General features: G+C 44.3%; 1 protein-coding gene across 2 annotated transcripts; it reads right to left on the bottom strand.

The window, feature by feature from the left end:
* Positions 1–32,522: 32,522 nt before the first annotated feature.
* LOC140207009 (NACHT, LRR and PYD domains-containing protein 3-like) lies at positions 32,523–110,737 on the bottom strand. 2 transcript variants are annotated; one of them, XM_072275329.1, is made up of 10 exons: positions 110,648–110,737; positions 102,852–102,946; positions 82,643–82,960; positions 61,632–61,798; positions 51,406–51,577; positions 51,246–51,311; positions 36,119–37,850; positions 34,252–34,338; positions 33,929–34,096; positions 32,523–33,765 (listed from the first exon to the last, which is right to left on the bottom strand). In XM_072275329.1, the coding sequence occupies exons 2-10, from the start codon at positions 102,859–102,861 to the stop codon at positions 33,678–33,680; spliced, it is 2,808 nt and encodes a 935-aa protein (XP_072131430.1). In that variant the 5' UTR covers positions 102,862–102,946; positions 110,648–110,737; the 3' UTR covers positions 32,523–33,677. The 2 variants fall into 2 exon arrangements, with proteins under 2 accessions (XP_072131430.1, XP_072131431.1); XM_072275330.1 differs by lacking the exon at positions 34,252–34,338.
* Between the last annotated feature and the right edge of the window lie 33,442 nt (positions 110,738–144,179).

Here is a 144,179-nt window from a genome sequence, read left to right as displayed (position 1 = left end):
CTTGCATTGTTCACCGAGGGTTTGAGTGGAAGAATTCGGACTCTTAGGAGCCTGGGCCTGGACTCCGAGACAGAGACTGGACAAGGGCGCAGAACATGGGTCTTGACTAGAGCTCGGATCCCGGAACTAGGCGAGGACATTACGTGGCTACAGGACTAGACATGGGTTGGGTTCCTCCAGGCGAGGACACGACGAGGTTTGGGTTCTTCGAGGCGAGGACACGACGAGGCTTGGGTTCCTCGAGGCGAGGACACGACGGGGCTTGGGTTCCTCGAGGAGAGAACATGACGAGGCTTGGGTTCCTCCAGGCGAGGATATGGCGAAGCTTGGGTTTTTCAAGGCGAGGGCATGACGAGGCTTGGGTTCGGACTCCGAGCCAGAGACTGGACCAGGACCTGGAACCTGGGTCTTGATTCGAGCTCGGACTCCGGAACTAGGCGAAGACATGACGTGGTCTTGGGAGACAGGACTAGGCGAGGCTACAGGACAGAACGACAGACTCCTGGGCAAGAGGAGGGAACCCCAGCACAGGACGAAGCACATGGACAGGAAGAGAACACGAGACCTTGACTTGGTAGAGGGAGAACAGGAACATGGAACACAGAGTCGGAACCTCTCCTTGGGAACAGGACATAGAGCCGGGACTCATACACAGAACACAGAGAGAGACAGTTCGCAACACAAGGTAGCGGCAAACGGCCGGACCTTCCTAGCGAAGGCGTGGACACAGTGACGGTTCCAAACAACGATAGCCAGTTCCTTATCTAGTCACAGCAAGGCTCCGGTCTTGCTCCGGCGGTAGAACTTGACAGTGATACAGGCGAGGACGCAGACGAGGTTGCAGGCAAGTCTTCAGGTAAGGATTCAGGCAGAAGGTGAAGGGAAGGGAAGGGTACAGTCCAGCAACTGAAGCTGAACCCAGGAGCTGTTTATGTAGCCAGCCGAAGATGAAAATCATGTGCTTCAATTTAGGCACTCAACAGAACAAGGGAAAATCGGAAAATCAACAATAAGGACCGCACCGTGAACCGGAATGCCGACTTCAAGGCCAGGACCATGACATAAACAGACCCTGTGAATAAATCAGGCATTCAGTTCGACAAGTTTGAACGACACTGAAGCTGGTTGTTTTGCCTCAGCAGGCTTTAGACCAGGTGAGAATCAACTTCTCGTGTTCCATGTTAATAACCTGAATAAATCTGTTTTCACGTAATCCCCACATTGTGCGGATGGGATTCCTGGGTGTCCTGTGGAGTGTTGGTGATAGTAACGCCTCCCTAAAATATGAACCATATTGAGATTTAATTAAAAAGTGAATGTGGGTCATCTGTACACGATTTCAGGAAATCAATTTGAAAAGTAATGCATCGTGTGCTTATTTATTAGTTTTCACAGAAGGTACTCAAATATTTAGGTGTTGATCTCTGACTTAAGTGAGGGCTAATTTCTATAAACTGACATATTTCGGGGTAAGCTAGAATATAATGTATGCAGGATCGAGAATGGAAGATCGTCTTCTATTGCCAACAGGTGGAGTGGTCAATTGAGGAGCTATTGATACAGTTAAGGTGCACTGCTGATCACGAAACAAACGGAACAACACAACGTAAGCTAAAATGGCACAGGTAATTTATTTCCAAAATTTGCATTCTTCTACTAATTATTGAGAAAAATTGTTTTCTATTCTCTATTCCTTCTGAAGTTTTTGGAGGCTGTTGTGTCGTATTCGAAAAGTTTTTGCCCGTCTTTTTCGCTATTTCAGATGATACAGCTTGGCAGCTCGGGAAATACTCTCTGCTGCTTTACAGTGATCCAATGTAGGGTACAGATAGTTTGGTTTCTTTAGCATTGAAATGACTGTTTTCCATCCGGCCCATTCTAGGCATTCAGACGTTTTATTTCTACGTTGAGCTAATTATTATCAGATGCGAATGAGACACTTTCTATTACCAGTATGGGGATGTTTTAAATGAGATTTTTTTCCTTATTATCAAACTGAAAGCGCAGATCCTTTACAAGTTGTTTCCTGTTGTAGGACGTGTGCGAGCTGGGACTGAATTCTACTTAGAGGAGAGAGCCTTAGATGAACTTACATTTGTCTTGGTCAATGCCCGGATAAGGGTCCATGGAGACAGTATCAAAGCCTTTAACTCTCTCCTGAAGTTAGTTTGGGTCGCTGCATAAATACACGTGTTTGTACACGAACTCATGTTCGTGAGCATTGCCCCGGTTTGAGCAGCGATATATCGGGCAGAATTATAGTCACGATCATAATACATGGTTAGACTGGCGATAAAACTGGTCACTGACGAAGGCAGCCAAAATATCATGAAGCTGCCCGACACACAGAACAGTAACATGATGCCCGTTTTTCTGTTCTCCATTTCCGTGTCACGTTCAATCTTACTCTTATGGATTCGGAAGCCCCTCCGGGATTTGCTGGCCACCAAGATATACCTGGCTGTCATCCCATTAAATAGAATTATTAAACCAAATGCGCACAGCAAGTTTTGAAAGGATTTGAATTTGCTGAGAGCGACAAACATTGGAGAGTTGAAGAATTCCAATTTTGGGCGAATACCCCACGAAATATTTCCAATTATTTGTTGAGGCTGAAATGCAAACAAGAAAGGTATATTCTCCAAACAAAGCACTGCCAGTATTACTGCTGCCAGGATTCTCGCAATCTTCACTCTGCAGTATTTTGTTTTAAACTTCTGACAGCATATGGCAACATATCGATCACAGGTGAAGGCGACGGTGTACCACCGTGATAATTCCAGAGTGACTGCCAACACGTAGACCGTGGCTTTAAGGACTCTCGTATAATGCAGAAATGAATTTGACAGGCGGAATATTAAAATCTCATAGACAAGGACATTGATGAGAATGACCAATAAATCCGTCACAGCCATCATCGTCATGTAGGCAGAGACGCATTTGGAAAGACCGCATTTTCCCCGGGAGAGAATAATAATTGTTAACAAATTAGCTGCAACAGAAAAAAAAAACAACAACAGAAAAAGACGTCACTATAGGAGGAAGACAATTGAATCTTACAACTTGTTATTGAAATATGTTCCGATGGATTTCTGTTCAGTCAGTGCACACTGATCGTCTGAGAGTGAGCATAGGCAAGGCAAATAGGCACTTCGCAGTGTGATCTTCACCAGCTGGAAACGGGCTGAAAAAATAGCAAGTGCAGTTTACTGGAAGCCTGGGTAATGTGCTGCTCTTCAGGAAGACAAACCAGGTTACCATTGCATGGCGAATGGCAGGGTGTGAGCTTCTCCGTACAAAAGAAAATGAGCTGTAAATACAGATCCATCATTCATTTGAAGTGAAACAATGGGTGACCGGGCGGCACCGTGAGCTTTTAGCACATCGCCCATCACAAATCAGGACCTTGAGCACTGCGGTTGAGTTATTGAGTTAAAGTTATACAATACATAATTGAAACCGAATTCCTTATATTGTTTACATTTGTAGTCACCTTAATACATGAATTATATCAAAATTACTGACAGAGTTCAGAATATTTACAAGGATACTGACGGGACTGAGAAATATTTGTATATCTTAGGGGTATAGTGCGTCTAAATGCATTCCAACATTTTCCCCTCAGGTTGTGTGAAACTATTTGGAACGATAAAGGATTAGCGTGAAATTTGAAATATTTCGGGGTAATCTGAGAGAAGTTATTTCCTCAGATGGTGCTGAGAGATTGGAAGAAGCTTCCTGCGAGCGGACGATGTGCGATCTATTGTGCCACGTAAGATAAGTTTGGATAAGGCCAAGATGGGAAGGAGGTAGACGAATGTTAGTCGGGTGCTGGTTGAGAGGACAACAGAGGTTCAGGTCGCCATGGCGGGTAGAATAGCCGCTTTTTGTGTTGCACTACACTTTTATTCTCTGACAGGGACGATGAAAAATACATTACGTATTGAACGAAACACTACTGCTATTTCAGGGACGGTATGCCTCCGTTCTCTTTGCACCGGACATGAGGAGACGCCCTCATGTGTCCAGAAGAAAGTCTTCTCAGCGGCCGTGTGGACAGGTAACGATAAGGCACTTACTGAGCAGCTTGTGTAAAGGATATATTGTGCTGCATCTTCTGATCATACTTCATAAAGAAAAACATTGTCCTGCAGAATGCCAATAACTGTTAGACAATGTATTAATACGACTTACCGGGTAAACCACACACTGCTAGAACAGGATAACAAACGTCTTTCATCTGTAGGATCGGCGGTCGACGCATTTTCAATTGCTTGAATTATCTCCCGTTGTGTAGTTCACATCGGCTTATGACTTGGATCACGATACCCTGCTAATTTATAGGAAACACGAATTCTCCGTCATGGGTAAACGGGTTGTGCAATAAATGACATTACTTGCAGCCAATGAACAAACAAGGGTTGATATCCCGCTCCAGGTCCACCTGGTCTCCAGTTGACAGACTGTGCAGCTGGATCATGAAGCTCCTTCACTCACATTCCACAACAGAACAGTGTCACCCCCTCCCCCAGGGAGTGACGTCAGCGCTCCCCTCGCCTGCGGAGAGCATCGCTCCAGGTCCACCTGGTCTCCAGTTGACAGACTGTGCAGCTGGATCATGAAGCTCCTTCACTCACATTCCACAACAGAACAGTGTCACCCCCTCCCCCAGGGAGAGACGTCAGCGCTCCCCTCGCCTGCGGAGAGCATCGCTCCAGGTCCAGCCTTTTGCTGTATCACAGTAATTCAGTGAATAGGTCCTGCTCCGTTCGATAACTGCATTTGTTACACAGCCTTTGCTGATTCCTACTGACTATAACATTACTGATGTTGCACTTCTCTTTACATTTCACATAATAATTCTTCAATAACATGTATCATGATGCGTCAAGTCTAATGCCAATCTGTTAGTCTTTGTCTAACCGTATAGTTTGTGTTTCCTTCCTGAATGTGACATCATTTAAACCAAACAATTGATGCAGCGTCCCGGCAATGGTGTAGTGACCCTACTCTAACATTACTAATGATACATTCTGTTATAGCTGGTGGAGATTCACTGTTATATCCAATATAGTTACTCCAAACAAGCAGATATAAATCATCTCCAGCAGGACTGAAGATGCTGATATTGAAGCGTTCCGAGTCGCATGTGCCTCCACATTACTTTGGTGTGGGTACCAAAACCACTGGCACCGATGAAACTTTTCATCGGAGAGATTACAAAGTTGCACCTTTACTGGGCAATCGACATTACCAATGAAATAGAAGAGGCTGCCAGTGAGATTTTCTTTCCATTAGCAGAGATTAGTATGGCCAGAATATTCGCTACGATATTCAGGATTTAAAGAGCCATCTGGAAGGTTGTCTTACACCTTTTCAGCTACAAAGTATATGGTCGATAAGGAACTTCCTACCTGACGCACTGTTGGGGGTAGGGAGACACAAAATGTTGTTTTTTTTTCTTTGTTATGATCTTGTAAAATATGATATACAAAATTACCGGCTCAGTGCTGGGACCGGGGATTAATGTACTTGAGCGGAGCAACGTTGGCGTCTCAGCATGTGTCAGACTACAAGTGCGAGTAATGATGCATATTGAACATTATGCCACCCCTGAAAAGTACATTTTGTAAATTAGATAAATTAGCGCAGTGTGGTAATGAACCACAATGTGTATGAGCGCTGGCAGGTACTGTATGTAATACGAAGCGAGAGTACGTCAACAGCCATGCAGAGCGGCCACTAAATCAAATGTGAAGTCCATCTCAATGCCAGGGTCATTTAAATTAAGCAATTCACTACAAACATATCAGATAGTTTTGTAAATCAGCACGTTCGCCAATATGAGCACCAGCCACTGAAAATGTCCTTCATCATTCAAATCAGGCAGAAGGCAGCAGTGGTTGGCAGCCAGTGAGTAGTGGTGTTCCTCAGAGGTCAGTATTGGGAAAGCTACTTTTCAAACTGTTTGTCAGTGATTTGGATAATGTAACTGATGGCTTTGTGGAAAGGTTTGCAGACGATACAAACATTGCAGGAGGGGTAGGTAGTGCTAAGGAAACAATCTGATTACAGCAGAACTCAGACAAATAGCAAGAACGGGCAAAAATGTGGCTGATGAAATACAGCGTGGAGTAAAGAATGATCATCACTGTGGTAAAAGAAACAACAGTGCGGACTGTTATCAAAATAGGGTGAAACCAAACATCAGGATGCAGAGGAGCTTAGGAGTCCTTGTGCAAGACTTGCAGAAAGATTAAGTTAAAGGCTGAGTCTGTGGTGAAGAACGCAAATGCAATGCAAGCATTTACTTCAAGAGTAACAGAATTTAAAAGCAAGGAGATAACGCTGAGCCTTTATAAGTCACTAGTCAGGCCGCTCTTGGAGTGTTGTCATCAACTATGGGCCCCTTATCTCAGAAAGGATCTGTTGTTATTGGAAAGAGTCGAGAGGACATTCACGAGAATGATTCCGGGAGTGACTGGGTCGGCATATGGAGAGCGCTCCGCAGTTTTGGGTCTATATTCACTGAAATTTGGAAGTATACACGGATATTTCACTGAGACCTAAGGAATTTTGAAAGGACTAGATATGGTGGATGTGGAAAGGATGTTTCCTATGGTTGGGGTACCCAGACGAGGGCACATCGACAACGTTGATAGACCACTTATTGGAACAGAGGCAAAGAGGATTTTTTTTTTATTTTTTTGTTAGCTAGGGAGTAGTGGATCTGTGGAGAACTCTGCCACAGAGTGAGGTGGAGGCCAAGTCCATGGTGATATAATGGCATGCAAACGTTTGGGCTCCCCTGGCCAAAATTTCTGTTACTGTGAATAGTTAAGTGGGTAGAAGATGAACTGCTCTCCAAAAGTCATAATGTTAAAGACAAATCATTTGTTTCAACATTTTAAACAAGGTGGGTGTATTATTTTTGTTTTGTACAATTTTACCGTGAAAAAGGGAAGGGAGAACCATGCAAAAGTTGTAGCACCCCAAGAGATATGAGCTCTCAGATAACTTTTACCAATGTCTCAGACCATAATTAGCTTGCTGGGGATATGGCTTGTATACAATCATTGTTAGGAAAGGCTAGGTGATACAAATTTCAAAGCTTCATATATACCCTGACTCTTCGAACCTTGTCCCAACAATCAGAATCCATGGGCTCCTATAGGTAACTGCTAAGCACACAGAAAATTAAAATAAATGATGTTCGCAAAGCTGGAGAAGGCTGTAAGAAGATAGCAAAGCGTTTTCAGGCAGCTGTTTCCTCAGCTCGTCATGTAATTAAGATATGGCAGTTAACAGGAACGGTGGGGGTGAAGTTGAGGTCTGGAAGACCAAGAAAACTTTCTGAGAGAACTGCTCGTAGGATTGATAGAAAGGCAAATCAAAACCCCCGTTTGACAGCAAAAGACCTTCAGGAAGATTTAGCAGACTCTAGAGTGGTGGTGCACTGTTTTACTGTGCAGCGACACATGCACAGATATGACTTACATGGAAGAGTCATCAGAGGAAAACCTTTCCTGCGCCCTCCCCACAAAATTCAGCGTCAGAAGTGTGCAAAGGAACATCTAAACAAGCCTGATGCATTTTGCAAACAGGTCCTGTCGACTGATCAAGTTAAAAGAGAAGTTTGTGGCCGCAATGAGCAAAGGTATGTTTGGAGAAAAGAGGGTGCAGAATTTCAACTGTTAAGCCCAGGGGTGGATCAATCATGGTTTGGGCTTGTGTTGCAGACACTGGCACGGGGAACATTTACTGGTGGAGGGAAAATGAATTTAATTAAAATCTAGCAAATTCTGGAAGCAAACATCACATCTTCTGTAAAAAAGCTGAAGAAGAAAAGAGGATGGCTTCTACAACAGGATAATGATCCTAAGCACACCTCAAAATCTACAATGGACTACATTGAGGCGCAAGCTGAAGGCCTTGGCATGGCCCTCACAGTCCCCCGACCGAAACATCATCGAAAATCTGTGGATAGACATCAAAAAGCAGTGTGTGCAAGACGGCCAAAGAATCTCACAGAACTAGAAGCATTTTGTAAAGAAGAATAAGCGAAAATCTCCCAAGCAAGAATTGAAAGACCCTTAGCTGGTTACAAAAAGCGTTTACAAGTTGTGACACAGAGTGCCCAAATTTTTGCTTTGGGACCTTTTCCTTTTTTGTTATTTTTAAACTGTAAAAGCTGGAAATTAAACAAAAAGTAATCTTGCTTACATACTAAAAAAAATGTGTAAATCTGTTTGGAAATCAGGTGATCTTGTACTCGCTTACTTTTATACCTGCGGAAGATTATAACTTTATTGTAGTCGATCTGTGTTCAGCATTTTTCTCCTCTGTACAAGGACAGCCAGTATTTCATTGCCTTATCAGAATCTGCCACAGTTTAACACTTCCTTGCACATTTGGCGATAAGAGGGCACAGGGTGAATTTGAAGAAAATGCAGTTTTGCCAAGATACTGTCCAGCACCACGGATTCCAGCTCAGTACAGGTAGGCGAAGTTTGGGAAGCAATCGAATGAAAGCAATAAAGCAGGTCCTAGTCCCGAAAACGACAGTGGACATTGTTTTCCTATCCTGGGAATGGAAGGCTGCCGTCGACAGTGACATCACGAATTCCGGAAGAAGGACAGATTATTGCGTTCTACTGTGTTGCAAACTTTGCTCCCCTCCATCATGGACTGGACACCCACCCGAAAGGGAGAAAACCTTCCATAACCTCAAGCGGGCTTTAGTCTCAGCTCCCGCTCGGGTTACCTAACAAGAGCAAGCACTTTCAACAGTATGTGGCATGCAAATTTTGGGACCGCGGTCAAATTTTCTGTTCATGTGAATAGCTAAGCGAGTAAAAGATGAACTAATTTCCAAAAGGCATAACGTTAAAATGACACATTTCTTTAATATTTTAAGGAGGATTACTTTTTTTTTTTTTTATGTCCACCCTTCACAGTTTCAAACTAACAGAAAATGAAAAAGCTGTAAGCAAAAGTTTGGGCACACTGCATGGTCAGTACTTAGTAACAGCCCCTTTGGCAACCATCACAGCGGCGGACCCAAATGCAAGACACAGACACTGAAGTACTAGGAACAGGACTAGGCGCGACAAGGAGGCAAGGGAAGAGGGGGAGAAATTACACTGGACATTGACACATGCCCTGGACGAGACAAAGTTTCAGGGCCTTGGCTAGGACGTGACTAGAATAGCGGAAGCAGGAGATGAAACTGGGAACTAGGAGCCTGAGCTTAGACTCCGAGCTAGAGACTGGACAAGGACACAGAACCTGGTTCTTGACTTGGTCTCAGACTCCCGAACTAGGCGAGGACAAGACGTGGCTACAGGACGGGACAAAAGACTCCACGACAGGACGCGGAATCCCCAGCACCGGGCTGTGCGAGGTACTCCTGGGCTGGGCAAGGCATAAGGACAGGACTAGAACACGAAGCCTTGACTTGGTCAGAACGAGGAATCCTCAGCACCAGGCTGGGCGAGGAATAAGGAAAGGACGAGAACACGAAGCCTTGACTTGGACAGGACGAGATTCGTGTACAGGACGAGAGACTCTAGCACAGGATAAGGGAACTCCAGCACCGGGCTGAACGAGGTACTGCTGGGCTGGGCGAAGCATAAGGACAGGGCGAGAACACGAACCCTTGAGTTGGACAGGGCAAGATTCTGGAAGTTGGCTAGGTTCTTGGACAAGACGAGAGACTCTAGCACAGGATAAAGGAACTCCAGCACCGGGCTGAGGGAGGTACTCCTGGGCTGGACGAGGCATAAGGACAGGAATAGAACACGAAGCCCTGACTTGGACAGGACGAGAGACTCCAGCACAGGACAAGGGAACACCAGCACCTGGTTGGGCGAGGTACTCCTGGGCTGGCCAACAACACGAAGCTTTGACTTGGTCGAGGGAGAGACAGGAACGCAGAGCCTTGGTGGTGGGAGAGACAGGAACGCAGAGCCTTGGTCGAGGGAGAGAAAGGAACATGGAAAACAAAGCCGGGACCCCTCTTTGGGAACAGGACGTAGGGCCGGGACTCATTACACAGAATGCAGAATACGACGGGACGGTTCCCAACAAAAGCGGCAGACGGCCGGACCTACCTAGCGAATGCGAGGACACAGAATAATCAAATACGTGTATTTTCTTTTAAAATCCCGTGTTAGGAAAGAGTTAAATTAGTCAAAAATCACATTTGCTCCTCCCTTGGCGGGTGTAAAATGGGAAACAGAAAACAACGGTTCTGAAAGAGATCCGCATTAGCTTGGAAAGTGGAAGTTTTATGAGAGAGAAAAGGACTATCAGCCTTCTGTGCAAACGAGCTCTCATGATAGACAGGAGTAGCAGGTAGACAAGAAAGGCAGACATGGGTGGCGGAAGACAGTAAGTGAGAGTGAGAGAGGGAGACAGATACAGAGAATAATGGAATTAGCTGTTGGGAACTGTGTTCCCTCCCGCACAATGTGGATCGGATTAGTGAGTGGCCGATAATCATTCTTTGCACACAGTCCTTCTGTTCCTTTACAAGTGGCTGACTGCTATTTATCGTGTCATCCTGATATATTAGTAATTTAATGATCTTCAGCATGTGTACTTTGTCTCAGTTTGCTGCGAAATCCTGATGCTGTTGAATCAGAACGGAGGAAGAAAAATAAAATATTTTCCTTACACCCCATACCCGTACGCATATCCCATACAAGTGGGCACTTTGTCACTGTACGGCAGCTGATGCTGTTCCGCTGGGTGTATCGTGTCGGTGTGATAGGACGCACTTTAATCCAGGGGCATCAGCATCTTTCTATGCAATGACTTTGTATTTATTGGCAGTGAAAGGTGACGCTGTAACTTCGCACGATCTACTCTCCATTGAAGATCACACAAAAACACCAGTGATCTAAATCAGATATTCACTTTATTTTATTATCATTTTTTTCTTTTTTTATTCGATTCCTTGGAATGCTTCTCTCACTTGAGCTGTAGACGCAATCATATATTATTTCAATTTTTCCTTTGTTTTTTGAAACTAATGTTGTTTTAATTTTATCCCAGACTAATAATATCTGTGACCCTGCAAAAGCCGAACGGAATCTGGTGAACGGCTACTTCTTTTTTTGACTGTTATTAATCTATGGTGTCGTTTGCAACGAGCTTCTCTGAAAGCTTATAAATGTAGAGACTGCAGAACGGGCCCGTTTATTCGCATTGATGAATGCACTAAAATTCAAAGAAAGGTGTTTGAAACTGGAAACACGAGGAATTCTGCAGATGCTGGAAATTCAAACAACACACATCAACGTTGCTGGTAAACGCAGCAGGCCAGGCAGCATCTCTAGGAAGAGGTACAGTAGATGCTTCAGGCCGAGACCCTTCGTAAGGAATGTTCTTGGCCTGAAACGCCGACTGTACCTCTTCCTAGAGATGCTGCCTGGCCTGCTGCGTTCACCAGCAACTTTGATGTTTAAAACTGGAAAACCTTTGATTAAAGCATATATGTTGTATTAAAAATATGTATTTCTTCGTCACACAAAGCATCAGAGAAGCATACTTGCGTAATGGTCTATAAACCATTGCACTGTCAGTGCGGTAGAAGAATATTATTAGATTTTCCTGTCGGCACCGTTCCGTCTAGCCACTGAATACAAGCTGCATGTGATCATATAACTTCAGGTTCTTCATCAAATGAACAATGACCAGTATTAAATTGAACGTAGAAGTCACAAATTTCTTCGTTGTAAGTGAAACAAATTCCTTTTGTCCGTGCTATGTGAATATTTCTTCCATAAACACTCGCTTTGTCTTGTTTGTTCGGATTATACCGCAACCGGATGTAATGATAAAAAGAACAGACAACGAGCCTTTCTCCCGAAAAGCTTGAATGTTTACTAATATCGTTGCGCAAAAGAAACATCATATGATCTTGATGTTTATTTGCTAGAAATCCCATCAATGATACCATTATTGAGGTATTGACTGTGCAGTGCTGTATCTTGCTGACCGGTGAGCCGTTATACTTGCTGCATGTGAGCGGGCATTAACAATTCAGCATATCACGAATGTCGTCGCACTTGCCTTTCGTAACCCGTGATAATGGGATCAGTGACAGAGTGACATCATCTTTGGTCGAATAGTTCTGCCGAGTGACGTGTTTAAAGACAGACCATCACATTGTTAGTGATGGTGTTGGAGTAGCAGCGACATTACTAGTGTCGAACATACTGGAACTGGGCAAGCAGCTTAGTTCTCCGTGTGGACAGAGAAGGGACTGGATATGCAGTGAAATTATCACTGTGGTTAGCGATGTGGGGTTTGATCAGTAGGGGCGCTGTAAGTCTGGTCAGTCATGTCTCTGGATCTGCAATGATAATATAGGAATAGCGTCTTTCCCTCAACATTATTTTCTGAATGGATATTGAACCCATAAACACACCCTCACTACATGTTGTCCTCTTTGTGCACAAATACAAACTAACTCTTTTATATATTATCTTCTAACGCGATTTTAAAACTCCTTCTGGTTCTGACTGTGTACCGTCTGTGCTTCGCTTCTAAGATTCTCGGCTGCTTTATTTAGTATTGCGTAGGGTCCATTTAATAAAACAACTACGCCTCTGATAGTTGTAACCTTCCAGAAGTTCAAACTATTTCCCTTTTCCTAACTGGCAACTTTCTCAATCTACTGTGCAATGTTATCCTCTACCACCAATCATTTTTACAGTGCGTTGGAGATTCCTTCTGACAAATGGTTGGAGAAATGTTTCCTCAGATACCTCTGTATTACCAATCCCTTTACACGGTTCTATTGTGCAAATAGTGTCCCGTCGCGCAGGGTGAGAAGGCTCTCCCGTTTTGATTATTTCCACCACCAGGTGTAATGAAGAAAATGCTGATTATGATTTATTCTGTATGTGTTTGTGCTACACACGTGGAGACTGAAACGGCTACGCAAAGGCTAAAGTTAAAATCGTCAACGTTTGTGCCACCAAATTACATTATTGCATTGTTCAATCCCTTCGCTCCGTCGTCCGAGTTATAAAACAAGTTATTTCTGTTGGTGATCATTTCATATAATTTCCAATCTGCTGTGCACAGGGTTATCTATACAGAAGCCATATCAGATGCATGTTGAGAAATTGCAATCTATTGGCATTAGAATAACGACACATCAGTTGCATTGTTAAGGTAAAAGCCGATATATGGGTTGGGTGGTGATCCTGCATTTGAGGCTAGCGGTGAAGCAGCAGGACAGTAGCACCTGGAATAATGTCCACCTGTCTTGCTGTCATACGGGGCAGTGATGTACAGCAGACAATGCTGCATTTATGGTGCCTTTGTCTAGGTAATAGCGATCTGCTGACTGCAGAGGAGTTGGATAAATCTCCAGTTGAATTCTATGCAGAGAGGAAGAATTTAAAATATGGGTGCCTTAGGAATACATTTCAGTGAATGAACAGGACAGGCTGTAACATTATCACTGTGGTCACGGTTATGGCTCAAAAGACAACATTATCATCATGGTGAAATGTGGGGGTTGAATAGTAATGACGTCGGCAGCTTGGCCTGCAGTGAGATCATCATCTCAGCTCAGTGAGCGGAGATCCGGAGAAGCAATGACAACGTCAGCGTGAGCAGTGACCAACTTTGAAAGTGTAGAACACTCTGTTTATTAAAGGGAAGGTCCTGTAATCTTTCTGAAGTTCCAGCATTACACTCATTGTGTCTGCTTCGTATCCGCTGTTCTGTAGTTCCAATCCAGAGAGTGGCTCTCCATCAGGTCGGAGAGATGAGTTTCAGTGGCATCGGCTGAGACTTCGGACAGTTTCATCAAGAGGTGGCCCACATCCGTCCGCATTTGCAAAGAACTCTTCCTTTTCTTCTTTTGGAGCACTGTTTAAAAATCATTGCAAGATCTTTCATAATAGCGTGTTTTATTTTATTTTATACAAACATATGTTGTATTCCATAATTCTGCATGTGCTGAACAGCAACGGGTTAACTACAGCTATTTCTGACTGCAATTAATCTGATTGGTGATGTCCAATAACTCTCTTTGTTGTTGTACACAGCCAGGTTGAATCAAAGCAAATCTGAACATTTAGTACCAACATTCTTCACAATGCGTTTAAGTGTTTAAATATGTTAAATGTGTTTATTTGCATACATAATATTTCAACGATTATATTTTCTATGTCATTACCAGTATGCGAGATCAGAACACGAAGCTGCCGTATAAAGTTGTAATTGATGTCGATTCGATATTATTATATTCCCCCGTGTGTTCCATTATCTGCACCACTGAATACAAGCGGCACCTCCTTTCATACTTCCGGTTTTTTATTCACTTATCCACTGATCAATGTCCGGAATTATATTTTTTTGTGCAGATAGACCAAATCAAGGGGATGTAATTCCCCACTTTCCTCGGTAGCCCACTACGGTATCAGCTATTCTGGATTGGGTACTGTGTAAAGAGCCAGAATTATTTGGAGAGATTGATCAAAGAACGGTTTGGATAAATTGATCACAATATGATCTAATTCACCTTGAAATTTGAGAAAACAAAGCTAAAGTGGGGTGGATCAGAAATACAGTGGAGTACATGGAATTAAAGCTGCATGAGAGAGGAGCTGGCCAAAATTGTTTTGGAAAAGGACACTGGCAGCAATGGCTGTAATTTCCGGAAGGAATCTGGAAGACACAGGAGATATGCTTCCGAAAGAGAAGATGTCTTCTAAGGGAAAAATGGTACAACCGTTTCGAACAAGAGAAGTCAAAGCCAACATAATAGTCGTAGAGTGGGTTTGCAATACAGCAAGAATTAGTGGGAAGTATGATGGCTTTCTAATGTCAACGGAAGGCAACTAATAAGTCATTAAGAAGTAAAAGAAACTATGGAAGCCAATAAAATTAAAGAAGTTAATAAAAGTTTCTTGAGATACACAGAGTGTATAAGAAAGGCAAGAGTGGGTATTGGACCGCTGGAAAGCGATGACCAAGAGGTAGCATGGGAGATAATTGAATGGCTGACGTCCTGAAAAGGTATTCTGCATCAGTTTTCACTGTGACACTGCCAGTATGGTGGAAGTTCCAGTTGTCAGGGGTCATGAAATAAAACCAACAGTCTATGCAATAATTCCAAAATCGGAGTTGCTAAATAGATAATGCACTGCATATCTACGAAGAAATATCCTGTCACATTACAAATACTTTAATGTAACCTGAATCGTCATGGCAATAATCCTTCAGTAGTCACTTTAGCATAGTAGCACACTAGTTAGTACACCAAGTTTTTTTTTTAAGTTGCGGATGTTGTGAAGTTTTAATTAAACGGAGGACATTATACACATCGTTTTGAAGGGAATTTGGTGCACGACATTGTTGACGAATTTAACACCACTTTATGCTGAGTGAAGGATTACCCCCTTAGTAATAATGATCAATTAGGCACAGGCAGATTCTATACTTATTGTATTAGCTGAAACACGTGAATTTACACAACCAAAAACCTGAGTGAACACGTAGTAATTTCCCAGACACCACCCCCCACCTCGCACCTCACCAATGAACAACCAAATAATGTAAACCCTGGGGAAGGAGCCTACGCTGGCCAGGTGCTCTTCCTTGTCCCGATCTCATCCATGTGATTTTTTTTTTTTTACTTCAGCTCCTTTGCATCCGAAGCTTTATTTTGGAAGCTACGCTAACTGGTGACTGAAGATAATGGTAACATGCCATCAACGTAACCTATCTTGTTTGCTCTATGACGTAACGAGGTTCACCCTCAGCGCTGGTGAACTAGGAGCACAAATAACCTGTTATACCTGCCGAACAGGTGCCCGCCACTCTTCAATTGCCAGTGGGAATTTCATTTTACTCCTGTCCGGAGCCTCACCGCCCACACGACACCCACTTCGCCCAACTCCGCCCCCCCCAAAAAAAAATATATGCTTGCTCCCGTGGTGAATTTTAGCGAAAACTGCGCAGATGACTAACTTTGCACCAATCCTTCTGCCATATTCTGCGTTTCAAACAACGATCCTTGTTGATATCTGTATTTTGACAGCTTTCAGCCTTGCCCTAATAGATGTGTTTGCACAGCCGTGAGCTGAGAACCGTAATCATTACGCTATGTCTGAATGTCCCTTTGTGCTCATGCACTGTGTTTCATTATGATGTTCCGAGCTTTGATCTCTGACATCACCCGTCCTTCACATTGCCCACTCCAGAGCACTTTCAATGGCTTCACTGGAACAGCAACTCGAAAGTCGTTCGGCAGACATTTTTGTGCTGATTGTGAAGTTGTTGAATATCATCGCTCAGGGAATAATGATCCTGGGATGTAAGATTAAAGACCCCATAACAGCTTTCACTTGAATTTAGTTCAATAATTTTCATTGAATAATCTTGTCTCAGAAACATCGATATGTAAATGTAATAGAATACCGCCAACTATTGTTTCTCTTGTGCATTTTCGCCATAAATTGTTTTATCTCTGATCAGTCTGTAGCTCTCTGTGACTCCAACCCAATATCAATTCTCAAATATTGGGATTGTTAATTGTCATTCATTAACCCACGAACATAATGGAGAACGAAACCATTATTACTCGATTCCGATGCAGCTTTAAAAAAAAAACAAAGTATAAAAACACAATAAATATCAATATAAATTTATACTATAAAATAAAACGTACAATGAGGTAGTAAAACGTCGAGTTATTTTATATACGTGGACGGAGTGTATGTACTTAAATCGCGGCTAGTTACGGGAGTATCTGAACATCAGATGACTCTGACAGAAAATGATAAAGTAATAAACCGAATTACCTCTAAAATGTGCCGACGACCAGAGCGTTAGGCGGCATAATTGCAAAGACATTTTGTACAATACATTAAACCGTTTCGAACCAATCAAACCCCACCTATCGCGACTCAGTGTCATAACGGGGGCGCTGGCGGCGGTCCCAAATGAAAGACGCAGTCACTGAAGTACAAGGAACTGGACTGGACTAGAGTTAGGGGCTCGGGGCCGGACCCGAGAACTAATCGAGGACATGACGTGGCTACAGGACAGGACATGGTTTGGGTTCTTCCAGGCTTGGCTGCGGGACAAGACGGGGCTTGGGTTCTTCCAGGCTTGGCTGCAGGACTAGACGAGGAACTCCTGCACAGCACAAAGCACATGGACAGGACGAGAACCCGAAGCCTCGACGTGGTCTTGGGAGAGCAGGAACACAAAGCCGTGGTCTTGGGAAAACAGAACACAGTGTCGGGACCCTTCCTAGGGAGCAGGACGTAGGGACGGGCTCGTACCTAGAACATAGAGAGACGGTTTCCAAGGTAGCAGCAAACGGCCGGACCTACCTAGCGAAGGCGAGGACACAAAGAGACAGTTCAAAACAACGACAGACAGTTCCTTATCTTGACATACGAAGGCTCCGGTCTTGCTCCGGCGGTAGAACTTGACAGCGATGCAGGCAAGGACGCCGACAAGGTTGCAGGCAATTCTTCCGGTCAAGGCATCAGGTAAAGGTTGCAGGCAAGGCTTCAGAAGGAAGGGGAAGGGAAAGGAAGGAAAGGGAACAGTGCAGCAGCCAGGGGCTGAATTCTGAAGCTATTTATGAAACCAGCCCAAACGAGATCAGGTGCTTCAACGGAAACCGGGGAAAACTGGAAAACCTGGAATAAGGAACGATGTACCGGAACGTGAACCGGAATGCGGACTTCACGGACCGGACCATGACAGTCAGAGAGAGATAAGTTAAGAAACATTTGGATATCTCGGCAGAAAATCTCCGTTGGTATCATTTTGAGTTTATCAGCAATTACTGAGACAGATGGAAAAAGATTCGCTTCTTTGCAGGAGAAAGTATCTCAGATATGCATTCACTGTTCATACAAAATGCTTAACCGAGCTTGAAAGAGAGTCTTACCTTGATTCGATATTTCAAAGTGCAGTTCCGTAATCTTATCTGAATTAAACGCAATTCAAGGGGCCATTTTAAGTTCAAGTTAAAGTTCACTAATTTTCATTCTTTAGTAAACAATTGTTCAGGAGAATGAAGTTTTTGTTACTCCTGATCTGATGCCGCCTATAAAGAAAACAGATTAATCATAAAAGAACATATATGACGACGTGAGATTAGCTGATCAACAGGCTGATTGTATGTACATTACGTGACATTAGGCACAGCAATATCTCTACATTTTCGTACTCATAAAGGAAATAATGTAGTTATCAGGGAGTGTGCGGTGCTGTGGGTTAATGGATGGAAGGATTACACAGCGTAGCTGCTTGTGGAAGTAGCTCTTTTTGAGTCTAGTGGTCGAGTGTTGTGAGTGGGACAAAAGTCACTAAGCAAGGTCGGGGGAATCCCTCTTGATATTGCTGGCCATTTTTCGGCACCGGTCTTTCCATAAGCCCTTCATGGGTAAGGCTGATACTGGAGATGTCTCTTATTGTGGAGCCCGCCTGTTTCAGTGGAACAGTTTCTCTCCCGTTCAGAGATACAGAATCGAAGGATTCTTTCAATTGTGCGTGAATAGAAATTCGTGTCTGTTGATGTGAAGTCCAGCTTGGCTCAATCTCCTCATGAGTTACAATCGATGCAGACCTTTCTTGAACGTGAAGGTGCTTTGGGATCATGGGAGGATATTGAATATACACTCCCGCGAGAAGAAACGGCTCACAGCTTCTACTGCTCTTGGGGTTATGTATCTGGTAGCAAGTCTCGATCTGTTCCACCTCCCCTCTGTAGGCCGTATTATCTTACTTCGTGATCAGCACAACTACCGTCTTGCATTCAGAGAACTCAATAATGTGATTTATTGTGTGTTCTGTGGTACAGTCGTATGTGGGTAGAGAGCAGAGCATTGAGCTCAGCATACAGTCCTTGGGAGACACCAGTGTTGAGGGCGATGGGGAGAGTGATGTTGGTTACATCCTAAATATCTCTCCAATGTGAACGCATTCTTTATTAGATAAAGTGCCTGACACCGCTTATAGTACTCTCACTGCTGTCTGACCAATGACTTATCAAGCCTCAGTATAACATCCTCCCCTTAAGGAACCATGGGTGACAAGTGAGGTGGAAAATCTAGTCAGGAGGAAGAAGGCAGCATACATGAGGTTTAGGAAGCAAGGATCAGATGGGCCTTTTGAGGAATATAGGGAAGCAAGAAAGGAGCTTAAGAAGAGGCTGAGAAGAGCAAGGAGGGGGCATGAGAAGGCCTTGGTGAGTAGGGTAAAGGAAAACCCCAAGGCATTCTTCAATTATGTGAAGGAAAAAAGGATGACGGGAGTGACGGTAGGACCGATTAGAGATAAAGGTGGGAAGATGTGCCTGGAGGCTGTGGAAGTGAGCGAGGTCCTCAATGAATACTTCACTTCGGTATTCACCAATGAGAGGGAACTTGATGACGGTGAGGACAATATGAGTGAGGTTGATGTTCTGGAGCATGCTGATATTAAGGGAGAGGAGGTGTTGGAGTTGTTAACATACAATAGGACGGATAACTCCCCGGGGCCTGACGGAATATTCCTCAGGCTGCTCCACGAGGCGAAGGAAGAGATTGTTGAGCCTCTGGCAAGGATCTTTATGTCCTCGTTATCCACGGGAATGGTACCGGAGGATTGGAGGGAAGCGAATGTTGTCCCCTTGTTCAAAAAAGGTAGTAGGGATAGTCCGGGTAATTATAGACCAGTGAGCCTTACGTTTGTGGTGGGAAAGCTGTTGGAAAAGATTCTTAGAGATAGGATCTCTGGGCATTTAGGGAGTCATGGTCTATTCAGGGACAGTCAGCATCGCTTTGTGAAGGGCAGATCGTGTCTAACAAGCCTGATAGAGTTTTTTGAGGAGGTAACCAGGTATATAGATGAGGGTAGTGCAGTGGTTGTGATCTATATGAATTTTAGTAAGGCATTTGACAAGGTTCCACACGGTAGGCTTATTCAGAAAGTTAGGAGGCATGGGATCCAGGGATTTTTGGCCAGGTGGATTCAGAATTGGCTTGCCTGAAGAAGGCAGAGGGTCCTGGTGGAGGGAGTACATTCAGATTGGACGATTGTGACTAGTGCTGTCCCACAAGGATCTGTTCTAGGACCTCTACCTTTCGTGAGTTTTATTAACAACCTGGATGTGGGGGTAGAAGGGTGAGTTGGCAAGTTTGCAGACGACACAAAGGTTGGTGGTGTTGTAGATAGTGTAGAGGATTGTCAAAGATTGCAGAGAGACATTGATAGGATGCAGAAGTGGGCTGAGAAGTGGCAGATGGAGTTCAACCCGGAGAAGTGTGAGGTGGTACACTTTGGAAGGACAAACTCCAAGGCAGAGTACAAAGTAAATGGCAGGATACTTGGTAGTGTGGAGGAGCAGAGGGATCTGGGGGTACATGTCCACAGATCCCTGAAAGTTGCCTCACAGGGGGATAGGGTAGTTAAGAAAGCTTATGGGGTGTTAGCTTTCATAAGTCGAGGGATAGAGTTTAAGAGTCGCGATGTATTGATGTATTGATAAAACTCTGGTTAGGCCACACTTGGAGTACTGTGTCCATTTCTGGTCGCCTCACTATAGGAAGGGTGTGGAAGCATTGGAAAGGGTACAGAGAAGATTTGCCAGGATGCTGCCTGGTTTAGAGAGTATGCATTATGATCAAAGATTAAGGGAGCGAGGGCTTTTCTCTTTGGAGAGAAGGAGGTGTACAAGATAATAAGAGGAATAGATAGAGTGGATAGCCAGCGCCTCTTCCCCAAGGCACCACTGCTCAATACAAGAGGAGATGGCATTAAGGTAAGGGGTGGGAAGGTCAAGGGGGATATTAGAGAAAGGTTTTTTACTCAGAGAGTGGTTGGTGCGTGGAATGCACTGCCTGAGTCAGTGGTGGAGGCAGATACACTAGTGAAATTTAAGAGACTACTAGACAGGTATATGGAGGAATTTAAGGTCGGGGCTTGTATGGGAGGCAGGGTTTCAGGGTCGGCACAACATTGTGGGCCGAATGGCCTGTACTGTGCTGCACTATTCTATGTTCTATGTTTACACTTTAGTCCACACAAGATGAATGCAAACATTTCATACCGGCTGATTTGATATACCTGCGGAGAAAAACTTGTGAAGTTTTGAAGATGTTCATGAAGACGTCAGTGAACTAGGATATACATTGCCTGCGTGGGATTTTGACGTCCGGCAACCTTACAAGAACTGCTTCCATGCAAACTCCTTGTCATGTCTGCCGCTGCAGCTGATAAGTAGGCGTCTACCATGAAGGCGTTTTGTAGACGGGTACTGGGTCTATACAGGGTCCTTCTCATGTCTGCGACTGCTCCGTACAGTGGCTGCGCATTTGGAAGGCGTTATGTTGACGGGGACTCGCTCTCTGCAGACTTTTTCTCATGTCTGTCGCTGCAGACAGTGGTTGCGCACCTGGATGGCGTGATGTTGCTTCCCTCGGTGTGTGCAAATTATTTTTTTAGAGATTCGGGAGGGATGCCTGACTGGAACATTCGACGCCATTTTTTCCTCGTGTCGCCAATAATGCCCTGATGCCCAGCTACATAGCGTTATCAGAAAGGTGCTCCCGTTTATTGAAGTTGTGTTAGACAGTCTGTGCCATTTTGCTACTCTGAGAATTATTTTGATTCCAGACAAAGTCAGCGTATATTCGGACCTGCCGTGCGGCCTGGCCTTTCGCTATCCCCAGGAACGGCCTTGACATGCTGCCGTCGGAGGAAAGCCTGCGCACTCGAACCATCCCCTCTATCATTCTCTGTGCCTCTTTCACTCTCTCAGCTGATCGAGAGTGACAGCCAGTCGGTCCTCTAAACGGGAGGCTTGGAGAAGCAACGCTGTAGACCGTAACATCAAAAAGATAGTGTCTGGTTCTGGAGTATCGGAATGATAGAGCGGAGGAAGGGGAAAATAGAAATAAATCTAAGATAGTGAGCAGTAAAGATGTCAGGAAAGACAGGCAGGTGATGGGGCATATGTGTAGCCATTGGGATGAGTTGCAGTGCAATAAAGTTGCAGTGAAATCAAAGCAAAAAGTATCAAATACTGGTCTTAAGGTGTTGTACTTAAATGCACGCAGCATAAGGAATAAGGTGGATGATGTTGTTGTACAGCTCCAGATTGGCAGGTATGATATTATGGCCATCACTGAGACCTGGCTAAAGGATGCATGTCTCTGGGAGCTGAACGTCCAAGGATACACGGTGTATCAGAAGGATAGGAAGGTAGGCAGAGGGGGAGGTGTGGCTTTATTGGTAAGAAATGATATTAAATCATTAGAAAGAGGTGATATAGGATCGGAAGGTGCAGAATCTTTGTAGGTTGAGCTAAGGAATAGCAGGGGTAAAAGGACCCTGATGGCAGTTATTTATAGGCCTCCAAACAGCTGCAGGGATGTGGACTACAAATTACAACTGGAAATAGAAAAGGCTTGTCAGAAGGGCAGTGTTATGATAATTGTGGGGGATTTTAACATGCGAGTGGATTGGGAAAATCAGGTCGGCACTGGATCTCAAGAGAGAATTTGTAGAATGTCTGCGAGATGGCTTTTTAGAACAGCTTGTTGTTGAGCCCACTAGGGGATCGGCTGTACTGGATTGGGTATTGTGTAATGAACCGGAGGTGATTGGAGAGATTGAGGTGAAGGAACCCTTAGCAGGCAGTGATCATAACATGATTGAGTTCACTGTGAAATTAGAAAAAGAGAAGCCGAATTCTGATGTGTCGGTGTTTCAGTGAAGTAAAGGAAATTACAGTGGCATGGGAGAGGAACTGGCCAAAGTTGACTGGAAGGAGACGCTGGCGGGAAAGACGGCAGAGCAGCAGTGGCTGGAGTTTATGTGAGAAATGAGGAATGTGCAAGACAAGTATATTCCAAAAAAGAAGAAATTTTCGAGTGGAAAAAGGATGCAACCTTGGTTGACAAGAGAAGTCAAAGCCAAAGTTAAAGCAAAGGAGAGGGCATGCAAGGAAGCAAAAATTAGTGGGAAGACAGAGGATTGGGAAGTTTTTAAAACCTTACAAAAGGAAACCAAGAAGGCCATTAAGAGAGAAAAGATTAACTATGAAAGGAAACTAGCAAATAATATCAAAGAGGATACTAAAAGCTTTTTCAAGTATATAAAGAGTAAAAGACAGGTGAGAGTAGATATAGGACCGATAGAAAATGATACTGGAGAAATTGTAATGGGAGATGAGGAGATGGCAGAGGAACTGAACAAGTATTTTGCATCAGTCTTCACTGAGGAAGACAGCAGGATACCGGACACTCAAGGGTGGCAGGGAAGAGAAGTGTGCACAGTCACAATTACGACAGAGAAAGTACTCAGGAAGCTGAATAGGCTAAAGGTCAATAAATCTCCTGGACCAGATGGAATGCACCCTCGTGTTCTGAAGGAAGTAGCTGTGGAGATTGCGGAGGCATTAGCGATGATCTTTCAAAAGTCGATAGATTCTGGCATGGTTCCGGAAGACTGGAAGATTGCAAATGTCACTCCGCTATTTAAGAAGGGGGCAAGGAAGCAAAAAGGAAATTATAGACCTGTTAGCTTGACGTCGGTGGTTGGGAAGTTGTTGGAGTCGATTGTCAAGGATGAGGTTACAGAGAACCTGGAGGCATATGACAAGATAGGCGTGAGGAGCATGGATTTGTGAAAGGAAAATCATGTCTGACGAATCTCATAGAATTTTTTGAGGATGTAACTAGTAGAGTGGATAGGGGAGAACCAGTGGATGTGGTATATTTGGATTTTCAGAAGGTTTTTGACAAGGTCCCACACAGGAGATTAGTGTGCAAACTTAAAGCACACGGTATTGGGGGTAAGGTATTGGTGTGGGTGGAGAGTTGGTTAGCAGACAGGAAGCAAAGAGTGGGAATCAACGGGACCTTTTCAGAATGGCAGGCGGTGACTAGTGGGGTACCGCAAGGCTCAGTGCTGGGACCCCAGTTGTTTACAATATATATTAATGTCTTGGATGAGGGAATTAAATGCAGCATCTCCAAGTTTGCGGATGACACGAAGCTGGGTGGCAGTGTTAGCTGTGAGGAGGATGCTAAGAGAATGCAGGGTGACTTGGATAGGTTGGGTGAGTGGGCAAATTCATGGCAGATGCAATTTAATGTGGATAAATGTGAAGTTATCCACTTTGGTGGCAAAAATAGGAAAACAGATTATTATCTGAATGGTGGCCGATTAGGAAAAGGGGAGGTGCAACGAGACCTGGGTGTCATTATACACCAGTCATTGAATGTGGGCATGCAGGTACAGCAGGCGGTGAAAAAGGTGAATGGTATGCTGGCATTTATAGCGAGAGGATTTGAGTACAGGAGCAGAGAGGTACTACTGCAGTTGTACAAGGCCTTGGTGAGACCACACCTGGAGTATTGTGTGCAGTTTTGGTCCCCTAATCTGAGGAAAGACATCCTTGCCATAGAGGGAGTACAGAGAAGGTTCACCAGATTGATTCCTTGGATGGCAGGACTTTCATATGAAGAAAGACTGGATGAACTGGGCTTGTACTCGTTGGAATTTAGAAGATTGAGGGGGGATCTGATTGAAACGTATAAAATCCTACAGGGATTGGACAGGCTAGATGCAGGAAGATTGTTCCCGATGTTGGGGAAGTCCAGAACAAGGGGTCACAGTTTGAGGATACAGGGGAAGCCTTTTAGGACCGAGATTAGGAAAAACTTCTTCACACAGAGAGTGGTGAATCTGTGGAATTCTCTGCCACAGGAAACAGTTGAAGCCAGTTCATTGGCTATATTTAAGAGGGAGTTAGATATGGCCCTTGTGGCTACGGTGGTCAGGGGATATGGAGGGAAGGCTGGGGCGGTGTTCTGAGTTGGATGATCAGCCATGATCATAATAAATGGCGGTGCAGGCTCGAAGGGCCGAATGGCCTACTCCTGCACCTATTTTCTATGTTTCTGTAGGCAGAACTCAGCATGGATTCCTTAAAGGAAAATCCTGCCTGACAAACCTATTACAATTTTTTGAGGAAATTACCAGTAGGCTAGACAAGGGAGATGCAGTGGATGTTCTATATTTGGATTTTCAGAAGGCCTTTGACAAGGTGCCACACATGAGGCTGCTTAACAAGATAAGAGCCCATGGAATTACAGGAAAGTTACATACGTGGATAGAGCGTTGGCTGATTGGCAGGAAACAGAGAGTGGGAATAAAGGGATCCTATTCTGGTTGGCTACCGGTTACCAGTGGTGTTCCACAGGGATCAGTGTTGGGGCCGCTTCTTTTTACATTGTACATCAACGATTTGGATTATGGAATAGATGGCTTTGTGGCTAAGTTTGCTGACGATACGAAGATAGGTGGAGGGGCCGGTAGTGCTGAGGAAACGGAGAGTCTGCAGAGAGACTTGGATAGATTGGAAGAATGGGCAGAGAAATGGCAAATGAAGTACAATGTTGGAAAGTGTATGGTTATGCACTTTGGCAGAAAAAATAAACGGGCAGACTATTATTTAAATGGGGAAAGAATTCAAAGTTCTGAGATGCAACGGGACCTCGTAGAGGATTCCCTTAAAGTTAACCTTCAGGTTGAGTCGGTAGTGAAGAAGGCAAATGCAATGTTGGCATTCATTTCCAGAGGAATAGAGTATAGGAGCAGGGATGTGATGTTGAGGCTCTATAAGGCGCTGGTGAGACCTCACTTGGAGTACTGTGGGCAGTTTTTGTCTCCTTATTTAAGAAAGGATGTGCTGACGGTGGAGAGGGTACAGAGAAGGTTCACTAGAATGATTCCAAGAATGAGAGGGTTAACATATGAGGAACATTTGTCCGCTCTTGGACTGTATTCCTTGGAGTTTAGAAGAATGAGGGGAGACCTCATAGAAACATTTCAAATGTTAAAAGGCATGGACAGAGTGGATGTGGCAAAGTTGTTTCCCATGATGGGGGAGTCTAGTACGAGAGGGCATGACTTCAGGATTGAAGGGCGCCCATTCAGAACAGAAATGTGAAAACATTTTTTTAATCAGAGGGTGGTGAATCTATGGAATTTGTTGCCACGGGCAGCAGTGGAAGCCAAGTCATTGGGTGTATTTAAGGCAGAGATTGATAGGTATCTGAGTAGCCAGGGCATCAAAGGTTATGGTGAGAAGGCGGGGCAGTGGGACTAAATAGGATAAAATGGATCAGCTCAATATAAAATGGTGGAGCAGACTCGATGGGCCGAATGGCCTACTTCTGCTCCTTTGTCTTATGGTCTTATGGTTCCGCTCACGGTTTGCAGTGGTTGAGGGGTTGGGGATGTGGGTGGGAGAGCCTGTGTGAGATACGCAAGTGCTCGGTTATGGTCTGTAGTTTTTTGATGTACTGCAGATCAAGTTGGCTTTGTTACTCTAAAAGTGCAGACCATTGAAGTGAACGGGAAGAGTTCCGGTCCTTTGGAACTGCGGAGGATGGGAGTGAATGGGAAGGGTATGGGGCCACAGGGAGCCTGGACCGTTGGACCGAATGGAAAGGGTTGGTGCCCCATGTGAGTGCAGACGGTGAGAGTGAATGGGAAGGAGTGGGTTCGAAATGCGTATCTAGACCGTGAGAGTGAGTGGGATGGTGTGGGATCACTTTGTGTATGCGGGCGGTGAGAGTCAATGGGCGTGCGGATAGGGGGAGTGCATGGGAAGGGGTGTGGTGCCGCTGTGAGTGTGCATGGTGGGAATGGATGGTAAAGGGTGGGGTTTCGCTAGGAGTCAAGTGAAAGTGAATGCAAGTGTATGGCGTCCCGTTAGAAGTGTGGTCTGAGAGGTTGGGAATGTATGTGGTCCCTTGTAACAAAATAATTATCTTCGATTCCATCCATTGATACTTCTCAACGCTCAAAGTCAAATGAGATTGTTATCCGCTAAGTTTCTGCGATCCACCTGTACACCTCTGCACGTCTGTGTCCCCCTCACTCACTCCTCGTTTTCGTGATATGACTCATTCCTCTGTTACCGCTTCTCCACCCGCGTGTCCCAGACGTGACAGAGATGGTAAATATTCAAGGGGTATGCTCATTCTGCCATTTCTGGAGCTTCCTTGCTCTCCAAAGTCCTCTGTTACATGGCCGCTCCGCCTTATATTTATATTTATCTCTCTCTCTCTGTCTCTCTCTCTCTCCCTCTCTCCTCCATACCCCTGCCTCCGGGACGCCACCTTCTCCTTCCCCCTGCTTGCTGAACGCTCCTCTCTATCCTTACCTCCTCTCCTCTCGTCAAGTGTCTTTGGATACCAAAGTATATTTGCAGCTATAGAAAGAGCAAAAGGGTGACGATTGAGAGGCAACATGGCGAATTAAGAAATGGTGGACGATTTTTATAAGTATTCTGAGTCACTTTTAACCGTGGCAGACACCATCATGGTGTGAGATATTAAAAAATGTCAGCGGACAGGATTGAATTAGTTGCTATTAATAATGGTTCAATGGTTCAATTTAGAATGTACTTCGGAAGATGAAATGTCTGAAGGGAGATATGTCACCTGGACTACACCCCAGGGCTCTGAAAGAGGTAGCTGAAGAGACTATGGAAGCATTGGCAGTGATCCATTATGAATCAGTAGATTCTGGAATGGTTACTGAGGACTGGAAAATTGCAATCGGCACTTCAATCCTCAGGGAGACGAAAACAGGAAATTATACGCCAGTTAACCTGACTTCAGCGGTTCAAAAATGATGGAGTACATTCTTCAGAATGGAGTTTAACGATACTTGGAGGCGCATGATGAAATAGGCGAAATATACAAATACATTGTGCCCTTAAGTAGAAATCTTGCCTGGCAGATCTGTTGTAATTCTTTGAAGAAATAGCAGGCAGTACATACCTTGGGACGGTCAGATAAGAAGTAACGGTATTACAGGAAAGATGGCAGCAGGGATAGAATCACAAACAAGGGAAATTCCGCAGATGCTGGAAATAAAAGTAAGGCACATGCTATGCTGGAGGAGCTCAGCATGCCAAGCAGCATATGTGGAAAATGGTAAACAGTTGACGTTTTGGGCCAAGGCCCTTCATTGGAACTGGAACAAAAAAGCTGGAAATTCAGCGGAAGCAGGTGGTGGCGGGGATGTTCAAGGTAGTAAGTGATAGGTGATACCAGGAGATGGGGAGAGGTGAAGTAAAGAGCTGGGAACTCGACTGATGAAAGTGATAAGGGTTCGATAAGTGGAAATTTGATAGGAGGGAACATAGGCGAAAGGGAAGGGTGATGCACAGTAGATGGCAGCTCTTGGCCAGGTAAGGAGATAAGAGGGAATCCAGGTAAGGGAATAAGAGGGAAGAGAGGGAAATTGGAAGGGGCAGTGATAATGGTACGATGAGTAGAAGTTCATGCCATCAGGTTGGCGGCTACGCCGACGGAATATAATATGTTGATACTCCACTCTGAGTGTGACTTATCCCAGATATAGAGGAGGCTAAGAACTGAAGCGTCGTTCATGCCCAGGTTGGAGGCATGAATAGAAGAATGGCTGAATATCAGGATGCATAGATTGTGCATAAAACTGGATCTTTCTGTTTGGCTGTCGGGAACTAGTGGTGTTCCGCAAGGGTGTCGGTATTGGAACCACGTTTTCTGTCACACGGATTTGATTGTTTTGTGGCAAAGTTTCCATGTGATACAAAAATAGGTGGAGAGGCGGGTGGTGTCGACAGAGCAGGACGACTGCAGAAGGACTTAGAAGACTGGGAAAACGGGTAAAAACTGTGGCAGATGGAATACTGTATCGTGGAATATATGGCCATGAATTTTGGTAGAACGAATAAAGGCATAGACTACTTTCTAAACGGGGAGAAAATTCAATAATCAGTGGTGAAAAAGGACTAGGGAGTCTTTGTGCAGGATTCTGTAACGTGTAACCTGCAGGTTTATCTGTGGCAAGGAAGACAAATGCAATATTAACATTCATTTCAAGAGCACCAGAATATTGAAGCAATGATATAATGCCGAAGATTTATAAGACATTGAGCAAACCACACATGGAATATTGTGAGCTGTTGTTGGTATTCCAGTGACCCAATCGAATCCGCACTGTCAGACGACGTAGCTTACCGGTCTGTAAGTGAGATTCAAAAAGGAGCATTCTCGGACTTCCGGCATTGTCCACCAGCTCAATTGAATCGCGATTCATTAGAAAGCTCAAATGAAAATGAAGTAGGGACAAGCGAAGCGGCCATTGTGTGAGTGGTGAGAGTGGGAACGTTTTCATTCCTTGTACTTCGGCGAAAATTATCTTGGGCGAGTTTAATATCTGGTAAGTTTCCTCTCTATTTTTCATCTGTTCGTACATAGTAAGGACAGTCAGAATGGCCCAGGGGCTGTGCTGTGTTCTTTGGCAGAGATGTGGGAATTCCGGGAGACCTCCATCTTCCCTGATAACCACACTTGTACCAGGTGCATCTCTTCAGACAACGTGTTAAGAAACTGGAACTGCAGCTCGATGGTCTTCGGCACATACGTACAACTGAGGATGTGATCGATCAGAGCTGCAGGGAGGTAGTTACGCCTAAGTTGCAGGAGTCAGGTACCTGGCTGAATGTCAGGATATGGAAAACAATTGGGGAGCTGGTGCAGAGTAACCCAGTGGTTGTTCCTCTCAATAATCAGTATACCACGTTATATTGTTGGTGTTTGGGGAGAACTACAGGGGGAAGCCACAGCAACTGAGTCTAGCTGGTGGCTCACAAGGGAGGGATCTGGGGCGTGGAGAGCAGATGACTGCAGTATTTTTATGGGATTCCGTAGTAAGAGGAGTAGGCACGAGATTCTGTGGGCGTGATAAATACACTAGGACAGTATGTTACCTGCCAGGTCCCAGGATCAGGTATATCTCGGACGGGTATATAGCATTCTAAAGGAGAAATGGTGAGCAGCCAAAACGCTTGGTACATATTGGCGTCAGTGACATAGGTGCAGAAGGGCAAGGGGTCCTAAAAAGAGAAATTTGCAAACTATGTGGATAGACAAAAACATGACCAGTGTAATCATCTTTTGATTCCCGCAAATGCCACGCGCTGATAAGGCCAAGAATAGGATGATCTGGCAAATTGAACGTTTGGCTGAGGAACTGGTGCAAAAGGTAAGGGTTCAGCTTTCTTGCTCAGTGGGATAGCTCCCACCTCTTTTGGCCTCTGCAATAGGACCGGCTGCACCGGAACTGGAGACAGACTAATATCCTTGTTTGCAGATTTGCTAGAACAGTCAGGGAGTGTTTAAAACTCATTTGGCAGTGGTGATTGGAAATGAGTGATATGACTGCAAAGGGGCAGTTAGTATACAAGCAGGATGGGAGTTATCCCACCATAGGAAGGACGGCGATGCTTTAGAGAGAGTGCAGATGAGATTTACCAGAAATTTGTCTGTATCCGAGGGCATGTGCTATAGCGAATGGTTGGAGAAACTTTTGTTACTTTCTCCACAGCCGTGGAGGCTGATAGGAGACACGACAGATGTGTATACAATTATAAGCGACACAGAGTAGACAGAGAGTATCTTTTTTCCCCAGGATAAAATTATCAATTAGCATTGCATACGTATTCAAGTTGTGTGAGGTGTGAGGGGCATTTTTTCCAGAGTAGTGGGTGTCTGGAATGCACTGCCCAGGCTGGTGGCAGAGGGAAATGCATTATGGACTGTTAAGACATGTTAAGATAGGCACACTTGTACGGTAATTGGAGGAAAGTTTATGGGAAATATCAGAGGCAGGTTAAATAATTATAGTGAGTAATGCATGCCGAGGGTATTAGCTTAGACAGATGCATTAGGCATATTTAAGGAACTCTCAGATGGGCACATGGATAGATTTAAGATGGAGAGTTACAATCTGTGCTTAGAATAGTGGAAGGAAGGAGCGCCGTAACCACCACCAAAAATTCCACCTTCCTTCCGTTAACTGGCAGGTCATCATCGGGCTAGTCGTGGCGCCTGTTGATCTCCCCCGCCGCTACTCAGCGTTACATGAAGCCATTGGAACGGTATGTGGATTGTCATGTGGGCAGCTGATGCATATTAAAAGTCCTGGATATGCAACCATTAACAACAGGCTGATGATCTCTGAAGAGTATTGATGATGGGTAGGGTCGCCAGTCATGTAGAGATAATTCCCAGAAGAATGCAATGGCAAAGCACTTCTGCAGAAGTAAAAAATGCCAAGAAGAATAATGGCCAAAGACCACGATAGCCCACGTGATACGACGCGGCACATAATGACGATGAAGAGGAGGAAGTGATCAAACTATGGAAGAATGCAGCCTTTATTTTGGGAGAGACATAATAAATTAAAATGTATCGGTGCTGTTGAACAATAAGAATTACAGAGGCATGATAGATGAACTCCCGAAGTTAACTGGGAAAAGACACAAGTCGTAATAACGGTGGAACAGCAATAGCTAGAGTTCCCCGGAGCAATTCAGAGGGTGATGCTTAGATATATCACAAAGATGTAGTCTTATTCAAAAGGAAGCATTAGGCAACTAGGACAGACAAGGGAGGTCCAGGAAAGTACAAAAACAAAAGACGGCAAAACTTAATGGGAAGTTAGAGGAATGGGAAGTTTTAAACACCAACGGAAGACAATTAAAAAAATGATTCGGAGAGGAATGATCAAATATGAAGGTAAGCTAGCGAGTAATATAAAAGACCCTATTTTCTGATTTTAAAAAGTGTAAAGAGAGGCGGGAGTGGGTATCGTACCGTGGGAAAATGATGCTGGGGAGGTTGGATTATCGGTGGAGGGGGAGGGAGTCGGAGAAATATTGGATGATCTTAAATGCAATTTCCATCTGTTTCCACTGCGGAAAAATACAGCGGAATGTCAGAAGGTCTAGAGTGCCATGCGACGAAGTGAGTGTAATTGCAATTACGAAGGAGAAGAGAAGCGAAGCGAACTGGGTGGTGGTGCTGGGGGAATGGGAAAAGATTGAAAACCATTGCGAGATCTGTGGAGCAGAATGAATAAAGGATCGGGAAGGGTTTAGGGTCTGGAAGCGAGTAGTGGGGGGGGCGGGAGGACAGAAGTCAGAGAATGTGCATGGAGGTTAGATGTCAGGGACAGGTACAAGGAGACTGCGAGCGTAGCGGGGTCAATACGGCGCTCGGTGAAGCCATGAGAGAGCTGGAGGTGAGGGCAAGGAGTGCAAGGGTCCATTTGTATGGTAGAATGTGGCAAACCCGGAGCGGTGAGCGAGAAGAGTGCGCGGATGCCAGAATGAGGAGGGAGGGGGTGACGTGTGGGAGGGAGCAGAGGTGGGGTGAGTGAGGGGAACGCGAGGATTTGGGTAAGGACAGAATGGGGAGGAGGTGTTGGTTGATCGAGGAGACTGAGTGAGGAAGAGGCACGAGAGAGTGTGGGTTAAGAGGGGGACGAGTTTTGACTGATCACCCTCAGTTTGGAGTGAAACGCTGCCACGCCAGTGTAAGGATCTCTGGACCACTGTTGTATTAGGGTGAGCGGGTCAGCAGTAACTTCAGATCACTGTTTCTCCTCCAATAGGATTCAGATTCAAAGTGAAGAAAGGATGTTACAGCAGTTTATTGATTTCATCATGACAAATGTAAACTCAACAACATGTGACCTGCTAACGTGCGAAAATAAATAATCTGCTCCCGATTCACTCACAGGCACATACAATTAACTGAGAGGCGATAACGACCACCATCACTCTGCATCAGGGAAATGATGGCCACAAAATCTCACTTGAGTGCAGTCTCCGAGGACACTGCAGATCCAGGGTCACCGAGGCTTTTGTCAATTTATCATCATTGTAAATGAACGTAGAAGCATAGAAGCACAGAAAATCTACAGCACAATTCGGACCACAGAGTTGTGCGGAACATGTCCCTACCTTAGAAATTACTAGGCTTACTTATGGACCTCTATTTTACTAAGCTCCATGTCCCTATCTAAAAGTCTCTTAAAAGGCCCTATCGTATCCGCCTCCACCACAGTTGCCTGCAGCCCATTCCAAGCACTCACCACTCTGTGTGTAAAAAACTTACCCCTGACATCTCCTCTGTACCTACTCCCCAGCACCTTAAACTTGTGTCTCCTTGTGGCAACCATTTCAGCCCTGGGAAAAAAAAAGCCTCTGACTATCCACACGATCAATGCCCCTCATCATCTTATACACCTCTATCAGGTCACCTCTCATCCTCCATCGCTCCAAGGAGAAAAGGTCGAGTTCACTCAATCTATTCTCATAAGGCATGCTCCCCAATCCAGGTAACATCCTTGTAAATCTCCTCTGCATCCTTTCTATGGCTTCCCCATCCTTCCTGTAGTGAGGCGACCAGAACTGAGCACAGTACTCCAAGTGGGGTCTGACCAGGGTCTCAGATAGCTGCAACATTATCTCTCGGCCTCTCAGTGTAAAAGACTACAGAATATACTGTCTTTAGCAAAGTGAGCAAACTAATTCTCTGCAGGATATTTCCAGCCCGGCACACTGGTGGACCAGGCTGAGCTCCTACCTGGGCTCTTCCCGTTTGTGTAATTATCCAACAACCACAGGCCCCACCCCCTTCCAAAGAAAAGAAGAGACGGCATCTAATGAGTTAAGTCTGGAGGGTCGTCATTAAATAAATGGATGGCTGTTAAATGGCTGGGGGAGTATGAGATCAGCCAAAATGTCCCCATTCCGCGAGTGGTGATGTTGACACATTCAGTTTTCACAGCATCACTGCCAGTCCGGGTCTGGAATCCTGCAGAGACATCAGTTCCTTCTTCCCGGTCTCACTGAACTGATTTCTCCAAAGCCTGAAACAGATTGAAGAATAAAGAGGGAATAAACAGGTTACACAAGAGTGTCAGTAATGGGGAACTGGGTTAATTCTTTAGCAACAGTCACAGAAAAATATCGGAAGAAACCACACGGCTTTGCTGATATTTTATCACATTGAGCATTAACAGAAACACTCACCCTATCCACACCAGTCTCAGGAGGTTCAGTACGAGACGGCGGAGAGCGGGGACAGATTGGTCTGTGAGCCAGTTGAAGCTCAAGTTCAGTGCATTCAGTGATTGGATTGTACTGAGAGCGGAGACGAGTTCTTCGGCACCGGAATCTCTGAGACCGACATTGTACAGCCTGGAGATGAGACAGAATGATGGTGAAGGACACAGAAAGACAAGAGACGGCAAAAGTACCTATTGTTTGTCAGTAACATAATTACTGATCACATTCATGTTCAGTGACTGACACATGATGACTGGAAACACGATCTCCCACAGTTTGGTACTCACCACAACTTCTGTATTTTACACACCCGGTTGGTCAGAGCTGCAGACAGCAGTTTCACTCCTGGATCTCCCAGAGTATTCTCCCCAAGTCTAATATGATCAGAGAAGTCGATGAAGTAAGTGATTGAAACGTGGGTGTAAGAGGATTTCAACACTCGGCCACTTCAGGAAACACCAAACCCCTCAGAAAATCACTGGTCAATTCCCTCACCGTCAATGTTCCTGACTGACCATCTCCAGATCATTAATATGTGTAAACCTGTAAATACCCCAATTCCCAATATCAGATCTGTCTACCGCATTTCCCCTTCACCCTGTGGGAATTCTCTTCCCTATTCCCCTCAACTGAGAGGGTCAGAGGATCAGGGGTGAAAGGTGAGACAATGTGCATGGGTAATGGAGAAAGAGAACCCTAACAGAAGATACTAAATAAGAAGGGAGATCCACACAGGAGGGAAGTGATGGGGATGAAGATCCAACATGATGAAGGAGAATGGGGCAGAGAGATCCGACAGCAGAACGATGGATGTGGAACAGAGAACCCACGGGACAAAACAGGATAGGAAAGGGGGTTTCCAAGGAGAAGGAGGAATGGGAACAGAGATTGCACATGAGGAAGAGGGCATGAGAAAGAGATCCGGCAGGTGCAAGGGGAATGGGGATAAGAGACCCCACAGGAGGAAAGGAGCAGTGGGGATGAGAGGTCGCACAGGAGGAAGGGGATGGGAAAGAGAGATCCCAAAGGAATAGGGATTGGGTTGAGAGATCACACAGGAGGAAGAGGGATGGAGAAGTGAGATTCCACAGAAGGAAGGTAGATGGGGAAGAGAGCTCACACAAGAAGTTAGGTGGGGAGATCCCACAGAAAAAGGGGGATGGGGAAGAGGGATCCCACATAATCATGGCGATGTAATTCGACAGGAGAATGTTGATGGGTATGACAGATCGCTAGAAGAAGGCAGCATGGAGAAGAGGATGATGCATAAGGGGATGGGGAAGAGAGATCCCACAGAAAGAAGGGGGTGAGGAAGAGAGATCTAACCGGAGCGAGGGGGATAATAAAAAGTCTAACAGGAGGAAGGGGGTTATGAAACAGACTTCTTTTACGAGGAAGAAAATGGGGAAGAGGCACCTCACAAGAGGGAGGAGGATTGGGAAGATAGATCCACACAGTAGGAAGATGGACCATGAATAGTGATCATTACAGGAGCATTAGGGATGGGAAGGGAGATCCAATCCGAGATAGGAAGACTGGGAAGAATGGCCTAACAGGAGGAGGACGATAGGGAGGAGAGCTCCCACAGAAGGAAGTGGGATGAGTAAACAAGACCCCACACTAGGATGGGGAAGGGAAAGAGAGACCCGATAGAAGGTGGGATGGTAAAGAGAGATCCCCCAGAAGGAAGGTCGATGGGGAAGAGTGTTTCTTACAGGCAGTTCTGATGGGGAAGATAGAGGTCTCTCTCACAGAGGTATATCTCTCTTTCTCACTGGGGAAGTATCTTGCTCCCCTTCACAATGAAGGCAAGAAGCTCCGAACAAGCTGTTGCAGTCAGTGTGGGTCTGGGTGTGAGTAACAGTGAGAAGGAACGTTGTCAATTGATGTGTCACAGGCAGCGAGAAACATGACTATTCCTGTGATTTACTACCATGAAACCAACGGCCGTTTTTCGCTGATCAGATGAATTCTCCAACAACCAATCACAAGAAACCACAGAACCCACTCATCGGGAGAATTACTGAACGATCCTGGGCCATTTGTCACAATTCTTCACAATTTGTTTTACTATAGTTTTACCCATATTCCTTTACATTGAATCAACACAATGGAACAGTTACACTGTTCAGAATGACTCATAAATTAAGTTACCTCAACTTCCTGCATTTGTGCAGCCCAGGTCCCAGACGCTGAATTCCATCACTCTGAATTTGGCAGCGAGTGAGGTCGAGGTATTTTATTGCACCACACATACCAATGAGATGAGACAGGACTGCACAGTCAATCGGGGTCAGACGCATTTCACTGAATGAAAACTTTTGCACAGATCTCAGTGTGGATCGAGTCAGTCTACGATTCTGAGACTCAAACAGGTAGTGCAATGTTGTCAGGAGGCTCCTTTTACCAGCTTCACTCTCTGTGTTTCCACTCTGGCTTTTAACCTCTTCCTTCACCCAGTCAATCACCCGGCTGGTTGTTTGCTGAGAAAATGGACCCAGAAACTCCACCAGGCTGTGAGCTGTCATTGGGGCGGAGAGACCAGCAGCAAAACGAAGAAACACCTCAAATCGCCCATATGTTGAGTTGTGGGCTTTCGTGAGGAATTTCAGAATATCCCCGGGATACGGATTCAGGAATTTTGCGAGTGCAGCTATAAACTCTTGGATGCCGATGTGTTGGAATGTGTACACCACGCTCCCGGCAGAATCCTGTCTCTCAAAAAGCTCCATTAGAAGTCCAGAGAGGAATTGGGAAGGCAGCAGATTGTTAGTTATCAAATCTTCATCTATAAACACAGTCTTCCTCCTGGACACTCCTGTGAATGCCAACTGACCGACTCTAAGCAACACATCACGGGCGTTTTCAATCTCACCACTGTACTTTTTCAGAATGTTGTAAATATAGTAGCAATACAGCTGGGTAATGGTCTTGGGAGCTTGGTGCGGATCCATGTCTCGTTCTGTGAAGAAGGGCCCCAGTGCTAGAGCGAGGATACCGCAGCAGGAGGGGCTGTAGCTCATGGTGTACAGGATCTCGTTCTCCTCCACGTGTTTGAAAACAGCTGCTGCCACCGTCTGATCTTCAAAATGCCGCATGAAATATCTGTTTCTTTCCTCACCAACAAATCCCTTGATTTCAGCCCAGATACCGATCCCTGCCTTTTCCAATAAATCTAACGCAGTGGGTCGGGTGGTCACCAGCACTGAACACCCTGGGAGCAGCTTGTGCTGGATTAAACTGTACACAATGTCAGACACTTCACATCGCCACTCGGGATCTGGGCACTGGTGCTGAGGTTCAGTGTATCTTCGACTGTCAGTGAAGTCGATCCTGTGTTTGAATTCATCCAAACCATCGAATATAAACAGCAGTCCCTTTGGATTTTTCAAGACCTCTCTCAGGATCTTTCCAAAGTAAGGATACTGATGCAGAATCAATTCCCTCAGGTTTATTCTGCAGTTAATTGAGTTTAAATCCCGGAATTTGAAACTGAAGACAAATTGGAATTTGTGGTATATTTTCCCTGTGGCCCAGTCATAGACAAGCTTTTGTACCATTGTTGTTTTCCCGATTCCTGCAACTCCGGCCACCGCTGTTGAACACCCAGATATGGATTTACTCCGGGAAAAGCTGCTTTGGAATAACTGATCAGTCCGGATCTTTTCCATCTCTCTGTGGACATGTTTCCCCCTCCACTCCTCCTGATCTCTACCTCTTGCCAGCAGTTCATTGTCTACCAGTCTCCGATCTCGAACACTGGAAATGACCGTGAGCTCAGCGTATTGATCAACCAGCTGGAAAATCTTCTCCCTCGTCAGGATCGCGTTCACTCTGAATGTTTCAGTCTGCACCCGCAGAGTCTCTTTGTGTTTCTGTTGAACATCTTCCATGGGAACAGAGGACATAGTCAAAATGTTAAATGGCTACTCTGGCAAAGAACTTTCTAACTGCATTTCAACATTCTGTGTTTGAGATTACATGAATTAATTCAATGTTTCCACGGATATTAGGTCAGAAAATAACATTTTCAGGGACACCTGAAACAACTGCGATGGATGTCCCAGCAAATATCGATTCCTCATAGTCTTCTACTAATTCGTTGTGAAGGTGAACATCCCCCTGATATCCCATTGCAATCCCGCCTGCACTGCTGTGGACGTTTCCCTTTTCAACAACATGTCACCATTTTGTAAGCACTGCTTGCATCATTAATAGATTTATGTTATTTTTGATCTGGTGTGGAAAGATTGAGAGCAAGACTCCGTGTATTTTGGCAAAGCTGCACAGTTGGGATTCACAGATGTCCACAGCTCAGTGCATGAAAACAGGAGCAGAATATGTATGAAGTAGTCAAAAAGGGCAGCATCTGTGGAGAGATTTACGGAGGTTTCTATCGATAACACATGGGAAGGACAAGTCAGATAATTGGTAGAATTTAGTTGCAGGGATGGAGGAAGGATGGAAAGATGAAAGGGTATTGTCATGACTAGGAGAGTCCACACACGTCTCAGTGATGTGTGTTTGTGGGAGAGAGTGGTAAAGTCTTGGCAACTGATACTGATTAGTCGAGCAAAGGGGTTGTGGGGTATTATATTATTGACAGTAAGTCGGTAAATTTATTTATTATTGTCACATGTACCAAGGTACAATGAAAATAATTTTTGTCTGCTATCCATATCAATCACTCCATTACATCAATACATTGAGATTGTACAAGGAAACACAGAGCAGAAAAGTTCAGGGAAACAGCGTTGACAATATAGTATAAATCCAAAATATAAATAGCAGGTCCGCTTTTTTCTGATCAACGCCCTGAAACGGTAAAATTCAAAACCTAAAGTTACAGTACAGTACACGAGTCTTATGCGAAGGTACACACACACACCTAAGAGGTTTGAAAGTACTGTATAAGCAATACAGACTCAATTGTCGCTTTAAAACGACAGCTCAGAATCTTTTTAATTGAACCTTGCTTAAAGCTAACATGGTTTTGTCTTTCATTTTCTAGTTTGCAGTCTATCCAAATGAGATGTAGTTTGAACAATATCGTCTGTATGAAATGTGCGCCAGAAATAAAATAGTATTATTTTTATTTTTTCTCAGCTCCAGCTGCTTCACCCTGAGGTACAAACATGGACATGAATACTCATTTCTCAATTGCTCGGAACTTCCGGACTTTTTTTTTGTGACGTGCATAAATATTGTTTTATAGGCCTAATTCTTGAATCGTACTGTGCAGTCACTTTGGCATGATGCCAGTGGAAGATATTACTATTGGGACAATGTATATCCTGTTGGTGTTCCAGAGTACTTCAATTTTGTCTTCTCGTTCAGCGCATTTCTGATCTTTTTTACTCATAGATTTATATCTGCTATGTTTATTGTGTTAATATCAGAATTGCATACACTTGTATGGAGTGCCGAATCCTGTTTTCGCTGATGAAATTATATCCTCAGAAGTTTTATCTGGCACTTGTGTAAGTTTTATGTCTGTTATTCCACTTTCTCTTTCTGTCCTTGGGAGTGTTAATCTAAGTGCGTTCAAGTGTACATAGTATTTTATAGTTTGTCATTTCAGTTCTTATTTTTTTCTTTGTAAATTTCCTTATCAGTTTCCAAACAAGCTTTTATGCCAGAAGTATAAGTTAATAAACTTCTGAGGCTGAGGTTGAAGCGTTCGGATAGAGATGGTGCTCGGTACTCGGTGTCGGAGGGCTGTTCAGAGCTCCAAGTTTTTGGACGACTCAGAGTTGGGCTGTGGTCGGGCATGGCAGGGAGAGTTTTCTTCCTTCTCCTGTCTGTGTGAGATGTGGGACTTCCGAGAAACTTTGAACTTTTTTTTTTACTGTGCCATGGACTATTCTTCATCAAGTTATGGTATTGTTGCACTGTTGTAACTATATGTTATAATTATGTCGTTTTGTTAATTTTTCAGTCTTGGTCTCTCCTGGGTTTTTGTGATATCTCACCAGAGGAAATATTCTATCATTTCTTAATGCATGCATTACTAAATGACAGTAAAAGAGGACTGTGTGTCCTCATAAACTAATCTAATCTGATATGGGTATGGCGAGAATATATATTGCTTTTGTTGTATTCTCTCGAATGTTTTCCCTTCATCACCTCTGATATATTTTTTGTGCTTGTTCATAACTCATGTACCCATATATTTCACATTCATCCACGGGTTATCATCCTGCTCTGTTTTCTGTTGCACAAGCTCTTTTGAACCTTTGTTTATGTTTAATGTTCATGTCTATACCTTATGAAAACATTTCTAATACTTGAATTAATTTCTCTGGCTTTACTGCTGAAGGAGCATAAAATTTCACATTGCCCACAATTTAACCCATTTCGAGATATATTTCATTCAATCACACAGGGGATAATTGGGCAGGGGTTCTGTCAGACAGAGTGTATTTGGTCTGCAGTAGCGGCATTTTGTAGTACATAATAATAATACTGTAAATTACGGTAAGAACAGATTACCGTAATGCAGCCAGTCAATACAGTTTCAATCACTCATCGATGGAAGTTTGAAAAATGGGAAAAAAATTCTTCAATCAGTTAATTCATTCTCTATATGTGCTAAACATGCATTGATACAGTTTAAAGTAGTAGTAGGGCTCATATGTCTAAGGATAAATTATCTTGTTATTATTCTCATATAAATCCTACATGCAATGGATGTCACTCCGAGATAGCTTCTCTAACTCATAAGTTTTGGTCATGTCCTTTGTTGAAAAAATATTGAAAGATAATTTTGATACTATCTCAACTGTTCTGAATATTGATTTACAACCTCACCCTATTACTGTCATTTTTGGGTTACCAATAATAGAATCAAGTAATTTAACCTCTTCAGCTCGTCGGATGATTGCATTTCTTACATTAATGGCTCAAAGATCCATTTTGCTGAACTGGAAAGAGATTAATCCTCCCACCACATTTCATTGGTTCTCTCAAACTATGTTGTGTTTAAATTTGGAAAAAAAAATTAGAAGTGTTGTTTATGATCCCTCTATTAAATTTGAAAAAAAACTTGGAGGCCATTTATTCGACAGTTTCATATGATGTAATTTGACATTTTTTTGTAATATATGTTGAGAGGAACGGAGTCGACGACACTAATGGTTACTTTTTTTTTAATGATGTTTCATAACAGCCCCGTCTTTTTTTTCTTAGTTTAGTTGTTTAACACTGTTTAGGTTAGTTTTTTTGGGGGGGATATATTATTTATTTATTTATTTAGTTTTTTTTCATGATTTTTTTTAAGACTTTTTTTTGTTTTATGTTGCTCATCTGTATCCTGTACGATGGGAGATTTAACACTCATGTGTCAACTGGGCTATTTAACTATGTTAACCGCAACAATGTATTCCCAATAACTTTGTATCAATATTATGGTATGTTTATTATGAAACTAATAAAAAGATTGAAAAAGAAAGATAGAAGTTTGCCAAGGTATTCGATGACATGCTGAATCTCCATATACTCCTGAAGAAGCGCACGCACAGTTGCGCTTTCTTTGGAAATATATTTATATGATGTGTCCAGGACAGGTCCTCTGAGGTAGAGACACCCAGGAATTTAAAGTTACTGACTGTCTCCACCTCTGAGCCACAGGCGATTACTGCCTCATAGGACTCCGGTTCCCTCTGATGGGGTCTGCAATCAATTCCTTGGTATTATTGACAGATATTATCGGTATTATTGAGAGATAGTTGTTATTAAAAAATAACTCAGCCAAATTTTCAATCTCCCACCAGTATGGTGATTCATCTTTGATACAGCCCAGAACACAGAGACATAGGAGCAATGCGAATAGAGCAGGGAGCTAAGTACACTTCTCTGCAGTGCTCCTGTGCTGATAGAGATTGTGGTGGAGATGTGTTTGCTAATCAGCATTGACTGGAGTCTACAAGTGAGGAAGTCCAGGATCCAGTTACATAAGGGGGTATTGAGGCCCAGGTCTTGGAGCTTACTGAGAGGTTTAGGGGAGATGATAGTGTTAAATGCCGAGTTGTAATCGATAAAGAACATTCTGATGTATGCATTTCTTTCTGACCAAATATTCCAGGGTTGTGTGAAGAACAAACGAGAAGGTATCTGCTGTAGACCTGTTGCTTCAACAGGTGAATTAAAGCGTATGCAAGTCACCACTTAGCTAGGAGCTGATATACTTCAACATCAGTCTTTCAAAGCACATCATCACTGTGGATGTAACCACCACTCGACAGTAGTCATTTGGACAAGCTACCACGTTCTTCGGCATCAGCGTGCTTGAAGCAGGGGGGTACAATACACTTCTGCAGCCAGAGGTTGAAGATATTGGTGAATACACCAGCCAGTTGGTCAGTACAGGTCTTCAGCACTCAACAAGGTATTCCGTCCGTACCGGATGCTTTACTTGGATTCACTCTCTTGAAGGCAGCCCGCACGTCATCTTCAGATATCGAGACCAAAGGACCTTCAGTAGACATTGGTGTGCGCGATGGTTTTTCACTGTTTTGGTGATTAAGGCGAACATGAAAGGCTTCAAAACGAAGCTCTGCTGACCACTATGTTGCAAGATTTAACTTTCTAGGTGGGTTATGCCATTGAAACCCTTCCACAGATGTCGAGCAAAGCTCTTTCATTCCAGTCTAGTCAGGAATCTTGACTGCGCACGAGAAATGGCATTCCGGAGATCATACCTGTACCTTTGTGGCATTTTTGATCTCTAGGCTTGAATGCCTCTGATCTGGCTTCAAGCGGATTTCGGATCTCATTTTTCATTCAGGGCTTCTGATTGGGGGAATCCCTGAACAATTTCGTGGGGGCACATTCATCCGTAACTGTTTCAATAAAGTCTACCTAACGGCCCTAATGTAGTTGTTCATGTAATCAGATGAGCTCCTGAAAATGGCCATGTTCACTGACTCAAGACAATCCTGTAACCGTTTCTCTCCCATCACCGACCGCCTCTTGAGTTGTCTTGATCTCTAGAGTTTTGCAGGTAGCAGGTGTACAACCAAGTGAGCCGACTTGCTAAAATGTGGTCTCGGGAGGAACGATGGGCTTTCCTTATCGTAGTCTAACAGCGGTCTAGTGTGTTGGGATCTCTGGTGCAGCAGAGTTATGAGCTGATAATCATTTGTCAGGGTTCCATCAGAAAGGGTTTCCTTCGTGAAACTTATTGTTCTGAAGCAGCTGTAAATTGCAATACATAACAGTAAAACTATGGTAAAATTATGGTAAGAATATATAAAGTTAAATTAATATGCAGTGCAAAAAGAGAAATAAAAGAAGCGAGGCTGTGTTGATCGGCTCAATGCCCTTTCAGAAATCTGATGGCACAGGATAGGAATCTGTTCTTGAATCGTGTAATGTGTGCCTTCAAGATCCTGTACCTTCTCCCTGATGGTACCATTGAGAATAGGGTATGTCCTCAGTGATGGGAACACTTTCTGGTGGATATGGATTTTTGCATCGCTCCTTGAAGATGTTCTGGATGCTGGGGAGGTGTATCCCCATGATGGAGCTGTCTGTGTTAACAATTTTGTTCCTGTGCAGTCACACCCTCAAGTTCCCAATACCAGATGGTGATGCAGCAAGTTAGAATGTTCTCCACAGTACATTTAGAAAAATGTTCTAGTGTCTTTGGTGACACCCCAGAACTCACCAATTCCCAATGAAAAACCGCCACTGTCATGCCTTCTTTGTAAGATTTAGATATGCTGGGCCCAGGATAGATCCCCACAGAAGCTGACTCACAGGAACTTAAAGTTGTTCAGACTTTCTACTTTCGATTTATCTAGAAGGACGATTGCGTATTCCTTCGTCTTATCCTTTCTGAAGTCCACAAAGAATTATTTGACCTTACTGACGTTATGTTCAAGGTTGCTGCTGTGACACTGCTCATATCTTTCTTTCCTGTACGCATCATCGTCACTATCTCAAATTCTGCCAGTAATAGTTTAGAGATGATATTTGAGGTTCGCCTACCCACACCGCTTTAGGCTCGGAGAGGGAGAAGTGCAGTGGGCTAAGCAGACGTCTTTGAAGTGCTCCAGTTTTGACTGACAGCGAAGTGCAGACTTTTTTTTCCAATCCACACAGACTGTGGTCTTCCAGTGAGGAGGTTGTTCATCCAGTTGCAGTGGGAGATACTGAAGTTCATGTTTTAGAGCTTTTGAATGCACCTGTAGGAATGATTGTTTTAAACAGCAGTTTGACAAAAGTATTAGCATTATCAGGGGACCCAGGGCAGCAAGAGGAGACAATTAAATCACATCAGCTGTAGACCTATTGTGGTGATTGGCCTGCCAGCTTGTGAGGGTTCACCCTCTTGATCGACTTTCTGACGTCAGCCTCCGAGACAGATAATAGGGTCGCTGATGCTACAGGAAATTATCGTAGCTATAGTTCTATTTTCCCTTTCAAAGCATGCATGAAGATCGTTGAGCTCGTCTGGGAGTGAAGCATCACTGTTGTTCATGTTGTTAGCTGTTGCTTTGGGGGAAGTAATGGACCGCAAACCTGCCAGAGTTGACGTGCATCCGCTTCCACCTCCAGCGTCAATCATAATTATTATTTTGCTCTTTAGATAGCCAATCGTAAGTCGTAGCTGGCTCCTACTGATTCGCAAATCCTGAATGCAACAGATCTAGTCCTCAGCAGACTCCGAATCTCCTGGTTTATCTCCGGCTTTTCATTCGTGTATGATCCATACCTTTTGATTCGGGCAATTGCAGTATGTGCTGATAGACACACACACACAACCAAACAGGTTTTAATGAAGTTAGTGACAATTGAGGAGTACTCATATAGAGTCAATGATAAATCTCTGAATCGATTCCAGCCCGCCGACTCAAAACAGTCCAGCAAACGCTCCTGTGCCTCCCTTGTCCATATCTACTTGGCCGTCTCTACTGGTGCTGTGGTCTTCAGTCTCTGCCTGTACTCAGTGAGTAGAAGTGCAGCCGGGTGTTCTGACTTTCCAAAGTGTGGGCGTAGGATGGCACAGTAACTGCTCTTGATGGTAGTATAACTGTGTTCCAGTGTCTTTGCTCCTCTGTTTCCACAGGTCACATGCTGGTGATAATTGTTTGGAGACTTTTTGAAGTTGGCCTGGTTAAAATCCTCCAAAATGATAGGAAAAGCATCAGGGTATGCTGTTTCCTTCCTGCTGATTACGTAAATCAGCTCATTTAGAGCCAGTTTGACACGGGCCAGAGGTGGGATATACACTGCTACCAAGATGATGGCTGAAAACACCCTGACAGATAATATGGACGACGCTTGATCGCTTGCTGTTCCAGATCGGGTGAGCATGAGTGAGATAAAACCACCACGTTTGTTCACCACGGGGACTTAATAATGAAGTGCACTGCTCCTCCTCTGCTTTTGAATACTCAGCAGTTCGGCTCATTGAGACGAATGTGAAGCCAACAAAATGTACCGATGATTCCAAGCCGGAAATCCAAGTCTCCGTGTAACCAAAACAACAACAACAACGTACCCGAATGTCCCTCTGGTACAGCAATCTTGCTCAGATCTTCGATTTCCTTTATCAGAGACTGAAGTTTTGCCAGCAGAATAGTCGGTAGTGGAAGTTTGAAGCCTTAACCAGACATTAAATCCAGCATGGCATCTATTTTCTATGATTGGAGACTGCTATCCGAAATTTTGGGGCTTTCAGTAGTGATAGATTTTTTAGTCACCTTAAAACAATTTTACTTCCTATGTTGTCCATAACATTAGCTGTATATTGCAACTGTAGCAGTCTATAGCCGGAATATTTGATCACCTCCACCGAGCTGCTCGCATGTGTGGCCTCCTTAATGGCGCCTCAGAATCTATTGAATATTCTGCATTTATCTAGTCCAAAGTTGATGTTGATACCTTTCTAAAATAGTTCCATTGTTTGAGTTAGCTTTACTGGTAACGGATTATATATGTATTTTACTGATGCGATTCAGTAAATTGGAGAGTGGGATTCAAGCTGCGAAAGACCATAGTGGGCTTAGAGAATCACCCTGAGAATTCTCTCTGTTTATTTTGATAATGCTGTATTTTTTGTTGTTAATAGATAGTGTGTTTAGAGTACGTCACTTTTTCATCAGATGTTGTAGGAAGTTCATAAGAAGTGGGTGTAGCTTATATGTATGTATTCTATAATAATATAACTTCTTTTAACCATGAATGTGGGTCAGAAATAAATGCTTTATGGTGGTCAAGATAACAATATAACAACATGAAAGAGTTCTGCTTTTCTATAGGGATTGATATAGGTTACAGAATCGATCATTACTAGATGCTCTTTACATCCTTTCATGCGCTTACGCCATCGTTTCATCTCTTCAACAAGTATATTGAGTTTATTTAAGTAAGCTGTATTTCCCAATTAATCACATGATGTTACAATTTTATATATAGTTTGTAAACAATTAATAGGATGATATTTTGAAGGACTACTTCAGGTGCTGCTACTACTACTACTATCTTTAGGTAAGAGATATGATTTACCTTATTATTATATTTATTATTATTATGAGCCGATTTTAACAAAGTGGGTGACAATTCGGTAGTCTTAGAAATACCGACTTACAATTGTCATTGATAGTTGTGGTACATACATTTAGGCCTTTGCATCTGCTGCTCAATGCGAGTTGGAGAAGAGAGAATGTTTGAGGTGCGCAAGCAGTAAGCAGGGAGGCTTTATGCACGGCAATTAGCGTCATCCAAACTTCAAGTTGGGCGTTTGACAATCCTGCAGAAAATTAACATGCTTGTGAACTGTGGTGAATTGGCCTTTTGGAATTATAATTGTCTTCCCCATAGAAGACAGATGTTATTGAGATTTAGTCTGGCTGCAGTTCTTTGACAAGTGCTGTTCTGCAGCACTGTGCACTGCGATTTGCCATATCCAGATTTATTTTTGTTTATAAAATACCCGAAATAAAATGTTGATTGGAGTTTGCAAAGATTGATGATATCGTGAAGAGTGTAGAAGACTACTAATGGAAACAGTGCAGTGTAGATTGGTTGCAGATATGTTGCAGAAATCATGTTGTTTAAATTGGTCAAATATGAAGTATTTAAACTTAGAACGTGAACATACAGTGCACTGTTAAAGGCAAGACCATGAACGGTGTTAATGAGCAGAGAGATCTTGAGGTCAAAGCTCATATTTCCCCAAAAAATGGATTCAAGGGCTGGTAGGGTGACAAGGAAGCCATGTTGCTTGCTTGTATTTATTAGTGCAGGATCTTAGTTGAAAAGCTAGGTTGCAGCTTCACAAGAATTAATTTAGGCTGAAAATTTGCCCTCCAAAGTGATGCCTTTGTGGCAAAGCTTGTAGGAGTACTCAGATAGATTCGGAGAGTGGGCAACACAAGAGTGGCAGATGGAATACAGTCTAGCAAATTGTATGGTTATGCACATTGGGGAGAGGAATGAAGGGGTAGACCATTTTCTAAATGGGGACAAAATTCAGAAATCAGAGCTGAAAAATTACTCTGCGGTCCTCATGAAGAATTTCCTAAATGTTGCTTTGTAGATTTTGTCAGTGGTAAGGAAGGTATGTGTAATTGTATTACTCATTTCGGGAAGACAATGAAATAACAAGGATGTAATTTTCAAGCTTTACAAAACACTGGTCAGATCATATTCGTAGTATTCTGAGAACGGCCTACCAATGGAGATTCGCAGAAGGTAACTCAATTTCCAAGGAGGAGAACACCAAGAGCATCAAGCAATTTCGAATCATCTTACTGTTCAATGTGGAAGGGAGGTATTTTTCAGTGTTGTTGCCCAACGCCGAACGGAATATCTCCAGAATAATCACAACATTGCAAAAGGGCGGGTTTAGCATAGGTTTCTTGGTGCCTAGAAAATCTAGGCGTGATCACTCAATTGATCAAAGCAGTATGAGAAGGTAAGGGAGATCTTTCCATCCTCTGACTGTATCTACAAATGCATGTAATTCTATACCGCCTAAGATGGTTAAGGTCGCCATCAAGAACGACTATGTCCTATTTTGGACAGGGAACTCTTTCTGGACTACTACAGCAATTGCAGTCCATGAGTCAGCTTTGGGACAGTCACAACTGGTTGGCATCGTCTTGAGAAGGTGGTCATAACAGGATGTCTGTGATACTCTTCCCCTTGGCGACCACCATGTTGCCCAACTCAGCAGAAGTATAGAGCAGAGGCCCAGGCCACATAGTCACATCTAGTGTCCGTCAATCATCTGAAAGTGCATTCACGGATGACCTGACTGTAAGAACAAGGTCAGTGCCAGGATGCAGACGGGTCCTCCAGGGTCTGGAGAAGCTCACACTTGGGTAAGGATGACCTTCAATCCTAAGAAATCAAAATTCATTACTCAATACAGGAAAGGTAGTTGACAATTTCGGCTTTAACCTGGAAGGCGCCCAATTTCTAAGGCTATATGAGAAGCCAGTGAAAAACCTGGTCCAAGTTTTTCATTGAAGAAATGAATGAAAAACTTCAGCATCCAATGAAGAAACAGCATTCAAGCATCCACATCCATCAAAGCAGCCGGAGAAGAGCTGCATAAATGGTTGACTGCTGTTGCTAAGTCACGGCTGCCAGACAAATTCAAGGCCTGGATTTACCAGCATGATATTCTCCCTCAGATTCACTGGACTCTGCTAGTCTCTGATGGCCCACTGTCAACAGCGGGGAAAAAAAATCAGCTGGTACCTAGGATGACGGTTATGTTTGCTTCGGAACCTAACCAGTATCGCCTTTTACGGGAAGCAAAACAGATTGAAACTCCCCATGAACAATCTGAGCGAGGTGTTATTGGTGCAATACAACGAGCCCAGGTACCCGAAGGTCTCACACACTGGCATTGATCTGAGGATACGACTGAACAAACTGAAGCACGCTGCGCCATTGGGTGCTGGTGAGCTCAGAGGGATGCAGGGCAGGCGGGCTTGGGCTGCTTCCCGACAATTCGCTTTGATAAAGTGCAAGGAAGAGCGAGGCGCCAGTTGGTCCAGGAAGAAGTGCGAACTGCTGAGGAGGAGCTACATACCAGCAAGATTGACGGCATACGTGGACAAGATGGGACAAAGTAATGGAGTGCAACATCTTGTTGTGGGAAATCTTGCGAGCTGAACCTCACCGTATCACGTTCCTGATCCAGTCGGTCTATGTCGTCTTGACAAGCCCAGCGAAACTTGACTGCTGGGCCAAGGCCGGAACACCTGCGTGTTCCCTTTGCTGAGGGAAGAGGTGCACACCCTCAGCTGCTGCTCAAAAGCCCTGGGGCAGGGCGAGTATCGTTGCCGCCAATCAGCTGCTGAATACAGTGAAGACACCTTGCGCATAGTCATCGCCCAGGCGAAACACCATCGTCCAGCAAAGCTTTTACTGAGGCAGGGTTAAGGCTCACATCCAACCTATGTCTTCTGCCAACATTCTGAGAACACCAAAGGACTGGCATTTGAGTGTCGACCAAGGGAAACGGCTCTGATTCCCTGAACACATTTGCTCGATCTTGTTTAGGCCAGACATAGTGCTGCTGTCAGTCATCTAGACTGGTGGTCATGTTGGAACTACAGCCTAGAGACGCTTGGGCATCTCAGGATCCCAGAAGAGGAATGTCGTCAGGATAGCACAGCGGCATCAAAGCGAGCCTCGACATGGTTGTGGATGTGACAGACACAAGTTGGGGCTTGATCACTTATGGCTGGGTTGCCCCAGTGTGTCGGATGTTGAAGGACCTGAAATACCCTGTGACCGCGGTGACATCACAATGATGTGTCTGAGTGCGTCCTTGAGCAGGCTGGACTCAATCTCTGAAAAAAAATGGATGTGCTAGCATTGCAGAGCAGATTCACGAAAATGATTCCATGAATGGAAGTGTTACCCAATAAGGAGAATTTTACTGCAGGAGTTTATGAGAATAGGATATATCCCATTGAAACCCATCTAATATTGGAAGGCAGATATATAGTGGACATAAAAGATGTATCCTATAATCCAGGAATTTTGGACCGGGGGCACATCCTTAGAATAGAATTGTGCCTGCTCTCATCAGAATTAATGAGAAATTCTTTGCTGGCGAGTGGTAATTGTGTGAAATTATTGCCGAATACGGCTGTGGAGGACGTGACTGGGTATATTTAAAGCAGACATTTATTGGGTCATGATCTATAAGAGTGTCAAGGTTTACTGCGAGAAGGAATAACAATAGGATTGAAAGGATTTGTGGAGCAAATTTGATCAGTCGGATGGCCTAATTCTGCTCATAGGTCGTATGCCCGTAGGCTGCACATGGAGTATTGATTTCACTTTTAATCTCAAACTGTCGGAAAACTGGAGAGGGTGAAGGAAATGTTCACCAGTATGTTGCCTGGATTCGACTGCATATGCAACAAGGAGATGTTTAACAAACTGGGTTTGTTTACTGTGGATATTTTGAGAGATCTGATAGAGGTGTATCAGATTGAGAGAGAGAGAAAGTTAGAGTAGAGAGCCATTACTTTTTCTCCAGGAGTGATGTGTCTAATACCAGAGGGCATTTGGTTTAGGTGAGATGGGTCCATTGAAAGAACATGCAGGAATTTATTGATTTATGTATTTGTTTGTTAGCTTGTTTTGTTCATAGAATGTACTGCCTGGATGGTTACTCAGGCAACTATGATAGTCGTGTTGAAGGTGCTCCTAGATATACACGTGAACCGGAAGGATATGATCAAAAATATAAAAAAGAGGGTTCCAGGAGTTTGTTTTTGTTGAACTACAGATATAAAGAGATGTATAATCAGTCAGCTTCACCATGCATGCCAGCTGCCGTACTATCCAAATATTTTCAAGGAACGATGCCTCAGAAAGTCGGCGATCATTATGAAAGACCGCAATTACTCAGCACATGCCATTTCCTCATTGTTACCGTCAGGGGTACAGAAGCCTGGAGCATACACTCAACGATTCAGAAACAGCTTCTTCCCCTAAGCCATCCGATTCCTAAATGAACATTGAACCCATGCACACTACCTCACTTTTCTATAAGATTTCTGTTGTTGCATTATCTTTAATTTAATTATTCAGTTATATATTTAACTGTGGTGCTATTTACTGTAACTCATTATTTCTTTATTACCATGCATTGCATTGTACTGCTGCCGCTATGTTAACACGTTTCACGACATATTCTAGTGATATTAAATCTGATTCTGATTGATTTTGATTCTCAGGTTCTACTAAGTCACAGTCTAACACTTGAGATGTGGATTGAACTGTGCATTCCATCACTCACCTTTCAGTCGAGTGGGTAACTCAGATAACCCTCGGGCGACGCTCGTGTAGTCCTGTGGATCAGGGCCTGTTTAAATCAAAAGCTTTCATGAAAAGAAACCTAACATGCTTAAAACTGTGTATTTCAATGTGACTGTGTCCAGTGTGTGGCTTTAACATACCGAGCTCCTGTAGTTCCTTCAGTATTTTGTCCAACTCAGGTAACTCAGTCCTCATTTGCACAAAGGATTCCCACATCATCCTCCGGGTCTGCGAGCCTTTCCCCATCACCAAACTGAGGAAGAGTGTGGAACTCTCTGGACGGTTTCCCTTCTCTGTCAGTTCAGTGACTTTCTATAAAAGAGAAGCAATGAATTTATTGTAGCAGACAGAAAAGATGGAGCATGTGGAGGAAAGGACATGTTCATTGTCCCGGAAGCTTTGGAGCAGGTGCAGTCACTGGGTAGCCATCTCAGATAGTAAATCTGTGGATTCTGTCATTGACTGAAGGAAAGTCTAAATCAATACGGTGTAAGAATGGGGCTTTACTGACATTCTGCAGTAGGTGCAACGTGATTAATTTCCTCGCTCTTTCAACGTGCAACATTACAGCAACAACATGTGACAACAAGAACGCAAGGCAGGGGAGAGCAAAAGGGTTGGAAAATCGATGGCGACCATCACTGAATCATGGCGGAAAGGAGATGATAGCTGTGTGCTTACAACCAAGGATACATATTATATCGAAATGTTAGGCAGATAGGTGGTGAGTTTAGGTTGACTCTGCTGGGAATAAAAACTTAGAAAGAGGTGACATCGAATCAGACGATTTTGAAACCTTGCGGGTAGGTAGAAAGTACAAAGGTAAAATGACCAGGATGGAAATTATATACAGGTCTCCAAGCTGTAGCAAGGACGTGGATTACAAATTACAACGGGAGATAGAAAATGCATGTGAAAAGATCAATGTTAAAATAGTCATGGTGGATTTCAATCTGCAGGTAGCTTTGGAAAATTAGTTTCTTGGAGCACTTCTGCAGTCTTAGGATAGATCATCCCAAAGATGAAGATTTGTTCGAAAGGGAGGAAGAACATCCATAGCTGGCGAGTATAATAATAATGGCCTCGTCAGTCTAAGTAGGCAATGGATGCGCCCGGTTGGGTGTGGAACAGCGTCGGCTGCGGCTGAATAAGCCGGTTCTTGAGCAACAGTCCGGGCGAAGACCTAGGCGATGAATATGGAGATCGTGGGCTACCAAGACATCAAGATCCCCCTCTGCTTCGTGAATCTGGTCCAAAGGAATACGAAGCAGTACATTTGGCATCAGCTTGGCTGCAGGAGCTGTCGAGAGGTGACGTGATACGTCATCCAACCACCTTAGGGGCTCCACTCCGGATTTGTGTAGGGTTAACTCCTTAGCCTTCTCTTCTCCCGAAGGTTCCCACAAGGCAGTGGGATCTGTAACCCTGGGTAAGGGCCCAGATCAGGTACTGTCAGCCAGAGTCAGCTGAGCCCAGGACTCCTGGCTGGCGAGTAAGCCAGCAAAAACCAAAGGAAAGGGTATCGAATATAGCAAAAGCAGTGGAAAGCTGGAGGACGTTGAAGCTTTTATAAATCAACTGAAGGCAACAAAAAAGTCACAACGAGAGAAAACATGAAATATGAAGGTAAGCTTGCTCATAATATAAAGGTGTTTTTCAAAATGTTCTTCAGATATGTAAAGAGTGAAACCGAGGGTATAGTAGATACCGGACTGCTGGAAAATGTAGATGGTGTCGTAGTCTTGGGGGACAAGGAATTGGCAGAAGATATTAGTGCGGCATGTATTTTACATCAGTTTTCATTGTAGAAGACATTAGAAATGTACCAGAAATTTGTGAATGTTGGGGGGGGGGGGGGGCACAGAAGTAATGTATTCTCAATTATTAAGCAGAAGGTCTTTGGGAAGCAGAAGGTACTAAAGATTGACGTATCACGTGTTCCAGCTGGACGACACCATATTGGCTGTGAAAGGGGTAGATGAAGAACCATTGTGGAGGTAGTCGTAATGATCGTTCAAGAATCACTAGATTTTGGAATCGTTCTCGAAGGCTGGAAATTTTAAATGTCACTTCACACCTTAAGAAAGGAAGGAGACAGAACAAAGGAAACAATGGGCAATTAACCTAATCAATGATCAGGAAAATGCTAGCAGTCAATTACTGGCGATAAGGATTCGGGGTATTTGGAGACATATGCCAAAATAGGCCAAAATCTATTAGGGGGAACCTTGACTGACAAATCTTTTGGAAATATTTGAGGGAATAGAAAGCAGGATCAACATGGGAGAGTCGGTGTAAATTGTTTACCTGGATTTTCATGGGACCTTCGTATACGTACCGCACATGAGGCTGCTTAAAAAGATTAAAAACCAATCGTGTAACAGGAAAGATACCAGCATGGGTAGAGAGTCCATGTTTATTTCCAGTTAAACATTTGGCTGAATGAAGAGAATAAAGAGGGCCTTTTCTTCTTGGATGCCATTGATTAGCTGTGTTCTGCAGGGGTAGGCTCTGGGTTCACTCCTTCTCATATTGTACGTCAATGACTTTGTCCACAGAATGATGGCTTTATGGCCTAGTTTGCGGACAATGTGAAGGTAAATACAGGATCAGGAACCATTTGAGAATGTTGGGAGTTCATAAAAGCAAAAGGACAGATTGAAAAAATGGACAAATCAGTGCCAGCTAGAGGACGGTATATGGGCATGCAATTCTGTAGAAGTAATGACGACGTAGACTATTTTCAAATCTGGGAGAAATTTCTGAATTCAGAGTTGCAGAGGGTCTTGGAAGACCTAGTTCAGGGGACCCTACAGATTGAGTCGGTGTTGAGAACGGTAAATACAAAGTTAGCAATTATTTTGGGAGGGTTATAATATAAGACCACTGTTGTAATACTTTGGCACTGGTCGAATGTCACTTTCATATTGTGATCAGTGTTGGTAGCCTTATCTGTGAAAAGATATGATGCTATTGGAGAACGTCTAGAGGAGAATCAGGAGAATGATCCGTGGAATAAAAGGGTTAATATATGAGGAGCGGCGGGTGACTCTGCACCTGTACTCGGTAGAGTTTAGAAGGACAAGGGTGAATGTCATTGAAACCGACGGAATGTTGAAAGTTGCAGATAGAATAGGTGTGGAGAGAACGTTGACTAAAATGGGGACGTTTATTGTCATGGGGAGTCTCGAACCGGAAGACACAGCCAGCGAGGGTCATTTAGAATGGATGAGGAGGAACGTCCCTAGCTGGAGGTAGAGAATCTGTAGCATTTATTTGCTCAGACAGCTGTGGGCATCGAGTAATTGTGTACATTTAAGGTGGAGGTTAGTAGGTTGGCAACGTTTACCGGGAGAAAGCAGGATCAGGGGATGAGAGAGATAATAAATCAGCAATGATGGAATGGAGGATAGGCCGAATGGCCTATTTATGATTCTATGCCTTCTGGTCTTATGATTGACGTGTGAAAACAACACAATGTCCAGGCGACTGTCTCGGGATTCGGATTTTTACTGCCTGTTCACTAATGCTCTGAAATTGTGTCACTTCCTCAATGCAGCAATGGGCTTACTGATCAGTGGGGAATTCTAAATTAAACATATTCAACTATATTATCTTAGGATGGATTGAAGGTCATTGATAATGCAACTAAAAATGAATGGGTCTTAGAAACTGTTCTGAGAACAAAAAACTGCTGTGATATTCTGGTGTTAGAATGATTGATCTCCAAGACAGGTTATCAAAAGAGAAATGGAAAGATGTTGCATAATAGGAATAATGGACAATAATCATGGAACGAATCAGCATAAGTTCCTGAGGTTCCACTGCATTGGAAAATTATCCCAGTTTCACTACAACTAGGTCTGAGGAGTAGCAGTTGTGAAAGGGATTTAAAGATGTAATTTCCATACTACTAAATTTGAAGAATTCAGATGATGAATTTATAGATGAACTTCATATTTACAGACGACTCCTCTTTACTGAACAGCGGGCTTTGGATAACACCTGTCTATTATAGACAGATCCACTGAGTCCCAACGAGAACAGAATCAGTCGTGGGTGTAAATCATTTAATATTCCAATACCACAAATGGCTGGACAGTTCAGATCTTGGATATGACCTTCAGTGCTTGTGAAGTCCATGGACAGTGGCCTGAAATACCATGTTCATGTCTATCTTTAGGTAGATATTCAGCAAGTCAACAGTTTTCTTTTTTTTTTCCGGTTTGTCCTTTATCTGCCCTTTTAGGGCAACCTGGTGATTTCTGGTGTCATGAGTTGTCAGATTCCTGCATGGTAGATCGTGTCTTATAGAGTTTTTCGAGGACGTTACCAGGAAATGTTGATGATTGCTCAGAAGTGGATGTGGTCCACCTGGACCTAGGCGCACATTCGGACCAGATATCACTTCATTTGGATATCGCCCATATACGAAGAGACAGACATTGAAGCGGGTCAATAGTTCACAAGCTTTAATGTTAACAAAGTTAGAAGAAAAGGAAAACAATAAACGTTACATCAAACAGGCCGTTAACAATTACTCTCAAATGGAAAAAGAAGCCAACACCGCAGCCAAAAGGAATAGCTAAATACATATAAAAAAGGAAACAATGAAAACCGGTCGTCTTCATAGACAGTTGACTCGACTGCCCGATTTCTCATGCAAGACTGAATGCAAGCAGGCAGCGAACCGTACTGTGCTTCCAGAAAAATAATAGTTAAATACTGTCACAGTGAAATAATACTTAGCTGACATATGCATATTCATCAGCACAATTGCTGTATTTGCTCAGCTGCCGAATCCGTGATTGTAACAGGAACCACTTCCCTAGGCTCCTGAGGTGCAGCAGACCTGTGTGTGCTGGAAGTCCTGGATAAGCGACTTGTCCAGGATGTTTTTCGCCGGGATCCAAGTACGTTCTTCTGGACCATACCCTTCCCAGTCCACAATCTACTGAACTTTACCACGTACCGGGCGAGGTACCAGGAGCTGACGTACAGCATAGATCAGAGAACCATCTACCAACCGACAAGAAGGGAGAAGTTGTGTGACTGCGCCTGTGGAAGAGGTAGCAAACGGCTTAAGCTGGGAGACATGGAATACACGGTGAATCTTCAGTGATGCTGGTAGATGCGATCTATACAAAACATTGCTGCCTGCCTTTACCAATTCAAACAGTCCCACGTAACTCGTTGCTAACTTGCGTCTCTCGTCTGCTAGGGGATGACAACAATACTGCCTGTCCTTGGACGTAGATGGCCACTGCAATTGTCTCTTTATGAACTCCTGGGTCCAGTGCATTGCTGGATCTCCAGCCAGACGACTTGTGTGTCCTCCTTTAAACATGTTAGGCGCTCCGCATCAGGGACGAACAGCCGTAAGGAAGTTCAGACACCCATGCCTATGTCCGACTGTTGGGCGGCCCTCATCTCCGCCTCTATCCTTCAGATCACCGTTGGAGCAATACATGAGCGAGGAAGCTTGGGCTCTGTATCGAAATTGCCCTCAGATCCATGGAACTGCCGGGAGAGAGCGTCGGCCTCAGTATTCTTGCAGCCGAGAGGATAGGTGAGGATGGAATTGAACTGTGCGAAGGAAAGACTCCAGCGACCTTGAAGATAGATGAGTCTCTTTGCATCCTAAATTTAAGAGAGATCCTTGCTATCTGTGCAGACCAAGAAAGGATGTTGTGCCCCTCCAGGCAGTGTTGCCATTACTCCCTGACAGCCAGAAGTTCCCGGTTCCAACATCAGAGTTTCTCTGAGCCAGGGTCAAGTGAGGAAAAAGAAATACACAATGGCAGAGCCGACTATCCGCAGAAGAGCACTGAGAGAGGACAATTCTAATGCCAACACTGGCTATGAATGACTGTGACGTGCCTGGTGAGTGCATTTATGGAAGATGCGATAGAGCCGAAATTCCAGAAGAAGCGGCGATAAAAGTTTGCAACACGCATGAAGTGCTGCACTTGTTTGATTGTAGATGATCTTGGAACTCTGGATAATTGTCTGATCTTTATTCTGGTCCATTTGAACAGTGGATGCGGTAAGCATATAGCCCAAAAAATGACTCCTGGTCTTTATGAAACTCACACGTTTCGTGCTTGGCGTACAGGCTATTTCCAAGGAGCTCTATGTGCACCTACTGAAAGTGCGAGAAGATGTGTTCCCAATGAAAGGGGCAGAAGATAAGGATGACAGCCAAATACACGAACGCATGCTGTTTCAACATGTCCCTAAGTATCGTTAATTCAGGCCCGGGATACAGCGGATGTGTTGGCCACACAAAAATGCATCGCCAGATACTCATAGTGGCCATTAGAGGTGCTGACAGCTGTTTTCAACTCTTCTCCTTCTTTCATGTGAACTAGATTGTAAGCATTGCACAGATCACTTTTGGACAACATTGTTGCTCCCTGGAGATGTTCAAACGCAGAGGTCAGCAGTGGAAGAAGGTAGCGGTTCTTCACAGTGTTGTTATTCAGGGGCCGATAATCAATGAAGGGACGGAACTTGTCATCTTTCCTGCTCCCAATGAAGATTGATTCTGCCGGCGAGGTTGACGGATGCATAAAGCCCATAGCCAATGCCTCCCAGACATATTTCTCTGTAGCCGCCATTTCAGGACGAAAGTGTGAAAACATCAGCCCTGGAAAGGGCTAGTACCAGGTAGCAGGTCTATAGCATAGTCGGATGGCCGGTGTGGGGGTACGGAAGTAGCCGTCTTTTTTTATTGAAGAACTCAGGAAGTTACGCATATTTATTTCCAGACAGGTCCACATCTTTAGCGGACACAGGAGAGGATTCATGGAACGAAGCTTGAGCTGACTGGTAGACAGGGATGCCAGTCCCCACTCTTGGAGTGCTTTCAGAGACCAATTGATTTGTAGTTTATGCTAGGATTACCAGTGGAGACGAAGTGCAGTGACTGTTCAGGCAAATCAACCAGATAGAAAGAGACTTCTTCACGATGGACGCCTTTGAGCACAAGTTTGTGGGGTTCGATAGAATGTGTGGCTGAAGCGCAGATGTTGACCGTCCATTCCTTTGCTGTTGCTCTTGAGGTATGGAGATGTCTATGAGACTCACAGCTGCAGCAGTCAATAAACTCCTTGGGGTCATGGGTTCAAGACCCCCACGATAAGGCAGCAGCTAGTATTACATAATTAGAGAAAGTTTATGAAATACTTAAATGACTCGTCAGGACTTCCCTCCCTGCTGACGGGTGTCCTCTTTTACTGGACGGTTGGGATGTCCTGTACAGCCACATTAGGGGCAGGAACCTGTTCCCCTGCGCTGGTTTTGATCTTCCTGACACAAGCGCATCCGCCATACATGCATAGGCTTCTTCGTTGACTGGGTGCTGGGTGATGAAGGAGTGGGAGGAGCAGGGAGTGCGGTGAAAGATGGTGATCAGAGAGAGCGTAGGAAGCTTGAAATATACTTTCCTTGCGCCACTCAGTTACCCATCATCAACTCAAATAGCCAGGTTAGTCAGGTCATCTAGACTGTCCTACACATCCATTCAGAACCCCTGTGTTCTGTCCACGCTGGCAAACAATGATGTGCGATCACTCATTATAACCTGTCTTGACTGGAAGAATGCAGAATTTAACTGCACAGGCTCTCACCGCCCCTTTGCCTTGGCACAGGTCCAGGAGTCAGTGGGTAGCCTCCTTAGCCAGTGCTGCAAAACTATCCTTCACTCTGCAGCAATGAAACATTGGAACTACTGGACTGCTGGGTATCCTTGCTACCGTAATATGGAGAACAGGCTGAGTTGATGTCCATCTGGGAGTTTGACCCATACACGCAAGCTTTTGCGCATATCAACAAAACTATCAAACCGGGCTTGAATGTCAGCTGACACTGGGTAATAAAATACTTACAACCATCGAGATCTTCCTGGTGGAGGAACACGGTTCCTGTTCTGACGCGGGTGTCTGTCAGGTTCTGAATGCATGAGTCATTTCAGGTCCGACAGCGGGAATATTAGGACCAGACATTGTAGGGGCAGCACAAAAAGAAGACCTGCGAGATGCTGAGAGTGAGACTGACGCAGACTGAGGTGCGGAATTGACGAGAACCCTAATGGCTGCCAGATGACACTGGCTGTCTGCAGTGAGCTCGTGGACGTCGTCCGTGAGTCCGGAAATCGCAGGCAACTGACTGATTGTCTGCGGTGAGCTGTTGAACAGTTGCTGCAGTGGATGATAACTGTTCCTCCATGTGAGTCTCACTTGTCGGCACGAGATTATCACCCTTATTGCTTCTGTAACTTCACTCAGAACAGATTCAATTGCTCCTAGCTTGTCCCCTACCTGTTCAAGCAACCTCAGGGGCAAGGTCAGTGCTTTTCTCTCTCTGCTGGGTCCATCTCTGTGTATTGCAACTTGCTGTCAGTATCTTCAGATATGACCCAGGAGCGGTGGGGGGGAGAGGGGGAGAGGGGGAGAGGGAGGGAGGGGGAGAGGAAGGGGGAGACTGAATAAAACTGGTCAATAGGGGAAGGAAAACAATAAACGCTAGGCCAAACAGGGCTGTTAAGTAAATCTCTCAAATGGAAATCGAAGCCAACAACCCGGAAGAAATTTAACAATTGAACACAAAATGAATACAGCTAATCTGCAGAGTCAGTTTACTAGACAGACCAACTACTGAAACAAGGCCGAATGCAAGCAGGCATCGAAACATTGCTGTGCTTTGCTCAGGTCTCGACAAGCACTACGACGAAAAGAATGGAGTTAAATGCCATCACAATGAAATAATAATGAAATGACACCTGCATTTCCACAAACGCAATGGCCGAATCTACGGTATGCTGATCCTTGGTTATGACACAATAAGTTCAGTTACTCAGCATTCAGGAGGAGGTAGTCAACTGGAATAGGCATTGCCTTCCTGGAAGAAGCCAAAGAGGTGTAGTAGATAATTGAGTCTCTGACTGTAGGCCTGTAACTATTGGAGTGCCGCAGGGATCGGTGCTGGGCCTTTCGGTCTTTATCATTTATATCAATGATCTGGATGACAATATGGTTAATTGGATCAGCAAATTTAAATGATACCAGAACTGGAAGTGCAGTGAACAGCGTGGAAAGCTATCGTGGCTTGCAGCTTGACCGGCTGGAAAATGGGCTGAAAAATAGCAGATGCAATTCAATGCAGACACATGCCAAGTGTTGCATCATGGTAGATTCACACAGAGCAGATCTTGCACAGTGAATGGTTGGAAAATGAAGGAATGTAGCAGACCAAAGGTATCCAGAAACACATTTTCATAATTCAGCGAAAGGGGCGGCAGATTATGATAGGATTTTAAAGACTGCTTTTGTCACATTAGACTTCAGAAATGAAAATACGGAATACAGGAGAAGAAGTGTTAGATTGAACCTGTATAAGATATTGGTGAGACTGAATTCAGAATCTTGTGTGCATTCATGGTCACCGACGTAGAGGAAAGCTGTATATTAGGTTGAATGTGTACTGAGAAAATTTAACCAAGTTGTTGACGGGACTGGAGGACCTGAGTTATAAGGAAAGATTGAATTGGTTAAGATTTTATTTGTTGCATGGATATTTGATAGAGGTATGTGAAATTATGAGGTGCACAGATCAGAAGATTGCAAGCAGGCTTTTTCCGCTGAGGTCGGGCTTTGCTACAACACACGGTAATCGATTAAGGGTGAGAAGTGAAAACTTTAAGGGGAACGTGAGGGGAACCACTCAGGGGGTCGAGGGAGTGGATCGTACTACCGGTGCGTGTTGCAAGCATGTTCAATTTCAACTGTTACCAGAATTTTGGGTAGATACATGAATGGTAGGGGTACAGAAGGTTATGGCCGTTGGGAGTAGGCAGTTTAAATGGTTAGACAATGACTAGATGGGACAAAGGGCCTGTTTCAGTCATCACTTTTCTATAACTCAATGAAAGGTCAGCCACCCATTTTTGGGGAATTCAGATGGAGGTGAGAACATGTGTGGCTAGCTGCTTTCCGACCCTCAGTATGTGCAATGAAGCCCAGTTTTTTATTTATCCTGGGTTAATGAGCTCAGCTGAATTTGACCGATGGTCCTGATAATATGTGAAGTTAACTTTAGACTGAATGCCTGCTCAACAGTCCAGATGCGCAGCCCCTACTCTTATACCACAGCGATAAATACAGCAGGTGCAAGAGGAGAAGGGTATGCTGAACCTGTAGTTCCCTGTGCTCCCCACCTTAACAGGCTTTTACAGCTAAAACCAGATCTGCTGGAGACAAGCCAGAGATACAACTTCCAGAGTCAGATGTAAATTCTAGAACGTGCAGGCGATTATCACTATTCCCTTTGATATCAACAGTTATGTCACAATATATGAAATACTCACCTCATTTTCTTGTGCACTGAAATGTCCCTCCTTTGTCAACATCCAACCCAGTCTTTCAACCTTTTCTTCAATTGCTTGTTTCAGTCTGTCCCTGTAGAACTTTGTTAGTTGGTACAGTCGATACTCGTCCCACTGAGCCAGGAGCTCAGAGATTGTAGATTCTGTAGCTGTGAATTTAAAAAGGATAAGGTAGACACGAACTCGAATATCCCTCGTCTCCACTGCTGTCACCTTACGCAGCAAATCAATCATGTCTCGAATCTTAGTGTTACCTACATTTAGCTACAAAATACGGATTTTCTTCCAATCTTTTAAAACCGACATAACAATGCTCTGGACATCAGTTTACCAGAAGGACCAGTTCCCCACAGTCTTACTCCCAAACCACCCTCTCATCCAGTACAAATATGGCCAATAAATACTGTGATTGTCAATGATTCTCGCTTCTCTGAGATACTCTCTTCATCTGAGCGACTACTTTTCCTTAATTCACATCAAATAAATTATCTTAATCTGGGCAGCTGCATTTCCTTCAATACACATCATACAAATCCTCGCTTCAGGTAGTACATTTCCTGTAGTGGGGTAAAGGGTGCCCCACTACACCACATGTACCACACTCACATAGTATTTTCTCCTCTCTGACCAACCCTCCAAGTGCGTCTATTCCTTGGCGCACTTCCCACGGTCCCCTTGTAAATTTATAATAAGTTTGAATGGCCTTGACAGAGTAGATGTGGAAAGGAAGTTTCCCATGGTAGGAGAGTCTGAGGCAAAACAGACATGCGGAGCAATTTCTTTAACCAAAAGGTGGTGAATTTGTGGAATTTGTTCCCACATGCAGCTGTGGAGAACAGGTCGTTGGGTGTATTTAAGGTAGAGAGTGATAGGTTCTTGATTGGACATGGCATCAAAGGTTACGGAGGGAAGGTCGAGAACTGGGGTTGAGGAGAAGCAAAAAAAGAGGATCAGCCATGATTGAATGCTGGAGCAGACTCGATGGGCAGATGGCCTAATTCTGGTCCTATATCTTATGATCTTATAATCCCCTTCATTGTCCAATGTACCAGCAATTCTGGTAGCATTTGCAAACGCAAGAATGACATTAACAACTTTATCTCCCATATCTTTAATACAGATAGCAAACAGTGGATCCAGCATTCATAGATACCACTAGTCACAAGCCGACAATCTGAGTAGCTCTCTATTATTAACTGTCTGATTCCTTTCACCTGGTCATTTTTGTATCCAATTGTCCAGATCGTTCACAGGGAAATTAATCCTAGACTTGTATATGGTGACAGATGTGTACTTTGCTAATAAATTCACAGTGAATTTTGAACTTTTAATAAATGCAAAGGTCTGTGAATGTAGCAGCTCAAGTAGGCAATGTGTGGAGGCAATTGTTAACATTTTGACATCATTTGTTGCAGCACAGAGTACACTTGCAGGGAAGTCTTCTGACAACTTTATAAGTTGGTTGGGTCAGTCGGAACAGCGTGTGTAGTTCTAGTAACAATACAACCGGATGGATGTATTTGTACTGAAGAGAGTGCAGAAAAGATTCAGCAGGGGATTGCTTGTGATTGAATATTTCAATTACAGAAGATCGTATCGATAGTTTCTGATTCAAAGTCTCGGCCCAGACATTCCTTATTCATTTTCCCCCATAGATACTGCTTGACCTGCTGACACCCTCCCTTTTTGTGTGTTACGTGTTCTCGTCACTGAGTTGAAATGCCTTGGGATTCACATTAATCATACCCCTGATAGCCTTGTTTCATTCCATGATTGTCTCCTGCTCGTTCATATTCCTCAAAGACTCTGTGCTATTTCCGCGTAGAAGGACCTAAAGCATCCTTTTAGAAAACTACGTTCACCATTTGTCCTCAGCCCAGACTTTGATTAGTGCATTAAAACATCCAAACAGACATAATTTTCTCTACAAAGAGCTGTCTCCTGCTCCTGGGCCATTCTCAACACTGGTAATGTTCTCGGCTCGGCTGCCAGAAACAGATTCTGAAAACACCCTTCATCACCATTGCACTGCAGCCCAGAAAACCAGTTGGAAATTGCTGATTGTCCTTCCAAATCCCAAAATTCTTTGTTACCACGCAATCTCTTAAATCCCAGAAATGCTTCAATTATCTGGCGGTGACTTTCAGAAATGAATCTTGGAGTGTCTTCAACATCAGTGCCTGTCTAGAGGTGAAACAGACTTGACTGTTCCCTTCACTTCCATCACTCACAAGAGCTAAGTAATCCACTAATATTAAAGCCTATAGCAACTATTTCTTCAGATACAAAAACTGTAAAAGAGAGTTAAGAGTGGATATGGAAATCAATACGTAGTGTGCATCAGTTTTCACAGTGGAAAACACTAGCAATATGTTGGAAGTTTCAGGTGTCAGGTGTAATGAAGCGTATGAAGTTACCATTACTCGGGAGGAGGGTTTTGAGAAAATGAAAGGTCTGAAAGTACAGTAGTCACCTGGACCAGGTGTTGCACTTCCCAGAGTTCTGAAAGAAGTGGCTAAAGTAATCGTACAGGCATTAATAATGATTTTTCAAGAATCACTAGATTCTGGAATGGTTCCAGAAGTTTGTAAAATCCCAAATGCCCATTCCACGCTTCAAGAAGGGAGAGAGGCAGATGAAAGGAAACTATAGGCTAGTTTGTCTGACCTCAGTTGTTAGGAAGATGTTGCAGTCTATTACTAAGGATGTCTCAAAATACTTGGTGGCACATGATACAATAGGTCGTAGGTCATAGTTTTCTCAACAAAACATCTTGCCCGACAGATCAGTTGCAATTCTCTGAAGAAAGAACAAATAGACAATAGTGAATCGGTTGATATTCTGTAGTTCGATTTTCAGAAGACCTTTAAAAAGATGCCGCACGTAAGGCTGCCTAACCAGCTACGAGCCCATTGTAGTACAGGAATGAATCGAGAATGGATAAAACAGGAGTTGTTTGGCAAGGTGCAAAGAGTGCCAATAAAGGGAGCATCTTCTGCTTGGCCGTGTGACTAGTGGTGTGTCCCCAGCAGTCTGGGTTAGGTCCGGTTCTTTTTTACGTTATATGTCATTAATTTGGATGACAGAATTTATGGTTTGTTGCAAGTTTGCAGGTGATCTGAAGACAGAAGAGGTTTCGAGGAAGTAGAGATGTTACAGAAGGACTTTGACCGATTAGGGGAATGGGCAAATAAATGGTAGATGGAATACAGTGTTTGGAAGTGTACTGTAATGCAATTCGTAAAAAAAAGGAAATGAAAGTGTTGACTATTTTCTAAATGGAGAAAAAATACAAGAAACTGAGGTGCAAAAGAATTGGGAGTCCTTTTGCAGGATTCGCTACGGTTATTTTGCAGGTTGAGTTTGTGGTGAAGAAAGCAAATACAATGTAGACATTCATGTCAAGAGACTAGCATATCGAACCAAGGATATAATGATGACTATTTATTTTTAAAAATGGTGAAGCCTCACTGGGAATATTGTGAGCAGTGTTGGGCCCCTCATCTTAGAAAAGCTATGCTGAAACTGCAGAGGGTTGAAAGGAGGTTCACAAAAATGATTCCAGGATTGAATAGCTTGTCACATGAAGAACATTTGATAGCCCTGGGCCTGTATTCAGTAGAATTTAAAAGAATGACTGTGACCTCATTGAAACCAATCGAATGGTGAAATTACTTTTTTAGATTTGTTGTGGAGAGAAGGGCTGTAATATTGGGAAAGTCCAAGACCAGCCCCAGAAGAGAGTGGCGTCCTTTTAGAATATAGGTGAGGACAAATTTCTTTATCCAGAGAGCAGTGACTCTGTGGACTGGGCAAAATCGCAAATCAACAACTTCTTTCTCTATCTTATTACCATAACACCATAAGACCATAAGACATAGCAGCAGAATTAGGCCATATGGCCCACCGAGACTGCTCGACCATTCAATCAAGGCTGACAGTTTTTAAAAAATCTCGTCCTCAACCCCAGTTCCCGGCCTTCCCCCGTAACCTTTGTTGCCATGTCCAATAAATAATCTATCAATGTCTGCCTCAGATAAAACCAAGAACATGGCCTCCACAGCTGCAAATTCCATAAATTCACCGCCATTTGTCTAAAGAAATTTCTCCGCATCTCCTTTTTAAAAGGACGCCCCTCTGTCCTGAGGCTGTGCCCTCTTGTCCGAGACTCTTCCACCATGGGAAACATCCTTTCTGCATCTTCTCTGACTATGCCTTTCAACATAAGACTACAACATATAGCAGCGTAAGTAGGGCATTCAATCATGGGCTGATCTACTTCATCCAGTCATCCCCACAATCCTGCTTTCACCCCATATGCTTTGATGCCCTGGCTAATCAGGAATCTATCTATCTCAGCCTTAAGTGCACCCAATGACCTGGCCTCCACAGCCACTTGTGGCAACAAATTCCACAGATTTGTCACCCTCAGACTAAAGTAATTTCCCCGCATCTCAGTTCTAAAAGGAAGCCCTTCAATCACGCAACGAATGGGAATAAAATAATCCTTTTCTGGTTGGCTGTCCCGTGACTAGTGGTGTTCCGCAGGGGTCGGTGTTCAGACCACTTCTTTTCCTGCTGTATATTATTGATTTAGACGATGGAATAGATGGCTTTGTTGCCAAGTTTGTTTCTCCTACAATGGAGTCTGTCTTACCTCCGTACTTGGGTTCCAGTTTCGACATTTACCACATGTTCTCTAATTCCAATGTCTACAAACTGCAAGTGTGTAGAATGACCCACGGATGTGATGTCCGAGTAAATAGTCCGTGATTCCCCGTTTTATATCTACATAAATAAAATAAAAATCGGCGGGATACATTGACCAAAAGGATGTGGCGGTGCTGCTGCTTGACTCATGACTACTAGCTACTCGTCCAGTCATGAACGCTCTGCTTGAAGAAAGTGAGAAAATGATCCCTGCCGAAACCACGGACGCTGAGGAAACTCTCTAAAATTGTTGCAGCCCGTTAAATGCAGATTTCTGAATTTGGTAAACGTTGGTGGAATTGGTGATCACCCCTGTGAATGTGCGCATTCAGAATTGCTTTTTGTAGGGCGGCGTACAACCGCTCCGTTCGAACGTTCCAGAGTGATGGTTACTGTCCAGCAAGAGTTCTCACTCAATGTCAGCAAGACTAAGGAATTGATTACAGCCTTCAGGAGAAGGAAACCAGAAGTCCCTGAGGCATTTCTCATCAGAGAATCAGAAGTGGAGTGGGTTAGTGACTTCAAATACCTAGATGTTATCAGTTTGGAGGAACTGTCTTGTGCCAAGCACGAGTGCAATTCTGAAGAAAACACGGCAGCGCCTCAATGTTTTAGCAGTTTTCGGAGATTTCTCATCACATCTAAAATGTTGACAGATTTCTATGAATACGTAATGCAGTATATTGAACAGCTGCATGGCAGCCTGGCATGGATGCACCAATGCTCTAAAATGTAATGGATAGGGTACAGTTCATGAAGCATACAGCGCTCCCTATCATGGATCCTGCCGTAATCTCCATGTTTCTGCATGCAGTCATCCACTTATGCGATGGCTGGTCTCCACAGATTTGCGCTGCCCATACTCATCCATTTCTCCATTCTTCTTCTTTTCCTTATCAGATCAGTCTGTTATGTTTCAATTCACTGCCTGAATCTGATCTGACTGACCTGCATCAGTTTCTACTTGTATTCGGCCCAAGGCCACAACGATATTATCTTAGTTTTTTTTTCATCCCAGACTTGCAACCTAGATCATTTATTTTGTTATTTCCCACCCAGACTAGTTCAAACCCAAACAACCAGGACAGCTAAAACACTGGGCCCAAACCATCAATGACAGGTTGCATTCCCAAATGAAAGCCGTGGAAGAATCATCAGGTACGTCGTCTGCTGAAGGCTAGATCTGTGGCATTAAAGGCTGGCGACACAGATCTGTACCACAGGACCAAGTATGAGGCGAATGGCTATCACAAGGGCGAAGAGACAATTTCTTATGATGTTGGAGGTGACATTGGATGTCGACAACTCTGGCAGAGTTTGCAAACAATTAATTCCTACAAAGTGAAACCCAATTGAATGAATGGTAGTGATGCTTCACTACCATATAACCCAAAAACTTCTATGCCCACATTGAAAGGAAGAATATAACTACAGCTGTGACAATCCGTGATGGACTTGGTGACCCTGTGATCTGTCTGTCAGGGGCCGATGTTAGGATGTCTTTAAAGAAATCGAACCTCCGAAAGGTGGAAGCTGCCGACGGAGAACATGATAAGGCGCAGAAAACTTGTGCTAACCAACTGGTGGAAGTATGCACGGACATTTTAATTTCTCACAGCTACAGACGGAAGTTCCCACTTGCTTCAAAATGGCAACAATTATACCAGTGCCAAAGAAGAATAATGTGCGCTGCCTTCATGGCTATTGCCCCGTAGCACTCATATCTACAGTGATGAAATGATTTGATAGGTTGGTCATGACTCGACTCAGCACTTGCCTCAGCAAGGACCTGGACCCATTGCAATTTGCCTATCGCCACAATAGGTCAACAGCAGGTGCAATCTCAATGGCTCTTCACACGGCCTTAGACCACCTGGACAATACAAACAGCTGTCAGGATGCTGTTCATCGACTATAGCTCAGTATTTAATAACATCATTCCCACAATCCTGATTGAGAAGTTACAGAACCTGGGCTCCTATACCTCTCTCTGCAATTGGATCCTAACTAGAAGACCGCAATCTGTGCGGATTGGTTTTAACATCGCCGCCTCGCTGCCGATCAACATGGTGCAGCTCAGAGGTGTGTGCTTAGCCCACTGCTCTGCTCTCTCTACCGTCATGACTGAGTGGCTGGGCATAGCTCAAATACCTTCTATAAATCTGCTGATGATACAACCATTGTTGGGAGAATCTCAGATGGAGACGAAAGGGCGCACATGAGTGTGGTATGCCAACATGTGGAGTGGTGCCGCAACAACCTGGCACTCAACGTCAGTAAAGCAAAAAAAAAGCTGATTGTGGACTTCGGGAATGGTAAGATGAAGGAATGCATACCAATCCTTAAAGAGGGGTCAAAGTGGAGAGAGTGATCTGGGTGTCAAGATCTCCGCGGACCTAACCTGGTCCCAAAATACCGATGTAACTACAATGAAGGAAGGCAGCGTCCATATTTCATTAGGAGCTTGTAGAAATTTGGTACGTCAACAAAAAAACACTCAATATCTTCTATAGATATACTGTGGAGAGAACTCTAACAGGCTGTATCTTTCTCTACTACAGGGGAGGGGGCTACAGCAGAGGACGAAAGAAGCTGCAGAGGGCAAGAAATTTCTTCCGCTCCAGCTTGGGTACTAGCCTACAAATTACCCAGGTTACCTTCAAGGAGCGGTGTCTCTGAGAGGCAGCGTCCATTTTTAAGGACCTCCATGGACCTCCAGCACCAAAGGCATCCTCTTTTCGCATTTTACCCCCACTGCCATCCGATTCCTGAATGGACAGTGATCCCGTGAACAATACCTCACATTTTTAATATATATTATGTCTGTTGTTGCACAATTTTTAATCAGTTCAGTCTACGTTTACTATAATAGATATTATTATTACATTTCTTTTTCTTCTGTATTATATAGAGAATTGAACTGCTGCTAACTCCTGGGTGACCAAGGATGGGAGCTCACCGTTCAGGGATATTCAATATTCAGGAGGGATAGACATGAAAGAAAAGGAGGTGGGGTGGCGTTGCTGGTTAAAGATGAGATTAACGCAATAGAAAGGAAGGACATAAGCCGGGAAGATGTCGAATCCATATGGGTAGAGCTGCATAACACTAAGGGGCAGAAAACACTGGTGGGAGTTGTGTACAGGCCACTTAACAGTAGTAGTGAGGTTGGGGATGGTATTAAACAGGAAATTAGAAATGTGTGCAATAAAGGAACAGCAGTTATAATGGGTGACTTCAATCTACATGTAGATTGGGTGAACCAAATTGGTAAAGGTGCTGAGGAAGAGGATTTCTTGGAATGTATGCGGGATGGTTTTTTGAACCAACATGTCGAGGAACCAACTAGAGAGCAGGCTATTCTGGACTGGGTTTTGAGCAATGAGGAAGGGTTAATTAGCAATCTTGTCATGAGAGGCCCCTTGGGTAAAAGTGACCATAATATGGTGGAATTCTTCATTAAGATGGAGAGTGACATAGTTAATTCAGAAATAAAGGTTCTGAACTTAAAGAGGGGTAACTTTGAAGGTATAAGACATGAATTAGCTTAGATAGACTGGCAAATGACACTTAAAGGATTGACGGTGGATATGCAATGGCAAGCATTTAAAGGTTGTATGGATGAACTACAACAATTGTTCATCCCAGTTTGGCAAAAGAATAAATCAAGGAAGGTAGTGCACCCGTGGCTGACAAGAGAAGTTAGGGTTAGTATCAATTCCAAAGAAGAAGCATACAAATTAGCCAGAAAAAGTGGCTCACCTGAGGACTGGGAGAAATTCAGAGTTCAGCAGAGGAGGACAAAGGGCTTAATTAGGAAGGGGAAAAAAGATTATGAGAGAAAACTGGCAGGGAACATAAAAACTGACTGTAAAAGCTTTTATAGATATGTAAAAAGGAAAAGACTGGTAAAGACAAATGTAGGTCCCCTACAGACAGAAACAGGTGAATTGATTATGGGGAGCAAGGACATGGCAGACCAATTGAATAATTACTTTGGTTCTGTCTTCACTAAGGAGGACATAAATAATCTTCCAGAAATAGTAGGGGACAGAGGGTCCAGTGAGATGGAGGAACTGAGAGAAATACATGTTAGTAGGGAAGTGGTGTTAGGTAAATTGAAGGGATTAAAGGCAGATAAATCCCCAGGGCCAGATGGTCTGCATCCCAGAGTGCTTAAGGAAGTAGCCCAAAAAATAGTGGGTGCATTAGTGATAATTTTTCAAAACTCGTTAGATTCTGGACTGGTTCCGGAGGATTGGAGGGTGGCTAATATAACTCCACTTTTTAAAAAAGGAGGGAGAGAGAAACCGGGGAATTATAGACTGGTTAGCCTAACGTCGGTGGTGGGGAAACTGCTGGAGTCAGTTATCAAAGATGTGATAACAGCACATTTGGAAAGCGGTGAAATCGTCGGACAAAGTCAGCATGGATTTGTGAAAGGAAAATCATGTCTGACGAATCTCATAGCATTTTTTGAGGATGTAACTAGTAGAGTGGATGGGGGAGAACCAGTGGATGTGGTATATTTGGATTTTCAAAAGGCTTTTGACAAGGTCCCACACAGGAGATTAGTATGCAAACTTAAAGCACACGGTATTAGGGGTAAGGTATTGATGTGGATAGAGAATTGGCTAGCAGACAGGAAGCAAAGAGTGGGAATAAACAGGACCTTTTCAGAATGGCAGGCAGTGACTAGTGGGGTACCGCAAGGTTCAGTGCTGGGACCCCAGTTGTTTACAATATATATTAATGACTTGGATGAGGGAATTAAATGCAGCATCTCCAAGTTTGCGGATGACACGAAGCTGGGCGGCAGTGTTAGCTGTGAGGAGGATGCTAAGGGGATGCAGCGTGACTTGGATAGGTTGGGTGAGTGGGCATATTCATGGCAGATGCAATTTAATGTGGATAAATGTGAAGTTATCCACTTTGGTGGCAAAAACAGGAAAACAGATTATTATCTGAATGGTGGCCAATTAGGAAAAGGGGAGGTGCAACGAGACCTGGGTGTCATTATACACCAGTCATTGAAAGTGGGCATGCAGGTACAGCAGGCGGTGAAAAAGGCGAATGGTATGCTAGCATTTATACCGAGAGGATTCGAGTACAGGAGCAGGGAGGTACTACTGCAGTTGTACACGGCCTTGGTGAGACCACACCTGGAGTATTGTGTGCAGTTTTGGTCCGCTAATCTGAGGAAAGCCATAGAGAGAGTACAAAGAAGGTTCACCAGATTGATTCCTGGGATGGCAGGACTTTCATATGATGAAAGACTGGATGAACTGGGCTTGTACTCGTTGGAATTTAGAAGATTGAGGGGGGATCTGATTGAAATGTATAAAATCCTAAAGGGATTGGACAGGCTAGATGCAGGAAGATTGTCCCCGATGTTGGGGAAGTCCAGAACAAGGGGTCACAGTTTGAGGATAAAGGGGAAGCCTTTTAGGACATAGATTAGGAAAAACTTCTTCACACAGAGAGTGGTGAATCTGTGGAATTCTCTGCCACAGGAAACAGTTGAGGCCAGTTCATTGGCTATATTTAAGAGGGAGTTAGATATGGCCCTTGTGGCTACGGGGGTCAGGGGGTATGGAGGGAAGGCTGGGGCGGGGTTCTGAGTTGGATGATCAGCCATGATCATAATAAATGTCGGTGCAGGCTCGAAGGGCCGAATGGCCTACTCCTGCACCTATTTTCTATGTTTCTAAGTTAACAAATTTCACAACACATGCCGGTGATAATAAACCTGATTCCAATTGAAGCATTGTAAGGGAAAGGTCTGTTGATCGTTTGCCCTTGATGATTTCTGACAAAATTACTGCACCTCTTTCAAGCTTGGTTAAGTAGTCTGTTGCAGAGTTGATGCATAGTTGAGAGTCTCACTTGTGCAGAGAAGCAAATTTGTTTCCATCTGTCTCAGTAATTTGCTGATAAATTCAAAATGAGACCAACTGGAACATTTTCTGCCCAGGAATCCAAATGTTTCTAACTTTCTCTCCCTGTGACCCCAGGTGAGTGGGAGTGGATTGGTATGATACTGTTTTAAGTCTTTGCAATTGTGCTGCACAACGCTCAGACAGTCAGGCACAGTTTAGTGACCATCCACTTTGTCACTTTATCATTTCCGGTCAGTCATCTCATGTTCAGATACTCCCACAACCAGCCTCTATTTAAGTACATACCATCAGTGTTTGCGTACAGTTAATCCTATGTATTTACCAGCACATTAAATAGCTGCGTGTAATTTTATTTTTCATAGTATTCCATTTATATTTATTCTGTTTTTATAAGTAATGTGTTTTTGACAGCTGCACCGGACTCGTGCAATATTCGTTCTGCTCTCCTTTACACTCGTGGACTGCTGAATGACAGTAAACAATCCTAAAGCATGAGATAGATTGGGTTGGAGTCACAGAGAGGTACAGACTGGGCAAATAGAGAACAATCAATGCCTAAATCGCACAAGCTAATGAATAATTGCTGGCATTCTGGTACCTTTACTTATTGGTGTTTCTGAGAATCGATAATTCAATGAAAATGATTCAACACAATTCAAATTAACGCTGCAAAGGGATATTTTAATTTGCGTCTCACGGTCATTATTCCATGAGCGGTGAAATTCAACAACTTCACAATAAGAAGGTGGAATATAGGAGCGTTAATGACTCCTAACGGCAACTCCAAGCTTGCCTTTTCAGAAACAGCTCTATTTCCATCTTTAATATCTCCGTTTTTCCTCCTCAAGGTTGTTTTGAAGACCCTGACCTGGAGTTACAGGCTGACTACGGTTCCTTGCGGGAATGGGATCCGCTATCGTGGTTTCACAACTGTCCATTATTCGGCACACCAAGGGCTCGGCCTAAGAACTTTGCTCATCTTTGGAGGTCTGAATTTTCGTGGCTCTGCAGACGGGGGGTTCAGAGGTCAGTGTCCGAGCAGAAGACTGGTGTGCAGTGTAAGAAAGAAGATCTAAGACTGTGTGCCCAGCAACTCGAGATCTTTAAGCACATAGCTTGGAAAAAAAGCGACGCAACAGACTTTTAACATCGTGAAATGGAGACCACCTTTTCTCCCTTATTAGGGAGAGAGAGAGCCTGTGGTATGTCGAATGCCGGGTGAACAATGTAGTCTTTGCAGTACTGCAAGTCTGTGCCTTTGCTGTTGTGGGTTTTTATGTAGATGGGGTTAGGGGATTGTTGCTTTCTGCTGCTTACACGTGGGAGAGAGAGGAGCTTTAACTATCATTCACTCTTTAGGGGCACTCCACTGTTTTCGTGAATTGCTCCGAAGAAATAGCATTTGAAGATGTGTATTGTATACATTTCACTGACATTAACCTTTGAAACTTTGAAAAAGCACGAAAATGCATGGTTCAACGACATTTCGAATTACTGGTCTTGTGAACTCAGTGACGTAATAGGAGAGGGCTGGAGAAGCCGGTGACGTGGAAAGGGTGATATCAGAGATCAAAGCTCTGAACATCATAAGGAAACCTGGTACATGAGTAAAAAGGGACATTCAGACATAGCGTAATGTTTATGGTTCTGTGCCTACTGCAGTCAAAATACATACCAGAGGAATGCATAGACCTGACAAAATACAGCTATCAATAGGGATCATTGCTTACAAGGCAGCATCTAGCAAAAGTATGGGTATGAAGTTAGTCATCATTTTTAGATTATGAAGACATGCAGTCCTCTTTTATTGTCATTTAGTAATGCATGCATTAAGAAATGATACGATATTTCCTCTGGTGTGATATCACAAAACACAGGACAGACCAAGACTGAAAAAACTAACAAAACTATATAATTATAACATATAGTTACAACAGTGCAACAATACCATAACTTGATGAAGAAGTCCATGAGAACAGTAAAAAGTTCAAAGTCTCTCAAATGTCCCACATCTCACGCAGACAGGAGGAGGAAGAAAAACTCTCCCTGCCATGCCCGACCACAGTCCGACTCTGAGTCATCCGAAAACTTCGAGCCTCCGATCCGCTCTCTGACACCAAGTACTGAGCGTCATCTCTATCCGAACGATTCAACCTCAATCTCGGTCACCAACAGCAGGCAAAGCTGAGGATTCTGATGCCTTCCCTCTGGAAGATTCCCGACTGCGCAGTAACAACAGCAGTGAACTGGCGTTTCAGAAATTTCTCCAGATGTTCCTCTGTGCTTTCACGTCTGTCTCCATCAAATCAGAATTGTCCATGGTCCCTATTTAACGGATACAATATCATTTTTCACCGGAGGGCTGCGCACACGCGGGGCACTGCTCTCTCTCCTCCCGCCGAATTTGCAGTCTCAGCAGGATTGACAGCGGGCCAGGGACTCCAACTAGTTTGCGGAATTGACCGGGGGAGGGGGGTGAAGGGAGTGGGGCTGAAGGCTCCGGACACCAGGAAAATGAAATTCCTACTGGCGTCGGAAGGCTGGCTGGAATCTTTTCTGCAGCTATATCTAGTTATTTGTGGTCTCATTTTACCTGCGGTGAAAGTGAACCGCCTTCCGGGAAAGGAGAAGCAAAATAGTATTCTGCTGGTGACACGTCACATTCATCATCAGTTACCAGTCAGTGTGGCTTTAAATGGGAGGCTTCGATGCAAAGGAGCAATAACTCTCCTCAGGTAAACCAACACACATCGCTGGTAGGTTACATGGAGATTAAATCAAGACAGGTAAGAACACCTGGTCAGTGTAGTCTCCTTTCCCAGGTAGTAACTTTTCTATTCTTTGGGTGTTCATTGGGCGGGGTTTCGTCAGAGGAACTTAGTAGGTAGAAGTATTGACATTTGACACCTGGAACTTCTGCAAATCCCATTATCCCCATTACTTCCTCTCGAGCGTCATTTTCTAGCAGTCCAATATCGACTCTAGCCTCTCTTTTAAACATTATGTATCTGAGGAAACTTACGCTATCTTCCTTAATATCATTGGCTAGCATAATTTCGTATTCCTCCTTTGAATTCTTAATGCCTTCTGCTGTTTTTTTAAAATCTTCCCAATCCTCTAACTTCCTATGAACTCTTGCTCTATTACGTGCCTCTTGTTTGTGTATTATGTTGGATTTGACTTCTCTTCTTCGTCCGGGTGTGTCATCTTTTGTTTTGGAAATGTTTCCTCCTTGGGATGTATGTATCCTGTGCCTTCCAAGTTCCTTCTAGAAATTGCAGCCCTTGCCTCTCTGTTGTTATCCCTAGCAGTGTTCTTTTCAAATCATTTCTGGCCAATTCCTCTCCCAAACTTTTGTAATTACCTTTATTCAAACCTAATTCTGATACACCTGACTTTAGCTGCTTCTTCTGAAATATCAGGGTGAATTCGATCATATTATGATCATTTTCCCCAAAGCAGCCTTTTACCAAGCTCTCTAATTAATCCCAGCTCATTACACAGCACCCAATCCAGAATAGCTGATCTGGTAGTCGGCTCAACCTCGAGATGCTCTAAAAAGCCATCTTTCAAGCATTCTAGAAATTCCCCCTGTTGGTATCCAGCATGATGATGATTTGCCCAGGCTCCCTGCAGATTGAAATCTCCCATGACTAATGTAACATCGTCCTTTTGGTATGCATTTTCTCTCTCCCATTGTAATTTTTAGACCACATCCTTTGGGGAGTCTGTACATCAGGGTCTTTTACCCTTACAGTTCGTTAGCCCGATCTATAATGATTAAACACCTTTGGACCCCGTATCACCCTTTTCTGATTATTTGATTTCATTTTTAATCAACAGGGCAATGCCGCCCGCTTTACCCTCTTGACTGTCCTATCGCCACATTGTGTATCCAAAACATTACGCTCATTATTTATCCATGATTCAGTGATTCATACAACATCCTATACACCTATTCCAACCTATGACTGTGTGACAAGTTCTTCTACCCTATCTCGCATACTTAGCGCATTCAAGTATAACACCTTAAGTCCAGTATTTACCTGTTTCGATTTTATCCATCTATTATAATTCAACTCATCCTCTTGACTGCAATTTTGCCCTATCATCAGCCTTTCCTTGTTTGGAGCCTCAGTTTCTGAACTGACTACCGCATCTTCAGCACTATCACGCCGGTTCACATCCCCGGGAAAAGATAATTTAAATCCACCAAAAAGAATCCAGCCAACCTGCCCGCAAGGATATTGGACACCTCGGGTTCAGGAGTAACCTGTACCATTGGTGCAGGTCATACACATGCCAGAATCACCACAACAATCTCAACTACAATATCTTTCAAAATCGTTAATGACAATGAGCAAAACGGCAACAAATCGTCTCTGTGTTCGATGTCCCCAGCGATAATCAACACTCTTCAGAGATTATCCGTCTGCTGTCAGTGGCCGCATAACCAGGACTTACGATATACACCAGCGGCTCATACAGCCATTGTCCACCAGCTCCCATGGCTGCACACAAACTTTATCGGTGGGGGTGGGGCTGGTGGTGTGCTGAGCTGGGGTATAGCGTGTTCAAGGGCAAACTGCAGGCTAGCGGAGGGAAGCATCTCTTTTATTTGGTCAAAGTGCAGAAAATTCTTTCCAGAAATAGTTTAGTGTATTTGTGGATAAAAAACCTAAAATATGAAATGAGGTGCTGCTTGTGTTGAGTGGCTGCAGATAAAACACACCAGGGATGCTAAAACTATCGAGTCGACCTCATTTACAGCTTTATACAGCTGCTTCTTTTTCTGAACTCACATATTGGCAATGACATAGTCAATATAATTGTTTAAATATCTTGTATACATGTATATCCTGTTGAACATACTTAAACACTTTAACATATTGTGAAGAATGCTGCAAATAAATGTTCAGGTTTGTGTTGTTCCAACCAGGCTGTGTACAACAACAAAGGGTATTATTGCACATCACAAATCACATTAATTGCGTTCAGAAATAGATTCAGTTAATTCATTGTAGTTCAGCACATACAGACATATGGAATATGCCACATGTTGTTATGAAATGAAAATAGTACATGTTATTATTATAGATTTTGCAACCATATGAAATGTTTCTCCAATACGAGTAAACATTCCAAGGAAGAAGTCTCTACAGATGGGGAAGGATGTGAAACACAACCTTGATGAATCTGCCCAAAATTTACATTAATCACATTCAGACTCACCTCTCTGACCTCCTGTGGAGCCACTGTGTAGATTGGAACTGCAAAGTGGCAGACACAACCAGACACATTGAGTACACTGCTGGAACATCAGAACGATGACAGGATTTGTATTCAAAATGCAGAATGGTCTGAACTTTGAAAACACGTCACTGACCGATGGGATATTGTCACTGCAACTCTGGATCTAAGCTCACTGAACTGAGATGATAACCTCACAGCTGGCCACGCTGCCGACACCATTACTATTCCCTGCCCATCGTCGATCATGACGATAATGTTGTCTCTGGAGCCTTAACACTGACCACACTGCTAATGTAACAGCGTGTCCTGGTCATTCTCTGAAATACATTCCTAAGACACCCATATTTTAACTTCTTCCTTCTCTGCATAGTATTCAATTGGAGATTTACCCAAATCCTTGAGTCAGCTGATCGCGATTAGGTAGATCAATGGCACCAACAAATGCAATATTGTATTATGTACATTACTGCCCCATATGACTGAATAGCTAACAAACCAGGTGGAGAATTAGTACAGATGCTTCTCTCCTACGGTGTTAGCACTAATATTAAATGCAGGATCACTGCCATCCTCCTACATCAGCTTTCACCTTAAATGTGCAACTGATGTGTCGTTGTTCTAATACCAATTAATTTCAATTTGTCGAAATGTAGCTGGAATAAGAGAAAATCTGCAGGTGATGGAAATCCGAACAACACACATAAAATGCTGGAGGAATTCAGCGGGCCAGGCAGCTTCTACGGAAAGGAGTGCAGTCGACGATTCAGGACGAAACATGTCGGCAGGGCTGGAGACAAAAAAAGCTGAGGTGTAGATTTGAAAGGTGTGTCGGGGGGGGGGGGGTGAGAGAAATGCCAGGAAATAGGTGAAACTTGGAGGGGAAGGGATGAAGAAAAGATCTAGGAAGTTGATTGGTGAAAGAGACAGAAGGCCATGGAAGAAAGAAAAAAAAATGTGTGGATAGGAGCACCAGAGGGAGGCAATGGGCTGGCAAGGACATAATATGAGAGAGACACACAAGGGAATGGGCAACAGTGGGGGAGGGGGGGGTGGCATTACTGGAAGTTTGAGAAATCGATCATGCCATCAGGTTGGAGGCTAATGGAACAGAATATAAGGTATTGTTCCTCCAATCTAAGTGTAGCCCTATCGTGACATTGGAGGAGCCCATAGACGGACATATTGGAATCGGAACGGGAAGTCAAATTAATATGGGTGGCCACTTGAAGATCCTGCTTGTTCTGGCGGACGGAGCATAGATACTGAGCAAAGTGGTCCCCCAATCTACGCCGGTTCTCACGCGATATACATCGGGTGTGGTTTTCCTATAGATAAGTCACTGCACAACAGATTGGGAATTATATTAAACGAACACCAACACAAATAATTTGTCTCCATCACATGGATGGCGGAGCAAAGTGATTGAACAACGCAGTAATGTGAGGCACAGAAGTTGATCATTTTAACTTTAGCTTCAGCACAGTCAATTTTTCAAACACCATACGTGTAGCATAAACTTATATACAAGATAAAGCATTATTAGCATCTATTTCATTACATCTGGTAGTGAAATAATCAAAACGGGACATCTTTCTCACTGTGCGAGACGGTAAACTATTTAGATAATAGTCGTGGAAAGGGATTGGTAATGCAGAGGGATCTGAGGAAAACGTTTTCCAACCATATACCAGAAGCAGTCTGGAATGCACTGTGTAAAGTGACTGCTGGTGGAGGGTAAACTCAAAACATTTACAAGTGTAATATCGCACAGTAGATTGAGAGAGTTGCCAGATATGAAGCAAGCAAACTGTTTGCACTTCTGGAACTTGACAACTATTAGAGGCGTAGTTCATTTCTTAAATGGATCCTACGCAGCAATAAATAAAGTAGCCGTGGATGTTAGCAGCGAATCACTGACTGTACAAAATCAGAACCAGAATGAGGATTAGTATCACCAGCATATGTCATGAAATCCGTCTTTATGCGGCAGCAGTACATCGCAATGCACAATAACAAAAACCGTAATTCCCCTTACTGAAATTAAACGTTTCCCTAACTTGTCTGTTCCTATCCCCCTCCAATACTATGGTAAAGGAGATAGAATCGTGATCACTATCTCCAAAATACTCTCTGACTGAGAGACCTACCACCTGACCGGGTTCATTTTCCAATGCCAGATCAAGTACAGTCTCTCCTCTTGTAGGCTTATTGTGTCACGAAATCTTCCTGAGCACACCTAACAAACTGCATCCCATCTAAATCGCTTACTCTAGAGAGATGCCAATCAATATTTGGGAAATTAAAATCTCCCACCACAACAACCCTGTTATTATTACTCCTTTCCAGAATCTGTCTCGCTGTCTGCTCCTCGATGTCCCTGTTACTATTGGGTGGTCTATAAAAAAAACACCATGTTGCATTATTGGCCCCTTCCTATTCCTAACTTCCACCAACACAGACTCCGTAGACAACCCCTCCATGACTTCATTCTTTTCTGCAGCAGTGACACTATTTCTGATCAACAGTGCCATGCCCTCACCTCTTTTGCCTCCCTCCCTGTCCTTTTTGAAACATCTAAAGCCTGGCACTTGAAGTAACCATTCCTGCTCCTGAGCCATGCAAGTCTCTGTAATGACCACAACGTCACAGCTCCAAACAATGTTACCTCTAATTTTTAGTAGTCAGTGTGCACAAAAATCTTATGTTGTGCAATTTATTTTTTCCTGTGACAAAAGTATGAGCGCACTGAATGCACACATGGCACAGTTTATGTAGGTTTACAAAGTATTTGACATAAAACTGCACAGAATTGGAGGCCGGTAACTAGTGGTGTGCCTCAGGGATCTGTACTGGGTCCAATGTTGTTTTTCATATACATTAATGATCTGGATGATGGGGTGGTAAATTGGATTAGTAAGTATGCAGATTATGATACTAAGATAAGTGGCGTTGTGGATAATGAAGTAGGTTTTCAAAGCTTGCAGAGAGAATTAGGCCAGTTAGAAGAGTGGGCTGAAAGATGGCAGATGGAGTTTAATGCTGATAAATGTGAGGTGCTACATTTTGGTAGGACTATCAAAATAGGACATGCACGGTAAATGTTAGGGCATTGAAGAATGCAGCAGAACAGAGGGATCTAGGAATAATGGTGCATAGTTCCCTGAAGGTGGAATCTCATGTGGAGAGGGTGGTGAAGAAAGCACTGCACATTTCTTCAGCCTTTTTTCAGCTCAGAGATATCGTTGGGCTGCACAGCTGAAAAAAAAACATAGGGATTGTTCTTAACAAGGAAGATTCCAGGACTGAAAAGGGTGGGAAATGTATGATGCCTCTGGGCGTGTAGTCTTAATAGTTTAAAATACTGAGAGGACATCTGATTGAAATACACACAAATTAAAAGTCCTAGATGGAATAGATATCATGAGTTTCCGTGTTGTATGACTCTATCAATCTACAGTATACTTTTCTGCTGATAAAAAGAGAAACTGGTGTAAATGTCTGACTTTGTTGCTACAAGCATAACCCAGAATATTGAACTTTGCGAAGTTCCTCACGCAATAATGAAATTCTAGTTCCAAAGCAACAATGAAATGCGTGTACAGCTTTTGAACATGAGTGTATATTGGTAACCAACACTGGTATCGCTGTGTTTCCACACTTGTAAAAACAGTGACCCTGAAAGGGTACTGACAGGATGCAAATAATTACATTAACAACCCAAAAGCTGTCTTGTAGATTTGTCAAAGTATAGTATTGTCTGCATTCAATTCTTAACATACACTGAAGATTTAATAGATTCTAGGCTCACACAGGAGACTTCAGACCAAATCTACCTTGTCTGTTGATGATGCAGGGCTGTCGTCAGGTTGCGACAGTGCGTACATTCTCCCGTTCTGGAAAATCTGGGAGCACAGATCCAAGGCAGAACAGGAACAGAACATGGTTTGCTGAGAACATTATTGATCTCTCAAAACAGCATCTGAGGAAATGTCATCCATCTGAATGCCTACTGTGTTAAATTTCTCTCTCCATAATTTCTGCATAGCTTGCTGATGTTTCTGATAATTTGTCTTTTTAAGTTCAGAGTTATGCCATCCGCATTATTTTGTCTTTTCATCACCAGAGAAGTTTTTCCTCTGTGGTTATTTGAAATGGCTGAGCAGAATCTGGAAGCTCAGGTTACACAGCACTGGCTGTATCATGAGTTTTTTTTTCAGGACAATTAGCGTGGTTGAATGGATTTTCTGGAAGTTGCTTCGCACTGAAAGCTAATGGGCATCCTTCACCTGAACTCCATCCTTGCCAGCAGCAACAGAAGCAACTTTCTAGTTAAACACGTGAGCCATTACACACGTGACATTTGATCAGGTTGCTAATTTCATCAGGTGCCAAAACACATTTTCTCACCCCCGATAAACACATTTTTTCACAACCTCTGTTTTCCTATTAATCGTTGTATATTTCAACGTGGGATTATCTTCTGATTCTGAACTTCTGTGTTGTATGTCTATTTTGAAATAGTCTTTCTGTGTTCCAGAGCTGTGACATTGTTGGCAGTGTGTTCCGGGGCGTCACAGAACACTTCAGCTGACGGGCAGGGGTTAAACTGCCCACAAGTTCATACAAAGCGATATCAACTCAATACCAAACACACAAAAACACAAGTACACACATACAGTCTCTCTCTCACACAAACACACACACATTAAAGAATTAATGTGATTCAAAACACGTAATGAGATAATCCAGTTCGAATACTAAATGGTAACAAATGAAAAATTGAAATAAGTTCTGTATCGAAGAGTAGTTCTTTTTTAAAGTAAACTGGTGTAATCATGCCAGATGTGAAAGTTAGGTTGAGCTAGGGTCACACGGCCTTGGGTTCCACACCCACAAGCCCCCACGATCTTATTTTGTCCATCCAGCCGACGCCTAACCGGCAAGATCCCATAGTAAATGTAGGGCAGAGTTATCCTATGCATTGGCTAACATTTCCTAATCAACAAAAGATAAACCTTCAAGACATTAGTGACTTACAGTGTAACAGAGTAAGTTGGAAAGTAGAGATAAAACAAATAAAAAAGAGCAGCCCTTCAATAAATGAGCGAACAAGACCGAAGTCTCACTTACCAGTGACTTCGAGAGTGATGGTCGCTAAGGTTTTTGGGCCACGGATTGGAAGCATGTTCACACGGTACACCCCACTGTCTGACTCGTTCACCGACTTCAGCAGTAGCGACCCATTGGAGGTGAATAGTTCAGCTCGCGATGTATAGGGATTATCAATGGACACGAATTGATCGATCCACTGACAGATAGTTTTCCCATTGAAGGTCCAGCTTCCACTTGAGATCTTCCCTGATGGCCGCACTGAAAAGAAGGCTTCTCCCCCGATGGCTGCATATATTTTTCTGCGCTCTACATTGATGGTAAAATGCTGAGACTCACCTGAGAAAGAGCAAATCGTATGAGGGTAAAGCGACAAAGGTGCAAAAACTAGAGAAATGTACGCACAGTAGCTCAGTAATTACAGATATTTATAACCTATATACAGCTGAAAACGCAGATCGCCTCTTGTAAACTAATCTTCTATCCTACATCTATCCACCAATCTGTTGATTCAGGGACACCCTCTTCCACCAGGCCAGCAGACTGATTAACTCACCCTGATACAATTGTATTTCTATATTGTATGGACTGTCCTGTTGTTCGTGATATTATCATCATCATGGCTTGGCTTCGCAAACAAAGATTTAGGAAGGGGGCTGCCTACGTCTGCTGCAGGCTCGCTGGTGGCTGATGAGGCCAATACAGGACAGGCAGGACCGGCCACAGCAGCTGCAAGGGAAATTCTGTTCTGGGTTTGGTGCTGCTGTGTCACGGTTCTTCCTCCTTCTCCTTTTGTCCTTAATGCCGGCCCTGCATGCATTCTTGAAGGAGGAGACAGTCCGGTGAATGGTGCGTCGCCAGGCCTCGCAATCGGAGTCTAGATTAGACCACTGGCGATGGTCAATGTGACAGGCGCCAAGGGATTTCTTCAGAGAGTCCTTATAATTTACCATAAGTAATTGCACATTGCACATTCAGACGGAGAGGTATGTGATGCAACACAGAGCGTCATAGGAAGTCATTCCTGCCTGTGACCATCAAACTTTACAATTCCTCCCTTGGAGGGTCAGGCACCCTGTGCCAATAGGCTGGTCCTGGACTTATTTCCATTTGGCAAAATTTACATATTATTATTTAATTATTTATGGCTTTACATTGCTATATTTATACTCTATTTTCCTGGTTGGTGCAACTGTAACAAAACCCAATTTCCTACGGGATCAATAAAGTATGACTACGACAATGACAATGTATACGAAAGATGTAAGTAAAAAAGTCAATTCAGTCATTCAATTTATTCCTGGCCAATGTACCTTCACTGGAGTGTAAGTCATAGGACCTAGAGGTAAGATTGCTGTATTGGAGGGAAGCAAGTGATTATTGTGTTTTCTGTTTCACTGAGATGGACCGGTCAGCAGCATCAGGCAAGAACAAAGCAGCGGCGCTCCGACATAGAGCTCTTGTTTCATTCTTGTTCTCCAGACTCAGACCATCCAGCGATTAAATGGTGACCATCCTACATATCGAGGGAGTTCCCCGGCGTGATCCTCACTGTCATTTATGTACTGCCAAAGGCAGATGTCAAGCAAGCACTGGGCGTATTTAATATCATTATAAAGAAGCAAGAAATGACATACCGCGACGGCTTTCATATCTTTGCCAGACACCTTTAATCAAGTAGTTTGAATAAGTCTCGGCCCAACTACATCAGCACATCACCTGCGGCACCTGAGGACCCAGCACACTCGACGACTGATGCACTACTATCCAGAATGCCTGTTGTTTCATCCCTAGACCACATTAGCGGAAATCCAAAATCTGACTGTTCTCACCTTACTTGCACACAGACAAAGCAGCCTGGCCCCAGATACTATTCCAATAAAGTGTTTGTCCTGGGTGGCTAATTGGCTGAGTCTATGGACTTCATTGTCTACATTCAGCAGTCTGACGTACCACGTTGTTTCAGGCAATCTGTAGTCATACCGGTCCGCAGAATATCGCGGTTATCTGCTCAAAGCCTAACATCTTATTGCACTAGCATCCATTGTACGGAGTGATTCGGGAGTTTGCTCATGAAAAACATGAACCCCTGCCTGAGGAATGAAGTATTTCTTTTCCAAATTGCCCAGCATCACAGCTGGTCGACACCAGATGTAATTTAATTGGCTGGTCACTAAGTACTGGAACAACTGTACAATAAATATGCATAGGTGAGAGTGGTTCACATTGAGTACAACTCAGCACCCCCTCAAAACAAATCATTAGGCACCACAAATAGCTCCCTGTTCAACTGGATCCTCGATTTTCTCAGATGCAGACACCAGTATGTACGATTTAATACAAAAAATCCATGGGCCCGATTCGAGATATCCCTGATCCTGGCAATAGGATAGCAACATTATCATCTGGGTGTCCCCTTTACCTCCATGGAATCTCCTTTTTACTCTTCTAATTAAGTAATCTTCTGTCACTATTGCACTCCTGTTCCCCCCCCCCCCGCCCCATTTTCTTCTGAGCCACAGAGCCAGACTCAGTGCTGGAGACATATACGGCTTCCTTCTGGTAAGACAACCCTCTAATAGTATTCAAAGCAGTGTACTGATTATTGAGGGGTAAGGCTACAGGGGCGTTCTGCAAAGGTCAACTATCCCTTTTCCATCTTCTGACAGATACCCAGGGACCCGCTTTCTCGAGCTTAGGAGTGACATATCCATCACCTCCTCATTCTTCTGTGTTGGTCAAAGTTCACCCAGCTGCAGCTTCAGTTGCTTAATACTGTCTCTTAGAAGCTGCAACTCAATTAACGTCGTGAAGATGTGCTTGCAGGACCTTCATTGCTGACCTAAACGCTCGCAGACCGCAGTAAGTAGATAAGTATTTATGAACTTACTTCTTATTTAAGTAAGCAAATGAATGAACAAATAAATAAATGAGTAAACAAACAAGAAAAATGAATAAGAAAATAAACAAGTGAGCGAGGAAAGAAACACAGAAACGAATAACTAATATTGCCGATATAAATAAATTCACAAACAAGAAAGTAAATAAATAAGGAAACAAACAAATAAAAGAAGAATTCTGAGGTCCTGTTCATGAGCTCAAGGACAGTTCCGAAATCTGATTGCTGAAGCTGTGTGTGTGTGTGTGTGTGTGTGTGTGTGTGTGTGTGTGTATGTGCATGTGTGTGTGTGTATAAATAGATAATAGTAGGTAAGAACTAGTGCCAAATGTTTAGAAGTTTTGAGAGCAGCCTAGAACAGGTCGCCGTGGTCCACCAGCATATGCGGAATAAAGTGTTGCATTTACAGAGAAAGTGCGGTGCAGGCAGACATTATGGTGCAAGGCCGTAACGAGTTTGATTGTGAGTTCAGGAGTCCATCTAGTCATACAGGGTCCGATATTTGTCTTTTCCCAAGCAGTAAGGCTGATCAACATCCCCACCCACTATCTCACCCCTCCACACAGCCATCACCACTGCTTTATCATTTCCTGTCAGTCACCGTATGTACAGACACAACTACGCTGAGCATCAACTTATGAATGTACAACCAATCCATGTATACAAGCTATCTTATGTGTTTATATTTATTGTTATTTTAAATTATTGTGTCCTTCATTTTATTGTTTTTTTGTGCTGCATTGAATCTGAGATAAAAATTACTTTGTTTTCCCTTACATTTGTGTGCTGCAAATATCATTAAACAATCCTGCATCTTGAATCTTCCAACAGTTGGACAGAAGCTGTCCTCGAATATTGAGCGTACCCTTAGGCGGTTGCATCTTCTGCTCGATTAACCTGTGCCTAAAGTGGCTGGCTAAATATGATATTTGTTCCACATTCTCCTCAGTACAAGTGAGAGTTTAAAATAAACAAGTTTCTTTTCCTTGTTCTACTTATGATTTTGTAGCTAAGCAGAGTTCCAATGACACCACAGTCATAGGCCGCATCAAAAGGGGTGAGGAATTGGGGGGGGGGAATAAGTTCTCTCAACTTTACTTCATCCATTACATTGAAGGACTCTTCAAGTTCCAAATTAAATTTATTATCACTGCACATTTATATCACAATAAAACAGCCCGGAGGTTCATTTTCTTGTGACAGAATAAATCTATACACTGTAATAATAAATATAATAGAACCAGTGAAGTACCACACCAAGAGTGTGCAAAAGACAACAAACTGTGCAAAAACAACAAAGAAAGAAAGAACACTGATAATAAATGAATAAGCAATAAACCTATGGATGGGTGGGATACAGAGGGCTCTCTATGTTACAGGTGCTGGTGGATGCGACTCGGCAGATTAATGACCTGGTGTGGACTATATGGGTCAAAGGGCCTGGTATTGTGCTGTGACGATATCCTGAGTTATTCATGATGGATTGTGCTTTTAAAAAGAGAGAGCACACAGCTGTACAGCACAAACAGAGCGTGAGAGTGTGTGTGTGTGACAGAGAGAGAGAGAGAGAGAGACAGAGAGAGAGCACACAGTTTGATTGGGATTTCTACAAGGCCACTGCTAGCTTCTGAGTTCCTACAGAGAGAGAAGGGAGGAGCTACTTGATGCACAGCTGGTGTTCAGCACAACAGTATCTGAACTAGCGTAATTGCTTGTTTCACAGGACACGCAGACGCACTAAGGTAAGGTGAAGTTACCACTATCCTGTTCAGGTGCCCACGAGAGTGGGACTGAGGATCGATCGTGAGGGATCGATCTGTGATTATTAGTGCGTGAAAGAGAGACCCTGTGGAGTCTACCAGTGTGTCTAACCTTTGCCTGGATTGGTAGACTATCACTCGAAGACGGTGCTCTTAAGTTGGTCAAGTTTGGCTAACTTGGAAGTTTCGGAGGACAACGGGAAGGATCGATGGCATCGGCTTACTCAGACAACCACGACACCTCTCTCTCTCTCCATCATTACTGAACTCAATACCACGAACTGAACTGATTTCATTTACCCATCGTCGTAAGACTGTATCCATTTACTCCCTAGGCTTGAAGAAGCTTGGTTTTTATATTTCCACACTTATATATGCATGAACTTTGCTAACCTGTTTGATTTATCTGAATTTATATTACTGTATTGCGTAGTTACTAATAAAATAGCATTAGTTAACAGCAATACCAGACTCCAAGGTGTTTTCCATTTCTGCTGGTTCTTTAATCTGTTACAGGGTACGTAACAGTGCTATGACTATGATAGTGATATGTGGTAGAAGTGATTGTGTCTACAACCTTCTGCAATCTCTGTCGATCCTGTGCTTTGGAGCCTGTATACTAGACGGTGTTGAAACCAGCTGGAATGCTGTTCAGATCTGTCGACATTTTCCAGTCTCCTCTTTAATCTCCTAAGCAAGTACACCCGCTGATGTGAATGTATAAATATGCGAGGCCAAGCAGATTGGTTGAACTTGCTCACCACTTCCACCACCTCAATGAGGACTGGAGTGTGTCCCGCACCCCACCCCCTGAGGAAAATGTCACATGAGCTGGTAAAGCATGACAGAAGGAGAGTTAGGGCTGAAAGGCCTTCTGCTACTTCTGTGTTTTGGGTTATTTCCTTCTCCACCTTCTCACTCGACGATCCATTCAGTCTGGCTTTTCAGATGACAGACACTTCTGAACTGGCACAGAGACCAGAAAATGCACCTCAGTCTCCAAGTGTAACAGAGACAGGAGCATTCTCTCGGTGTGGCAGTGATGGAGCTCTTGTTCTTCATCTCTTCACACCGGCTGGTGAGGAACATTCAGTTTGAGATAGAAAACCATAGAAACCATAGAAAAACTACAGCACAGAAACAGGACTTTTGGCCCTTCTTGGCTGTGCCAAACCATTTTCTGCCTAGTCCTGCTGACCTGATATGGACCATATCCCTCCATACACCTCCCATCCATGTATCTGTCCAATTTATTCTTAAATGTTAAAAAAGAACCCGCATTTACCACCTCATCTGGCAGCTCATTCCATACTCCCACCACTCTCTGTGTGAAGAAGCCCCCCCTAATGTTCCCTTTAAACTTCCCCCCTCACCCTTAGCCCATGTCCTCTGTTTTTTCTCTCCCCTTGCCTCAGTGGAAAAAGCCTGCTTGCATTCACTCTATCTATACCCATCATAGTTTTATATACCTCTATCAAATCTCCCCTCATTCTTCTATGCTCCAGGGAATAAAGTCCTAACCTATTCAACCTTTCTCTGTAACTGAGTTTCTCAAGTCCTGGCAACATCCCTGTAAGCCTTCTCTGCACTATTTCAACCTTACTTATATCCTTCCTGTAATTTGGTGACCAAAACTGAACACGATACTCCAGATTCGGCCTCACCAATGCCTTATACAACCTCATCATAACATTCCACTCTTACACTCAATACTTTGATTAATAAAGGCCAATGTACCAAAAGCTCTCTTTACGACCCTATCTACCTGTGATGCCACTTTTAGGGAATTTTGCATCTGTATTCCCAGATCCCTCTGTTCCACTGCACTCCTCAATGCCTTACCATTAACCCTGTATGTTCTACCTTGGTTTGTCCTTCCAAAGCGCAATACCTCACACTTGTCCGTATTAAACTCCATCTGCCATTTTTCAGCCCATTTTTCCAGCTGGTCCAAGTCCCTCTGCAGGCTCTGAAAACCTTCCTCACTGTCTACTACACCTCCAATCTGTGTATCATCAGCAAATTTGCTGATCCAATTTTCCACATTATCATCCAGATCATTGATATAGATGACAAATAACAATGGATCCAGTACTGACCCCTGTGGCACACCACTAGTCACAGGCCTCCACTCAGAGAAGCAATTCTCTACCACCACTCTCTGGCTTCTTCCATCGAGCCAATGTCTAATCCAATTTACCACCTCTCCATATATACCTAGGGACTGAATTTTCCTAACTAACCTCCCATGCGGGACCTTGTCAAATGCCTTACTGAAGTCCATGTAGACAACGTCCACTGCCTTCCCTTCATCCACTTTCCTGGTATCCTCCTCGAAAAACTCCAATATATTGGTCAAACATGGCCTACCATGCACAAAGCCATGCTGACTCTCCCTAATAAGTCCCTGTCTATCCAGGTGCTTGTAGATTCTGTCTCTTAGTACTCCCTTCAATAACTTACCCACTACCATCTTCAAATTTACCGGCCTATAATCTCCTGGATTACTTTTCGATCCTTTTTTAAACAACGGAACAACGTGAGCCACTCTCCAATCCTTCGGCACCTCACCCGTAGACTCCGACATTTTAAATATTTCTGCTAGGGCCCCCGCAATTTCAACACTAGTCTCCTTCAAGGTCCGAGGGAACACCCTGTCAGGTCCTGGGGATTTATTCACTTTAATTTTCCTCAAGATAGCAAGCACCTCCTCCTTTTCAATCTGTACAGTTTCCATGATCTCACTACTTGTTTCCCTTAATTCCATAGACTTCATGCCAGTTTCCTTCATAAATACAGACGCAATAAACCCATTTAAGATCTCCCCCATTTCTTTTGGTTCCGCACATAGCCGACTACTCTGATCTTCAAGAGGACCAATTTTATACCTTACCATCCTTTTACTCTTAATATACCTGTAAAAACACTTTGGATTATCCTTCACTTTGACTGCCAAGGCAACCTCATGTCTTCTTTTAGCCTTCCTGATTTTCTTATTAAGTATTTTCTTGCACTTTTTATACTCCTCAAGCACCTTATTTACTCCCTGTTTCCTATACATGTCATACAACTCTCTCTTCTTCTTTATCAGAGTTGCAATATCCCTTGAGAACCAAGGTTCCTTATTCCTATTCACTTTGCCTTTAATCTTGACAGGAACATACAAGCTCTGCACTCTCAAAATTTCTCCTTTGAAGGCTTCCCACTTACCGATCACATCCTTGCCAGAGAACAACCTGTCTCGATCCATGCTTTTTAGATCCTTTCTCATTTCTTCAAATTTGGCCTTCTTCCAGTTCAGAACCTCAACCCTAGGACCAGATCTATCCTTGTCCATGATCAAGTTGAAACTAATGGTCTTATGATCACTGGAACCAAAGTGCTCCCCTACACAGACTTTTGTCACTTGTCCTAACTCGTTTCCTAACAGGAGATCCAATATTGCATCCCCTCTAGTTGGTCCCTCTATATATTGATTTAGAAAACTTTCCTGAACACATTTTACAAACCCTAAACCATCTAGACCCCTAACAGTATGGGAGTCCCAATCAATATATGGAAAATTAAAATCCCCTACCACCACAACTTTATGTTTCCTGCAGTTGCCTGCTATCTCTCTGCAGATTTGCTCTTCCAAGTCTCGTTGACTATGGGTGGTCTGTAATACAATCCCACTAATGTGGCCATCCCTTTCCTGTTTCTCAGCTCCACCATAAGGACTCAGTGGACAAGCCCACTAATCTGTCCTGCCTGAGCACTGCTGTAATATTTTCCCTAACAAGCAATGCTACTCCCCCACCTTTCAGTCCTCTGCCTCGATCACATCTGAAACATCGGAACCCTGGAATATTAAGCTGCCAGTCCTGCCCCTCCTGTAGCCAAGTTTCACTAATTGCTATAATGTCATAATTCCACATGTCAATCCACACCCTCAACTCGTCCGCCTTCCCTGCAATACTCCTAGCATTGAAATATATACACCTCAGAAGATTTTTACCACCACTCACAACCTTTCTATTTGCGGCTTTGCTTGAACTTTTAACATCATTTATTTTCACCCCAGCCTCACTGTCAGCTCTGGCACTCTAGTTCCCATCCCCCTGCAAATCTAGTTTAAAACCTCCCCATCCCCCTGCAAATCTAGTTTAAAGCCTCCCCAATAGCACTAACAAACCTCCCTGAAAGGATCTTGGTCCCCCTGTAGTTCAAGTGTAACCCGTCTCCCTTGTACAGGTCCCACCTGCCCCAGAAGAGATCCCAATGATCCTGCAATCTGAAACCCTGCCCCCTACACCAGTTCCTCAGCCACTTGTTCCTCCTCCAGAGCATCTTATTCCTACCCTCACTGGCACCTGGCACAGGTAGCAATCCTGAGATTACCACCCTTGAGGTCCTGCTTTTCAACTTCCTACCAAGCTCTCTATACTCACTCTCCAGGACCTCCTCACTCTTCCTTGCTATGTCATGGGTACCGATGTGCACCACGACATCTGGCTGGTCACCCTCCCACTTCAGAATGTCATGCAATCAATCAGAGACATCCTCGACCCTGGCACCCGGGAGGCAACAAACCATCCTGGATTCTCTGTCACGATCACAGAATCTCCTATCTGCACCTCTAACTGCCGAGTCGACTATCACTACCGCTCTCCTCTTTTTCCACCCTCCCTTCTGCACTGCAGAGCCAGACTCAGTGCCAGAGATCCGGCTACTGCAGCTAGTCCCAGGTAAGTCATCCCCCCCAACAGTATCCAATGCGGTATACTTGTTGTTGAGGGGAATGGCCACAGGGGAACCCTGCTCTGCCTGCCTTTTCCTCTTCCCTCGCCTGACAGTGACCAAATTTCCTGTCCTCTGCTCCTTTGAGATAACTACCTCCCTGTAGCTGCTATCTATAATCTCTTCATTCTCCCGAATGATCCGCAGGTCCTCCAGCTCCTGCTCCAGTTCCCTAACGCGGTTTGTCAGGAGTTGCAGCTGGATGAACTTCTGGCAGGTGTCATTGTCAGGAACACCGGAGAGCTCCCTGACTTCCCACATCCTGCAAGAGGAGCATTCCAACATCCTGCCTGGCATTCTCTCTACGCTAGACAATCTGAACAAAAAAACTAATCGGAGCCTACCCTGGCCTCTGCCCGTTCTCGCCGAAGCCTGTTGAGCCAAAGCCGCCCCACTCTGACTCAGTCCACTCTGACGATGGCCGCTACAACGATGGTCGCTGTATATGGTGGTCTGCTTTTAAACCCTGGCGCACTACGTCACGCGCCTGCGCAGTGCAGACCCTTCTCCCCGAGCAGTGTTTAAAAAAAAACTTTTTCTACTTGATTTCCTCACTCCCTTCTTCTCAGCTGCTTGCTTCGACTGATATATACTTCAAACAGATAATAATCTATTTGAGCACACTGGCAGATAACTGCAGAACAGTTAACAACATTTGAACTAAATATTCAAAGAGTATTTGTCCTTTGATTGGGGCTGATTCAATTGGCTCTGCCATTTATGACGCTATAATCCAATCATTTGAACCGAAGACCAATATCTACGGCTCAGTCTCCGAGTGTAACAGAGATAGGCCCTGCTGTTGGGATGATTTCTCAGTGCTTGTTCTTTGTCTCTTCCTACCTGCGGGTGAACGACACTCTCTCAGATAGTCAGGAAATCAAACAGTGCAGCGGGTGGTTGTAGGAAAGAAGAGTCGGTTACAAGATACAATCTTATTGAGCCAAACAGTCCCTAAGGATCTGCAGTTATTGAGCTAAGTACAGTTCTGTAGTCTATCTATATCTGCTCTTCCTCAGGTGAGTCTCATCCACATAGAGCAGAACCAGATAAATGTCACTGGCGGGGAAATGTTTTCCTTTCTGTGCAGCCGAACTCAGCAGTGGAAAACTGAATTTTAATGGGAAACAATTGCCCAGTGGATCAGTAAACACCGTGTCTATTGATAATGCATAAACATTGCGGGCTGAGTTAATCATCTTCAACAGGTTGTTGCTGCTGAAGCCAGTGAACATGTCTGGCAGTGGGGAATACTGTGTGAATGTGGTTCCAAAAAATGTCCCCATGACCTTGCCGATCATCACTCCACGAGTCGTTGTTAAGTGAGATTTAGTTGTATGCGGTTATGCATTCTCCAATGATTACGTTCATTTTATTCCTGTGATGAATGTGTAATGTCCTGGTTCACGTCTTTGCTGTTATACTGCAGGTGTTTCGTCTGGTAGTTCTGTAGGAGGGGACTGTTTTGCTTTTAGCCTCCTTCGGTTATTGTTGAAGATAAGGGATGATGTTGAATGTGTGCCATCAATTAGCAGGAGGTTTTTTTCATTAGGAACAATAAGATTGGTTTTGGTTCAGCGGGAGATGAAAAGAAAAAACGTAGCATGCGATCTGGTTGGAGACCGATTGTTCAAGATGGATTTAAAAAATTAGATGCAAAAAGATGACGCTGCGTACGGTGGCCGTGTTGAGAGCTCTGTTCCAAATCTTCAGTATACTACTAACTTCTACAATTTTCTTCGCATTTTCTGTTCAAGTAGCTGATAGTCACATCACATACAATGGACTGACACTTCTGTACATCGGAAAGATGGCACTTACCCACTAGGTGCCGCCTTTCCTACACTGGGATCCCCTGCTCGCGCGATCCATGGGAGACTCATCTTGACAATGCCACGGCATCGGAACAAGCGCCGGAGGCAAGGGAGAAGGGATGGCATCCTGGTGTGGCTGAGACTGCGTGCTAATCGGCCAAGGCTCCCTCGCATACCCTTGAACAACAAGCTGTGTGAACTGACAGCCAGAATCTTCTACCAGTGGGAAACAAAGGTATGTAACATTTTGTGGCTCGTGGAGACCTGGCTGATGGTGGAAATACCAGACCTCGCTATCGAACCCTTGGGTTCTCCCTGTTCTGGGCAGATAGTCAAAAAACCTCTCTGGGACGAGTAATGGAGGAAGGATATACTTCATGGTCAAAAGTGCTTACAGCGATCCCCGGAATGTGCATGCCCTCAAATTCTTTTGTTCTCCCGACCTGGAATAACTGGCGCCACTGTGTAGCCCCTACTGGCTGCCCAGGCAGTTCACGGCTGTTATCATCACAGCAGTGTACATTCCACCGCAGGCTGATGCTGACCTAGCTCTTAAGGAACTGTACAAGACCATCAACATGCTGGAGACTGCACACCCAGAGGCTGCCTTCATCATCGCCGGTGATTTTAATCAAGCGTCGCTGACGGAACTCTCTCCAAAGTTTTGTCAGTACATCTGGGTGAGCACTCGGGGAGATAGCACACTCGACTGCTGCTACTCTCCCTTCCGCAACGCTTACAAAGCTCTCCTACGCCCAGCTTTTGGAAAATCAGATCACTCTTTGATCCTGTTTCTCCTGACGTACAGGCAGAAACTGATACAAGATGTCCACTGTTGGTCCGACCAATCGGTCTCCATGCTGCAGGATTGCTTCCATGACGAACATTGGAATGTCATTGGAATTCTAGTACGAGAGGGCATGACTTAAGGGTCGAAGGGCGCCCATTCAGAACAGAAATGCTTAGAAGTTTTTTTAGTCAGAGGGTGGTGAATCTATGGAATTTGTTGCCACAGACAGCAGTGGAGGCCAAGTCATTGGGTGTATTTAAGGCAGAGATTGATAGGTATCTGCGTAGCCAGGGCATCGAAGGTTATGGTGAGTAGGCAGGGGAGTGGGACTAAATGGGAGAATGGACCAGCTCATGATAAAATGGCGGAGCAGACTCGATGGGCCGAATGGCCGACTTCTGCTCCTTTGTCTTATGGTCTTATGAAGATCTCTTCGAGATTAGGGATAGAGTCACGTGCTTCATCGGGAAATGCATCGATGATGTTGTCCCCCAGAAGCCAGTTAGGGCCTTCAAAACCAGAAACCCTGGATCAATAGTTCCTTGCGAGCAGGATTTACTGCGCGACACAGACCTTACCTTGCCAATAATCAGCAGGAGATCAAGAAAAGCAGCTACAAACTGTGCAAAGCCATCAAGGCTGGGAAACCACACACAGGGACAAGACCGAGTCATGAGTCTCTCTGAATAGCACATGTGACTTGTGGCGAGTGTTGCACACCATCGCAGACCTCAAAGCCAAACGCAGTGGTGCAGCCTCTCTCCCAGATGAGCTCAGTCGCTTTTACACTCAGTTCGATGTCACTAACTCTGAGCCTCCCAGGAAAGCCACGGCTACAAACTGCAACCCGGTCATCTCCGAGGCTCTGGTACGCAGATGGTTCCAACGAGTGGACAGTCGCAAGGCTGCGGGATCAGAAGGCATCCCAAGGCCAATAGTTAAGATGTGCGCAGTACAGCTGGCAGGTATGTTTACAGACATTTTTAATCTCTCCCTCTCCTAGTGTAGAGTGCCCTCCTGTGTCAAATTATCCACCATTGACACTGTACCAAAAAAGACCAAGGTAAGATGTCTGAACGACTGGCGTCCTGTCGCACTCACCGCAATGCTCTAAGAGGACTGCAACTGCACTAACCCTACCACCTAAAATGCACCCCAGGCAATTCGCCTGCCAACACAACTGATTGACCAACAACACAATAGCCACTGTTCTACATACCGTCCTTACACATCTGGAGAAGAAGGATGCTTATGTGAGAATGCTGTTCTTGGACTACAGTTCTGCATTCAACACCATAATTTCCTCCAGGCTCGACAGGAAGCTCAGAGACCTCGGCCTTGTCCCTGCCTTGTGCATCTGGATCCCGGACTTCCTGTCAGATCGCTGACAGGTGGTAAGAGTGGGCTCCCCCACCTCCATCCCTCTGACTCTCCACACAGGAGCCCCTCAGGGCTGTGTACTAAGTCCGCTCCTTTAAGCCTGGTTTATACTTCTGCGTTAACTGCGCGCCGTAACCTACGCAAGTGGCCTACGAGTGTTGTGAGCATTTATACTTGTGCGTTGGTGTGTCTGCGTCGCTCTGCAATTCGCGCACTTCACGCATGCGCACTCACCTGCCCGCGCAAGGCTTCATAGTAGTCTCGGGGTAAACAAGACGTGAGCGTCTTTTTTCATGCGAAATGTGTCCTCCATAATTTCGGAGGTCTGTAAAGCTTTATGGAAAGCATTGCAGCCAGAGTTCCTTCCCTGCCCTTCAGTCACCCAATGGGAACCTATTGCAGCGTAGGATGAAATGCGATGCTACCAAGCGGACCAATCACAGCTTGCGTTCTGCATTGCCATGACACGTGGTTACATTTTGGGAGAGGTGCGCGTCGCAGCAACACAAACTCTCGTGTAGGGTTCTGCATCAGCTTTGCGGCGACGCATTGACACAGAAGTATAAATCAGCCCTTATTCTCTGTGTACCCATGACTGTGTCGCCCCCATAGCTCTAATCTGCTAATTAAATTTGCCGATGACACTACATTGATTCGTCTTATCTCAAACAATAACGAGGTGGCCTACAGGGAAGAAGTCATCCCTCTGACACAGTGTTGTCAAGAAAACAACCTTTCCCTTAATGTTGCAAAGAAGCGAAAAACAAAGGTGCTGATGTTGGATTACAGGAGGAATGGAAACGGGCTGAACCCTATTAATAGAAATGGATCTGTGATTGAGAGGGTAAACAGCCTCAAGTTTCTCAGATTCCACATCACCAAAGATCTCACGTGGTCTGTACACACCAGCTGTCCAGTGAAAAAGGAACAACAACGCCTCTTTGACCTCAGACGGTTGAAGAAGTTTGGTTTGCGCCCCTAAATCCTAAGAACTTTCTACAGGGGCACAATTGAGAGCATCCTGAAATGCCTGTTATGGGGACTCTAACTCCCTTAATTGCAGGATTCTGCAGAGAGTGGTGCAGACAGCCCAGTGCATCTGTAGTTGTGAACTTCCCATGATTCTGGACATTTACAAAGACAGGTGTGAAAAAAGGGCCTGAAGGATCATTGAAAACCCAAGTCACAACAACCATAATCTATTCCAGCTGCTGCCATCCGGGAAGTGGTACCGCAGCATAAAAGCCAGGGCAAACAGGGTCCGGGGCAGCTTCTTCCACCAGACCATCAGACTGATTAGCTTGATTTAAGTGTTACGTTGTTACATTCTATGTTACATTGACTGTTCTATTTATTATAAGTTATTATAAATTAGTATGATTGCATATTGCACATTTAGACAGAGACGTAACTTGAAGATTTTTACTCCTCGTGTGTGAAGGATGTAAAAGTAAAGTCAATTCAGTTCTGATCAATTCTGTCACCGATGATTTTTTAAATGTTCCACCTTTGTCCGGCATCCTTTACTTGTATAACATTTTGCGATATTCTGTCTTATGCCACCGGAATATGTTTTCGCAATATTTTGGTCTTTGACTTGAATGTCTGCTCTATCTGTTATGTGTAACAACCTGGTAATGAGGCACTGACATCCAAGCCAATTATACATTCCCATTCACTCACAAGTAGTCCAATCCAACCATTTGACTTGCGTTACCATTTGCATCATACATAATAGTTGTTCGTCCATCGTTGATGTTGGTGAGGACCTCGACATCATTATGATGGTGTCGAGACTAGTGCTTGATTTGGATTTAAGTGAGGGAGAGTTGCGTAGCATCAGCCTCACTCTCTCTTCACAATTCCCATCTGGATCCAGTGGCAGGACAGAGTCGAGACATAATAATACATTCCTGGAGGCAATCAAAATGGTTGGCACTTAGACAGCCAAAGGCAATTAGCTTCAGGAAAGAGGGGTAATAGTGGATATGACACTGGAGAAGTAATAATGGCAACAAGGAAATGGCGGATAATCTTAATAATTATTTTGCTTCAGTCTTCACTGTGGAAAACACCACAGTCTTCCCGAAATTGTACAGTGTCGAGGCAGGATTGACTGTAGTTGCTATTACTAATGAGAAGGTGTTGGGTAGTTGAAAAGCCTTAAGGTAGATAGGGAGGGGAGGGAACGTCGACTCAGACCATGAGAGGCCTGCATCAGGCATTTTCATGCCTTACAAGGCGCAGGCTGGATGTCCGTGTGGGGCACCACTCCTTGCACAGACTAGAGCAATGTGTGATTAAGTGCCTTACTCAAGGGCACAAACACACTGCCACAGATGAGGCTCGAACTGGCGACCTTGAGATAACTAGACGAACACCTTAACGACTTGGCCACGTGCCCAACACAAGGTAGATAGGTCACCTGGAACAGATGGGCTATGCCCCATTTCATGAAAGTGGCAGCTGAAGACATTATGGAGACATTTGTAGTGATTATTTAGGAAGCACTAGAATTTGGAATGATGTCCGAGGACTAGAAAATTGCAGAAGTCACTCCACTCCTTAAGAAGAGAGGGAGGACAAAAGAAGGAAATTATAGACCATTTACCTGACTTCAGTGGTTGGGGACTTGGGATCCATTACTAAGAATGATGTTTCAGTGTACTTGCAGGCACATGGTAAAGTAGGCCAAAGCCAGCATGGTTTCCTTTAGGAAATATCTCTGCCTGACAAGTCTCCTGTCATTTTTGAGGAAATAACTGAGAAGATAGACAAATGAAATTCAGCAGATGTTTGATACTTAGATATGCAGGAGGCCATTGATAAGGTGCTGCACAATCGAGAGGCTGCTTAACAAGATAAAAGCTCATGGTATCACAGGAAATATACAAACATAAAACGATTGGCTGATTGGCAGGAGGCAAGGAGTGGAAACAAAGGTGTATTTTCCAATTGGCCACTGGTGATGTGGTGGTGTTTCTCAGGGGACAGTATTGGAATTGCTTCTTTTCAAGTTCAGAACTCCGAGTTGCAACGGTAATTGTAAGTCTTCTAGCAGGATTCCCTGAAGGCTAGTTTATAAGTTCCATCCGTGAGGAGGAAGGAAAATGCAATGTTAGCATTCATTTCAAGACGGCTAATACAAAAGCAAAAGCTGTCGTGCCGAGCCATTTTAAGGCACGTGTAGTCCCACAAGTGGTAATTTGAGCAGTTTTGGGTCCGTTACCTAAAAGAAGATGTGCTGACCTTGGAGAAGGTTCACAGGGCATTCACGAAAATGATTGTAGTATTTAATGGCTTATCGTACGAGGAATGTTTGATGGCTCAGGGCCTGTTCAAACTAAAATGAATGACGACTTCATTGAATCCCATCGTATGTTGAAAGGCCGAGATCGGGTGGATGTTGTGAGGATGGTTCTATCCAATTTAACTTTAAACGACAACATCAAACCTGCCTCAACCACTTCTGCTGGAAGCTACCACTCTCTAAGTAAAGAAGTTCCCTGTCATGTTACCCCTAAACTTTTGCCCTTTAACTCTCAACTCATGTCCTCTTGTTTGAATCTCCCCCATTCTCAATGGAAAAAGCCTATCCACGTCAACTCTATCAATCCCCCTCATAATTTTAGACACCTCTATCAAGTCCCCTCTCAACCTCCTACACTCCAAAGAATAAAGACATAACTTGTTCAAACTTTCTCTATAACTTAGGAGATGAAACCCAGGCAACATTTTAGTAAACCTCCTCTGTACTCTCTCAATTTTGTTGACATCTTTCCTATAATTCAGTGACCAGAACTGTACACAATACTCCAGATTTGGCCTTACCAATGCGTTGTACAATTTCAACATTACATCCTAACTCCTAAACTTAATGCTCTGATTAATAAAGGTCAGCATACCAAAAACTTTCTTCACCAGCCTATCCACATGAGATTCCACCTTCAGGGAACTATGCACCATTATTCCTAGATCCCTCTGTTCTACAGCATTCTTCAATGCCCTACCATTTATCACGTATGTCCTATTTTGATTAGTCCTACCAAAATGTAGCACCTCACATTTATCAGCATTAAACTCCATCTGCCATCTTTCAGCCCACTCTTCTAACTGAACTAAATCTCTCTGCAAGCTTTGAAAACCTACTTCATTATCCACAACACCACCTATCTTAGTATCATCTGCATACATACTAATCCAATTTTCCACCCCATCATCCAGATCATTAATATACAAATGTTTGTATATGACAACCAACATTGGACTCAGTACAGATCCCTGAGGCACACTGCTGCACACCGTCCTCCAATCTGACACACAGTTATCCACCACTACTCTCTGGCATCTCCCATCCAGCCACTGCTGAATCCATTTTACTACTTCCATATTAATGCCTAACGATTGAACCTACCTAACTAACCTTCCGCGTGGAACCTTGTCAAAGGCCTTACTGAAGTCCACATGGACAACATCCACAGCTTTACCCTCGTCAACTTTCCTCGTAACCTCATCAAAAAATTCAATAAGGTTTGTCAAACATGACCTTCCATGCACAAATCCACGTTGACTGTTCCTAATCAGACCCTGTCTATCCAGATAATTATATATACCATCTCTAGGAATATCTTCCATCAATTTACCCACCACTGACGTCAAACTCAAAGGCCAATAATTGCTAAGTTTACTCCATAACTACCCATCTTGTTTCCTTTACCTTACTCAATTCAATATCCTTCTCCTTAGTGAATTCTGAAGAAAAGAAATTGTTCAAAATCTCCCCCATCTCTTTTGGCTCCACACATAGCCATCCACTCTGATTCTCTAAGGGACCAATTTTATCCCTCACTATCCTTTTGCTATTTATATAATTGTAGAAACCTTTTGGATTTATTTTCACCTTACTTGCTAAAGCTGCCTCGTATCTTCTTTTAGCTTTTCTCATTTCTTTCTTAAGATTCTTTTCACATTATTTATATTCCTCGAGCACCTCATTAACTCCAAGCTGCCTATATTTATTGTAAATCCCTCTCTTCTTCCGAACCCAGTTTCCTATATGCCTTGAAAACCATGGCTCTCTCAAACTTTTAACCTTTCATTTCAACCTAACAGGAACAAAACGATCCTGTACCCTCAACACTTCACCTCTAAATGACCTCCATTTCTCTACTACATCCTTCCCATAAAACAAATTGTCTCAATCCACTCCTTCTAAATCCTTTCGCATCTCCTCAAAGTTAGCTTTTCTCCAATCAAAAATCTCAACCCTGGGTCCAGTCCTATCCTTCTCCATAATTACACTGAAACTAATGGTATTGTGATCACTGGACCCAAAGTGCCCCCCAACACATACCTCCGTCACCTGCCCTACCTCATTGCCTAAGAGGAGATGCAACACTGCTCCTTCTCTAGTTGTTACCTCTATGTATTGTTGCAAAAAACTATCTTGCACACATTTGACAAACTCCAAACCATCCAGCCCTTTTACAGAATGGGCTTCCCAGTCTATGTGTGGAAAATTAAAATCTCCCACAATCACAACCTTATGCTTACTACAAATATCTGCTATCTCTTTACAAGTTTGTTCCTCCAGTTCTTGGTCCCCATTAGGTGGTCTATAATACACCCCTATAAGTGTCACTACACCTTTCCTATTCCTCAATTCCACCCAAATAGCCTCCCTGGATGAGTCCACTAATCTATCCTGCCAGAGGACCGCTGTTATATTTTCTCTGACAAGCAATGCAACACCTGCCCCTCCTATTCTATCATTGAAGCAATGAAATCCTGGGATATTTAGTTGCCAATCACACCCCTCCTGCAACCAGGTTTCACTAATAGCTACAACATCATATTTCCAGGTATCGATCCATGCTCTAAGCTCATCCACCTTTCTTACAATGCTCCTAGCATTAAAATAGATGCATTTAAGAAAGTCTCCACCTCTTACTCTCTTTTTATCCTTAATGTAGCAAACAACTTTGTTATCTTTTTCTTCCTTGTCCCCTACATCTTTGGTCTGAGTACTCCTGATCTCTGCCCCCTGCCTATCCTCCCTCACACACTGTCTACTAGTTTTCTCTATATACTTCAGAGTCCTGTCCCATTTCACCGAATAACGTGAAATATTTTTTGACGAAACCAATTCACCTTTGGTCCTCAGGCCAAACATTCATCAGTGAATAACAGAACACATCAGAACAGACCATAAGGTCAGCAAATACAACTTATCTACAAAGAGCTGTCTCCTGATCCAACACCACCTCTCACTATCCCCTTCATGTCAGCCAGGAAAACACACTACAGAAACTTCCCTCATCTCCTCTGGGCAACAACAGCGAAAACTGATGAGAAATTGACTGACGCCATTCCAGAACACAAACTAGACTCTCGCATTTGTGAACTCCTGGAAATCTGCCAATCATCCGATGTTACCTTTATAATTGCAAGGTAGAGGAATCTACCACTTTAGAAACAGTCTACTGGTGAAACAGATCCTGTCTGTTCCCTGGACTCTTACATCGCCTACAAGAACCGTTGTCATAAAGCTGTCAGCATTTCATCCATAGCCGCCTGATTCAGGGCCTCCTGATCCCTTTCCTCATAAAGTTTTGCATGGGGAGAAGACTAATTCGACCATTTGCAGTGCTGTACCTGTTTGGTTGTTCCAGTGCTCAAGGCCGCTTTACAGGATTGATGAACCCATTAGATGGCATTTCTCTCTGTTCCCGTTAGCACCCGTGTATGTCTCTTTCACTGGCCTTTTTTATAATTATACGTTTAATTATACAGATCCCAGTGATCATACCTGTGTCCATTCTGATTCTGACCAACGATTATTGATTGTCGTCTTCTTGCTTACACTTTTATCCCCGCACAGGAAACCTCCACCTGCTGGTGATTCTGTGAATTGCATACAACAAGCAGACAAATCAGTCATTGAGAGTATGATTACTTTACAAAGTATGATGGTATCACCATCCCCCATATCAGAGTAGCGGTTGGCCCAGGGACCAAGCTTTCCCCATTTCCATCAGTTACTGCATCATGTCTGTGTGTCTGTCCAGTGATATCTAGCGCATCCCAATGATAGAGTCACAGAGCAATACCCGACGGAATCAGACCCTTTGGCCCAAAGAGACCATGCTGATGATGATGCCCACCACGATGGTCCCAATTTCCTGTGATGGGCCCACACCCCTTCATGCCCTGCCCCTCCATGTACTCGTGCAAACCGCTTCTGCCACTCCCTGCGGCATCTCACTCCACATAATCAGCAGCCTCTGCATGAAGAACATTGCTGTTCATATTCCTTTTAAATCTTTCCCTCTCATCCTCAATCTAATTCCCTAGTTCTGGTCTCCATCTACGAAAAGGAAACCTGCGAAAAGTTCTGTCACCGAACCAGGTTCATTACCTTGTACTAGATACAGTATGGCAAACCGTCTAGCTGGCCCAACCACATAGTAAGTCAGGAAACGTTCCTGGACACCAAGTATATTGTGCCCCATTTAACATTTTTGAATCAGGAGATGGGAACCAATATTAGGGAAATTGAAGTCAACAAAGACAATGACTCTGTGATATTTGCATCTTTCCAAAACCTGCCAACTTACCTGCTTCTCATTGTTCTGGTGGGCTTTTTTGGTGGTGGTGGTGGTGGTGGGGGGGGGGGGTGTCTGGGACCATAGGATACACTGAGTGATTTCTCTTCCACTTCTCTGATTTTCATCCACACCATATGCCCCTCCCCCCCGATGTCCTTCATTTCTGCAGCTACGGATATCAATTCCACTTGTCCTCCTTTCACCTCCCTCCATATGCCTTTGAAACAAATAAACCCTGCTACATCAGACACCCAATCCTGCCCATCTAACAGTCATGTCTGTGTAATGGTGATAGCATGTATCATGCACAGACTGAAACATGTTCTAAATTATTCCTATTTTAAATACTTATTGTACTGAAGTAAACACATTTCAACTCATCCAGTGATACCCTTTCCACAGCCTATCATTCTCTGAACATTGCATCAACCTTTATATCAACTGCTCCACCATCTGACCTAACACTCTCTTTCCCATCCCCTGACCAACCGAGTTTAAATTGACCTCAGAAGCTCTACCAGTCCTGCCTAGAAGGACATTGGCTCATTCTAAGTACAGGTATAACCCATCGCTACGATACATTGTCAAATAGGAACAAAATTTCCATCTAAATTACCCTTCTTCTTAATCGCAGGTTCATATGTACTGAAAATTTAATTAGTAGAAAAGTACTCAATGAGGCCTGGCGTATATAAATGAAAATTATTTGTTGGCAGTTGCTAGTTTGGACTGAAGGAGAAGCACTGTTGGATGGTTCTGTGATTCTCCATCGGAGCTAATCAGCCATACCTCTGCTTAACAACCTACTAGGCTTACTGGACTAACTTGAATGTTGAAAAGTCATGTATAAAAATGGTCAATACTTGGCAATTTTCCTCAAATCGTGCATTTCTCATAAAAGAATCAGCGGAGGATGAGTGCTCTGGGAATGGAACCAATAAATGAAACAAACAGATAAAAACCAACTCACAGGTCTGTAGAAAAAGCAGCTTTATTCCATTCTCATGTTTTAGGATCTATAATAGTGAAAAAGAGAGTGAATTGTGTTCGAAGTTTCAAACACAACTTGCTGCTTGTGAGATTCTCACAGCTATGGAAACATATGCACCATAGTACTTAATTTGGAGCTGCTTCATGTGCAAATATGCACAATGGTGCTTGTCGTTTCCATCTACAGTCTTACATGCAAGGTTTCAAAAATAAATTGTGGACCTTCACTGAGAATATAGCATGTTGCCCATGCTAATGAATTGGTAATGTGATACAATAATTGAAATCAGCACACAACACATAGTTTCACCAGTGAATGAGCTACGAAAGAAGAGCCCCAGACATGAGACTAATCTTTTGACACCTTTTGTAAGAGTTCTTTAGCTGCTTACATATCAGTCATGTCAGGTGTGTGATGGAATACGTTTCACTTTCCTGGGGAGGAGTATGTCCTCACAGTTATTTTGCAATTCCATTGTTACTGTGAACAGGTAGGAAAGTGGAGCTGAGGCTAAGACAGATAGATCAATACTTTTTGACCCCAAAAGAAATTGCAATGGCACCGTAGCATTACAAATGCACAGATACATAAACATTAGAAGAGAAGTAAGAAAAGAACAAAAAATAAGTTGCCTCAAACAATCTAACTGAAGGGGATATTCACTTCTCGGGTTATAGACTGACTCATTAGAGAACATAATGGCCGAGGGGTAGAATGACTGTAGAACTACCAAGTTCCCTAGGCCTCCCATCCCATGATCCTCTCCCTTCTCCAGCCTTGTATCCGTTTTGCCAATCAACTTTCCAGCTCTTAGCTCTATCCCTCCCCTTCCTGTCTTCTCCTATCATTTTGGATCTCCCCCTCCCCCTCTCAAACCTCTTACCATCTCTTCTTTCAGATCGTCCTGACGAAGGGTCTCGGCCAGAAACGTCGACTGTACCTATTCCCATAGATGCTGCCTAGCCTACTGCGTTCACCAGCATTTTTTGTGTGTGTTGCTTGAAAAATAACAAGTGGAGTTTAACATAGACAATTGCAAGGTGCTGCACTTTGACAGGACATGCCAGGCTAAAACTTACACAGTCTGTGTTAGGGGACTGAGGTCTGAGGTGGAACAATGGGACCTAAGAATGCCGATGCGCACTGACATGGTGCCAAAAGAAATGTTGGAGTTTTCCATAGTGGGAATTAACTGTTCATTCTAACCTTTGCAGTTACTTACGAAGGTATTGAAAGAAGAAAATTACCAGCATGGATTTTTGTTCTGTCCTGTCTTTGTTTTCGTTTAGTGTTACTTTATGTTTTTTCAATGAAAACTGTCACATAGAGACCCAGATTCCACACTGGCCATGTAGAATCCAGATTAAGGTAACGGAAATTTCTGCATCTCTATTCCAGATATGAGACCCTCTCATTTCAGAGGGAAATTGCCCATAGGTAGACAGTTAAATTAGGAATTTTAAGTTAACATTTTGGAAGATTGGAATATTTGGGGAGCAATCCTAAAAGTTGTTTTTACTCACAAGTGTGCCTTCTTTTTACAGAACATAAAATATGTTGCTCAAGACTTTAGACATCGTAATTTTTACATTTGAATTTCCTTTAAAAATAGTTATGATGCAATCATAGTATTTGTCATGCAAATTACCAATTTAAATACTAGGTTGTTTCAAAAAGCAGTTTGCCATTAATTGCCCCACCATTTTAACACACACATTTATCCAGCTGTTGCTGGGTGGTCGAATCGAAATGATTTGGTCAGTCTGCCCTGACACTGTAGGGATGAGATGCAGTTGTAAAGGATATTAACATTTTCTGCCTTCCTTGCAGATAACCTTCAGGTACTGGAGAATAGCACGGACATTATGATATGACAGCAGATTATCTACAGGGACCATTTGAATCAAAACAAAAATAGAGAAGGTGGAAGGAGATTTGCAAAGCAAGGTGCTAAATGGGCAGGAATGGATGCCACAGACTGGTGAGATCAGAAGGCAGAAGGAACAACAGGTTAGGCTTATGGGTCTACCAAAAGAGAAAGAGGACTCAAATATGTGCTATGCTTGGGAGAATGGTGTGATGGGCGTGGACAAAAACCTTCCAAATTCCAAAAGTTGCAAATGTACAGATCTGAAATAAAATTCTCAAGATGAAGTATCGCAGAGGAAATAATAATTATCAGCTTTTAGGCCCACTTACTGAACAGCTTTCAGGTAATGATAGCCATGGTAAGGTTACAGTACAGTGACAGCAGACTCATGTGAACGTTGAGCTGGATAGCGACTCACATAAGAGGCTATCGGTTGAGGTGGTCACACCAAGCATTTTTCAACTGTCGTTTCAATCATTATAAAATATTCACAGGAGGACATCGTACACCAGGATAGTAGATGGGAAGGGCATGAAAGGACATGGATAAGTTATACTTTCAAGGCCCAGGACCCTTCAGGTTTTTCAAAACTACTAGACAATCAACCATCCACCACCCCACACCCTCAAGTGACTTAAATGATACCAGAGCCCAGGGTAACACAGAGGGGTTGGGATTAGTGTTAGAAGATGCAAGCGAATTTGTCACTTTGGCACCAAGATACCAGCACCTGCAGGTAAATTTTAATCAAACCAAAATAATGGTGCTCGCCTACAATGAGACAGTTATTCACTCACATTCTTGGAAGGCAACGAAGCAGGAGAGAGTTTAAACCTGATAGAAGGAAAAGGCGATGATTAGAATTACTGGAAGCAGGTTATGCCTCAGGGGTACTCACTGTTACTACCTTAAATATAGTAGAATTAGAAAGTTAAATACAGTCCCTTCAGTAGAAAATACAGGATACGGTATTACTGGAGAAGGTTATCAAGATCAGTACCAGACTAATCAGATTGTTCATGACGTATCCCAGGTAACTCTGGATGCAGTGAAGCCCCTTCAAGGAACAACAAACCTGGTTACTGACCATATAGACTCAACTACGAAGGAAACACAAAAGACTGAGATTTGTGCCACATAGTCTACATGCTTAATAGCCATGATTGGCACAAATTTATTACAACTTCATCCATATCAAGTACCAAACTGGGTATCAGGAGGGCAGATAAAAGAATGGCTTGAAGACAAGGGACCCTTATGTCACATTACATGTCTTACACTGACCAACAGAGCACTGGGTACAGATGGTGATGTTAAAGGGTGGTTTTATCCCTGGTGTCATGAATTCTTGATTACCTGACTGGCAGACCACAGTATGTGTGCTTGCAACACTGTGTGTCTGACAGAGTGATCAGCAGCACTGGGGCTCCACAGGGGACTGTCTTGTCTCCCTTTCTCTTCACCATTTACACCTTGGACTTCAACTACTGCACAGAGTCTTGTCATCTTCAGAAGTTTTCTGATGACTCTGCCATAGTTGGATGCATCAGCAAGGGAGATGAGGTTGAGTACAGGGCTACGGTAGGAAACTTTGTCACATGGCGTGAGCAGAATTATCTGCAGTTTAATATGAAAAAGACTAAGGAGCTGGAGGTAGACCTGAGGAGAGCTAAGGTACCGGTGACCCCTGTTTCCATCCAGGGGGTCAGTGTGGACATGGTGGAGGATTACAAATACCTGGGGATACGAACTGACAATAAACTGGACTGGTCTAAGAACTCTGAGGCTGTCTACAAGAAGGGTCAGAGCCATCTCTATTTCCTGAGGAGACTGAGGTCCTTTAACATCTGCCGGACGATGCTGAGGATATTCTACGAGTCTGTGGTGGCCAGTGCAATCATGTTTGCTGTTGTGTGCTGGGGCAGCAGGCTGAGGGTAGCAGACAACAACAGAATCAACAAACTCATTCGTAAGACCAGTGATGTTGTGAGGATGGAATTGGACTCTCTCATGGTGGTGTCTGAAAAGAGGATGCTGTCTAAGTTGCATGCCATCTTGGACAATGTCTCCCATCCACTACATAATGTACTGGGCTGGCACAGGAGTACATTCAGCCAGAGACTCATTCCACCGAGATGCAACACAGAGTGTCATAGGAAGTCATTCCTGCCTGTGGCCATCAAACTTTACAACTCCTCCCTTGGAGGGTCAGACACCCTGAGCCAATAGGCTGGTCCTGGACTTATTTCATAATTTACTGGTATAATAATATGTAAATTATTTAACTATTTATAGTTTTATTACTATTTATTATTTATGGTGCAACTGTAACGAAAACCAATTTCCCCCGGGATCAATAAAGTATGACCATGACTATGACTATTATGTTGCTGCAGAGTTCCACATTCCACAATGGGGGAATAATGTAACCTGCCCTTTGAAAGGGATTCACATTGTTGTCAAGTGTCGTGAAAACACTTAATAGATTCAGTGCCAATGAGAACTGTTTATTCTGCCTGTGAGTAATCAAGTCTTTTTTGCCATATGCATTGGTGGGACAGTCGTATTACATATCAACAGCAGGCACAAGTTTTCCAAGGACTGGAAAGTGTCCTCTGAGGTAAATTTTACCTCTATCTGTATATAATGTGACCATAGCACACCTGCTAGGTGTCCATGTGTAGTCAACAGAATGAGTGGAGGATAATGATCCTAAGATTAACATCTTTGGTTCAAGATGAGGGAGATGTTGGCCAGATGGAACTACAAGAGTAAACCCTACATCAGACTGCTTTTTAAAGATTACAGTTTCACGTTCATCACAAACATACACTCCATTCTAATTGACAAGCACCAAAAACCTGAGCCCCTGTTCCTCTCTCTGAAACTGGATTATTAACTTCCTCATCGGGAGACTATGGTTTATGCGGATCAGAAGTAGCTTCTCCTCCTTCCTGACAGTCAACACTGGTGCACCTCAAGGATACGTGTTTAGCCCACTGCTCTACTCTCTCTCTCCACCCGTCTGTGTGGCTAGGCACAGCTCAAAGGACAACCAGAAGTTTGCCAATGGCACAACTATTGTTGGCAGAATTTCAGATGGTGATAAGGAGGTGTACAGCTGTGAGGTAGATCAACTGGTCGAACAGTAACAAAACAACAAACTTGCACTCAAATTAGTAAGACCAAGGAATTGATTGTGGATTTCAGGAAGGGGAAGTAGAGGGAAGAGCAGTGGAAGGGTGGTGCCAGCAGCTTCAAGTTTCAGTTTGTCAACATCTTTGAAGATCTATGCAGGGCCTAACATATGGATACAATTACAAATAGCATGCTATATTTCATCAGGAGTTTGATGCGATCCTGGATGTTACCAGACTCTAGAAAATGTTAACGGATGTAACACAAAACAACAAGTTCCACAACATATGCCAGTGCTATTCAGTGCTGATTCACTTCTCGGGACCGTTTCTTGAGAGGGTCTAAGACCAGGGGTCACAGCCTTAGAATGGAGAGACGTCCTTTCAGTGCGGAGATGAAGATGAATGTCTTTACCCAGAGACGATGAATCTGTGGAATGCTTTGCCACAGGCAGCTGTGGAGGCCAAGGTTTAATGTGTATTTAAGGCAGAGTTTGATAGATTCTTGATTAGTCTGGGCATGAAGGGATACAGGGAGAAGGAAAATTTGACCAGCCATGATGTAATGGCAGAGCAGACTCAATGGGCCAAATAGCCTAATTCTGGTCCTCTGTCTTATGGGGTAGATCTGGGGTGGCTTGTTTGCAGGATATTCAGGGACGGATAAGTCGTGTAGGGCCCTGGTGAACTTTTTAAATTACAGTAAGTTTGGGAGGCGGGATGTGGCTTCTGTTATCCTCCCATTGCAGTGGGCGGCGGCAACACTATAAAGAGTAAGAATCAGGAATCACAGGCTGTACAAAACGAGAGTGTGTGTCAGATCTGTATCTGATTGACTTGCCCGAACGGGCCAACAAGGCAGAAACTCACACAAGTGGAGCTACGTCCGGAAAGTACAATTTATCCGTTTTAGAGTGTTTTTTTCTGTTCGGTGAATTGAACTGGGGACACTGCCGAATATCAGACCAGCAACACTCCGCGACAGGCGCAAATACTCACCGGTGAGCCGGGAGCCTCTCTCGACGGGCGAAAACTTTCCCCAAACTCCGGACCGAGGTAACACTGAATGCGGAAGGACGGAGGGAAACGGCCGCCCACTGGCGGCATGCGCATGCGCAGCATGATATCCGCGACTGTTTGCTTCTCGGTGCAACAGAGCTGCAGTAGTTGCCGTCTCACTGGCTCTTCACTCAACCCTGGAGCATCTGGACAGCAAAGGTACAAACATCGGGATGCTCTTTATCGACGACAGCTCGGCATTTAATACTATCACCCCCTCAAACCTAAACAATACGTTTCAAATTTGGTCTCAATATACCCTTGTGTTACTGGACGCTCCGGCGGCTGCCTTGCAGACGCCGGTCAGTTTTATATCGATTGTTATTACTGTTAATTAATCATTGCCCGATGTCAGTCATCGAAAAGTAACGAATCATGTAGGGATCCTTTAGAGGATAGACTCTGAAATGGTTTCTGGAATCCTCAGCTCCTACTTGTGGTGAGGACCAGCTCATGATATGCAGATTCTCAAAAGTTTGTTCCCAGTCAGTTTAGATTGGCAGCAACATCTCCTCCACAACCTCATCAGCATAGGTCACCATGAGGCTGTGCGTTTAGCCCTCTGCTTTACACATATGACCATGTGGCTAAACATAGAAAATAGGTGCAGGAGTAGGCCATTCGGCCCTTCGAGCCTGCACCGCCATTCAGTATGATCATGGCTGATCATCCAACTCAGAACCCTGTACCAGCCTAGCCTCCATACCCTCTGATCCCTTTAGCCACAAGGGCCATATCTAACTCCCTCGTAAATACAGCCAATGAACTGGCCTCAACTGTTTCCTGAGGCAGAGAATTCCACAGATTTACGACTCTCTGTGTGAAGAAGTTTTTCCTAATCTCGGTCCTAAAAGGCTTCCCCTCTATCCTCAAACTGTGACCCCTCGTTCTGGACTTCCCCAACATCAGGAACAATCTTCCTGCATCTAGCCTGTCCAATCCCTTTAGGATTTTATACGTTTCAATCAGGTCCCCCCTCAATCTTCTAAATTCCGACGAGTATAAGCTTAGTTCATCCAGTCTTTCATCATATGAAAGTCCTGCCATCCCAGGAATCAATCTGGTAAACCTTCTTTGTACTCCCTCTATGGCAAGGATGTCTTTCCTCAGATTAGGGGACCAAAACTGCACATAATACTCCAGGTGTGGTCTCACCAAGGCGTTGTACAACTGCAGTAGTACCTCCCTGCTCCTGTACTCCAGTCCTCTCGCTATAAATGCCAGCATACCATTCACCTTTTTCACCGCCTGCTGTACCTGCATGCCCACTTTCAATGACTGGTGTATAATGACACCCAGGTCTCGTTTCACCTCCCCTTTTCCTAATCGGCCACCATTCAGATAATAATCTGTTTTCCTGTTTTTGCCACCAAAGTGGATAACTTCACATTCATCCACATTAAATTGCATCTGCCATGAATTTGCCCACTCACCTAACCTATCCAAGTCACCCTGCATCCTCTTAGCATCCTCCTCACAGCTAACACTGCCGCCCAGCTTCGTGTCATCTGCAAACTTGGAGATGCTGCATTTAATTCCCTCATCCAAGTCATTAATATATATTGTAAACAACTGGGGTCCCAGCACTGAGCCTTGCGGTACCCCACTAGTCACTGCCTGCCATTCTGAAAAGGTGCCGTTTATTCCCACTCTTTGCTTCCTGTCTGCCAACCAATTCTCTATCCACATCAATACCATACCCCCAGTATCGTGTGCTTTAAGTTTGCACACTAATGTCCCATGTGGGACCTTGTCAAAAGCCTTTTGAACGTCCAAATATACCACATCCACTGGTTCTCCCCTATCCACTCTACTAGTTACATCCTCAAAAAATTCTATGAGATTCGTCAGACATCATTTTCCTTTCACAAATCCATGCTGACTTTGTCCGATGATATCACCACTTTCCAAATGTGCTGTTATCACATCTTTGATAACTGACTCTAGCATTTTCCCCACCACCGACGTTAGGCTAACCGATCTATAATTCCCTGGTTTCTCTCTCCCTCCGTTTTTTAAGAAGTGTGGTTACATTAGCCACCCTCCAATCCTCAGGAACTAGTCCAGAATGTAAAGAGTTTTGAAAAATTATCACTAATGCATCCACTATTTCTTGCGCTACTTCCTTAAGCACTCTGGGATGCAGACCATCTGGCCCTGGGGATTTATCCGCCTTTAATCCCTTCAATTTACCTAACACCACTTCCCTACTAACATGTATTTCCCTCAGTTACTCCATCTCACTGGACCCTCTGTCCCCTACTATTTCTGGAAGATTATTTATGTTCTCCTTAGTGAAGACAGAACCAAAGTAATTATTCAATTGGTCTGCTATGTCCTTGCTCCCCATAATCAATTCACCTGTTTCTGTCTGTAGGGGACCTACATTTGTCTTAACCAATCTTTTTCTTTTCACATATCTATAAAAGCTTTTACAGTCAGTTTTTATGTTCTCTGCCATTTTTCTCTCATAATCTTTTTTCCCCTTCCTAATTAAGCCCTTTGTCCTCCTCTGCTGAACTCTGAATTTCTCCCAGTCCTCAGGTGAGCCACTTTTTCTGGCTAATTTGTATGCTTCTTCTTTGGAATTGATACTATCCCTAATTTCCCCTGTCAGCTACGGGTGCACTACCTTCCTTGATTTATTCTTTTGCCAAACTGGGATGAACAATTGTTGTAGTTCATCCATGCGATCTTTAAATGCTTGCCATTGCATATCCACCGTCAACCCTTTAAGTGTCATTTGCCAGTCTATCTTAGCTAATTCACGTCTCATACCTTCAAAGTTACCCTTCTAAGCACAGCTCCGATCCATATTCAGGTTTGCTGATGATAGCCCCGGCATAGGCCGAAACAAGTGTGGTGACAAATCAGCATGTAGGAAGGAAACTGAAAATCTGGCCCAGTGTTGCCACAATAACAGCATCTCACTCAATGTCAGCAAGACCGGGGAGCTGATTAGTGACTTCAGGAGGAGGGACCCAGACGTCCATGAGCCTGTCCTCATCAGGGGATCACTTTTTTATTTGCACAATAGTCTTTATCACAGTGTTTGCTTGTCGGCCTTGTTGGGAACGGTCTTTCATTGATTCTATTCTGGTTCTTCAATTTAATGTGTATGCCCACAAGTAAACAAATCTCAGGTTTGCATATGGTGACCTGTGTGTAATTTCATTTCATATTTCAGAGTAAATTTATTCTGTGATCTCCCAGGCCCGATTACTACTTCCACCCTTCATCACTCTCCTCCCCCGGATCCACCTCATACTTACCTAAATCTTCCCAGCTCTGCCCTCACCCCTTCCCCTCACTGTCCCCTGACCCTCAGTCTGGGTCTGCAATGTCAGCTGTTCATTTCCCTCCACAGGTGCCGCCTGAGGTTTCTGCCCGATCCTCAGTTTCGTGCTTTCTGCAGTCCCTGCTCATCTGGTGACGTCTGCCTTATGTGAGGAGTCTGACTGAGTCTTCACAGCCCTTTGAGTCTCATGATTCACTATACTCTGAGGGAAGACATTTCTCCTCCTCCCAGTCCTGAACAGCCCACCACTTTTCTGCTATTGTGGCCCCTGTTTCAACCACTAATGATGTCGTGCATTTCAATCAGTTCACCTTTCAGTCCTCAATTCTCTAAAAGGAACAGTTCCCGCATTTCATCTTTCTTCTGGGATTACCACACCATTCTGGGATCGTTATGAAGAATCTTCATTCTGCTCTCTATGACAAATATTACCTAACCTCTTTCTTAAACCATTGTGTAATTAATTTCCATCTTCAACAGCCCTGTGTGACTCTGAACACTCACCTCCATCCCCCTGTCACTACTTCCAACTTCTCACCTCCCCTCTCCTGGATCCAGCTCTCGCTCTATAGTTGATGTCAAACACCCACACCTCAGCCCTTTTTTCTCTGGTCATCTCCCATCCACTTACAGTCCAGAGCGAGGGCATCGACCCAAAATCTCAACTAACCATTTCTGTCACCAGATGCTGCCTTTGTGGCTGAGGTCCAGTCCTGATGAAGGATTTCAGCCTGAAATGTTGATTGTTTCCCCTCTTCCATAGATGATGCCTGGCTTTCTGATTTCCTCCAGTGTTTTGTGTGTGTTGCCTGAGGTGCTCCAGTAGTTCATTCTTTGCACAACGAACCTCTGTGAGAAAAGAGAGCAGGATTTTACACAGTTTTTTAGCTGCAATCTCAACAAAGCTCAAGGAAGAGTGAGAGGATATTTTCAGTCTTTTACCCAGTAACTCTTCCAGTAAATACCTTTGACCTCCCTCCCTACCCACTGCACATCAGTCCCTTCACGATATAAACACAGTGTTTCTGTGTCTGCTGCAGAAGTGGGTGACCTCTCCTTGCCAGCTGACCTGTCCCCATCCACTCAGTTTCCTTTTGTCACCCTGAAGCCTCTTGACGATACAATCACTACTCAAACCTCAGGAGGTTTCTCACTTTCAATTGAGTTTAATTGCCGAGTGCACAAGTATAGGGAGTTCCAGGCACAGCGAAACACTTACTTGCAGCAGCATCACAACCTCAGAAAGGCGCTGCCAAAGTTATACCAACATGTCTCCTGCCCCACTAGAGGCCCGAATATACTTGACCACTGCTACACAGCAGTCAAGGATGCCTACCGTTCCGTCCCATGACCTCACTTCGGAAAATCGGACCATCAGGCCGTACTCCTCCTCCCGGCTTACAAACAGAAACTGAAGCGGGAGGAAACGGTGTCAAAAGTAGTTTCGCGTTGGACGGAGGAAACGGATGAGGTCCTTCGTGACTGCTTTGAATCGGTGGACTGGTTAGTATTCAAGGACTCGGCAGCTAACCTCGATGAGTATGCCTCAGCTGTCACAGACTTCATTTGGAAATGCACGGAGGACTGTGTGTCTCGCAAGACGATCTGGGTATTCCCTAACCGGAAACCTTGGATGAATTATGAGGTCAAGTCCCTTTTAAAGGCTAGATCTGCGGCTTTTAGGTCTGGGGATACCAGTCGCTACATGAAGTCCAGGCGTGACCTCCGGAAAGCCGTTAAGGGCACCAAGAGTCAATATCAAGCCAAGCTGAAAGCCCAGGCTAACCAAAGGGATGCCAAAAGACTATGGCTGGGTCTAAATTTGATCACTGGGCGCAAAGTAAAGGCTGGGAATATCAATAACTGTGGCGCTTCTCTTCCTGACGAACTTAACGTATTCTACGCAGGATTCGAACAGAAGAGGAGCGTCCCGCTCCCTCCGGATGAACCGGACCTGGTGGCATCAAGATCCATCGTCACCAAGAAGGACGATAGAAGTGCCTTCCTGAAGATAAATCCAAGGAAGGTGACGGGCCCAGATGGCGTCCCAGGACGGTTTCTCCGGGCCTGTGCAAATGAGCTAGCTGGAGTGTTTGCTGACATCTTCAACTGCTCCTTGCTTCAGTCTAAGATCCCCTCGTGTTTTAATAAGGCAACGATAATCCCAGTGCCGAAGAAGAGCAAGGTGGCATGCCTGAATGACTATCGACCTGTGGCTCTGACATCAATTGCTATGAAGTGCTTCGAGAGATTGGTTATGGCACACATCAACCACAGCCAGGATGCAGGCTGTAAAAACAGGGGACAAGCTCTCCTCTACAATCACACTGAGCACCAGTGCCCCACAAGGCTGTGTCCTCAGCTCCCTGCTGTACTCACTGTACACCCATGATTGTGTAGCCAAGTTTCCATCAAATTCAATATATCAGTTTGCTGATGACACAACAATTGTAGGCCGTATCTCCGGTAATGATGAGTTTGAGTACAGAGAGGAAATTAAGAACCTGGTGGCACGGTGCGAAGACAATAACCTATCCCTCAACGTCAGCAAGACGAAGGAATTGGTTGTTGACTTCAGAAGGAGTAGCGGACCGCACAACCCAATTTACATCAGTGGAACAGGTCAAAAGCTTTAAGTTCCTCGGGGTCAATATCACAAATGACCTGACTTGGTCCAACCAAGCAGAGTCCACTGGCAAGAAGGCCCAACAGCGCCTTTACTTCCTGAAAATACTAAAGAAATTTGGCCTGTCCCCTAAACCCTCACTATTTTTTATAGATGACCATAGAAAGCATTCTTCTGGGGTGCATCACAACCTGGTATGGAAGTTGTCCTGTCCAAGACTGAAAGAAGCTGCAGAAGATCACGAACACGGTGCAGCACATCACACAAACCAATCTTCCATCCTTGGACTCACTTTACACCGCACGCTGTCGGAGCAGTGCTGCCAGGATAATTAAGGACACGACCCACCCAGCCAACACACTTTTCGTCCCTCTTCCCTGCGGGAGAAGGCTCAGGAGCTTGAAAACTCGTACAGCGAGATTTGGGAACAGCTTCTTTCCAACTGTGATAAGACTGCTGAATGGATCCTGACCCGGATCTGGGCCGTACCCTTCAAATATCCGGACCTGCCTCTTGGTTTTTTTTTGCACTACCTTATTTTCCATTTTTCTATTTTCTATTTATGTTTTTTAACTTAATTTTTTAATATTTACTAATTTTAACTATTTTTAATATTTAATATTTGTAATCCAGGGAGTGGGAAGTGCAGAATCAAATATCGATGTGATGATTGTACGTTCTAGTATCAATTGTTTGGTGACAATAAAGTATAAAGTATGGTTGTTATTGCCCACAACCATTGGACACTGGAAGCAAATGAGATAACTTCACTCACCCCATCACTGACCCGTTCCCACAATCCATGGAGCCACCTTCAAGGACCTTTCACCTGATGCTTCAGACATTTTTTGCTCAATTATTTATATATTGTTATTATTTTCTGGATTTGCTCAGTCTGTTCTCTTTTTTACATTGTGTCAGTCCTGTTGTGTGTAGTCTTCCACTGAATCTATTGTGTCTCTTCGATTGATTATGTATGTCCGCAATGCTGACAATGAATCTCAGCATTATACAAGGCATACTTTGATAACAAAATTACTTTGAAGTTGTGCTTATAAATGTAGATTAGTTAGATTATTCAGCTCTGTATCAAACAAAATAAAAGAAATGAATTTTGCATCATTTTGCCATATAAATATAAATTCTCCTTCAACAACACACTCAGGAATGTACAGGTAGAGAGATGTCAAGGGTAAGTTGTTTTTTACGCAGAGAGTGCCAAGTGCGTGGAACGGTGGCGGAGGCGGATATGGTAGGGTGTTTTCCTGGATAGGAACATGGAGTTTAGAAATAGAGAGGGCTATAGGTAACACTTGGTAATTTCTGCGCTAACTACATGTTGGGGACAGCTCTGTGGGCCGAAGGGCCTGTATCATGCTGTAGGTTTTCTACGTTTCTATGTTGGATTTGGTATCTCAGCCAAATTGTTGACACAGCTTGGGAACAACTGGGCTCCAAGCCCCAGTCCCTACAACACCGACTGGGACATCCTGCAGGTCTGGGGAGAGTCCGGTTATTCCATCTCTGTAAACACAAAGACAACAGGAACAGGAGCAGGCCACTCGACCCCTCCAGCTCGTCCTGTCATTCAGTAAGACCCCGGGCCTGTCCGTCGTTGACCACCAGCACCACTCCTAGCCCTACTTTGCCATGACCATTGCAATAGGTCAACAGTTGCCGGTGTTTGCCCCCAATGTGGTGAATCGCCACCACCGTGGGCTCAGACATTTCCACAGATGAGCCCCTCTTGACCCCACCGGGACAAACATCCTGTCCGCCCCCTCTCTCATCGTCAGCGACTCCGGCCTCAGGAGACGCTTCACAAACGCCCCAACTTCCCTCGGGGGGAAATGGAAATAAATCAGAAAGCGGACATTTACTTTGGGATTTGTTCCGCTTTGACGGTGCTTTCGAATGGGAGCGGTTGATGATGTAAGCGAGGGTAACGCCCTCTCGGCGGGTCCGCCTCCGCTATTGGGTGTAACCAGTGATTGACATCACCCGGCACCAATGGGAATTGCAGTAGATCCAAAACCCTCTGTTGTCAGAGGGGGAGGGGGAGGTGTCAGATGATCGTTTGCTCAGCCGTTAAACCGTTTCAGCGCGTGTGTGGCGCACGTGACGACAGATCCCGAATGGGGAGCGCGTGTGGGTGCCAGTGTGACGTCACTTGGGGGTGCGGTTGTGTTTTAAAACACCTTAATAGATATTTCTCATAAGTTCAGTGGTATAACAAAATTAATTACCATTTTCATCCTGAATCCAAATCTAAAACAGAATTATAGCGGTGTGTATACACAACCTCTCGACTGTCTCTCCTGGTAAATTAACACTGACAAATTTGAGATGACCCTTCCTTTAGCAGCCGGAATCATTCAGATAGTTGATCGCTGAGAAGAATTATGTTTGTTCATCTTTAAAGTTCACCCAGAGACGGCTGGACGAAGTTGATGTGGAGGTCGGGGTGTCCAAGTGAAAGGGCCGGAATGCCGAACCTTCTGCGTTGTCGCTCCGACCTCCGACCATGGATAGCGCCGTGCTATTGGCGACATGGCGACCTCCACCACCGGTGGAGCCGCGAGGGCCTCCATCCACTGTTGGCGACATGGCGACCTCCGAGCACGGGTGGCGCTGCGGCGAACTCCTGGTAAGTGCAGGAGCGGTCCGATCCTCCCCCAGGTGTCGTTGGTGGTGTTCCTGTTCGGGCGGCGGTGAGGAACTGACTGATCCCGAGTTTGTTTAAATCGAGGGTCGATGGCAGTGGGAAAGGGCCGGGACGGAGCTCTGCTGAACGGCTGGAGGTTGCAGGCTCTCCAGGGCCGCAGCCCCGATCTGAGTTTTACGCCCGAGCCCGGACTGCGGGGTCAGTTAGTTGTGGTTCCCAAGCTGGCAGGGGGATTGAAGTGAAGGGGAGCTGTCTGTGTGAGTGGGGCGAGGTTATGGATGGATGTAGGGTAAGTGGTGGGAAGTGGTGTGGGACCACAGGCGGGAGGGGGGCTTCTGGGAGAATTTGTTATGATTATTGACATTGCGTGACCCCGGGGTGAATGGGTCCGAGGGCAAATTAAATCGCAAACTAGGGAGGATCTGGTCCATTGGGGCAGACAGCACGCGTGTCCTTTCAGGAAACAGCAATTCCCTCTTCATATTAATCACTGTCTAGTTCTGCTGTTAAGTTTGTGTTTGTTACAGAGCCCGAAAGTCTGGGAACAGCCGTCACCGACATGGGCTGCGAGTGCATATTGGTGGCGGGGGCGGGGGCGGGGGGGGTGGACATGAAGTCGGGGACCCATGCAACAGAGAAGGACACGGGTTTGTACAGCCTCCTGTGATTTATACATTTCCTGCAGTCGGTTCGGATCTGGTGACATCTGGATGTGAGAAAGTGAAGAGGGAAGGGGCTGAGGAGAGAGTCTTAACAGAGGAAACATGGTCAGGTTTGAAGGGGTGGAGAAGCTGTCTGATAGATCGTTTTAGTTTTTTTATGATCTCACAGATGGTGAAAGAGGGGAGAGGCTTCTTGAGGAAGAGAGTCAATCAGAGCTGAGCGTGGTTGAGAATGTACAGAGTACAGTCAGCAAGTTTGTAGCAAGTAACTTCAAGCAATCACTTTTTTTGAAAGATGGTATAAACACACCCCTTTGTCCTCTTCCTGCTCCTTACCGCTCCCTGCCCACCTTCTGTCTCCTCCCTGTCTTCCCCTCAACACCCCCCCCCCCTTTGGTCGTAGGTTAAGATTGAAAGGTGAAATGTTTTTGGCGAATCTGAGGGGTACATTTTTTGCTCAGACATTGGTGAGAGTAGAACGAGCTGCCAACGGAAGTCCTGGATGCAGGTTTGATTTTCATTCTAGAGTGAAATTTGGATACGGGAGGTGTCTGACGGCTGTGGTGCAGGTGGATGGAACTAGCCAGTTTAAAAAAAACTCTTTCGGTTCTGTTGTGCTGTAAGTAATATTCTGATTTATAATTTCTACAGTCAGTGCTCTGCTTTGAATGTCTGAAGCCAGTAATTTACAGAATGGGTGAAGAGGCTGTCCATTCACTGTTCCTGTCAAAGACAAGTTGAAGCCCTGTCATGTAATGGGAGAGTTCACTGTCGGTCAAAAGCCGCTTCTACTGTACCAGTGATTGATTGGCCTGCATGAATGATGCAGCAGCTCCTTCCCGCTGGCTGCCCATTGACTGTTCCTGTGCTCAAGGTCAAAATTCACGGGTTTGGTGAGGGCAACAGAAGACACTCATTGCGAATAAGCAAATAAACCACTTATTTTCAAACATGTCAACCAAACATCTAAGAACCACCCCCTCCTAAGTTACACAAACTAGAAAACTAAATGTTTTACAAACAGACAGTTAGCTCAGAGTGCATGTGGCACTGTGTATATCTCAGCAGACTTCCCCAAAGTGCCTTCAGCAATGGCTGTGATGTCAGTGTGAGCACGAGTGCCTGGGGATGAAAGAAGGGAGTCGAGCCTCCCACACTGCCTATCCTCATACCCCTGAGACACCTGAAATCGGACACTGGCACCGTGGCATAACAGGTAACCAACGGAAAAGAGCTGCTGCATCTTTCATACGGGCCAATCAATGACCATCATTGTAGAAGCGGCTTTCAACCAACTAGGAAACTAACGACCCCCAAACCGCTCCCTTTACAAGACAGAGCTGCAGTAATGAGCCTGGTCTCAAAGACAAGCATGCATTTTGCCTTCTTAACCACCCTATCAACCTGTGTAGCTACTCTCAGAAAGCGATGAAATTGGACCCCACGATCCCTCTGTTCATCAGAACTTGTTGCTTGTGAGACCATGTTCTTTTGGGTCTTGCCGGAACAGTGTACTGTCTCCTTTTAAATTTGACCTACCAAGGTGCAGCACCTCTAATTTGGCTGGGTTAAAAGAGCATCTGCCATTTTTCTGCCCATATCTGTAACAGTTCTACAGGATATCCCACTGTATTCATTTCCAGTCAGCCAATCTTTGTATCATCTACGTATTTACTGATGCAGCCATGTACATTTTCATCCAGGTCATTTATATAGATCACAAAGATCCACAAATCAGTTAGAATCAGTTCCTTCAACCACTTCCCAGTGTCTCCTATGGACAAACTAGTTCTGAACACAGTTCCCTATGGATCCCATGCAACTTAACACTCTGGATCAACCTCCCATGTGGGAGTTTACTCAAACACCTGACTCACCTTACTGGAGAGACTTGTTCTGGAGCTGCTCCGGCCTATGGTTAGGCCACTTAGATCCCCTCCAGTTCGCCTACCAGCCCCGACTAGGAGTTGAGGATGCCACCATCTACCTGCTGAACCGTGTCTATGCCCACCTGGACAGGCCTGCGAGCCCTGTGAGGGTCATGTTTTTTGACTTCTCCAGTGTGCTCAACACCATCCGCACTGCTCTGCTGGGGGAGAAGCTGACAGTGATGCAGGTGGATGCTTCCCTGGTATCATGGACTCTTGATTACCTGACTGGCAGACCACAGCACATGTGCTTGCAACACTGTGTGTCCAACAGAGTGATCAGCAGCACTGGGGCTCCACAGAGGACTGTCTTGTCTCCCTTTCTCTTCACCATTTACACCTCGGACTTCAACTACTGCACAGAGTCTTGTCATCTTCAGAAGTTTTCTGATGACTCTGCCATAGTTGGATGCATCAGCGGGGAGATGAGGCTGAGTACAGGGCTACGGTAGGAAACTTTGTCACATGGTGTGAGCAGAATTATCTGCAGCTTAATGTGAAAAAGACTAAGGAGCTGGTGGTAGACCTGACGAGAGCTAAGGTACTCTATTTCCTGAGGAGACTATTTGCTGTTGTGTGCTGGGGCAGCAGGCTGAGGGTAGCAGACAGCAACAGAATCAACAAACTCATTCATAATGCCAGTGATGTTGTGGGGATGGAACTGGACTCTCTGACGGTGGTGTCTGAAAAGAGGATGCTGTCCAAGTTGCATGCCATCTTAGTCAATGTTTCCCATCCTCTACATAATGTACTGGGTGGGCACAGGAGTACATTCAGCCAGAGACTCATTCCACCGAGATGCAGCACAGAGCGTCATAGGAAGTCATTCCTGCCTGTGGCCATCAAACTTTACAACTCCTCCCTTGGAGGGTCAGACACCCTGAGCCAATAGGCTGGTCAGGGCCATGCATATCCTTAGAGAGAGACGGATAGGACATTTCAGTGCCACAGTAACAGTACAAGTGTACAGATATACAAATATTAGCAGAGAAGTAAGAAAGAACAAAACCTTAAAAATAAGATGTCCAAATTTACAAGTCAAACCTTACAAGATTTCCAAGTTCGCACCATCCAGATAAGAAGTGATAGAAGTATTGTACAGGGTGTTGGCGATAGCAGGGTCTGGTAAACAGAACTCTGCTTAACCGAGGTTAATAACAGTCTAACAGGAAAGCGGCATCACTTCCCCGGCTACTGGTTGACTCATTTTAGTGACGTTCTATAGCGCTTTTTGGAGCAGCGCGGTTGACTTAGTCTATTACTGAAAGTGCTCCTCTGTTCAGCCAAGGTGGCGTGCAGAGTGTGGGAAACATTGTTCAGAATTGATTATCCGGAGGGTCCTTTGTCCTACCACAGCCTCCAGTGTTTCCAGTTTACCTCCTACCATAGAACCAGACTTTCTCATCAGTTTGTTGGCATCACAGTGTTGACGTCATTGCCCCAGCACACCACCGCATAGAACATTGCACTGGCGACAACAGATTGGTAGATCATGTGAAGGAGAGGTCTGCATACTCCAAAGGGCCACTGCCTCATTAGGAAGTAGAGGCAACTCTGTCGCTCCTTGAACACAGCCTCTGTGTTGGTGCTCCACTCACATCTGTCGACCCCAAGTTTCTTGTAGGTCCTCACCACATCCACGTCCTCATCAGCTGTAGTAACAGGGAGCAGTACAGACTTGGTTTTCATAAATTCCATCACCATCTCCTTTGACATACTGACGTGGAGCTGCAGATGATTTGCCTTGCACCATTTGACAAAGTCCTCCACCAGGACCCTGTATTCATCTTCCCATCCTCCCCTTATACACCCAAATAATACTGAGCCCACAGAAAATTTCTGCAGATAGCAGGACTCAGTGTTGTATCTAAAGTCCAAGGTATACTGGGTAAACAGGAAGAGATCTGTAGCTATGTTAAACCTTAAGGTGTTGTGTTCACTGTTTCTGAACTGCTTACTCAGTGAAATGTTTATCACCTGGCCAGGCTCATTACTCACCAGGTTCTCTACAGCTCTGTCATGTGAGGACTTAGTTTACATGTTTTCTGTAGATGCTGGTCATCGATTGGCCCGCATGAATGATGCAGTAGCAGCTTGCCATTGGTTGCCTTGTATGCCACGGCGCCGGTGTCCGACTTCGGGTATCTCAGGGATATAAGAACATCAGGTATGGCAGGCTCGCTCCTCTTTCATCCTCAGCGTCGACACTGAAGTAACACTGAAAATCTGCTGCAGATATCGAAGGGCCCATGCGCGTTCCTGGCAAAGTATCTGTTTGTGGAATATAGTTTTGTAGCTTGTGTAACTTGTGTCGGGGGACGCGGGGGGCATAGATGAAGTATCTGTTTGTGGAATATAGTTTTGTAGCTTGTGTAACTTGTGTGGGGAGGCGGGGAGATAGGTATTTGATAGAACCTTTTACTGTTTGTAAATAAATAATTCTTTCTTTTTTCATTCCTTTTATTGGTTTTTGAAAAAAAGAAGTGTGTATACAAACAGGTGGAGAATATCTCTGACAATATGTCAATAACAGTACATACAAAAGGTAAAATAAACAATATCAGAATCACACATAGTGTTGATCTACAAAGTATAAATTTGATACAGAATGTATAATACAGAAAAAAAGAATGTAAACTCATTCTCTTATCAATTTATGAAGAAAGGAAGGACTATTAGAAAGTTTATATTAAAAGAAAGCAAAAAAAAAAAGCACTATCCTAAACAGAAAAAAAAAGACCAGGATTCTCCAGCCTGAGAGAAAAACTGAAAAAAGAGAGACTCGCTGATCAAATCCAAGGTTCTGAAAAATTAGCTGGAAGAGAATCAGATCAGATGAAAATATTGAATGAAAAGTCGCCAGATTTCTTCAAATTTAAAGGATGTTTAAATTAAATAATTAATGTGCTTATTCATAATCAGTGTCTTCTATCACACTTACCAGACCCATGAACCTGCTTCCTCTGAACAAGCTCCCCGTCTTGTTAGGTTATCTGAATACTGGTTTAAGAAACTGTTCTGCATGTACCTGACAAACGCTGGCACATCTATATCAGCAGCACTAAGAAAAAACCAGTTGCTAGTGGGGAAGTCAAAATTCCCCATGACAGCAACCCGATTGCTTTTACATCGGTCTTAATCTGCCTCAGTGTTCATCAAATTTGATAGGCACGTGGATGAGAGATAAATGTAGTGCAGATCATTCCACGCTCTCTTCAATCTCTATGTACAAAGACTTACCTCTGGCATTCCCCCTATTATTCTCCAATCACCTTAAGATTATGCCCGATCATCCCAGCCGTCTCCACCCTGGAGAAAAGTCTCTGGTTATCCACTTGTTCTCCTCTGCATTTCATCTTGTACACCCCTATCAAGTCAGTTCTCATCCTCCACTCTAAAGTGAAAAGCTCTTGCTTGCTCAACCTGTCCTCATACGATGTGCTCTGTACACCAGGCACCCTCCTGGTAAACCTCCTCTGCAACCTCACTGAAGCTTCCGCATAGTTCCTACAATGAGGCACTCAGAACTAAACACTATTTTCCAAGTGTGGTCTAAACAGGGATTTTAGATTTACATCATTATCTCGTCGCTCTTGAACTCAAGACCCTGACTAATGAAGTCCGACACCGCATATGCCTTTTTAACTACTCTAATTTATGAAGAAACATTGAGGGATCTATGGATTTGGACCGTTATGCCTCTGCTCCTTGACACTGCGGACAATCTGAACATTAGCCCTGCATTCTGCCTTAAAATTCGTCCTTCTAGAGTGAATTTCTTCACACCATTCGAGGCTGAAGTCCATCTGCAATTTCTCAGATCAGTTCTGCATCCTGACGCCGTAGTCTAGGATAATATTCTACACTATCCATAACTCCAACAAGCCCCATGTCATCTACAAAGATACAAACTCTTCCCTTCTTCCTCATCCAAATCATTTATATAAAAAGCCCTAATACAAGGGGATCCCGGAACGGAACCACACCGAACACCACCGGTCAACAGCGAGAACCTCTAGCGAGAAAATGCCGTCTTCTGCCTTCCATGGACAAGTCAATCCCAAATCCACCAGCAAGCTTTACCTGGATAACATGCTTACTTACTTTCTGAAGGAGACCATCATGGTGAACCTTATCAACTGCTTTACTGAAGTCCATTTATAGCAGATGAGCTTCTCCACCTTTATCAATGTCCAGCGTGCTAGTGAGGGTGCAGCTTCAACGTGTTAATGTCAGAAAAAAGTACAACAAATAACTGAGTTCAAAAGTTCAAAAGTAAGACACTACGGAGCAACTGTAACAGGCTGCATACACGACCGGCGCATGCGCACAGTACGTGTGCTTGCAACACTGTGTGTCCGACAGAGTGATCAGCAGCACTGGGGCTCCACAGGAGACTGTCTTGTCTCCCTTTCTCTTCACCATTTACACATCGGACTTCAACTACTGCACAGAGTCTTGTCATCTTCAGAAGTTTTCTGATGACTCTGCCATAGTTGGATGCATCAGCAAGGGAGATGAGGTTGAGTACAGGGCTACGGTAGGAAACTTTGTCACATGGTGTGAGCAGAATTATCTGCAGCTTAATGTGAAAAAGACTAAGGAGCTGGTGGTAGACCTGACGAGAGCTAAGGTACTGGTGACCCCTGTTTCCATCCACGGGGTCAGTGTGGACATGGTGGAGGATTACAGATACCTGGGGATACGAATTGACAATAAACTGGACTGGTCAAAGAACACTGAGACTGTCTACAAGAAGGGTCAGAGCGGTCTCTATTTCCTACGGAGACTGAGGTCCTTTAACGTCTGCCGGGCGATGCTGAGGATGTTTTACGAGTCTGTGGTGGCCAGTGCTATCATGTTTGCTGTTGTGTGCTGGGGCAGCAGGCTGAGGGTAGCAGACACCAACAGAATCAACAAACTCGTAAGGCCAGTGATGTTGTAGGGATGGAACTGGACTCTCTGACGGTGGTATCTGAAAAGAGGATGCTGTCTAAGTTGCATGCCATCTTGGTCAATGTCTCCCATCCACTACATAATGTACTGGGTGGGCACAGGAGTACATTCAGCCAGAGACTCATTCCACCGAGATGCAGCACTGAGCGTCATAGGAAGTCATTCCTGCCTGTGGCCATCAAACTTTACAACTCCTCCCTTAGAGGGTCAGACACCCTGAGCCAATAGGTTGGTCCTGGACTTATTTCATAATTTACTGGCATAATTATTACTATTTAACTATTTATGGTTCTATTACTATTTATTATTTATGGTGCAACTGTAACGATAACCAATTTCCCCCGGGGTCAATAAGGTATGACTATGACTATTTGTCACATCGTCAACCAGACTCGTGAGACTTGATCTGCCCCTCACAACGCCAAACTAACCTTCCCCAATCAGCTCGGCTTCGAGAGGTTTTCATAAGTCCTATCTCTAAGAAGCATCTTCAACAGTGAAGTAAGACTCACTGGACTATAATCTTCAGAGGCATCCCCTACTCACTTCCATGAACAAAAGGAATAATACTTTCCATGCTCTAATTTCCTGGCACTAATTCTGCAGTGAATAATAACACGAAGATCATTGCCAAGGTGCGAAGATCTCTTCACCCGCTTCCCGCAGTAACCTGGGGTTATCCTGACCACACAAGTGGACTTATCTATCCTAATGTTTTTCAAAAGTCCCTTGCGCATCCTCTCTGTTAATCTCGACATGTTCCAGCAGATCTGCCCAGTTAATGCTGTCCTCATAAGCGGCAAGATCCCTCTGACTGGTGAATATTGAAGTAACATCTTCATTAAGGAACTATCCTACCCCCCCCCCACCCTGCCCCGACTCCAGGTGCATGTTTCGTCTTCTATCCCTCCCAGTCCTACCCTCGCTCTAGTCATTCTGTTCTTCACACACGTTTAGCACGCCTTGGGGTTTTTCTCACAAAGACATTCTGAAGACCTTTCTGTCTTTCCTAATTCATTTCTCCACTTCCTTCCTGTCTACTTTGTAGTTATCTATCGCCCTGTCAGACCCTTACTTCATAAACCTTAAGTCAGCTTCTTTCTTCCTCTTGGCTAGATGTTAGACATCTTTTGTCAACCATGGCTCCTTCGAATAGCCATCCTTTCTCTGCCTCAAAAGACAAATATATCCAGAACCCCATGCAAGTGCTGACTAAAACACGTCCATACTTCCGTTGTGCATTTCACAGAGCATACCCCTTCCCGATTTGTTGCTCCAAGGTTCCAGTCTAATGGCATCGTTATCCACTTCCCTCAATTAATAACTTTCGAGACTGACACAGGGCTGATGGGAGTGAACAGAGCAGTGAGATTAATTTGTGGACTGACACAGGGCTTTGAGGTGTAAGCGGGGCAGGAAGCTTGGTTTGGGGATTGACACGGGGCTGTAGGAAATGAACAGGGCAGTATGTGTTTGGGGACTAACGGAGTGTGTGGAAATAGTTGCGTAGTGCGATTACTTTGAGACTGGCACGGAGCTGTGGAATTAGTGTGTGTTCCTTGTTTACGAAGAGAGGCTGCTGGAACAAAGTGAATGCCACTTAAATATATATACAGTACATATTTATTACTGAAGTCCTCGAATTGTGTTATTCCATAAATAGTTAGAGTGGTCTATCGAGCTAGATTAAGGCCATACAGCCAGGAGCGGCGCCTCAGTGCCCTAATCCATATTCTCGCGCTCTCATGCTACACTTCTTCTGAGCTCAAGATCACTGAATCCTCAGTTCAGGAACACCGCAGGTTCCACGACTGCCGGGAAACCTGGATTCCCGCACCCCCTTCCACTGCGTGCCTCATTGATCAGTCCGACTTGCGGGAAATGTCCAACGCTCCCACCCCACCCCGCGGCCCCTGTTCTCAGGACCCAATCAACTCCGAACGCCTCAGAATGGCTTATCAGTATCTCCCACTCGCTGGAGAAGCGGGAGGGAGAGCCTACCGCGACCCCTCTGTCCGTCCGGAAGGTCCCAATCCCTTCGGTAAAGCTTCCACCACTTCTCGAGAAGCCGAGGCCGAGAAAAACGCCCCAAACAACGGCTACTCCTGATGGGCCTGGAAGGAGAGCGAGGCCCCTTTGTACACAGTCCCAGGAGGCTCCCGCTCCTTCAGATTCCTTAGCGCCTGGAACAGCAGCCCGCGGTACGTCCGAGAGGTTAGGGTGCTTTGGGTCCTGGAATAGAAGTGAGGCTATACCGTGCTCCATATTGATGAAGCAGTGGATGGGAGCGAAAGGGCAGGGGCTGTTCCAGGCTGTAGGCCACCACGACTGGGGCCGGATCTTCGCTAAGGGAGGAGACGCTCCCTTGTTAACTCTGCCCGAGCTCAAGTACGGGCCGTCTCCAGGGTGCACTGAACATCGGCAGCAACTCCAGAACGGACTGGAGACTAACGGGACGTGCGTGTGTGTGATGGAGTGGGGTTGGGGGAGGGGGTGAGGAGGGAGAAGGGCGGGGGACTGCCACTCTAAAATATACACAGGCCCTCATTTGAATTTTCGAAACTCCCGATGGTTCACAAGCGATGTCAACCGCTCTCCCCGGATCTCACCGGTGATTCGCTTCGTACATTTCCTTCAAAATTGCAGCAATTCCTTAAAGCACAATGCAATACCTTTAAATTTGAACTTAAAACATGTTGCATTATGGATACAAAATAACAGTGATTAATACGTAAAGGTGGCGAGCGTTCTGGATTATAAGAATTTACTTTGATAGCGGTTTTGCATCGAAAAATCAAAGTTGTCTGTTATGAATCCACAAAATGAACCCATCACCCCGAGTTTCCACTCTACATCTGTTTCAACTGTCGGCGTATTTCAGCGAAGGCTACGTGTTAAACTGCAACTACATTCACTGCTACAACGGCGTCACAACATTGTCGGTAACTGAATGAGCCCAGAAACTTCTCACAATGGAGACCAAATGTTAGTTCGCCTAGGCTCTTACCAGGTACCAATAACTGCAATGATCATGAAATATGTCTTTCTCACATAGTAAAATGTTGCAAGCATGCTGTGTGATATTCAGCCTGTCTTCCAGCTGCCTGCGATCTCGCTGAAAAAACTCTGAGCGATGAATCTCCACGGTCATTCATTTATTCCCGCTCTATAATACTACACAAGGCTAACGTGTCCTCCAACAGCTGCGGTAAAAATAAACATGAATTCAGTCAAGTTAAATCCCAATTCTAATGAGGTATGGATAGCTTGACAAGAAGTTGCTAAATCTCAAAGATAAAGAAATGACGATTTGAGGTCAATGACTGTTGTTTCCAACCACACTCAGCTCTCAGTTTCATGGTTGTTATTGTTAATTTTGGCCATATCTCGTCTCCGTTGAGTTTGTCACCGCCTACCAGTGATATACGGTCATTAGGCTGTCTGTTTCACTCCCGGAATTGCCTCGGTTATAGATCTTACAATAGAAATATATGGCACTTGATTACATTGCAGCAGGAAATGAACATTTCAGTTAGCAGCAGAGAATACGCAATTCTCCCCTTGAAGCGGGGGAGGAAGAGGTCCTTCTCACAGAAGCTTAAAACTGTGTTCAGTGGTGAAATCATTTCTTTCTGTCAGCTGAATCTAATACGGAAAGCATTGGCTTACTGGAAGAGTAAGTTTCAGCATAAATTAGCATGAGGTGTCGACCTTCATTCTGATATAAGGACATGACACGGAAATTGAATTGCAAACCTGCCGACCTAGGCTACTGCACTTTCAGTGCTCACAATTTTGTGTCCACTACATTCGAGAGAAAAAAAAACAACTGAGTTTTAGTTTGAATGTTCGATCCTCACAGTCACGTGGTTGATTGTCAGCTCCCTGATCTTATCACACTTCAATTCTTTAACACTGACATTCAGACTTTCTTTGCTTCTGACGTCAGCTTTCTCCACTACCAACTTTAAACAAAATCTGTCACTTGATCCACGCTGGAATAAAATAGTGGGTCATAGCTTGCCAGATGTCTATGGCCAAAACAGTCCGATCTATGGAAATGACTAAAGAGGTGTTTGCTGACGTGGCGAATCACACAAAACAAAAACTTACGAGGGTTCATATTGTCTAAAGCAGCCGTGCTGAAGACGTAGAGTAAATCGGTGTGCCGGCACCCGCCAGGTTTCCAATCCCCTTAACAAATAATCAAATAATAGGAAAGGAAACATCCGGGAAAAAGAGGCTACGCTGGCCAGGCGGTCCTCTTGATACCAATGTAATAGAAACATAGAAACATAGAAAATAGGTGCAGGAGTAGGCCATTCGGCCCTTCGAGCCTGCACCGCCATTTATTATGATCATGGCTGATCATCCAACTCAGATCCCCGCCCCAGCCTTCCCCCCATACCCCCTGACCCCATAGCCACAAGGGCCATATCTAACTCCCTCTTAAATATAGCCAATGAACTGGCCTCAACTGTAATCTTTGTTTTTTTCCGATTTGGGATCATCAGCTCCTGCTCCGCATAATTGTCGCCGCCTGTACTCCCGAAATGCTCGTTCAGCTCAGTCTGTTAGGTTTGAATTCCTTTGAAAAAAAATGTATGGCTCTTTCTCCTAAATTTGTGATCTTGTTTATTTATTTTGTAGTTTCCAACTGAGACTCGTTTGTCTCCTTGTCTACTATCATGTTTCAGTTTTGATATTTGAAAGCACAATTTTTACACCAAATTATAAACCTGCTTAGAATCAATACCACTGATAAAATAATCTATTTTCCGGGAAATGTCCCTCATTGCTAGCAATATATGTGAAACTATCAAGTGATGTGGGTGACATACTACACTTCTTCATTAAAAAACAAACGAATGTACTTACTCTGCCTTCAGTTTGAACATTGTATCAGTTCTGACACCGACGTTGTACCACCATTCAGGATATTTATTTTTAATTCAGAAAATAAAATAAAATAAGGATAAATCAGAACAAGATAAGTATGTAATGTTCTGAGGCCGGAATGCAAATTCACAGAGTATGAATGATCACAAATATACCATATATTTAACACTTTGCAACTGTACCCTTACACACGTTGCGTCATCATGCTTCGAACACACAAAAAAAGTTGCTTCAATTAAGCTATTAACTCTGGACGTTTCGGTCATACATTACATATTTGATTCAAGAACAATCCATTATACTCTTTCTTTTGATTTAAAATGAGAAAATAAACTTTTGTTGTTCGTTTGATTTCATCCAAGTTACTTTCACGTCATGTTTTTCAAACGATGTACTGCTCATATATAATACACGCATACGCAATACGATAGTCAGTCCTGGAAAATGTTGTTGATGTTGTCGTTCTTTTCTTTTTGCAATCTATTGTCTAACACAAACTTTTAAACTTCCCGACCAAGAAGTATCAGGCTTTTCCTCATTGCCGCTTTTGAATACAGATACCACATTTACAATAGCCCAATTCTCTGTTCCTGTGTCTGAGGCCAACGAAGGTCTAAAATTCTCCATCTGGCTTCATCGTGCTTCTGCTATTCCTGTAATATGTTCAACGTTTTGCAACCGTAAGATGCAAGGCAACCATTCAGTTTCAAACGCTAAGCGATTCAGTTTTCAAATCGCTAATCTGTTATAAAAGTACGCCATCCTCTCCAGAACTGCAAGGTAAGCATTTTTCCACACTGTGAATCTGGAGATATTGTTTCATTTCAGGAAAAAAAAACAAGGAAGTCTGCATATGCTACAAATCCATTTCAATGTAATCAACTTTCTGGAAAAGTCACCAGGCAGGGCATCATTCCTAATTTCACGGTCTACGTACAAAAATGTCTCTGGGTCAGTAATGCTGTAAGCTTTCACCGTTCTGGAATTCCAAGCAAGAATAATTTGGATTTTACTGTAAAGTTTGCTGCCAATTATACTTTGCATCTGATATTTAAATTTACTATTTTTAAAGTATACCCATCTATTGCCGTTACACTTATTTGAAAGTCTGATCGATGCACCCTTGAAGCGTGCAATCCTGCTGCGGCAGCGGCTGTGCCTGAGATCGCAAGAGCGCAGGTGGTCGCAGCTCCTCACTAATGGAAATCAACGCCACCTAATGGAGCCCATGTTACCTTCTCGTTGCCTGGGAAATACTTCAAATCAAATCCAACACCGACTTCAACCATTCTCACTTGTCTCCTCTCTCATCGAGAAGAAAGTACAGCAACCTGACTAAAATGCAGACAGATTTGAAGGACTATTTCTTTCAGAGCTTCAGCTGACGATTGGATTTACCGGAGTACAATGAGGTGTATTTTCGATCTGAAATTCTGCATTATTTGGCCTAATATGTTGTCGTCTGTCAGAACACTGTGGTAATAAAATAATGACATGCTAAATATGATGCATTCCCTATCTCGATAAATCTGACAATAATAAAAAGCTTTTAATAAATTTATAGTTCGCTACAACAATTTAAATGACAGCTGTAGTTTTTGTGCAGATGAACAACGATCAAGACATGGATAAATTATTCAACACATTTTCAGCTCAGTATATTTTATGTCACATGTTTGTTCAAACTTTCGTGGTGAGCAGCAGTAATAATTACAGAGTTCAGCACCGACAGTCAGTCTCGAAATTGCATTCAGCAATGGTGATGGACAAATATCCAGCATGCAGCTTATTGAAACTTTCTCCCCAGTGTGAACCCAGCAGTATGTCACAAGTGTAACACACTGTAACGTTTCACTGCTAATGTAACGGCCTCGGTGCAGTGTTTCACTGCTGAGGTAATGGTTTCTCTGTAGCAGCAATGTTTAGGTTACGACTAGAGATAACAGGGTTTTGGCGTGCGGAGCAATCCAATGAGTGAAATGTTCTTTCTTGTGAGTCTGAAAGAGAGATTTTTGTGGTCTTTTGCCAGGGAGAGATGCGAAGATGCGAATGGAGAGAGTGGGCCCTTTTTGTTCTTCACTAACCATATAGTCAAAGTAAGAATTATAAAGCTTAATTGTTTAATCACATATTGTGTACTGTTTGTTATTTCAGGGTACTGATGGTAACAGGGGACAGATCACGCAGCATCCTCCCAAACGAGATTTCTTAAGTTTGGCTCGGCTGGGGGGCTATCACCCCCTATATTAAGCTGTTAGCTGAAGTGAGAGTTACACAAGGTTAGATGACTGAGTGAATCCTTTCCCACATTCACAGCAGGGGAACGGCCTCTACCCAGTGTGAACTTGCTGGTGTCTCTGCAGTTGAGATGACCAAGTAAATCTCTTCCCACAGTCTGAGCAGGTGAACGGCCTCTCCCCAGTGTGAACTGACTGGTGTGCTTGTAGGTGGGATGACTGAGTGAATCCTTTCCCACACTCTGAGCAAGTGAATGGCTTCTCCCCAGTGTGAACTCGCTGATGTTCCTTCAGTTGAGATGATGAAGTGAATCCCTTCCCACATTCCATGCAGGTGAACGGCCACTCCCCGGTGTGAACTCGCTGGTGCGCCATTAGGGTGGATGACTGAATGAATCCCTTCCCACAGTCTGAGCAGGTGAATGGCCTCTCTCCAGTGTGAACTCGCTGATGTACCTTCAGTTTAGATGACCGAGTGAATCTCTTCCCACACACTGAGCAGGTGAATGGCCTCTCCCCTGTGTGAACTGACCAGTGTGCTTGTAGGTTGGATGACTGACTGAATCCTTTCCCACACTCTGAGCAGATGAACGGTCTCTCCCCAGTGTGAACTCGCTGATGTACCTTCAGTTGATATGATGAAGTGAATCCTTTCCCACAGTCCGAGCAGGTGAACAGCCGCTCCCCAGTGTGAACTCGCTGGTGAGATATTAGGGTGGATGACTGAGTGAATCTTTTCCCACAGTCTGAGCAGGTGAATGGCCTCTCTCCAGTGTGAACTCTCTGATGTGCCTTCAGTTGACATGACCGAGCAAATGCCTTCCCACAGACTGAGCAGGTGAATGGCCTCTCTACAGTGTGAACTCTTTGATGTATCTTCAGTTGAGACGACCGAGTGAATCCCTTCCCACAGTCTGAGCAGGCGAACGGCCTCTCTCCACTGTGAACTGACTGATGTACCTTCAGTTTAGATGAGCAAGTGAATCCCTTCCCACAGTCCGAGCAGGTGAACGGTCCCTCCCCGGTGTGAACTCGCTTGTGAGCCATTAGGTCAGATGACCGAGTGAATCCTTCACCACAAATTCAGCAGATGACCAGCCTCTGCCCAGTGAGAACTGACTGGTGTGTCCACAGGTGGGAAGACCAACTGAATCCCTTCTCACACACAGAACAGGTGAATGGCCTTGCCCAGTGTGAACTTGCTGATGTACCTTCAGTTGAAATGACTGAGTGAATCCATTCCCACAGTCTGAGCAGATGAGTGGGAACTCACCCGTGTAAGATGACGGGCGTGCCAGTCGGTCAGATGAGCGAGTGAATCCCTCCCCACAGTCTGAGCAGGAAGGATGATGGAGTGAATCCCTTGCTCCACTTCTTAAATATCTGGACAGAGACAACAAATCTGGTGTGTTGTGTTCAACATTCCCGTAGACAAATTCCTTGTCAGTTTTAACCTGTAAATAGATTTACAAAATCCATCAATGGGTGAAGGACGGCATTTCAGATGAGATCACTTGAGTTGTCAAGGTGTGACCTGGCATCACACTGTTACAGTGAAGTTCAACCCAAGTTGGAAGGAGAGATCATCATCTAACTGGGCACAGTGCTGGTACCTGGAATGATCATCAAATTCTCTGATGCTCTTTCTGTCTCTATATGAATGGGGAATTTCTGCCATCTCCAATCTGTGACCTGGCCCCACAGTAACTGAAACCCTCTCACACAAATAGCCAGCAGTGCATTCCACGCTACCACCACTCTCTGTGTAAAAAACCTACACCTGACAGCCCCTCGGTATCTATCTCCAAGCACCTTAAAACTATGGCCCCTCGTGTTAGCCATTTCAGCCCTGGGAATAAAACTCTGGCTATCCACACGATCAATGCCCCTCATCATCTTATACATCTGAATAAGGCTCTGAACATAAACAAGGAAATTATACATTGCTTCGAGGATTCGTTAGAAGTATACACAATTATGAGGGTATAGATAGGGTAAATGCAAGCAACCTTTTCCAATGAGGTCGGTGGGATGACAACCAGAAGTTGTGGGGAAGTGGGGAAGGTGAAAATTTAACAGGAACAGGTGGAAAAGCTCTTCGCTGAAATGGTCGTGAGTGTGTGGAATGAGATGTCAGCTCAATTGGTGAATATGAGGTCAGTTTCACCATTTCAAAGAAGTTCAGATGGAGGTCTGGATGGTAGGGGTATGGAGGGCAATGGTCCCGGTGCAGGTAGCTGCATTAGACAACTTAAATATTTTTTTGGCATTGACTAAATGGGCCAAATAGCCTGTTTCTGTACTGAACTTCTCCATGTTTCTATGACAGAGAAGCTGGCCAAACTTGTTTGGAAGGGTAGAGGTAGGAGTGACAATGGAGCAGCAATGGCTGGAACTTCTGGGAGCAATTCGGGAGCTGAGTGATCGATACATCCCAAAGAAGTGGAAGCATTGGAAAGGCAGGAGGACACAACCATGGCTGAAATGAGATGCCGAACCAACAGAAAAGCCAAAGTGAGGGCAAAATATAGAGCAAAAACTATTGGGAAGCTTTTAGAAACCTACAGCAGATGACTAAAGAAAAGTCAGATGGGCTCAGGGCATGGAATTATGATATTGATTAATGAGTTTTGGTAGCACCCAACAGTCTGAGGCATTTTGAGGAACAAAATATCCCGAGCCTCAATATCTCTTGAAAACCAAGGTTCCCTGCACCAGTTACCTTTCAACTTTTATTTTGGCAGGCTCATACAAACTCTACACCCTCAAAATTTCACTTCTGAAGGCCTCCCACTTACCAAGTACTCCTTTGCCAGAAAACAGCCTGTCCCAAACCACACTTGTCAGATCCTTTCTGATACCATCAAGATTGACCTTTCTGCAATTTAGAACCTCAACCCATGGTCCAGACCTTTATTTTTTTTATCTTTACTTTGAATTTCATGGCATTATGATCACTAACTTCTGTCACCAGCCCTGGATCATTTCCTAACAGCTCATTGCACACTTCTACATCAGGAATTCTACATACTGACTAAGGGCACATTTGACAAACTCTACCCCGTCTAGTCCTTTGACAGTATGGGAGTCTCAGTCAATATATGTAAAGTTAAAATCACTTACTGACTCAACCTTCGTTTCTTGGCATGGTCTGCGATCTCTCTACAAATTTGTTCCTCTAAATCCCTCAGACTGTTGCATGCAACCAAGTCCCAATAATGGCTACAATATCAGAAATCCCTGTCCTGTGCTCCTCTGGATTTCGTACAATGCTTCATGCATTGTGATATACACAGCTCTGCACATTCATCGCACCATGCTCGAACATTTGATTGCTCACTCTATGTGAGGTCTGAACAACATCTGACTGGCGTCAAGAAAATAAACTCTCCCTGATTGTCACAAAAACAAAGGAGCTGATTGTGGACAACAGGAGGAATGGAGACAGGCTAACCCCGATTGACATCAATGGATCAGTGGTTGAGAGGGTGAACAGCTTTAAGTTCCTTGGCATAAACATCACCAAGGATCTCACATGGTCTGTACATACTGGCTGTGTTGTGAAAAAAGCACAACAGCACCTCTTTCACCTCAGATGGATGAAGAAATTTGTGGTGGAGCCCCAAATCCCAAGAACATTCTACACGGACACAATTGAGAGCATCCTGACTGGCTGCATCACTGCCTGGTATGGGAACTGTACTTCCCTTATTCGCAGGAACCTGCAGAGAGCAGTGTGGACAGCCCAGCGCATCTGTAGATGTGAACATCCCTCTATTCAGGACATTTACAGAGACAGGTGCGTAAAAAGGGCCCAAAGGATATTGGGGACCTGAATCACACAACCACAAACTGTTCCTGCTGCTAACATTCAGGAAAAGGTACCACAGCAAAAGGACCAACAGGCTCCAGAATATCATCTTCCACCAGGCCATCAGACTAATTAATTGATTTCTCTGTTATATTGACTGTCTTATGTACAAACTATTTATTATAAATTACACATTGCACATTGAGACAGAGACATAACATAAAGATTTCTACTCCTCATGTATATGAAGGATGTATGTAATAAAGTCAATTCAGTTTAATTCACCCTCTCCAATATTTGTTCTGTCATTCTGGCTCCCTTTCCCCCTACAACTTATGTTAACCACATCACCCCTCCCCCCACACTAGCACTAGCAAGCCTTACCACTAGGATATTAGTCCGCTCTTGTTCTGTTCCCTTAACTAACAAATCCCCTCTCACCCCTTTGACTTTCCTCTGCCAGGTAATCCCCCCAACAGTTTCTAAAGTGGTCCACCTCTTGTTGTGGGGGATGACCACAAGAGTACTCTGCGATGGCTATTTAAACTCATTCCACTTCCTGATGCTCACCCAGTTTCCTGTGTCCTGTACCTTGGGTGAAAATCACCTCTTTTCATGTCATAGGTATCACCCAGCCCCCCAAACTCCCGGATGATCCAAATTCATTGATTTCCAGCTCCAACTCCTTAGAGTGAAGGGTTACAAGCTGTAGCTGGATGCACATCTTGTAGGTGAAGGCATCAGGGACACTGGAGGTCTCCCCACTTTCCCACCAATGTCACCTGTAATTTGTAACAACCAGTGTGCACATAAATCTTGTACTGTGCATTTTTCACCCAGTGACAACACGTGCACAGTGAATTTTATACAGAGAGGTATTCATTTTAGCAGCTAGGAAATCACTGTCGATAGGAACTTTGATCTCCTCTGGGTTTGATCGAGTTCATCTGCACTCTCACACAACCTATGCAGCAGGCCTGTAATGGGTAATGAAGGATTTTCTCACCAGAGCTTTTGCACATTGTCCATATGTGGTTTTCTTGCTAAAATACACTTCAAGAAGTCAGATTTCCACATATCACTACACTTCTTCCCACTTGCAAATTGTCCAGCAACTTTTGCATCACTGCAATACACACAGGTAACACCAGTTTCTGTATTGTACATAAATATTTCCCCTGAACCCTCCCCCAAATGAGGTGAACTCATTGATGGTAATGCCAATGAATATAAAGGGAGGCGCAGTAGTCTGTCTCATTGGAGTCTGGCACATCTGTGATGTGAAAGCTATTTGTTGCCCAGGACAAAGGTGTTTGATATCATTATCTTCACAGAGTGAATAGGTCAAAACATGTCCTCACGGGTAGAAAGGTCCAGAACAAGAGGAGGTAGAACAAGCAACACACACAAAATGCTGGAGGAACTCAGCAGGCCAGGCAGCATCTGTGGAAAAGTGTACTAATGCAGAATTCCGGCATTTTGTGTGTGTTGCTTGGATTTCCAGCATCTGCAGAATGTCTCTTGTTTGTGATTGGAGGTAAAATAAAGGTGATTATCAGAACTGGCGATGTAAAAGATTTTGTTCCCTTTCTCCGAGTTCCTAACCCTTTGATGGCTGGAGCTCAGCTCTGTCTGAGAGATCCATCGGCTCCCATTCCCTCATCAGCCGGAAGCTCCGTGGGGTCAGGGTAGGGATCGTGGGGCTGAGAGAGGGAAGAGAACAGGACTGTTCCGGGATCGCGGGGTCATAGTGTCCGGATTCACAGCAATTGCCCCTCAGTCGGTGGTGAAAACGGGCGCACGGAGAAACACTCACCGGCAGCGATATCCGAGGCCTTTTGTGTACTGCGCATGCGTGATATTCGGGACTTCCCGAAACCCTGACGCCTGCGCATTCGATCGGTGCTTCAGCGACAGCGAAAGTTGTTACGCTGAGCTTTCAAGTTAATCACGGTGCCGTTGAAAGTTTCTGCAAGCACCGGCTCAAGTACAAACCCCAGTTTTTTTTTTGTGTGTAGAAAACTCAGCACCGCTTTTAACGAAGAAAGCACTCCCTTAAAAAAATACAATTAATATCAGCAAACTTTCCGCGTGTTTAATGCCAAAGTAGAACGTTCTTACAAATGCAGATATAAAACACAAGAGATTCTGCTGTTGCTGGAGATGTGGACACATACACATAAAATGCTGGAGGAACTCTGCAGTTCAGGCAGCAACTAAGCAGAGGAGTACACAGTCAATGCATGCTGAAGGGGCTCGGCCTGAACGCTGCCCATTTATTCTTCTCCGCATTGACTGCCTGATCTGTTGATTTCCACCAGTATTTTGCAGAAATTAACCACATTTTTCCCATCAACCAGTTTCCAAATGTTTCTGATCTTTCATTTTAGCCGCATCCTGCTGATCTGATTCCTCTTCCTCCTCCTCCTTGTAAAGTCTATTTCCCATCTCTTCCTGGAGCCCCAAAGTCCTGACTCAGGCTGGTAACTCTTTGGTTTCTGACTCTGCTCCATCGAAGATTCACTCTTTAGTCTGCTGTCAGACTTTAGCAGTGCATTGCAACAACCCTACTGTCTGAGGCACAGTCCTTTGAAATTAGTGAAAATGACACCAAAAGTTGAAAAGAGCAGGGAAGGAGGAGTTTAACCGCCTTAGTCCGGAGCCCTGAAGAACGTGAAAACCACAGTGAACTCATTGTCTTATTCAGCCTGGAGACAATCATGCAGGGAATTCATGCAGGTGTACAAGATGATGAGAGGCATTGGTTGTGTGGATAGCCAGAGGCTTTTCCCAGGGCAAAATTTCCTCCCTGATGTGAAGTTGCTGGTGTTGCAGCAGCCGGGGTGGTTTAGTAAAACTCTTTGCTCACTCCGGACAGAAATGTGGCCTCTATTTATTGTGAACTCACCGGAGCATCACAAGGTGGGTTAACTGAATGAGTCTCTTCGCACACACGGAGCAGGTGAACGGCCGCTTCCCAGTGCAAAGCTGTTGGTGTTTCTGCGATGGCCGACTGAATCCCTTCCAAAATGAGAGCCAGTGAATGACATCACACTGCTATCAACGTCATGGCAATGTATCCAATCAGATCACGGACATGGACACGTGATCGGGGTCTCCTTGTAGCGAGTGGGGCGCTGTCTTCTCCAGCATCTCCGCCTCCACATTCAAGGATCGGCGGCATTCAAGCGCTGGTGAACTGACAGATACAGCGGAACTAACGGGCTGTAGTGTTTGTGGTTCCCATACTCAAATCCTTTGACTTTTCTACACTGTTAAAAGTTTACAACGCACGTCAGCGAGTGAAGGACAACATTTCAACTTAGAAAATTTCAGTCTCCATGGTTATTTCTGATAAAAAAACAATTTCACAGCTGAAAACATTTCGGAGGAACAAGAAACACACATACAAATGCTAGTGGAACGCAGCAGGACAGGCAGCATCTCTAGGAAGAGGTATAGTCTCGTTTCGGGTCGAGACCCTTCGTCAGAACTAACTGAAAGAAGAGATAGTAAGAAATTTGAAATTGGAGGGAGAGGGGGAGTTCCGAAATGACAGGAGAAGACAGGAGGGGAGGGGTGGATCAAAGAGCTGGAAAGTTGATTGGCAAAAGGGATACGAGGCTGGAGAAGGGAGAGGATCAGGGGACGGGAAGCCTGAGGAGAGAGAAGCAGGGGGGGGGGGGAGAGCCCGAAGGGTGGAGGGCAGGCAAGGAGTTATAGTGAGAGAGACAGAGGGAGAAAAAAGAGAGAGAGAACAATGGGGGAAAATAACAAATATATTTTAAAAATAAATAAGGGATGGGGTATGAAAGGGAAGAGGAGCATGAACGTAAATTAGAGGGGTCAATATACATGCCATAGGGTTGGAGGCTACCCAGACGGAATATAAGGTGTTGTTTCTGCAACCTGAGTATGGCTTCATACATATCAGAATGGGAATTGGACGTGGAATGAAAATGTGTGGCCACTGGAATAACAAGACCCTTCTTGGGCCTGCAGGTTGTCCCAGTCGGTGTTGTAGGGACCGGTGCTCGGAGCCCAGTTGTTCCCAAACTGTGTCAACAGTTTGGCTCAGGGACCAAGTCAACATTCCCCAGTCTGTTATTGACAAAAAAATGCACATTTATATCGTGAAAATGACACCAACTGTATATTAGATCCTGAGAGTTTCGGGAGTTTGGATAAATTAAATGAGGGTGTCTGCGGGTTTTTGTTTCCCGGGGTTTGTTTCCACGTCCTGATATCGATGGAGTGAAGCGGGAGTTCAGAGCCGACACAGCGGGGTCCGATACAGGTCAGACGGGGTAAGTTACAGGCGACACTCCGCTCCGGGACCATCAGCACCGGAGCATTTAAAGTAACGCCGCAGTAATTCCGGTCAGAGAGAATATTAAATGAAACCAACATGGACACTTTCTGATCCGATCCCCTGACAGAGTGTGAAGGAGCCGCGGCGAAGAGTAGTTGCAGAATTTAAAATAAGCGAGCCGAGCCGGGCCCGTGTGGGCGGAAGCCGAGGAGGAGATCGATGCCTGCGAACGGGGGAAGTAAATCCGCAACGAGCTTTGGAAATTGTCCGTGGACAAAGTCGGAGACAGCAGGGCTGAGCGGGACCGGACAGTGTGAACAGATGTGACCGGATCTCGGGAATCATTGTCGCTGAGAAAGTTGCCAAGGCTTTCTCGGCTTTGCATATCAGTCAGAAACCTGATGGACAGAGATTTACACTGATTTTCCGAAGCGTTCCCGGCCTCCTTCCCGAACCCTACTCTCCGTGCAGTCAGCGCCCCGGACCGGAACGTTTCTCCCGGCATCGGCACCTTTGAGGCGCCGGTGATCGCCGCCTTCCGCGTTTTAAACCTCCGGGAATCAGCTGCCCCACGGAGCGGACAGACAGTAACTCACTCGCTCTCTCTGTTGCTTCCCAGTGAATTTAGTGGCGATGGTGATCCTGTCCCGGGGAAAGTGCGGCCTCTCCACCCGCACCACTCGCTACCTGGTGGCCACGGCAGCGGCGGATCGACTGACCATCGTGTTTGCGGTGATATTGTGGCGGGTCGGTTACTATTACTTCCCCGGGACTTTCCTGGACATCACCCCGTGTGCAGTGTGATCTCTGCCCTGGGAGAGGCAGCAACAGAAAGTTCTGTCTGGTTCACCGTCACTTTTACATTTGATCGGTTTGTCGCTATTTGTTGCCAGAAGTGGAAAATAAAATATTGCACCGGGAAAACTGCGCCTGTGGTTCTGACAACAACCGGCGTTCTGCTCTGTTTTAACAATGTGCCCTTCGTCTTTATATATCGTCCTGTGAAAGTGATTGACAATACACCCTGGGACTGTATTGAAATACCGGGCTACTATACGGATCCCGGGTGGGTGGGATATGACCGGCTTTCTCCCGTCCTAACGCCATTACTCCCGTTCGTGTTAATACTGTTCAACGCTCTGACAGTCAGACACATTTTAGTGACTAGTCGTGTCCGTAAGGGGCTGAGGGGTCAGAGCAAGGCGGAGAACCGCAGTGACCCGGAGATGGGGAGTAGGAGGAGGTCTGTGATCTTACTTCTCACCATCTCCGGAAGCTTCGTCATCCTGTGGTCGGTGAGTGTTGCCGAATTCCTTTATAACACCATCGCCGGACTGGATCAAAATAATTACAACGATTCTGAATACATGTTTCAACACACCGGAGACATGCTGATGATATTAAGTTGCTGCACAAACACGTTTATTTATGGGGTAACTCAGTTCAAGTTCAGACAGCAGTTCATCAGCGCAGCGAAATATCCGCTCGCGTCAATTATTCAACTAACTAACAAATAACATATCTAAGCTCTTCTCGGAGGCCGTCGCAATGTTTTCGATCTTGACTCTACAGAACCAATGATTATTGTAGAACGTGGCAGCGGGGAGAGTAAATCTGGTTTCGAGCCCGAGAAAAACACAGCCCAGGAAAACCGTACCCCGCGACTCCACTCCTACCGATTCTTCAGCTCATCCTACCATTTATTTTCAGTTTCCACCATATTCCCGCGCTCGTCACCGCCAGACCCATTTCGGTCTGAGAAAACGGAACAGGTTCTGGGGACATTCAAGACCAAATCGGCAAAAAATGCAACTCATTTGTTACCTTAGCCTTTTGCAGAAGAATGAAGAAATCACCAGGGCCTGTTATTGTGGCAAATCACCACCAGGTGGCAGTGTTGTCCATAATAGGGAGATGTTTACAGACATACGGAGGGGTGGAGGGAGCTGGAAGCCAACCCCGCAAGTGGCTGAAATACTAAACCTGCCCCAAACTACTCTCTTTACCGCTAGTCAGGGTCCCAAACAGTCCTTCTGTGTGAGGCAACTCTTCAGCTTCGTGCCAGACGGGGTCATCTG

Source organism: Mobula birostris, chromosome 13 (genome assembly GCF_030028105.1).
Source record: "Mobula birostris isolate sMobBir1 chromosome 13, sMobBir1.hap1, whole genome shotgun sequence".
In the NCBI taxonomy this organism is placed as follows: Eukaryota; Metazoa; Chordata; class Chondrichthyes; order Myliobatiformes; family Myliobatidae; genus Mobula; species Mobula birostris.
Note: the sequence above shows the minus strand (reverse complement) of the source record. Positions and strands in the feature narration are given on the sequence as shown.

Bases quoted from the DNA above. Each gene is read 5' to 3' on its own strand.
- LOC140207009 (XM_072275329.1), bottom strand. The intron at 61,799-82,642 runs GTAAGTGAGACT...TTAAATTCACAG, and splicing joins CATCACTCTCGAAGTCACTG to CTACAGAATCTACAATCTCT. The intron at 34,339-36,118 runs GTAACTTAATTT...TGATCATATTAG, and splicing joins CACAAATGCAGGAAGTTGAG to ACTTGGGGAGAATACTCTGG.